Source organism: Kogia breviceps, chromosome 2, assembly GCF_026419965.1.
Source record: "Kogia breviceps isolate mKogBre1 chromosome 2, mKogBre1 haplotype 1, whole genome shotgun sequence".
NCBI lineage: Eukaryota > Metazoa > Chordata > Mammalia > Artiodactyla > Physeteridae > Kogia > Kogia breviceps.
Genome location: NC_081311.1, coordinates 83,144,139 through 83,268,625, shown reverse-complemented (window position 1 = coordinate 83,268,625; position 124,487 = coordinate 83,144,139). Strand labels below are relative to the sequence as shown.

General features: G+C 41.9%; 3 protein-coding genes and 2 long non-coding RNA genes across 22 annotated transcripts; 2 read left to right on the top strand and 3 right to left on the bottom strand.

Annotated features, from left to right (window-relative positions):
* Window positions 1-5,129: 5,129 nt before the first annotated feature.
* On the bottom strand, window positions 5,130-9,885 carry EXOC8 (exocyst complex component 8). Its single transcript, XM_059053319.2, has one exon. It carries the CDS (start codon window positions 9,726-9,728, stop codon window positions 7,551-7,553), a length of 2,178 nt encoding a protein of 725 aa, XP_058909302.1. The 5' UTR covers window positions 9,729-9,885; the 3' UTR covers window positions 5,130-7,550.
* Window positions 9,571-29,196, top strand: SPRTN (SprT-like N-terminal domain). Of its 11 annotated transcripts, XM_067025730.1 has the most exons (12): window positions 9,571-10,140; window positions 10,272-10,558; window positions 11,570-11,669; window positions 15,751-15,879; window positions 20,262-20,526; window positions 21,770-23,666; window positions 23,774-24,368; window positions 24,888-25,004; window positions 25,172-25,276; window positions 25,538-25,651; window positions 27,574-27,766; window positions 28,817-29,196. In XM_067025730.1, exons 2-6 carry the CDS (start codon window positions 10,338-10,340, stop codon window positions 22,513-22,515), a joined length of 1,461 nt encoding a protein of 486 aa, XP_066881831.1. In that variant the 5' UTR covers window positions 9,571-10,140; window positions 10,272-10,337; the 3' UTR covers window positions 22,516-23,666; window positions 23,774-24,368; window positions 24,888-25,004; window positions 25,172-25,276; window positions 25,538-25,651; window positions 27,574-27,766; window positions 28,817-29,196. The 11 variants fall into 11 exon arrangements, with proteins under 11 accessions (XP_066881831.1, XP_066881829.1, XP_066881827.1 ...); XM_067025728.1 differs by lacking the exon at window positions 27,574-27,766; XM_067025726.1 differs by having other exon boundaries at window positions 27,574-29,196.
* A 1,624-nt stretch (window positions 29,197-30,820) lies between these two features.
* LOC136793570 (uncharacterized) lies at window positions 30,821-34,027 on the bottom strand. Its single transcript, XR_010839024.1, has 2 exons — window positions 33,762-34,027; window positions 30,821-32,972 (listed from the first exon to the last, which is right to left on the bottom strand). It is a non-coding gene; the product is annotated as an uncharacterized lncRNA (long non-coding RNA).
* A 1,768-nt stretch (window positions 34,028-35,795) lies between these two features.
* Window positions 35,796-93,778, bottom strand: EGLN1 (egl-9 family hypoxia inducible factor 1). Of its 8 annotated transcripts, XR_010839020.1 has the most exons (7): window positions 92,632-93,774; window positions 47,424-47,543; window positions 42,338-42,474; window positions 40,400-40,490; window positions 39,394-39,461; window positions 38,009-38,338; window positions 35,796-37,412 (listed from the first exon to the last, which is right to left on the bottom strand). XR_010839020.1 is itself a non-coding variant. In XM_059053331.2 (6 exons), exons 1-5 carry the CDS (start codon window positions 93,547-93,549, stop codon window positions 39,435-39,437), a joined length of 1,293 nt encoding a protein of 430 aa, XP_058909314.1. In that variant the 5' UTR covers window positions 93,550-93,774; the 3' UTR covers window positions 35,796-38,338; window positions 39,394-39,434. The 8 variants fall into 8 exon arrangements, 4 of the variants coding, with proteins under 4 accessions (XP_058909314.1, XP_058909313.1, XP_058909315.1 ...); XR_010839021.1 differs by having other exon boundaries at window positions 35,796-38,338; window positions 40,400-40,552; window positions 92,632-93,772; XR_010839019.1 differs by lacking the exon at window positions 40,400-40,490 and having other exon boundaries at window positions 92,632-93,766.
* Window positions 93,779-94,321: 543 nt separating this feature from the next.
* LOC131750636 (uncharacterized) lies at window positions 94,322-122,585 on the top strand. The gene is made up of 3 exons (XR_010839023.1): window positions 94,322-94,644; window positions 122,288-122,381; window positions 122,527-122,585. It is a non-coding gene; the product is annotated as an uncharacterized lncRNA (long non-coding RNA).
* The last annotated feature ends 1,902 nt before the right edge of the window (window positions 122,586-124,487 follow it).

Below are 124,487 nucleotides of genomic sequence, written 5' to 3'. Positions count from 1 at the left end.
TGGTTCAGTGTTAGGAAATCTATCTTTAAAACTTGCCAAGTTAATCTGACAGAGGAGAAAAATAATGATTAGCTCAATATATGCTGAGATTCATTTGATAATTCAACATGCATTCCTGACCTAAAAAAATTAAAACCACAACTCTTAGTTAACTGGAAGAGATGATCACTTCCTTAACGTAATGATCAAAAGCCAACATAAGGCTTTGAGAGAAAAAATAACAGGAAAAACACTTCTAGTAGATACATATCTGGTATAATTTCTAATTCCTTGATATTAATATCAAGCAAAAACTACGATTTAACATAGTTTTGGATGTTCAACTTAATATAGAATATTAAGAGAACTCCATAAGATGTATAAAAATTTAAGAGGCAAAATTATCCTTATTTGGATGATGTGATTATATACTGGAAAACTCTTAAAGATTTCATTCACAAAAGCATTACAGATGAAGTACCAAGGAATAAACTCACCAAGAAACGTGAAAGATCTACCTGAAGAAAATTTGAAAATGCTGCTGAAATATTAAAGTACACTTGCATAAATAAATAAGAAGATTCAAAATTATAAAGATGTCAAATTTCCCCAAATTAATCTACATTCGATACGATTTCAATCAAAATGCCAACTCTTGGGCTTCCCTGGTGGCGCAGTGGTTGAGAATCCGCCTGCCGATGCAGGGGACGCGGGTTCGTGCCCCGGTCCGGGAGGATCCCACGTGCCGCGGAGCGGCTGGGCCCGTGAGCCATGGCTGCTGAGCCTGCGCGTCCGGAGCCTGTGCTCCGCAACGGGAGAAGCCACAGCAGTGAGGCCCGCGTACCGCAAAAAAAAAAAAAAAAAAAGCCAACTCTTTTGGAGGATGGTAAGGAATGTCATTAAATTATTCAAAATGCAATTTGAATAATAAACATGTAAGAATACTTAGGAAAAAACTGAAACAGCAGAAGAATGAGACCAGTGCTACCTGTTATTAAATTATAAATCTACAATTAAAACAGGTTGATAATGGCACAGAAATCAAAATATCAGTGAAACAGAATATAGAGCCAAAAATGTACCGAGATACACATCTAGTACAACTATAATAAATTATTAAAATGGCATTTCAAGTAAGGGGGGGAAAATGAAAGATGATTCAAAATTACTGCAGCAATTTGTTTGGGAAAATGGGATTCTTATATCATTCTTTAAAACAAATTACAGATGGAGCAAAATTTCAAACACTACAATATACTAAATTGCTAGAAGAAAAGCATGAATGATTTTGGAATCCGAAAGTGAGTAAGGCCTTTCAAAGTCTGACCGAAAACATAGGAATCACACAGAAAAAACTCAGATAAGTCTGGCTTCGTAACAGATTAACATATACTGTACTCCAAAAATAAATAAATAGATAAATGAATAAATGACAAACGAGGGGGAAAATATCTGTAACACTTAGTACACATGAAAATTAATTTCCTAAATATACTATAAACTACAAAATCATAAGACAAAGATCATCTAAGAGAAGAATGGCAAGGGACAGATGTAGGGAGCTTAATGAAAAAAGAAATTGGGCTTCCCTGGTGGCACAGTGGTTGAGAGTCTGCCTGCCAATGCAGGGGACACGGGTTCGAGCCCTGGTCTAGGAGGATCCCACATGTCGCGGAGCAACTGGGCCCGTGAGCCACAACTACTGAGCCTGCGCGTCTGGAGCCTGTGCTCCGCAACAAGAGGCCCCGATAGTGAGAGGCCCACGTACTGCGATGAAGAGTGGCCCCGGCTCTCCGCAACTAGAGAAAGCCCTCGCACAGAAACGAAGACCCAAAACAGCCAAAAATAAATAAATTAATTTAAAAAAAAAAAAAGAAATACAATGTTGCTGAATCTCACTCATAAAAATTACAAGCAAAACTTGGTAAGTTTTTTTCAAAGATGAGTAAAAATGAATAAATCTTATTACAATCAGAATACTCTGGAGGCCACAGTCCCGGTCCTGGGTCCTGGCTTCGGCCCCAGCCCCGCCGTGAGGACGCTCGCTGAACTGCTGGCGCTCCTGGCCGCCCTCCCGGCCACGGCCTCGAGCTACCTCACCAGCATCGACGGGCATGCCAAGGAGTGCTTCTTCCAGCGGGTCACCTCGGGCACCGAGATGGGCCTCGTCTTGGAGGTGGCCAAGGGCAGCTTCTTGGACATCGACGTGGAGATTACAGGGCCTGATGATGCGGGAATTTACAAAGGAGACCGGGAGTCCAGTGGGAAATACACATTTGCTGCTCACATGGACGGAACATAGTAAGTTTTGTTTTAGCAGTTTCTCCGTTTTTATTTTTTGAACTGTACATTCACAGCTTCTGTTTCTTTGTGATTAACAGATATTGGGGGAAAACACTTTTTTGGTAAAGTTATAGTGAATATTTGACATGTGATTAGCATGATTTCACATTTGAATTCTTCCTTCATTATATAGGTCCTTCCAGAACTCAAACACTGTGAGTGGAATATAGGTGTATGGTCCTTATTCTTTCCTTTTGTTTTCATCATAAAATGCAGTTTGTTCAGGATAGTACTTTACTGATAGCACTTTACTAAAAATGACTGCATTCGTGGGGTCCCTTATCTGCAGTTCAAGTCATTAAAGATTCATTTTGTTGAGTCCTTACCAGAAACAACAATCTGAATCTTGACATTTTCTATCCAGCTTAACCTATTTCCCCTTTAAAGTTTTACTTTGAACCTTATAACTCAATCACCTCCACTTAAAATTGTTGACACAAGCAGCTCCTAACCGTTTTTTGGTTCCTGCCTAACCTTGTAAGAAGTCTCTGTTAAAGCCAGTTCTCTGCGTGGTGCAGTGAACGGTAGTTCTTTTTCTCTCTATGCCAGCACATACACTTTCTCTATTCTCGGCACGTAGGAGGTATGCGTTCACATAATTGGAAGAATCTGGATTTCTGATGCCAAAGGGTTAAAAGCCTCTTGGATTTCTTTGCAGTGATATACGGCCACTATTTTATTTTTGGTCAGTGGCATTTTGGCCACTAATTAGTGTACTTAACATTACTGTCAGTACTAGGGTTTTTGTTTCTGGTTTTTTTTGGCTCTTTCTTTTTTGGCACATATGAATTTTGTTTTGTATAAAACGAAATGATGTTCTCTTGGTCTGTGATGATGGGTTTAAAATTAAAGGAGCATCTAGTTTTGGTGTGGGGATGCTCCAGGACCATGTTGTGACTGATGTATATTAGTTACTTGGACATGTGTTTTTTGGATGTTTGCAAGGGGAAAACTACAAGTAACGAGTTTTATATAATTAATTTAAATTTGTTACAGGTTTTCATGTTCAGGATAAACAATTTTTCAACCTTGGGTGAAAATACTTGCAACAGTTTTAAGGTGACTGTGTTTTACCTTAGGACAGCTGTTGCATGCCAACTTGTGTGCGTGTGTGTGTGAAAACTTCAAAATTGAGTTAAAAGATGTAAATTATTTGCTCCGAGGCATGTGGGATCTTCCTGGACCAGGGCTCTGACCCGTGTCCCCTGCATTGGCAGGCAGATTCTTAACCACTGCACCACCAGGGAAGTCCCATTTACCTAAATTTAAAATGTACGGTTTGGCTGAGCAATTTCTAGAAATGTGTCCTAAGACACAGTCACACATGTAAGCAAAGATACATGCACAGAGAGCTTTTTTCATGATTTTTGGCAATCCTGAAAAAAACCTGAAGACAGCAAAGTAATTGGAAAGTGCACGATACTGACAGATCCATTCATTGTGATTGAGTGCTGTTCAATCACAGAAAAATCCAGCCCAGTGAGGTACTGATGTGAGCAGTTCTGAGAAATATTGAACAGGTGGCACTCGAATAAGAGCAAGAGGCTCAACAGTAGGTGCCATACAGTCCAATTTCCAGGGAAAAGATGATGAGAAACTCTTACCAATGGCACCTATGCTGAGGGGGTCACCGGGGGCTCGGGCATGACGTGGACTTTTTACCTCCTACCCTCTGCATGATGGAAGCTTCCTTAGTAGGGATGAATTAGACACAGCGTTCCTCTCCTCAAATCTCCAGCACATCTGCAACGGCGCTGTGACAGTGACATTACTTCACAAGACTGTCCCAAGCACACACGCACTCCTGCTGCGTGTCTTTACTCACACTTGCACGCCCATCTTCCTTGCACACCTAAACCTTGTCCCCTCTTCCAGGACCTGCTCCAAGGCCAACAATTCCACGAGGCCTTTCCAAACTCCTCAGAATAACACTGCTCTCTTCCTTCTCAGCATTCCCATGACACTTAAACTGCGACATGCAGGTTTTTTGGTCTTGTTTTTTGTTTTTTTCCCAACACGGTTTGCAATTACTCAATTATTTATTGATAAACTAATTTTGCTGAATTTAATTTGCAACAGTTTTGCCTTTAATTTGCTAATTTATTTTTTCCAAGTTTTTATTCTCTATTTTCACCAATTTTTAAGCATATTAAGCGAAAGCATGCTTAACTTTATTTTGTCCTCCCCATCCGCATTTTAGTCAATGTGAGGCATAGCATTCGCTAAATACTGTTAAATCAATTATATGTGATAGTTCCCGCAATATCCACGTATTGTTTAAAAAAAAAAAGGAGATCCTTGTCATTTATGATCCTAGTTCCTAGGTCATATAGCCCACATTATATTTTCTTCACTTAAAGATGTGTAGATGGTATGAAACCCACTTTTTACATTTTTATTTTTACTTATTTATTTTTGTCTGCGCCCCATGGCATGCGGGATCTCAGTTGACCAGGGATCAAAACCACGCCCCCCGCATTGGAAGCGTAGAGTCTTAACCACTGGACTGCCAGGGAAGTCCCTAACACCCAGTTTTTAGAGTAAATTCACATTTTGTACATCTGAAATCTCCCGTTCAAGGGAATCCTAAAAAGTTGCCATCTGACTTAATTCACAATTCTGATAGTAGCAGAACTCTTACTTAAATAAGCTAACAGTTTTGTACCTATGACTCCTCATAGAGAAAAACAAAAACTAGAAAACCTAGGCTTTTAAAACATTTCAGTAACATGAACATAACGATGTTAAATCCTCATTATAGAAAAAAATAAATATAACATTGTAATATCAATCGATTTTATCCAGTGTAAGAAAAATTTTCAGCTTTATTTTGGTAAAACATTTCAGATTCCCTCAGATCACAGCATACCAATAAGCAAAATGTACACATACTGATTTTATACACGTCAAGTCCCGAATTCCCAATCCCAGGAAAGCAAGTTGCAAAGTACAAGTGCTGATGATGATAGGTAGTGTTTTAAACAAAAATAAGTGAGTTTTCAGCACTTAAGTGAAATGAGGCTTGAATCCAAAACAGAATTCTACAGGGCGTCTTTCTTCAATACTAATTAATTCAATCAAGTCTGATTTCAAGCTCAAGTGACAGTGTTATCTTCGAAGCAACTGAGACAAGGCAATCAACACTTAAGTGGTATAATACTGTATGTACTATATTTTTGGGCAATCCCTAACCGCATTCCATTTTCAGACCTTCTTTTGGTGTCTAACTGAACGAGAACTAGAGAGAAGAGCTCTGACCCCACTTGGAGGAAATGCAGCGGAATTGCTCTGTCCTGGCACAAAGGCACGTTGCAACATCGATGGTCTTTAATCAACTTCCCACACGAACTGATTCACCAACAGCCTAATTCCTCCAGCTACAACTTTGATTAAGGAACACACAACTTTTAACAGAAAAAAATTCTGTACTTCCAGTTTTAAAAAGCAGACAGTTCTGTGAAAAGGCTACCACTTAAGTAGCATCTGAGAGCATATGCAGAGGTTTTTAACACTTCATGCAGTAAGAGAAGTTTTGATTTCAGAAGTATCATTTCATGGACCCAGCAGCAAATATTGACACAATACATGTTTCATACAATATAATTTTGGAAACTATAAGTGGCACAAAATAATCATAAAATTTTTATCAAATGCAAGTTTCCAGTCGGTTATTATCTAGCAAATGCTAAAGTTACGTGGGAAAAATGTCAAAGAAAATCTTTAACTTTGATAATTTTCAACCTTTTAGATATGCATAGCTAAATATAAAATAAGAGGTTCGTCGTAATTAAGTCAAGGAGCTTTACAACCCTAACCTGCTATTAGAAGCTATTTTAGATTTTACATAATTCCCACAGTCTTAATACCACTATTTTCCTTCAGATAAAAGAAACGACTTTTGAAGTCATCGGCATCAGTAATGACACTTAGGGACAAGAATCACAACTAGAAGTTAGGGGAAAAATGGGTCTTAGCAGTTTCTCTCCAAGTATGAGGAAGGCCAGATAATATACAATGGATGCAAGTTTAGAAACCTCGGGAAGCTCAAATTGTTATTTTTGTTTACTAAACAATCTGAAGTAAGCATTATATTCAGTTTGAAAAACAAATAAAATTTAAAAACAAAACAAGAAAAATGCAGCCTGGAGCATTTTAGGAGTCACCAAAGGGTTTTCCCCTCCTTCCTTTGGGCACCCTGTCTCACTTTTCTGTGAGACGAAAAAACACCCTTAGCCTTGAAAAGCTATCCACATAGCCACGAAAAAACAACAACAAATCTCTGCACAAAGCACTCATACTTAAGAACACCGTGGGGTCTACATAGGATTTTCCCTCATTTCCCACCCACCCAGACCCTGAAATCTGAAAACTTTTCTCCCACTTGCATGAAGTCTGAGCCACTATGTGTAACCCACACCAAAAGCGCTGTCAGGTTCTTCAATGTGTTTTGTTTTTTATTTTTTTTAATATGATAAAAGGGAACTTCAGACAACTCAGAAATATGTAAAAAAAAATTTGATGATTGTTAAGATTTTAAGTAAATGCTCCCAAATCAAGTGTTATCAAGCTGTTAATTAGCAGCTAAAAATGATGAACCATTTAAATTACGTTGGAACTGTGCTTATGACAGCTTTTCCTCTTGTGCTCTGTAAGGACTGGAGTACTCAAGTCCACACACTAGCTACCTTCATGAAGGAATTCTTTTGACCAAAGTTTACCCTAAAACCCTAAAAAAATTTCCTCAACTCCTTTCTTTCCCCCAAATTGTTCAAACACATTTTAAGGTGTGGAAGGATAGGGCGCAGGGTGTTTTATATGGCACAGTACCCTTTAAGAAACCTAACATTTTTGTGAACGGGGAGACATTCACAACATACTTAAACTCTGTATTTACAGAAATTGTTTATCGGCGCTGCATAATCTGCACTGTGAGAAAGTGTGTCGTGAGTCAAAGGATAAGGTGAAATGCTATAGTGTGATGATATATGCATTAGAGAGCTACATAATTTAAAAGGAAAGCATATTATATATTTTAATAATTCCAATGTATTTGTCATATGGCCTTAATTTAACATTTTTTTCCTTCCTCCTTTTGATTTTGCACTTTTATCCGAGCGGGTATCTTTTATTTTTAAGACACGTTTGAGACTATAAAGAATATGCTACTGCAACTTAATATAAATAATCCATAAGCAATATACACGCATACACATAAACAGGTCCAGGCATCAGACCACTGACGTTGTACTTTCGGGATTCACACGGATCAGTCTCGATGCATTTCTGAGGTCCTGGAGTTGCTTGGCGGGTTTCCCCACACCCTCCTCAAACCTTTTCTCCACCACGGGGAGGACCGTTTCATACAGAAAGGATGCATTCTGTCTGATAAAAGCCTTCTTCTCTGGATCTTGCTCACACCGGAGACTGTAATCCACGTGCTGAACAGCAACCAAAATGATTTCCACCAGGCTCTCCAAAAGCACCATGTGCAGCTCCGGGAAATACAGCTTCAGTGCCTCTTCCAAGAAGCCCATGGTCTGTTTGGTGAAAGCAACCACCGTGTAACTCAGGTTCACCCAGCAGTCATCCCCCGTGTACTGCTCGAAGTTCCCCACTCCACAGCTCTTCATCTCCTCTTTGAGTTTCCCCAGGGCCTCTGGAGTCATCAAGTTCATCCTCCTCCACATCTCCTCGGAGTTGCGATGCTTAGTGGCTTCAATGATGATTTCTTTGTAACTGTGCAAGGCCACCTGGATGTCTTTCACCAGGAGGGCATGGATGATGAAGGTGAGGTCTAGTCCGATGTCACCCAGTTGCTGACAGTGCTCCTTTGCCACTTTTACACACTCAGCTGCTGTGGAAAGGCTCTCCTTACTATCAAACACCTGCTTGCTAAAAGCATCCACAAACATGCCCATGGCTGACCTCGCCCAGACCACAAAGGCAGAGTAGCAGCCGCTGTCGGTGCCCGCAAAGTCCGTCTCAAATTCCCTGGCGGTCTCCAGAAGGCTGGTAAAGAAGACGTGGCAGAGCTTATGAATGTAGAGTAAAGTGGCACCTTCAATGCGAAGCTGGCGTATTGCGGTATGCACAGCTGCTGCCCTGTTTCTCAAAAACAGCTCACAAGCCTTCGTGCACTGGCCAAGCCGGATTAGCTGAGAAACCGCCCGGCGGGTAGCCTTGGGACCACCTCTCAGGGACCGATCCGGGGAGAGTTCAAACACTAGCACCTCAGTGAGCTGGCGGACACGCTCATCCACTCTGGCCCTTAGTTCTTTTACAGGAGGTGGGCTGGGCTTATCTTCCAGGTAACGGTTCAATTTATCCAGCAGGTCGACGGCCCCTTCAAAGTCCCTCTGGGCAATACAGACATCCAGGTCTTCAGGCAATTCCTGGATCCATTCCACTGAGAGGTCCACCTTCTCTTCTTCTGCCTCGGGAACAGCTGGTTCGCCGTCGTCTTCGTCCTCAAAAGGGTTGCTAGCCTTGGAAGTCACCTGGGGTGGCCCTCGAGGGGCAGCTGCCTCCTCCTGCCCCCTGCGTCTTTTTTCACTGAGGGCCCTCTTGGTTTCCTCCAGCACTTCCAGCCACTCTCGTTTGATTTTTGCGTTTTCCGCTTGAAAAATACGGCTCTCGGGAAACATGAGCAGCTTGAACATGTCCTTCATGGGCGGGTTGTCCTTGACATTGACCACGGCCAAACCATCCAAGGGATAGAGGGCTTTGTAGCGATACATCCCCCGCCGCTGTGGCAGCCAGGTGGCCACCAGCAAACAGTCGTTCATGAGAAAGCCATGCACCCGCTGCAGCTGGGCCATGTGGTCCGCCTCGTATTCCACCAGGTCCCCGTTGTACACCAGGTACTGTCCCGGCGTCTCCAGCAGGTGCCTGCAGCCTTCCACCTTCTCAAGCAGGGTGGTGAGAGTGCGCTGCTTTCCTTCCTCGCCTGGCCCGGAACTGTCGCGGGAGGCGCCCCCGGGGCTGGGGAAAAAGCCACCCTGGCCCCGGAGGTGGTCGCGTCCCCCCGCGCCGCCTCCCCCCTCCTCCCCTCCGGAGGCGGCGGCGGCCCCCGCGGCGGCGGTAGCCGGCAGCAGGGTAAGCGGGATGCTCTCCAGGCTGCTCTTCTGCTCGGTCAGCAGGTGGCTGAGCTGATACATCTCGCTCTCCAAGTAGGAGATCTCGCGGGCCGTCTCTATGAACTGCCGGTAGTTCTGGTAGACGTTGCGCTTCAGGTTCTGCGCCGTCTCCTCCGCCAGCGCCTGGATGCGCTGCCGGTGCTCCTGCAGGTCTCGGTCTCCGTCCGACTGCTGCGAGAGCTGCTTCACGTACAGCCGCGCCTCGAAGCCGCCCGACTCCAGCTGCCGCCGCAGGCGGCTCGCCCCACTGTCTGACATCGCCATCGCCATTTCCGTCCGGGACTCACGCAGTCCCTGTCACTATCGCCGTCGCCGGTGCCGCCGCTGTCGTGGCCCACCCAAGCCGGGCCCAACTCCAGAGCTGCGGAAGCAGGCTGGAAGAGAGACGAGTACGCCTGCGCTCCGGTATGAACTTCAGGCACTGCGCCTGCGCAAGAGGCCGGGCGCAAGGGGTGCTCCTGCGCAGCAGCGCCAGCGGTCTAGGGCGCATGCGCCGGAGAAGCTATTGCGGAAGCGGGTGGAGGGTGCGGCAGAGAGACGTAGGTACTGCGTCAGGATCGAGCGTGACGTTGGTGTTTGATGTTACTCGGGAACCGTGAACGCGGTAACCAGTTTCTGAAACCTGCCTCCGGCTCAAGTCCTGGGAACCCAAGTTTTGAGCCCACTGGGAGCTGCTGTCACGGTGAGTTCTTTTTTTTTTGAGCCCCAGAAGCTTGACTTCGGCGTCTGGGACAAGTTCCGTTCTCGTTCTCGAGCTAGTTTGACTAAGTCTCGCGAGAGCGGCGGGCTGACCCGCGGGCTGGAATCTCCTAGGAGGAGCTCGACCCGGCCGTCCGAGGCTCCGGGACGTGGAGTCCCCCGGCCTGGACCCCGGCAGCCATGGATGAGGACCTGGTTTTGGCGCTGCGGCTTCAGGAGGAGTGGAACTTGCAGGTCTCGGAGAGCGCACCGGCCCAGGAGCCCCTGTCTCTGGTGGACGCGTCCTGGGAGCTGGTGGACCCCACCCCCGATTTGCAGGCCCTGTTTGTGCAGTTCAACGACCGTTTCTTCTGGGGCAGTCTGGAGGCGGTCGAGGTGAAGTGGAGCATGCGAATGACACTGTGAGTCCCGAGCCGCGCGGGGGGCGGGGGGCGCCGGCGGCCTCCGCTCGGGCTCTGGAGTTGGGGGCAGGCCCTGTGTCCTTTCCCTGCCTTTCTCTGTCCCTCCCAGACAGAGTCAAGGGAGCCCTGTGGCCCACCCCGCGGCGGTTTGGCTTGTAAGGGGACGTTCCTTGGCGTTAGCACGATGAGCTGACCTTTTTCTGATGGGGCTTACGGGAGCGCTTTAGGACCCAGGCGGGAGAAGCAGCCGGAACCTGCTCCTGAGAAAGGAGGCCGGGGCTGCGGCTTTCTTTCTTCCCCGGGACGCGTGCAGTCCCTGCCGGGCTCGGCTGGTACCGCCGCTGGGCCGCGCGCGAGCTCGCGAGTCAGGGTGGGGAAAGGGCTGGCGTTTCCCTACTTCTGGGTCCAGGGGATCATCTTTTTTTGGGGGGGAGCGGGGTGCGTCTCAGAGCAGGCCTTTCCGGCACTCCGAGTCTGGGAAATGCCGGCTCCAGGTAACCTGCTCCTGCATACGAACGGAGTTGAGAAGTTGACAGTGCGGTTCGAGGCCACCGCGCTTGCTCTTGGATGGAGGCGAAGCGCCCTGAAGTAAGAGATGAAGGTACGACACGAAGTGTGTTTCTAGTGCCATGCTGCTGCGTATGTGGGTTTCCTCGATACTTCTGGACACAGGCTGCTGGAGACCTGGCCGTCACCGCCACCGACGACTGACCGACGGTGGCGTGTAGGGAGGAGGCAGGGAGCGGCAAATGGGACGGCCTTCTTCGAGCTCTTACGGCCCGGCTGGGGTTCGGCGAGTCCCTGCTGCTCGCGTGCCTCCCGAACTGACGCGAAAGGCAGGGACCGTCCCGCCGGAGCGGCTGCGCATGCGCTGTCGAGAGAGGCCCCGCCCCCGCCCCAGAGCCCGCTCAGTCTGGACCGTGCGAGAAGGAGCCAGCGGTGGCCGTTTCCCGTCCGCTTCCCATTCGCGTATCTTTGCTAAGCGACAGTTTTGTGGTGGTTGTTTTCCAGGTGCGCTGGGATATGCAGCTACGAAGGCAGGGGAGGAATGTGTTCCATCCGCCTCAGTGAACCTCTCCTAAAGCTGAGACCAAGAAAGGATCTGGTGGAGGTATTCTTTGCGTGAACCTGATACTTAGCTTAGTAATTTAGAAACGCTTGTTACTGGTTTAGACTGCTGTAAATTAACTTGTGCACGTGAAGAAAACCCGTTTTCCCTCACTGCGAACTTTTATTGTGGGGAAAATAATAGTGATTACGTTGTATTCTTACCACGTTTCGAAGGTAGAGGCTTTCAGGTACGTCACCCAATTTGATCTTTACGGTAATCCTGTTTATGTTCAGGGTGTGTTGTTCTCATTTTTATAAATGAGATAATCAAGGTTCAGAGAGGCAAAGTGGTTGGTTTAGAAGCAGAGAAGAACTTAGGATCCAGATCTTTGTATTGAGACACACAAATTTTGATTCTCCTCTGTTCAGCCGCCATGGTGTCCTCCCACACGTGTAGCTGAGCTGGCAGAACAAAGCAGCATGAGGGCACACTGCGTATCTAGAGCTAGTGGTCACTCCTGCTAGCAAAACGGAGCTGTGGAAGCTGTCAGAGTATGTTTAGTTGAGTCGAATAGTTGCCTGAAGATCCCCAAGATAACAGCCAGTGTGAGTGGTCTTGCCCCAATTATATCACTTGCAACGTATGCACTAGGGGGCATAGGTGGTAGAGGTTGGATGGGAAATAAGTTAAAACATGCTTGGAAATATGTTTTTAAGGGTAATAAAAGGTAATGGGTTTCACAACAATGTGAATGTTCTTAGCACTACTGAACCATACACTTTAAATGGTTAAGGTGGTAAATTTTGTTACTTTTTTTTTTACCATAGTTTTAAAAAGGTAAATAGCCACTAAATGTAAAATGGTACAACAGAAATAACTCAACAAGAAAGAAAGGAATAAAGGAACAAAGCCCAGATCAAATAAAGAGAAAGGTGGACATAAAAACAGCAGTTATTATGTTAAATATACATGGACTAAACACTCCCATTGAAAACATGAAACTACATCCTAGATTAACAGAGACATCCTTAAAATAAAGACACACATGTAACATACAAAAGAATGAGAAAAAGCGTATCATCCAAATACTAGACAACAGAAAGCTGTTATGGCTTTATTAGTATTAGTTTAAAGATTTTAAGGGAGGGAGTTTTACGAGAAAAAAGGGAGACATTTTATAATGATAGAATAATCTATTAAGTAAAAACACATAATGACCCTAGAAATAATAACATAGCTTTATACGACGTGAAGCATCAATTAGCAGAAACAGAAAGATAAATAATCAATCCACAGTCATAGTTGCAGATGTTAACACAACTCCGTTGGTAATTCAATGAATAAGCAGAAAAAAAATAGTAAAAATTTTTAAAAAGTTGAACAATATGATTAACCATATCAACCTTACCAGGAGCCCTAATTGGAACAGCCCTAACTGAAAACTGCTTAATGAATATTTGTTGCATAAATGATTAAATTAACACGTGAACAGTTTTTTTTCTTTTTAAGGTAATGGGCAAGAAGAAAATGGGAAATAGGTGCTAATGGTTCAAGTGAGCATTTGCTGTTGGCAGAAAGTTCTAACATCAGATCAGGAAGGTGGACAGAGGAAGAATAGGGGAGTCCGGCCCATATTGAAAGTAGCTGCCTAAATTATAATCAGTAGGATTCAGAAAAGGAAAAGATTTAAACTGGTTGAGGAGGTCAAGAAAAGCTTCAGAGGTGTGGATTTTATTACTAGTAACATCACCACGCCTACTGTGTGCCAGACTAACCTAGTTATTCTAGTGTTTGCCTCTACCACAGCCCTGCAGGATTAGGATTATCTCCATTTTAAGGGTGAGGAGCAAGCTGTAACTTATCCAGGTCGCGTGGAGAATGAATACCAGATCCTTGGTTTAGGCTCTGGTTTCCCTGGCCCTAAAGCTCTTGTCCTGTCCCCTTAGAACTGTTACTACTGCAAACTAAAACATGGGGGGGAGCCTGACAGGACAGATTGGATTCTCACATGTACACATAAGGAGGCTGCCTTGGCAGAAGGAATGGGAGTGCTGTGAACAAAAGCGAGGCCACTAAACTTATGGCATGTTTAGGACCAGAAGTAGTTGGTTTTGGCCAGATACAGAACAGTGGTGGGAAATAGAGGTGTTTTGGGACCATGTTGTGTAGAGCCTAAATGTGGGAAATAGGAGACATATAAAAATAGAAGTGTTCAGTATAATGCCATGCCCCGTTTCCATGATGTGTTTAAATTGGCCCCCAAATCAGGAACCCAAGTAGTTTCTCCTTTCTGAGAATAGGTATCATTATTTTAGAACGTTGAGAGACGTCTGAAATGTAGAATGGTCTTTGTCTCTAAGGCTCAATGGAGTGACATTTTCTTGAAAAGATAGAATTGATCATTTTATTTGTTTTCTTTTTTTTTTTTTTCTTTTGTGGTACGCGGGCCTCTCACTGCTGTGGCCTCTCCCGTTGCCGAGCACAGGCTCCGGATGCGCAGGCTCAGCAGCCATGGCTCACGGGCCCAGCCTTTCCGCGGCACGTGGGATCTTCCTGGACCCGGGCACGAACCCGTGTCCCCTGCATCGGCAGGCAGACTCCCAACCACTGCGCCACCAGGGAAACCCAGAATTGTTCATTTTTAAAGGGATGGTTTCATAATGACCAAGTTAAAATGTTTTGATTCTCCCATTTTGCTGTTCAGCATAATTTTATAAGACTAAAATTCATTAATGCCAGTCTAGTTCTTCTGATGGAAGTTCTTTTTTTCACAAAACTATGGAGGATTATGAAAAAGGTATGCTTTTGAAGACCTTCATGATTTTCACTTTTTGTATTCGCATTTTTTTAGAATAAAGTATGAAATAGCAGCCTTAAGTGCTTTTGTTAACTTTGCACCTAAAGTACTACATCCTTGGTGTGGAATGAGCAGGTTTTACTGTTTGTTTTAAATTTTTACATGATTCAGAATCCCAAAACTATAGAAAGCTGTACACAAAGAAATCTTGATCTCCCCCATGCCTCTATTCTGAACTCTCTGCCTACTAAAGGATACTGTTATTAGTTTCTTTTTTCTATCGTTGTTCTGTTTTGCCAATATTTATATCCACTCTTATCCCATCCCCACCACATAGCATACTTCTTATACAAAATTCTGTGTATATGCTCTGTACTTTGCCTTTTTTCATTAAAATGATACAGTCTGTAGCCTCCTCCAAATCATTTCATAGAGAAATTTTTTTTCTTTTTTATGGCTGCTTGGAATTCCATTATGTGGCTCTTCTTTCAACAGGGCCCCAATTGCTAAACACTGTTCTTACTCTTGCTTTTGTAAGCAGTGCCACGGAGAAAATACGTCATATGCACGGCCTTTCATTTTAGTCTGGGTATTGCTGAGTTCAACGATAAATGGATTTGTAATTTTGTTAGATGTTATCGAATTCTCTTCCCCAGGGAAAGGAGAATTTTTGTACCATTTTGCACTCCTACCAGTGATACATGGGAGTGCTTATTTTCCCTTAGCTTTACTAATGGTGTCAAACTTAAGGAGTTTTACCAATCTTGATAAGAAGTGGTATACTAATGTATTAATTTGCATTTCTGTTTTTATAAATGACGTTGAACGTTTTTCATATGTTTATGGATCATTTATGTTTCCTTTTCTCTGACCTGTCCGTGACATTTGTCTGTTTTAAAATTGTATTGTTGGTCATTTCCCTGTGGACTTTTAGGAGTTCTGTATATTTTAGGAATTAATAGGCTGTGAGATGGTTGCACATATATTTTTCTGAGTTTCTTTTTTAGCTTTACTTAAAAAATTTTTTCCCCCATACAGAATTTTTAAATTTTCGTGTAGTTGAATTTGTCAGTCTTTTCTACTGGATTTTGATTAATAATTAAAAAGGCTTTCTTGGAACAGGGAGTTCTTAGCCTGGGACCTACAGAGCTTTGGATATTATAGAGGCAACGTTTTGTGAATGCATGCTTATGTAAGTTTTGTAGAAAGATCGTTCGTGACTTTGTTCAGTATCTGAATGGAGCCTGTGATCCAAAGAAGGTTAAGACCCCAGGTAGAGTAAGAAAATGCATTTTTATTTTCAAAAGCACCATAACAAATTAATTTGACTGTTTTCTGTTTCAGACCCTCTTGCATGAAATGATACATGCCTATTTATTTGTCACGAATAACGATAAAGATCGGGAAGGGCACGGTCCAGAGTTTTGTAAACATATGCGTCGCATCAATCGCCTGACGGGAGCCAATATAACGGTATGTAAAGCCACACACATTTATGATATTCAGTAATTTATTCAGTACTTGCTGAAAATAGAGAACTGGGTAGAAACGAATACTATGTTTGAGGATTTTCCACAGCAAGCAAGAGGTGCAGAGAAGCTGCCTGGCTTGTCGAGAACCACGTAGGCGAAGGGCAGCCACACCAGCGATACCCTGAAGCCTGCAGCCACAACTAGGGCAGCATGTCGCACAGGGCCACTGCAGGCCTGCGTACCTCTCTTCTGGACTACTACAGTTCGCTCCTAGTTTTGTTGCCTGGTTGTCGTCTCCTCCTCCAGTCTGTCCCATATTCTGCTACCATTTCATATGTCATTCCCTTCATCAGAAGTCTTTGATCCGTATTTCTGCATGATATTGTAGGAGGTGGCAGAGCCTGGGGTCAAAAAAGCAGGATGAGTCAGGTTGCTTGCGTCCAGACGGTGGTGCCACTGATTCACTGTGGGACCCACTGATATCTTCTGTGCTTCAGTTTACTCACGTGAAAGCGAGGGTAATGACAGCACCTACCTGTTGACTGCTGTGAGGCTTAGAGGAAGTACGTGCAAAACATTGTAGCGCAGTTTGAGCACTCATTAAATATTGGTGGTTTTTGTTATTACTGATTCATTTTTTCAGAGAATCTTGCTCTTTTTCTTACCTTCTGCATCCCCCCTGCTTATGTCTTAACGTTTCTAACTGGACTTTGCACCTCCGTGCCTGTCCTCATATACCCTCTTCCTAAAATATGCCACTTCTCCTATGTTCTGTCAAAATGATCTCCATATCTTTACAGTGAGATACAACTTCTCCCTCCTCGGAACCTCCTCAGCAGATATTTAACCTTTTACACTATTTTATTCTGCTTTCATACATCTTACGGGGTGGCTCTTGCCTATCTTTACATACCTCTGCATAAGATGTGTAATGTAGCGCCTCTACAGGCGCTTAGCAAATATTGAATTGAACGGACCCAAACAGAAATATTAATTCCTACAAAGATTAAATGCCTTGGTGTGTTTAGATATTTCCTTCCTTTAAAAGGCAGTAAAGGCCAGTGTGATGGAAAGCGAGAAGCACTCACCCTCCGTGTATTATTTTCTAGCCGTCAGTTTAATTTTCTAGAGAGCTCATTTAATTACCGGACAGAGTTCCTTCAACATCAGGGAAGTGGCTGCATTAACACAATCACATAAAATCCAGATTAGCAAAAGAATTACGGAGTTGCTAGTGTAAAAGACTTATAGTTTCTTCATTATAATTTACACTTTAAGCAAAATCCTAGTCTACTTCCTGTTGTTCAGTTGGAAGAGGATATGCCCTCTATCTTGGATGTCTGTGTGTTTTCATCTAGGAGTTGTTTTTGTTTTGTTTTGTTTTTTGTTTTTTTGCGGTACGCAGGCCTCTCACTGCTGTGGCCTCTCCCGTTGCGGAGCACAGGCTCCGGACACGCAGGCTCAGTGGCCATGGCTCACAGGCCCAGCCTCTCCGTGGCATGTGGGATCTTCCCGGACCAGGTCACGTCCCCTGCATTGTGTCCCCTGCATTGGCAGGTGGGCCCTCAACCAGTGCGCCACCAGGGAAGCCCCCATCTAGGAGTTTTTATCAGGTGGACACCCCTTGCTTTCGTGGGTTACATCATGTTATAGCAGACTCCACAGGGCATCCACATTGAAAACAATTTTATTTTAGTGACTACATTGTTAAAAAGTGACATCCCCAGGCTATAGGAATTAAGCCAAACAGATCCAGTTAATTCCCTGTCTTTGCCGCTGAATTGTTAGGTGGGGTGTTGTCAACATGAGAGAGCAGGCAGAGTCCTACAAACCTCATTGCTCCCAGACCCTGTGTCCTCCAGTCTCTTCTGCACCTACTGTAATTTGCGCTGTTTGCGTGCTTGCCAAATAATAGAGTTTGTTTCACTGAGGACAGAAGGAAAAGGCGCTCAGAGCCATTCGGGAGTATCAGTTTTAAAATGGTGCCCTGCCATCCTCAGTACTACAGGGTGGAAGGTTAACCGTCCTTTCTGTCTCCTGCTTAGATTCTAAGTAAGATTTCATCTAGAGGGTGAAACAAACAGTTCCTGTTTAAGGACTGAAAAGCACATTTACAGAGAATTTTATTTGACTCAATGAAGCTTTTCACTCAGCAAACACTGAGCACCTTCCCTGTGCCAGGCGGGTAATAGCCACTAGGGGTACAGGCTGAGAACATTCCAGTCCTGGAGAGCTTTTCACCTATAATCAGATAAAATGATAGCCCAAAGGCTTATGATGAAGAAATGGGTGGAGCTGGGCGGGTGCATGTGCGGGTGGGTTTGACAGACGCTGCAGGAGGCCTGGTGCTTGTGTTTGGGTCCAGCATTTACAGGAAACAGTCCTCAGGACCCTTTGGTTACTTAACAGGGGAAGATTTCAACTTGGCAGTGGGAACAATTCTTATTTATTACAGCGTTATATAAAATCTTGTCTTTATCCTAGTTTTTCATCGTTTAGAAATAGGGTTTCTAAAACTTCTGGCATTTATAGAAGCTTTTTTTTTTTTTTTGAGGTACGCGGGCCTCTCACTGTTGTGGCCTCTCCCGTTGCGGAGCACAGGCTCCGGACGCGCAGGCGCAGCGGCCGTGGCTCACGGGCCCAGCGGCTCCGCGGCACGTGGGATCTTCCCGGACAGGGGCGCGAACCCGCGTCCCCTGCATCGGCAGGCGGACTCTCAACCACTGCGCCACCAGGGAAGCCCAGAAGCTTTTTTATTTTTAATTTTTTTGCCTTCTCGTCTCACCTTTTTCTATCTTTACACAGTTTACGAAGCATTAAATTAAATGCTGCTGTTTCCCATTAAAATGAACTTTTGAAGAGAAGCTAAATATCGTTACTGTCTTTCCCAAAACACAACTTCAGAAAGCTCTGGGAAACTGGAAAGTTAAAAAGGGGGGCAGGGGGCTGCTTATATATTGCTTATATATTTTTTTTTTTTTTAGAATTTCACCTATTTTATTTTATTTTTTTTTAACATCTTTATTTGAGTATAACTGTTTTACAATAGTGTGTTAGTTTCTCCTTTACAACAAAGTGAATCAGTTATACATATGTTCCCATAACTCTTCCCTCTTTTGTCACCCTCCCTTCTACCCTCCCTATCCCACCCCTCTAGGTGGTCACAAAGCACAGAGGTGATCTCCCTGTGCTATGCTGCAGCTTCCCACTAGCTATCTAATTTACATTTGGTAGTGTGTATATGTCCCTGCCACTCTCTCACGTCGTCACAGCTTACGCTTCCCCCTCCCCATATCCTCAAGTCCATGCTCTAGTAGGTCTGTGTTTTATTCCTATCCTACCCCTAGGCTCTTCATGAAATTTTTTTTTTTTTTTTTTTAGATTCCATATATATGTGTTAGCATACGGTATTTGTTTTTATCCTTCTGACTTACTTCACTCTGTATGACAGATTCCAGGTTATCCACCTCATTACAAATAACTCAGTTTCATTTCTTTTTATGGCTGAGTAATATTCCATTGTATATATGTGCCACATCTTCTTTATCCATTCATCTGTTGATGGACACTTAGGTTGCTTCCATGTCCTGGCTATTGTAAATAGAGCTGCAATGAACATTTTGGTACATGAGTCTTTCTGAATTATGGTTTTCTCAGGGTATATGCCCAGTAGTGGGATTGCTGGGTCATATGGTAGTTCTATTTGTACTTTTTTAAGGAACCTCCATACTGTTCTCCATAGAGGCTGTATCAATTTACATTCCCACCAACAGTGCAAGAGTGTTCCCTTTTTTCCACACCCTCTCCAGCATTTATTGTTTCTAGCGTTTTTGATGATGGTCAGTCTGACCGGTGTGAGATGATATCTCATTGTAGTTTTGATTTGCATTTCTCTAATGATTAATGATGTTGAGCATTCTTTCATGTGTTTGTTGGCAATCTGTATATCTTCTTTGGAGAAATGTCTATTTAGTTCTTCTGCCCATCTTTGGATTGGGTTGTTTGTTTTTTTGTCATTGAGCTGCATGAGTTGCTTATAAATTTTGGATATTAATCCTTTGTCAGTTGCTTCATTTGCAAATATTTTCTCCCATTCTGAGGGTTGTCTTTTGGTCTTGTTTATGGTGTCCTTTGCTGTGCAAAAGCTTTTAAGTTTCATTAGATCCCATTTGTTTATTTTTGTTTTTATTTCCATTTCTCTAGGAGATGGGTCAAAAAGGACCTTGCTGTGATTGATGTCATAGAGTGTTCTGCCTATGTTTTCCTCTAAGAGTTTGATAGTGTCTGGCCTTACATTAAGGTCTTTAACCCATTTTGTGCTTATATATTTTCTTACACTTGTTAACCTGCCTACTTAATGCTGACAACTTGGTCTTGGCCCAGGTGTACCATACTTTCCACGACGAGGTGGATCAGTACCGGCGACACTGGTGGCGCTGCAACGGGCCGTGCCAGCACAAGAAGCCGTATTACGGCTACGTGAAACGCGCCACCAACAGGGCACCCTCTGCTCATGACTACTGGTGGGCTGAACACCAGAAAACCTGTGGAGGCACCTACATAAAAATCAAGGAACCAGAGAGCTACTCACAAAAAGGCAAAAGAAAGACAACACTAGGAGAGCAGCCAGTATCAGCACAGAATAAAGGTAACTCTGCTTACATTCTTCCAACTTTTCCACAGCCATGGCTATAACGCAAAGACAGTACTGTCCATGAGAGAACTGGCATTAGATAAGCTGAAGGATTGTTTCTAGTGTAGACGTTTTCAAGTGTGGACTGAAGGGAAAAAAAAAATCCCATTGTCCATGAAATGGTGGTAGAGAAATGTCCTCTGTTTTATATAGATGTGAGTAAAAGTAGAAGTAGTTTCCACTGCTAAAATTTGAGGGTAAAGTCCCTTTCTCTATCCTGACTCACTGGGTCATTAGGATAGAAACAGAAGGCAAAAGGATTGTCAAAATGAAAACAGTAATTCAAATAACAATGCCCGGAATGTAAGTCCTAGCTACACCCCTTCCTATCAGTTGGAGTCTATCAAAGTGACTTCTGTTGATGTATGTATTTTCATTGGGAGAATGGAAAAGGGTATGACATGTATTACGCTAGTACTTCATCTTCAAGATTTATCCCTTTCCTGTGCAGTTCAGAGTTACTGCCTTGTTTTTTTAAATTTTTTTTAGCTCTATAATCCCACCTTTTTTTTTAAAGTCTTTATTGACTTTGTTACAATATTGTTTCTGTTTTATGTTTTGGTTTTTTGGCCTGGAGGTATGTGAGATCTCAGCTCCCTGACCAGGGATCGAACCTGCACCCCTTGCATTGGAAGGGGAAGTCTTAACCACTGGACCACCAGGGAAGCCCCTAGAGTAACTGCCTTTTGAAGGGGTAACAAGGCTACTAAAGTTAATGCTTCTTCCCTTGGGAAGTTGTGGATTTGATGTGATAAGGACTCACAGACATACACTATATTTCTCAAACCTGAAGTGTTTATTAGTAAGTTGAGAAGCTATAGAAGAATTTATGTGGAGAGATTATGTCCTCAATTTTGTGAGTTGGGAAGATAATGTGGTAGCAGATTTTTCCTTTCTGGAATGACACTTAAGCGTACAAAAAGCAATTTTCAAGGTAAAAGTTACTTTGCTGTTGATGTTTGCATGGTAGAACTGCTTATCTAAATGTGAGAGGGTGTTTTTGTCCTTTATGTTTTCTCAGTACCACAGCTTTCTGACTGCTGAGGATTGCCCGTCTCCCATTAGTAGATAATTACAACATAGTTCTAATGCAGAACAGAAGTAGTATTTCTTCATTTGCAAAAGCTATCCATTAGCTTAATGTTTGTCATGGTATTGATTTTGAGCCAAGGAAGAATCGTATTTGCTTCTTTTGCAGGTAAACCAAACAGAGGGAAGACACAGTTGTTAATCCCTTTCAGTGGGAAAGGGTATGTTCTAGGGGAAACCAGCAATTCGCCTTCATCTGGGAAATGTATCACTTCACATGCTGTTAAAACCCAGGATCTTTTAAATCAGGACCATTCAGCAAATGCCTTAAGACCCAATTCGAAACCTGGGGTGACATTTGAACAGAATGGTTCAAGTGGAAAAACTTCCCTAGTCTCCGCTGCTCTCAGTTCCAGTCACCAGAGTGTTTTCAGCAGCTGCTTCTCGAGAGCATCGGGCTCCAAGCACGAGGCTTTCAGAAGTGTGAGTGGGTCTCCGATGAAGAGCCTCACGGTTGGTGACATCACTACAAACTCGGTCTCTTCTAATTCTCAAAGGAGCGTGACATCTTCTGAGATACCCCTAAGAAATCCTTTAGAAGCAGTGGGATCGACATCTGTGACTGCACCCCAGGATGCAGGTGGGCTTGAAGATAAACTCCCACGTAAACGACCCAGGCTCGAAGACAGGACTGTTTTCGACAACTTTTTTATCACGAAAAAGCAAAGACACAGCGGTGGTAACGATCCAAAGTGTGGCTCACGTCCTGCAGCTGCAACGCAGAATGCCACCAGTGCATCCAGTCAGAGCAAAGTGGTTCGCTGTCCTGTGTGTCAGAGTGAAGTTCTGTACTCTGAGGTTAACGAGCACTTGGACTGGTGCCTTGCAGGTGATAGCCTCCAAGTCAAAAGCTGAAAAAAATCTCTGGAAATGAATGGGTCTCACACGTCCACCCCTATTACCTACCTCATGGCACAGTGTCAGCCGCTCAGGAATTCCTGGTTAATGCTAAGATTTGCAGGTTATAACCTAGTTCACCCATATTTAAGTGTTCTATGATATATATACATATATGAGATTGTAGTTTAAAATGTTTTATGTCTAAAGGTGCTGTAATTCACTCATATGTATACTGTAGCCCAGAGTTTGTTCTGGATGCATACATGTATAATTTTTAGATACTTTTGTACTTTCTTTTAAAAGTATTTAAATCTGTTAATCTTTTCATTGGCATATTTTCCTTAAAATAGTCGATGAGGAATCCTGTCAGGTGTTTGGTTAAACTGAATATTCCTTTATTAATGTTAAACCTCATTCCCAGAACTGGTAATATTCACAGTATCGGACATATTGGCCAGAAACACAAGCTAGTTGTTTTCCGCTACTCAAGGTTTTTGGTTTTTCTTTTTTTCTTCAAAATTTTAACAGAAAATACATTTCCTATATTATAAATATTTTTATTTCTCTTTCACTAAAAGGTGGCAGCAGATTTTAGGTTAAAGTACATAAGCAGAGTAAAATAAATTTCTTTTTGAATATTGCTAGTAACAAATAGCCACTGTAATTCTGTAGGCCAGAGTTGAGCTGTTTTCTCAGAACTTTAGTAAAATGACTGGTTAAAACTCGGTACTAAGTAACTGGCATATATAACATAACCAAGTTGCCTGGAACATCCTCTGGAAACAGTATTAGGAACCTTAAGCCAAAGTTGAAACCATTTAGGAATACCATTTGTGTATGTAAAAAAGAATATTTCTTTTAAAAAACATTCTTTTCCACGTCCCAGCAAAGGGACAGAGAGAGTTTGATCAACTTACTTTGTGTCATGGCTCTACCGCCAGTGTGTTGGCATATTTTCAGGGCCTTAGTTCACAGGTTTTCTTTTTCTTAACTTCGTTGCAACATGACTTTACATACATAAGGTGCAGCTAGGTTCCCCGCCGAGTGACCACCACCCAGGTGCAGTTAGAGAACATTTCAGCTGCCATGAAGTGTCCTTCTGGGCTCCTCTTCCCAGTCGACACCCACCACCCCAGAGCAACCACTGTGTTCGTCGGTCACCACAGGTTAGTTTAGCTTGTTTTTAAACTTCATGAAGTAACTACCTTTGTTGCTATGGGTAGCAGAAGTTCAATCTTAGACTGGCACCTGTCTCTGCCACAACTGCTTCCAGAGAGATCCCCGGCTCCGCTGCTTCAGTGGGCGCCGTCAGGAAGCCCGGGACCACCTCGGTTCCCCTGGCCTCTCCAGGGGAGAGGCCTCTCCGGGCCGCCTGGGCCCCGCGAGCCCCGCCTCGTCACAGCCAGATTCTCAAATTCGGGAAAACATAAGACGCTCCTTGAAGGAGATCTTCTGGAAAAGGTGGGCTGTTCCACTTTGTGTCTTACCTGTTAAAGTAGAAAGTTGTCCACGTAAAGGGTGGTGGTTTCACAGTGGCCCCGCTGCTTAAGAAAAATGTCACATGTGGGACTTCCCTGGCGGCCCAGTGGTTAAGACTCCGCGCTTCCGCTGCAGGGGGCACCGGGGTTCCATCCCTGGTTGGGGAGCTGAGATCCCGCATGGCATGTCAGTGCAGCAGTTCCCGTGGGTCTTTTTTCATTCCATCTGGAGTCAAGGACAGCGATGACTTAATCATGACAGAAAATGAAGTCGGAACAATTGCACTGCACATCGAGGAGGAGATGTTTAACTTGTTCCGAGCCACAGACAGTCGGTACAGGAGCAAGTTCCGCAGCCTCGTGTTCAGCCTCAGGGACCGCAGGAAGCAGGTGCGTGTCCCACCGTCAGGAGTGGGGGCCGCCCAGGCCTGGGTTCGGGCACCGGGTCCCCCTGCGGCCGTGGGGGAGTGGCACGCTGTTCCCGTGCGGCCAGGTGCTCGCCTGCTGAGGTTCTTGCCTCCTGCGCGCCTGCGCGCCTGCCGGGGCCCACGCTGTCTGGATCGGCCTCTTGACCTCTTACCTGTGTTTAGAAGCAGGGCACGTACTCTGACTTTCCATTTCACCTTGTTAACCCCCTGGCAGAAGGGCTTTCTTCTACCTTTGTCCCTAACGCTGTACCTTCTTCGGTCGATTGTGTTTTCCGTGAGGTGGTCTTTGTAGCAGGGTCAGTGCGGTGGCATTCTCGAGATGAGCTGCCTGACCTCGGGGCCCTTGTTCTCTGAGCATCGATGGGACGCCCCGGGCCCTCGTCACACCGCGGGGCAGGGGCTTGCCTTGCTGCCCGTCTCCACATCCTCTCTCGTATCTTAGAGGGTTTTGAACGAGTGAACGAGAGATGTTTGTTTACAGGGGCTCTTCCGTCGTGTTGTGCGTAAAGAGATCTCTTTGGCAAAACTTGTGAGAATGAAGCCAGAAGAACTTGTCTCCGAAGAGCTTTCCATGTGGAAAGAGACATCGTCAAAGCCTGTGAGTGCCGACGGGAGAGGCGGCTGCGGGTGCCAGAAGCCTGACACCAGCGCCCCCCCCCCGCCCCGCCCCCGCCCCCGGAGTGAATTAATAGCCTGTTGGCATGAGAGAGTCCCCGTGGGAAAGAAGGGCTAAGGCTTCACGTGTGTCTGTCTTTTTCATCTCAGGTGATGGAGTCCAGAACTAAATTGCCTAATGAGACTGAGAAGCCTACCGTTAAACCGGAAAGTGATTCCGATATGGAAGTTTCTCCGCCAGTATCAGATTCTGATGTAAGCGTTTAGGATTTCCAGTGCTCCCGAGAATTGACTAAGATGATCCCATTCCAGACGTTGTTAGGTGCCTGAATTACTGGGCAAGACACTGAGCGGACACAAGTGTGTGTAGTTGTATTGCTTCTCAAGTACTTGTATTCAGTAGTCCTTTTTCTCTTTTTTCAGTGGTTCTCAGTCACGTGATGAGAGGTTTTTTCCATGGGTACTGCTGACCTGGAGAGGGGGTGGAAGAGAAATGACCTCCTTCTTGTGCTTTAGGATCAGCAAGAATCGGTGCGGGCGGCCCGGCCCCCGAGAGGAGTGCGGCACCCCTGCTTGACCCTGTCGGCAGCTTGCTGCACCTCTTTGACCTGAAGTGTAAGATCTGCACAGGTGAGCAGATCTGGGGGGAGACTGTGGAGACCCTTCTCAGGACAGCTGCATTCAAGCCAAGTTACACAGTGGAAAGGCTAGAATTGTTTCTTCAAGCTTAGGAAGTGAGCCCCTACCTTGATAGTGGTGTTGTTTAACAGCAGTGATCGTCCGTCCCCCCCGTGGGCAGGCTTTGCTCTTGCACGTGTGGGATTTCTCACGAAGGTCTTGCTTCTGTTCTCCAGGAGCCACTCTACCGTGTGGCTGTGCTGCTTTCCTGTTCTAGAAGTGGTGCTTCGTGGTTGGTTGGTTACGCCTTGCTCTTCTGTGAATGTATACGCAGGATAGAATTTAAAAGGGAATTTGAATTTGCAAATCTGATTTTAGCTCTACTCAGAAGTAATGCTTCTGTCACTGTCAGACACTTTAGCACTGCACGGTGTTACTGCCATTCCAGCAGCAGCTCACCCACATCCAGCTGGCGGTGGGACGAGACGCAACTGTTTTCTGTTTTGAACATTTTTCCTCAAAGAAGAAGAGGGATAGAGCTGACTTGCTGTTGAGGGCCACCAGTTTCCACATTTTACCAACTTTTTATTTACGTAATTATACTTACATACGCTCTGAGACGCAGGTGAGGGATAATGCAAGTTGACTTTGAAAAGCCAGAAGCAGCTAATTTTATAGAAGAGCAGCATAATGGTTAAGGAAAGCCATCCCCTGCTTTTTAAATAGATGACGTTCATTTACTGTTACCACTCTTGGATAGCAGGTCACCTTAATCACGTGTACTGTGAATGTCCTAAAAATAAGCTCCTGGCTTCTGGTTTCCCTGAATGGGAGAAAACACCGGTTAGACCTGTAGAAGCATTGATTTTAGCGTTGAATGTTTTTGAAGTCAAGAGGAATTGTCACTTGAAACAGTGTAAATGTCACATGATAAGATTTGATTGAGGCCCCATCATGGGCGCCGCCTCATTGAGAATTCTGGAAGCACCTTAGGCCAGCTTTTTAGAGTTGATTAAAAGTGTGCTACTAAAATAATCTCAGCAGAGTTTGTAAAAAGTCAGTGACTGAGCTGGTTTTAGGGCTCGATTTTAATCCTGACAGGTTTCTTCCTGCCCCACTCCGCTCTCGTACCTTCCCCCAAGAAGAGGGGCCTCTGTCCATTTCATTTAACCTAAGCTCTAGCAGTTCCCCCCCACCTCCATACACACAGATTAGGTGCTGTGGACCCTGTTAGCCAAGGCTGAGCTGGTAAAGATAAGTTTCCATGCACTGAGGTCTGGTAGCGCCTTAGGGATATGGATTTGAGCTGATGAAATAATATACGTAGAAGCGTAGTTCTTAGTTTTAGTTCCTATGATGTCCCCAGTTCCTACGTTGTTAGACAGTTAGCCGTGACTTGCTGACGGGACATGGGTGACAGCAGGGTGGATGTAGAGCACAAGCGGGCTGCCCAGCGGGGAGCGGGTGGTCTTGGGAAGGGCTGCACAGCATAGCCCGGGGGTGCCGGCACACATGGGGCCCGTGATTGGGACACCGTGGACAAGGGGACATGAGGTCGGGGGGGCTCTGTGAGGTGCAAATAGGAGATTTGCCGTCAGGGCTGTTGCTCGATGACAGTGAAGTACTTCTGACACGGTTCTGAGTTTTGGATGTGTGTAGCGCTGTGACAGACTTTGTTAACTTAAATAATTTCACCTGTACTATGAAATGGAAAAATCTTGCGGTCCCTGGGCTTTTCACACCTGTGGCTGGAGCGGCCTGACCAGTGCTGGAGGAAGGCAGCCCTGGGGGCAGCGCTCTGGCCCTTCGCCAGGATGGTCACGCAGGGTGTAGGCTGTGAACGCCTTGGGGGGCTTCCTGTGGGGTCAGGCCTTATTTGTAGACAGGGTCTCACCTCTCTCCCGGGACTTCACATTTTCTCCCTGCTTCACTAGGACAGTTGCAAGAAGCTCCGGCAGCTGACGGGAATTGGAGGGTCTTCAGCCCCGGCGTCAAATCGGAAGGCTGCTAGAGCATCTCCAAGTGTCCCGTTTAGAATCTGGGGGCTCACTGCGCTGTGGCTAGTTTGAGAAAAGCCTGCGCCCGGGGAGGTGGCTTCTCCGTCGGTCCTGTGTGTCGTGGCCCTAGGTGGTGTCCCTGTGCTCTCCTGGCTTGCTCCCTGCACCTGCCTGCCCCCCACCCCCCAACCCATTCTGCCCTGGGTCCCAGACGTTCTGGGCGGTGGGCCTGAGCAGGGCCATCTGGGAACACGCCCCTGCTCTCAGTCACGGCTGCCCGTGTACCTCTGCTGGGCCGCACGCCCCTAAGACCGAGGGACTGGCCTTAGGCTGAACCTGCTTGCTTGCCTCTGACTGTGATTCTGATGGTCTGATACAGGATGAAGTGTCATCAGTCCATGCGAAGTACTGGCATAGAGACTCTCATTTTAGCTTTTGGCTGTAATCCTTGTTTGGGTTAAAAGTGCTAACCTGCTGTCTTCCCCAATAGCGAGCTGCAGCTAGAGGGGCGCGAATGGGGACGTGAATGACAGCAAGTGGCGTTCCTGCCACCCGGCTCCTAGTGTGAAAATAACTGGTCTCCCCCCGGTTTGCAGTTTTCTGCCAACATTCTGTCTTTCATTAACGTCACCGTGTCCGGCTGACTTTTGTCCGAGAGGACGATGAGCGCCTGTGAGCCCCGCCCCAGGGTGGGCTCCTGCTGGCCTTTCAGAGCCCCAAGGGCCCCCGGCGTGGGGCTCGGGTGTGCCCTCGAAGAGAAGTGTCTGATCCACCCTGAAAGGATTTTCTCAGCTCCTGTTCACCAGAAACTGCCCTGGGCCTCTCCACGAGAGTGGTCTTTGACATCCGTACCTTCCTTGACAACAGCGAAATTTGCCCTTCGAGTTCCAAGCTAAGCTAACGGTTTAAATCAAGCCTTTGATAGCTTACTGGTTTATCGGTTGAAGTAAAAGTTTTCATAATGAAGCATTTCTTTCTGCAACAAAGTATATTCACTCTCATAAATGTTGCTGGTAGCCCTTTTTACACTCCTTTTCTGAATTTAACAGTTACTTTAAAAATGCTCTTTAAATCTGTCTCACAGCGATGCCTGGTTATGAGCTTTGCTGGTTACGGGTGCACATGCTGGGTGGGGTCCGCTGCACCCCCGCCTCACTAAGCGGGCCCCTCTCCTTCGCAGCCGTGAAGGAGGACGGACGCACAGAGGCCCAGGCGGCGGTGGCGGCGGTGGCGAAGAAGGTGGCTCCTCCAGCCTCTTCTGGGGGCGGCCAGCAGCCGTCGCCCAGAGACCTCCCAAAGAAGTCCCCTCCTCCCGCAAACACGGCGGCAGCCCAACCGGCCACCAGAAAGTTGCCACCAGCTTCGAAGCGCACAGTCCGCAAGAGGCCGTGGCTCTAGGCTGCCCCCTCCCCCCCCCCCGGGCGGCGCTCCCCCCGCCAAGCTGCTTCTCCAGCAGTCAGCCCTTTCCATTTTAGCCTGTCTGGTTGAGTGTTTATGAGTTTTGATAGTTCTTAAGCATGAAGTTAAACTAATAGTATTTAATAAATATTTATAGATAAATGACTTAAAATGTGTATTACGTTGAATATATACCGTTTCACTTTCATAGAGGATCATTTTCTCTACTTCATTTAACAAATTTTGTGCAGTTACACACTTTTGCGGGGCGGAGGGGTGCAAAACTGTACAAGGTTCTGGGGCTGTGAAGTAAGAGCCCATGTCCTCAAGGAGCCTTACAGCCTAGTTGGGGAGTGAGACAGAAGCAGAGTGGTTTCAGCATAGTAAGTGCTCTGATGGGCTTCTGCTAGGTGCTGTGGGAACTTAAAAGGACAATCAGCATGATGGCCCAGGGCTTCAGGGGATGGAGGAGACAAATTCTACATCCGGTTGGGTCCTCCAGGGCAAGTCAGGTCCGCCTGGGGGTGGGGGGAGGGTAGAAAGGGCCTTGCACAGGGAAGGAACGGAACACAAAGGCTTGGAAACAGACGGGCACATTCGACTGGGAAAACTAAGCTATTCCAAGTGGACAGAGTGTATAGAGGATGTGAGGGGTAAAATGGAGAAGGAGAAGGACTGTAGACAGGACAGATGTACGCAGAGCTTGAGGGCAAAAAGACCCATCTGTCACGTTCTCCGCTTTACATCGTTTGCATGGTCCCTGTTCATAACACATCTGATGATTCCGGTGGGGCTGGTGCAGTGAGGGTTGGGAAGGTTTGTGAGCCAGCCAGGAACATTCGAGAAGTGTTTTGACGGGTACAGGAAGAAGGGAAGGGGGGGCAGTGGCAGGGATGGAGAGAGGATGGGTTCGAGAAATAGGTCGTAAAATCAAGAGCTGGTCAGTTTTAAGGGATGATGGGAATATGTTAGTTGGCAAGAAAACAAGTTAATTTTAAATTTGGGATTAAATAAGCCTTCGCGTCAATCGCCCAGAATTCTGACACTCCCAAATCTGTCATTTATGTTAAAAGAAAAAGAAATAGTTTTCTGTTCTGTTGGTTTGTTTTTCCCTTTTAAAGCCAATTTCCTATCCTGATAACAGCTAGTAATTTGGGGTCCACCTTAAAATGTTGTTGCCCTTCATGTTGGAGAGATGGGGTGGGGAGAAGGGGGGCAGACTTGACTTCTATAAAAATTCGGTGTTTTTTAAAGTTCAAGATTATACAATATCTAGCAAAGCAACTTAAGTAGACTTTCATAGTAGACTATAAATGCGTATCCTAACAAAATTCTAAGGTGGGTGGGAAAATGGGACAAAAATCTCAAGAGTATCCCATTGTCCTAAAGCTCTGAGCTTGTGGGGTTTTTATTTTTTTTCCCCAAAGCTTAGAGGAGTTTTAAGTAAATTAGAATGTCACAGTGAAACAGGCGCTGTATCTTCCTGCAGATTTAGTACCCAGCTGGGATCCTGTGCCTGGGGCACACGCGCTATCTCCTCTCACTGGGCTGCTTGGTGAAAAAGCGGAGCTCTTTTTGCAGTTAGTCCTTATTGAGGGGCAATGGGTTCCTGTTGTTCTTTGTCTCAATTTTTTGTCCTTGAGGCTATTGGTGCCTTTTTAGGAATTTGTTGCGTTTGTTGTTGACTAAGTAGCATATCCACCAAATGACGTGAAACTCTATCGGACAATTATTATTACAGATTAAATTGCCTGGGGAGCTGAAATTAACAGAAAAGGATGCAATGTGGAGATCAGCTCTGGTTTTATTTTTCTAACATTCCACTAGAATGTGAGAAGTTATATGATTCCATACACATCATCACACACCTTTTGATATGAAAAGTGAAAGACCTGATCTTAAGTGACTCAGGAATCATCTCAATATTAAAATTGACACCGTTGTAGACGGTAATACAGAAACAAGCCGCTGTTTGCTTTCTTCGGTTCTGGTGCTAATAAACCTACCAAAAGATTTTCTCCTCTGGCTTAACTGAACACCAGGGGGCGCTCTCAGTAAATTAAATTTCCCTGAAAAACCGAAGGCAAAGCCAAGCCAAACGGATATAAGGGAGAAACTTCAACGGGAACAGTAATTGCTAATTTTGACTCATAAAGGGAAAAGATAGGTTAGGATCTCAAGTTCCGAGGAGGAGGGGACACAGCAGGGCCAAGAGCGTGTGCTTGTTCAAACAAACGAGGACTGACCTACAGGGCGCCTTAATCTCCCTAGACTTGTTTTCATTTCACCTTCCACTCTGAGCACTTAACATACGGCAAAACATGGTACTACTCCCCAACAGAATGGCCTCCAGACACGGTGGGACCTGTACTTTCTACTGCTTTCCAAGTCACAGTACTCTTCCTTTGAATGTCTGGCACTTCTTATTTTCTTCTGTATCATCTAGGTTAGTCTGAAATCTTCCTAGGACATAATGTCCTTTGCCCCTGGGTCTAGGAGAACGAAGACGAGCCTGTTGTTAAGTTCTTGGTGTTAAGTGAATGAAATAGCTAGGCATTTCTCAACTTCCCTTGTTACCTGCTTTTGCAAAAACATCTTAATATAGTACCACTGACTCTTCCCCATACTTCCCTGAAGAATCAAAGTTTGTATTTTCAAGATAAGACCCAAATCATTCCAGGTTCTAAGCATGCCTTGCAAACTAAATACATGAAAATCTGCATCTACATGAAAGGAAATGGATTTTTTTAACAAGATTCCTCACAGGATTCCTTTATGTATCTGTATACATTTAAAATAATTCCATAGGTAAGGTAAGATGCACCCAGACACCTGTTCAGTTGCATTCTTAACATGAGATACTCAAATAGCCACCTCCATAGGATCCCCGAGGGGAGGATGGAGTCTAGCTTCTCGGCATGTCTGTGAGAGCCACCGGTGTTGTTATTTGTAGACTATTCATTCTCATTGGTATAGCAGGCATGTATGTGTCCATTCCGCTTTCAAACTCTTCGTGCCTATTTTATTTTGTACTTGGGGTTGCTTTCCTACTTTTTTTTTTTAATGACCTTCATTATATATTCAGTTGAATCTATTCTTCCTGGGGTGCCTCACAATTTAATCTTTTTAATTTTGTCATTTACAATCTCTCTACTGAGTTACATCAGCTCGTTTCACAGCTTCCTGAGGAATCTTTTAGTCCACTTTTGCTCTGAGATTTTGAATTTCGAATTTCAGGTGTTAATTTTTATTCCTGCCAAGTCCTGAATACTGTTGCAGTTTTCTTCTGCCTTATGGTTGAGGGGAGAATTTTCAGCAGCTATACTTCTCGTTTTTCTTCTTCTTATAGATAGTAGTGTTTGTAGATATTTTCTTCCCTTTTTGGCTCATTTTGAAAGGTATTCTTTTCCTTGACTTGCAGGAACAGTTGGTTCGATGTAGGCAAGAATGAGGGGTTTCTGATTCAAGAGTGTTTTCTTCTGTTGGAACAGTGAAATACAGTATTTCTCAGAGACGACACTTTTCTTTGTGAGATGGTGGGGGCCTGGCCTCTCACCTGATTCTGTAATTTTACTTTTCTAAGACCCTTACTTCCTTCTTTCATTTTATCATCAAGCCTCCAGGAGACATCTCCCCCTGTCCCAGACACGGTACATTCCTCACACAGCCCCCTTCAATCTCATTCAGACTTCCCCTTGATGCTCCAGTGGGCAGCGCTGCGATGCACTGGTGTGAGGTGTCCGTATCCCCATCACCTGTGCTGGGGGCCGTTTTTGCCCTGTGTACTGCCACAGCTAGGCCCCCTGCCCTTGTCCCTTTACCGTAGAGTTTCCACCTGGCTCTGCCTTCATAGGAATTCTGATGCCGGCTCTAGTTTCCCATAAGCTGAACTTTTTTCTGTGTCTCAGAGTTATGCTGCAGGTACAGGTTATAGGTGACTGTTGGGAAGATAGTGAAAGAGACTCAGATTTAGGCAGCAACCACTATTCCTTGGAAAACCAGAAGCTCAAGTACTCCCCCCTTTTAAATATGAACACACAAGCAAGAACTGTCAGACCGGGGAGGAAAGCTTCTAACCTGACAGACAAAAATGAAAACAAGCAGAAAACAATGTTCAATACTGTGTCTAGTCAACAGAATAGGTTTTTCTGTATTTTAAAAATTTAGAGAACATAAAAGAGAGCTCTTGAAAATTAAAAACGTGAGAGCAGACATGAAACCCTTGCGGGCAGAACTGAAAAAGACATTTCTCCTTGGTAAAGGACAAAGACGCAGAGGAAGCAGACGACAGCAACTGGCTCAAACCTGAGGTGCGCTGTCTGAATGACAGGGGTTCAGAAAGAGCAGAGAGGATGGAGGGGAGAAACAATTTAAGAAAATGTCCCCAAATGCACGGCACGAATTTACAGTTCGCATACCTAGCATATTGGCGGAGAACGGGCACAAGGTAAAACGGTGGAGCCCTGGGGACAAAGAATTATTCCGTGAGCTTCCACAGGGGAAAAGCAGATGACATGTAAAGAATTAGAAATAGGAACGGCTTCAGATTTCTCAGCATCCACACTGCAACTTCGAACCTGGACAATGCCTTCAAAATTCTGAAGGATAATTACTTCCAAGCTAGATTTCTAAACTCAGGCCAAGTTACCAATTAAATGTGAGGGTCAAATAAAAAAAAAAAGACATTGGTCTCAGGAAATTGAGCTCTCACATATACATACACTTACACAGAACGCGCTGAAGGCCAGGCCCACCAGATTGAGGAAGTAAACCAAGACGGAGGAAGACGTGGGACCCAGGAAATGGGAGACCCAACGGAGAGTGGTGGTAGGATCTCCAGAACAATGTGGAAGGAGGTCTAGGGAAGGCAGCTGTGCGCCAGGCACAAAGGACAACCACTCCAGGTTCCTGCAGATTAGACACCACAGGGGAAAACAAAAGATCAAGCAAGACATTAAGGAAAAAGTAAACTGGGAAAGTCATCATGGTTTATTCTGTGTCTCACCTTTGAATTAGCACAAACAGCCTTTTTTTTTTTTTTTTTTTTTTTAAACTTTTTTTTTTTCCGGCTGCACCGCGCAGCATGCAAGATCCTAGTTCCCCAGCCAGGCACTGAACCCATGCCCCCCTGCAGTGAAAGCGCAGAGTCCTAACCACTGGACCACCAGGGAAGGACCGCCAGGGAAGTCCCAGATAGTCTAACATTAATGTGACCTAAGTTACAATGTAACTATGTAAGGAGATCGGGGAGGTGTGGCAGGGGCAGTGGAGAAGGGCTGGAGAGGCACCTGTATTCTTACCTCCCATGTGGGGAAGTTAGGAGGTAAATGTCAAACAATGAAGAATCAAGAATGTAGCGACGCAACTGTATTATTAAGAACCGGGCACATACCCAAAGAATCACTTAGAAGAGTTGAAATCTCTTCTCAGGAGAACACAAGGGGCTGTTTTCCTTAACAACCCTTACAGAACAAGTTAACTTAGCTACTTGTGCATTTATACCTTTGACTTAGAAAACTGTACAGGCATTTTATAGAAAAGCGTAGAAATGTAACAGTTTTGGCAGAAAAAGGCCTCATCTCAATGAAAGAGAGGTCTCATCCAGTAACTCCCTATCCAATAACCTCTACAACACCTGTTCAGAGTGCAGAAATTATCCATTCGATAAGAAGAGCTTTAGCTGCCTGCAGCTGGGTAGGCTCTCCCTGCCTTATGAACTGGTTTATATTTAAGTGTTTTCTACTTGTAAAACTCTTCCCTGCTCACGAGGCCACGCCCTTTATACATATCATTGGCCCAATGGTCCGTCCTTGAGCACTGCCATGTTTCAGGTGAAATTTACTTGCTGAGAAGACTCTGGCCTTAAAATCAACAGCAGAATCTGGGGAATGTATTCCTGGCATTAAGATGTCTAAAAACCTATTCTTGAAGTCCATGTACGATTATATTATTAAATATATGGTATAAATACTTATAATTGCCATCCACAACCGAGATACAGCTCTCATCCTTGAACCCTGTGTGTCTTGGGAATAATGTGTGTTTCATTTAGGTCGCACACAACTCTAAGATTGGAGCTACTGTGCTTGTTTTCAGATGAAAAGGGCTCCGAAGGTCACGCAGTTAAGTGGCTGAGCCAGAACTAAACAGATTTGTCAATCCTGTCTGTGCTCTTTTTACCACACTACCAAATTTAATTAAGTCTTCATCCCTAGCTCATCTGCCCTCTCCTTTAATCCACGCAGCTATATTTCAGCAGTTGTCCAAATGCCCCAGGATAGGCTGGGATATAACAAAACACCACACCAAAAAAATATTTTACATAAGAGATAAAGGAACATGTGTATTGACCTCATATTGTGAGAGCGCTTGAGTTTCTTGCATACACACATAGGACACCTGTGACATCAGTGATAAAACCTAGTGGCCCTTCCTTTTTGCAGCAGAGGGGCGACACAGATATGCTCGACAGCGTAAAAACCCTAGTAGAAGGGCAAGAATCCAAATGTTGAGAATCCAGACAGAGGTCACGGAGCCCGTGGACCCAGTCCACCTACTCCCAGGATGTTGCTGAAACTGTCGGACTCCCATGTTTACTGTTCTCTCTCTTCCCCCGTTATCATTTATAAAAAGCAATATCAAACGCTCTGGACTGAACCAAAGATGTGTGATAGAAAAGCACATTATCTGACGGAAGGGCCCGTTAAGAAAGTCAGTGTATGATAAAGGATTAAAAAAAACAAGACAGGCAGAAATAAGCATAATTTTTTCAAGAACATTTATACATCTTTTTAATTAGATTAGCTTTACAAGCATCTTGAGAGCTTTTTCATAATGAAACGCCGCTTTTCAAATCACATGACTTTATAGTCTATCTGTAAATGAATCCTCAAATTCTTTGCCTGCTGTTGATAAAGGTCTGTGTTTTACGGCTGGTTAATACGGTGAATAAAAACAGCATTAGAAGCTTTATCTTTAACCAGGATTAAACACATATAGGCCACAAAAAGTTTTAAATTTTGTTTTATATAGATTCCTGCTTGGTGACAAGTTAACGGTCCCACTAACATGAAATGAACAGATTTTAAATGGATATTAAAGGAATGGCTATCCCGATTTCTCGATCCTTTCACAACAATCTCCAAGAACTTATATAAACTTTTCCAAAAAAAAAAAAACCACAAAAAACCCAAAACTTAAAACCTGTCTGGTGAGCAAAACCCACAGGTAGCAGAATCTGACACTTTGCACAACTGCAGAGAAACACATCTGAATGACACAGGGGCTCCCAGATTAAAAGGCTGTTGCTGTACACCTTCACAGAAAGCCTCTCATCCACATCATACGATTTCTACTAGACCTAAAAATAACAGCGCTGTTGAGTTGTGGCCTCAGGCAGCGCACTGCACTGCAGGCCAGGTGGCAAAGACAACTTGAGCTCAGGGAGGGGTGGAGCGCAGGGGCAGAGGCACTTACTGTCGAGACGTTCCGCTGTATTACATGGAACTAGGAGAGGAAGTGGAACGAAACTGCACGCGGGCAAGGAAAAACAACAGTCAACTGTAATTGTCTCCTGCAAGTTCTCCGGAAGTGAGATCACAATACTGAACGTTTAATCCCACCCTAAGTCCACACTGTCAGTTCACTAAACAATTTTTTTTCATGTTTTACATGAACAATAGCAATCTTTTAATAAAAATTACTGAGCTTTCCATAGAAAAGGTCTAATTGAGTACAAACTATACAGATGCTAAAACTGTCAAAGGTTGAAATATACAGAAATATTTCTGTACACTCACATTATTTTGGCAAAGAAGATCAAGGATAGAGATAGAAAACTGAAGTGGGCAAGGTCTTACACCCATAATTCATGCAAAATACAGATACCACCCTTTGGGCTTTGCTGAAGAGCCTAGGAAACTGAAGTCTAGGACACCCATCCTAATTCAGGTGTTAAATAACAGAAGTCTGGGAGGCCTTGTGTGATTTTGTAGTATTCCCTCTTTTTTTCCTGAAAAGTAAAAAAGCAAACTCATAAAACATAAAAGTATCTGTTTTTCTGCTTTGTGTTTTGTGTTTTGAAGCTAAACATCCCTCTTTCGGTACTGACGAAGGGCGCTGTGTCCGGGGAGTGTGTCAGCAGTGGCCTGAGGCGCCACTTACGTTAAGTCTGTAACAACGCCGCTCAGTCTGGATGCGTACGGTCTCCCCTTGACGCTACCCAACAGGAACGAGGTTCTGATCTGCTGACCAGATGGGCACAGGAGCAGGAAGAAAACGTAACAGCAAAATGGAAAGTACAATCAACTTGATGGGAAGCAAAAGGAAAAGTCTTAGGAAAGGGGACAGTATCTTCTCCATCTATAGAATATATATACCTGAAAGCAAAAGAAAGCCCTTTATCTTGGGAACTTGATGCTGAGGATAACCTCAAGTTCATTTAGTGCCAGTCATTTTAGTTTTTTTTAAAATGTAACTTAAAAGATAAAACCTTTTGACTGTGTATTTTTTCTTATAAAACATGAACTAAAAGTTATTGGTAGTAAACGGTGATGGTTTTACTGTTATGTTTCACTATTAACAATGTCAGAAAAACAACAGCAGCAATTTTTAAGAGTTCAAATTAGTGTAAGACAGGACTACAAAACAATCTGATTTTTCAGTTGGTGATTAAAGTGCTCCTTTTCTTATTTTAAGTAAAAAGAAAATTAAAGTAATCATTAGTCACTGGCAACAATCATTATAAGAGGCCTTTTAGGGCAAAATTTAATAGTACGAAGAGGTTTACAAAAATAGATTGATGCTATTTTGGGGAATAATACTGTAATTTTTTTCTCAATTCAGTTTTGATAAATTGTACCTGATCATATAAAAATTACTTCAAATTCAAACTTGACTATATAAAAAAGGGAGAGATGAAATGAAGTCAGCTAGATGACAGATCTGGCAAAATATAAGAATGAAAAAATTCTACCTAGGGCACTTATTTCATGTCCAGATGTAAATACCACTTTCAGCTGATAAGTTATATTCCTCCCATCAGAGGTTTGGAGTCAATCATGCAGTACAAAGCCACACAGTCAAAATCTTCGTTTTGATGCAACACAAAAAAGTTGTTTGTTTCTTTAAATTGCCAACTGGTGGTCTATTTTCTTTGTCCCATTTATTCGTATTCACAAGTTAACAAATAGCGTCAATAATTACTGTAGATGAAGTGGGGTATTGCTGGATCAAAGGCTCTATAAGACGTCTTTACTGATTGAATCAGAAGGTTTATTGAGTTCAACCCTCACACCTTTTTCACCTGCAAGGTAAAAAAAAAAAAAAAAAAAAAAAAAAAAATTCATTCATTCAGTAAGCACCAGCCAGAGAGCTTCTATTACTGCTTCCCACTAAGTTCCTAACAGTATGCAGTGTTTGAACTTTGCAAACACACATCATCTGAAAATGATCACGCGTGCACTTCCAAAAGTTACCCTCAGGACTGTATTACGAGGCATGCACAGACGGTGAACTAGTAAACCCTCAAAGGGAAAAATCATTCTCTACACAGAGATGATGATTTTGGTCGCCTTTTATTTGAAAAGCAAGTCAAACTGCTATAAGAGCAGTGTGTTCAGCATCACTGAAAGCACACTACTAAGGCTTCTGTCACAAATAATGACTTTAAAAATACACAGAAAACGCGTGAACATTCAATTTTTATAGTTTTATAAAAGGCTGATGTGGGATTATCAACGGGCTCATGAAAATACAGCTAGTTAAATCAGTAATATGAACGAACTTGAGCAGGTTTGTGGAGATACAAGGTAGGGTTAAAGACAAGACAGGTCAGTGGTCCATCTGATGGAAACCTCAGACCCAACCGCTCCAGGAGATAATCCATAACTGGGGGTGACCTATGGATGCCACTGGCAGACATGGACTCCACATGCCTGTCTGCTTTACTGATTACAGCATGTCAATTCATCTCTGTTGTATTAATTTTCTTCATGTCCACATTTTACATGGAAGACCTGGAGTACTCTTCAGAGCATGTACATCTAAAAAGGAAAGGGTATTATTACCTTTCCTCTGCGGGGAGAATGGGAGGAAGCCAGCCTGTGACTGAAAAGGATTATCACAGAAAAACTCAACTTGCACTCAAATGATTTTCCCAGACTTCTTTGTCTCAAACTTTCCTCACTTTGGGCAATTTTGATGGTTCAAGATAACAATGCAGATGACTTAAGAGCAGTCCTCTTAAATAGGGGAATTAAGAATCTGACGGAAACACGGAGCAAGTCTTCTGGCTCATGGAAAGCACTGCCTGGCTGCGGGTCTCTTCCTTCCAGTTGTACCCTGGCCCCAAATGTTTACCTGTTAGATATTTTACTTTAGCTCGTGCTCTCTCATCTGCATCAAAATACCAAACAGTTATTGCGTACCTAAAAGAAAATTCAGAATAGGGTAAGAATGATCACACTGGGGAAAACAAAGGGTATTCTGTTGCAAAGGCCTAGTAAAACGTGTAATGCCAAACTAACGGCTGACTTGGGATGCCATCAGATGACAAGGGAGCACAGCAACAACCCGCGTACTTCATTGCTGGTCCCAGCGCTCAGGAGCACGGCAGAGAGCCAGGAGGAGCTAAAATTTATGTTGCAGAGTTGATGCGTTTTTAGGACTTTCTTTTTTTTTTTTTTTTTTTTTTTGCGGTATGCGGGCCTCTCACTGTTGTGGCCTCTCCCGTTGCGGAGCACAGGCTCCGGACGCACAGGCTCTGCGGCCATGGCTCACGGGCTTAGTTGCTCCGCGGCATGTGGGATCTTCCCGGACCAGGGCACAAACCCGTGTCTCCTGCATCGGCAGGCGGATTCTCAACCACTGCGCCACCAGGGAAGCCCAGGACTTTCTTAATACCTACTTGATTGTCTGTTTTGCAAGCCCACAGCAGATCAGAAACAGACAATAAGAAGGTAAGAGTGGCTGTTACAGAAAAAGCACACTATCATCGATAGCACACGTTCGAAAGGAAAAGCAGAGAAACAGAGGAGGACTCCAGGCCAGGGGCCCTGTACAGCGAGGGAGGGCTAACAGTCTCCACCACTTCTGAAGACATCACCACACACATACCGGCAAAGAATCGTGACAGGGGTTTACAATTTTACAACCTGGAGTCATCAAGAAAGTTAAATTATGCTAAGAATTTTTTAGGATTTTTATTAAAGCAATTATACTATGTTTTGTTTCATTTTTCTGAAAATTTCATCACTCACTTAGAATATCTCATTTCACAAATAATGAAGAATCTCTGGTTTATTAAATACCACAAGGCACTTAGTTACAGCTTTTGGTACCAATAACGTGGAAAATATGCACACACCACAGGAAGTGAAAGCACGCTACAAATGATCAGCTCCTGAGTAGAACGTAGCAATCGGTCAGAGTGTCCTGCGGCTTCTGGCCAGTGTTCGCTGGGGGAAAAGCAACACTGACTGATCAAATGAAGAGCCAGCAAACGTGACAGAACTAAATCCTGTAACACATCGGAAGCAACGAGTCAAAGGCAGAGTCGAGTCGGAGTCTGGGAGTCTGGGCAGCGGGGGAGGCCGAAGCCCCAGGCCACTCAGCTGGAAAGGGACAGAGCTGAGCTCAAGGTCTGGCCTCCCGGCTTCCAGAGCTCCAGCTCCTCTCCTACCACGCAGCCTCTTCTATCCTGTCAGGAGGCCGCAGCAATAGGGAAGGTGCACAGACAAATGCTTTCCTATGTCTTTTGCACCTGCCCTAAACTTTTAGTTACTCAGTCATCAGAGTTCTAAGACCTGTCCCATGGCCTTCCCAGAGACAGCTGTAAAGTAGCAGGCATGGCTCTGCTTCTCCTGTGCTATCCCCCCACCCATCTGTTTTGAGGCTCCTCCCGGCCACGTCCACCTCTGCTGGGCTGCCACAGCCTCGCCCTCCCCTCACGGCCTTTGCTGGCGCTGCCCCACTCCTCCCCGCTCCTCCTCACTCCAGGCCCAGTGGCGACACTGGACCCATCGATTCCAATTCAACAGCCCTGTCTCCCTCCTCCAAAGCCCTGGAGCACTCCATAATCGTCTGGCATCTATTTACCACCTAAAATGTTGGTTCTATCTTCATGTAGAAAGGCTACAACCACACCGTATCCGAGATTCCATTAAAAGGAAGGTGGTGGAGCGGTCTCTAGGGCAGAGACGGGCACTGGGGGATGCGAGGCGAGACGGGGATTCAGGACGGTGCGCTGTGTGATGGGACCGGACCCCCGGCCTCCACCCAGGGATTCTTTTGGCCACTAGCCACACTGCTCAGCCAGCACTCGCTATGATGAATTAGGGCTGAGGCAACACGGCTCCGAGAGGGGCCAGAAGGAGGGACAGGTGACAAAGTCTTCAGAGTTTGAACCTCATCAAATGCTGGCCCGTCTCTATCATCATTATCAAGAGGCAGCTCTTCTCCCTGTGTATCTAAGGGATCTAGGCAACTGCATGCCAGTGATTCACTACTGTAATGTTCAAAGTCCCTTCTATAATGAAAAATAGGTATTTAAAAAGTAGCACTTTTTTCCCCCAAATATTCATTTTGATAACAATGTCTGTAACATCTTCCATTTTAATAGTCTAAACATTTTAATTGGGTCATGGTAAATGGTAAAATAAATGTTTTTAAGAATACATTAAAAATAGGTTTAGAAAACTAAACTTTGTAGGAAGAGAGTGTAACGTAGAAAATAATGCAGAGGAGCGTGTGACAAGCCTAACAGATACTCCTGTTAAAGCTGAGGGGTGATTTTTCTAACATTAACTCCCATTACCTCTTCTCTACCTGTCTTTCTGCTCTCTTCCTCTGCATCTCTACCCTCTGGTCACGTGTTTTCCCTTCTGCATCACTTCTCTACATCACCCCTCTGCCCCCAGCCCTGCCGGACCACCTAACAAAGCTGCCCTCTCCCTTCTCTAGCTAATCTTTATTCCCCAAGTGAACACTCTCACCAGATCTGAGAACAGATAGTAGTTAAGAGATGCACAAAACAAGGAAACAGGGCTGGGAAGACGGGAGCCCCGTGCTTCCCTGTCTGACCCCAGACAAGGGGTGGCTGTGCAAAGAGACTCACAGCATTTGGTACCAACTGTGAATCAATCTTATAGAATTACTCAAATTACACAGTTACAACCGAGGCCCTACGATAAAGGCAAGTGAAGGACAGGAAAATACGCATTAGAAAACGTTCACGTTTACCCTAGCTACGCCCTCCTACCCGCTGCGCTCTTTGCCAGCCCCTTCTTAAAGGGAGGACCACTACCTTGTAGCGTATGCCGGTTGTACTTCGTGAGGGTTGCGGCGGTCGGACCAGAAAAACAGCAGTCTATCAAACCTGGGCTCAATGTCAGCAAACTGGGCCTTGCCCTCCGGGAAAATTCGAAGTATGCCTCCACTTACCTAGGAAAAGGGCCAAATATGTAAGCATGAGTGAACAAGGATGCTACAAAATTAAACTTAGTGGGGAAAAAGACCAATTCAGGATATCAGAAGTCTTAAATCGATTATTCGCAAATATATCTCTGTTAACGAGGTTGGAAAGTGAGCTGAGATTTCAAGTACATGCACCAATAAAAGGAAACATTCGTTCCTTCTCTTAGAGAATATTGTAAATACTTGATGAGACATGTATATGATCTGAACTCAAAAGTCTTAAAATGACACTTGAACGCCTGAAAAAGTAGTAAGCGCACTTCTTATGTACGCACGGTGATGGTGTGCTTAACCTACTCTTACAAATGTATCCACGTCTAGTCATCTTGACTAAATTACTACAAATGGTTTAAGTCTGTCAAGGAGCTAGTTCTCTGCCCTCACTTGGGCAGTCACAAATCTAATGCCTTTTAAGGAATTCACTAAATCAGTAGAAAGTGTCATTTATCATCAGCGCTGCAGTCATTATTAGAAACTGTAGCTCTCCCTCCCCAGACTGGGCCTAACACATCGATGACTCCCTGCCTATACGACTGGACTCCCTTCACAAAGGATCATTACCATTTACCCCAGCAAATATCCTTCTCTGTTTGGGACCAGATGGACTCACCTATTCATTCCGATACTGACTGGGTATCTGCTGTTCTGGGACCTGTCCTGGGCCCTGGGTGCAGAGTAGGAAATAATTCAGACAGATGTTGTCCTTGTGGTAATTATAATCCGGGGGAAAGCCAGGTAAATCCCACCCAAGTGAGTAGCTCTTCACCCTTGGAAAACTGAACTCGTAACAGGTAGACTCTTAAATTGAAAGGCACATTGATACTTGATCAAGACACCACGGAGGCTGAGCCTATTCCTCGGTTCCACTACAGCCCGAGAAGCTGTTTACAGGCTCACTGTCAAGTAAGGTAGATTCAAGCTACCCGGTTCCCTTGCCTTCCTTCCTCAGGTCCCAGCGTTGTTCGGAGCGACTCCCAAAGCACTCATGCAGACATCTTTTAAAGGAGCTCTAGACTGTGACCGAGAACACGCCTCTTTTCTCTCCCCTGCCCTCCGCCCTTTCACTGGAGTCACTGGGAACAGCACAGGCCATCTGCTGAAAATGTTCAGAAACGCGTAGTTGAAGCTTCCAGTCTTCCTCTGGGACACGTTCCCTGACTCCTGAATTAGGCTCCCACGCGTCCCCACAGCAATCTGTCCTGCACTCGGCACAGCCGACTGTAACCGTCCGTCTACTGACCTGTACCCTACACTCCAGCCCAAGCTCTAGGAGGGGTAGTTCTATTTCTGCTGTTTCCAGCACCCAGAACAACTTGTGCCCCAGTGTACGTACATTCAGTGCAATCTTGCAGTCAAAGTTTTCAGTTTTACATATAAAAATACTGAAGACATTTTTTCTGCTTATACGCTAATTTAAAAACAATGTATTAATGACCTTGGACAGGTCATATAAAAATTAAAAGGTCAGCCTAGAAAAAACCTAGGCTCTAACAAAATGTAGAATTTAAGAGTTGATCAAACATATTCCTAGTTTTCTAGATATTCACAAAGTTGGAAAAAAATTTAAATTCTAACCAAATTTATAGCAATTTGTTTTGTGCGTTGGGCTCAGGGTGAATTACCAAATTTATGTCTCCATTTCAAACTTTAAAAGCTATAACAAAAGACCATGTTTGTTGACATAATGCCTCAAAATATACTTAGCAGTAGAACTTACCTCTACTTTGGACTTGGAGTAGGACAGAGGAAATTCTTTTATTTTTCCCAGAAAAGTAACATTTTTTACTTTTAACTACTTGTCACACTTCTATAATACTATTCTTGCATTTGTTTTGTTACTTGCTCCTTTTTTTAAATTCTAAACTTTATTCATTTTATTGAGGTACAGTTGATTTACAGTATTGTGTTAGTTTTAGATGTACAGCAGAGTGATTCGGTTATACATATATGTGTGCATATCTATCTATATTCTTTTTAAAAAATTTTTGTCGATTATAGTTTATTACAAGATACTGGATACGGCTCCCTCTGCTATATAGTAAATCCTTGTTTATCTAATTTATATATAGTAGTGTGCATCTGTTAATCCCATACTCCCAATTTATCCCTCCCCCCTTTCCCCTTTGGTAACTGTAAGTTTGTTTTCTATGTCTTTGAGTCTGTTTCTAGTTTGTAAATATGTTCATTTGTAATATTTTTTAGATTCTACATATAAGTGATATCACTTATTTTTGTCTTAGACTAGTATTTGTCTTTCTCTGACTTACTTCACTTAGCATGATAATCTCTAAGTTCATCCATGTTGCTGCAAATGGCATTATTTTGTTCTTTTTTGTATCTGAGTAGTATTCCATTGTATATATGTACTGTATCTTCTTTATCCATTCCTCTGTTTATAGACCCTTAGGTTGCTTCCATGTCTTGGCTATTGTAAGTAGTGCCGCTATGAACACTGGGGTGCATGTATCTTTTTGAATTAAAGCTTTCATCTTTTCCAGATATATGCCCGGGAATGGGATTGCTGGATCATATGGTAACTCTTTTTAGTTTTTTAAGGAACCTCCATGCTGTTCTCCACAGTGGCTGCACCAATTTACATTACCACCAACAGTGCAAGAGGGTTCCCTTTTCTCCACACCCTCTCCAGCATTTATTATTTGTAGACTTTTTGATGATGGCCATTCTGACCATGCTGTGAGGTGTTACCTTCTTGTACTTTTGATTTTATTTCTCTGATAATTAGTAATGTTGAACATCTTTTCATGTGTCTGTTGGCCATTTGCATGTCTTCTTTGGAGAAATGTCTACTTAGGTCTTCTGCCATTTTCTGATTGGGTTGTTTGTTTGTTTCGTTATTTAATTGTATGAGCTGTTTGTATATTCTGGAAATTAAGCCTTTGTCGGTCGCACTGTTTGCAAATATTTTCTCCCAGTGCATAGGCTGTCTTTTCTTTTTGTTTATGGTTTCCCTTGCTGTGCAAAAGCTTATAAGTTTGATTAGGTCCCATTTGGTTATTTTGCTTTTGTTTCTATTGCCTTGGGAGACTGACCTAAGAAAAACATTGGAAACACTGGTACGATTTATGTTGGAGGATGTTTTGCCTGTGTTCTCTTCCAGGAATTTTATGCTGTCATGTCTTATATTTAAGTCTTTCAGCCATTTTGTGTCTATTTTTGTGCATGGTGTGAAGGTGTGTTCTAACTTCACTGATTTACATGCGGCTGTCCAACTTTCCCAGCACCATGTGCTGAAGAGGCTGTCTTTTCTCCACTGTATATTCTTGCCTGCTCTGTCAAAGATTAATTGACCGTAGGTGTGTGGGTTTGTTTCTGGGGTCTCTACTCTGTCTCACCAATCCATATGTCTGTTTCTGTGCCAACATCACGCTGTTTTGATTACTGTAGCTTTGGAGTATAGTCTGAAGTCTGGGAGGGCTGTGCCTCCAGCTTTGTTCTTTTTCCTCAGGATCACTTTGGCAATTCTGGTTTTTTTGTGATTCTATATGAATTTTAGGATGATCTGTTCTAGTTATGTGAAAAATGTCATGGCTAATCTGATGGGGATTTCATTAAATCTGTAGACTGCTTTGGGTTATATGGCCATATTTTAACTATATTAATTCTTCCAATCCAAAAGCATGGAATATCTTCCCTTTTCCTTGCATCACCTTTGATTTCCTTTATCAGTGTCTTACAGTTCTCAGCATATAAGTCCTTCACCTCCTTGGTTAGATTTATTCCTAGATATATTCTTTTTATGTGATTTTAAACAGAATTTTTTTTACTTTCTCTTTCTGATATTTCATTGTTAGTGTAAAGAAATGCAACAGATTTCTGTATATTAATCTTGTATCCTGCTACCTTGCTGAATTCGTTTATCAGTTCTAACAGTTTCTGTGTGGAATCTTTAGGGTTTTCTACATAGAGTAGCAAGGACAGAGGAAATTCTTTAAATCAGTGTGATATAGAAAGATTACTGGATCACTGTGAACATACTCTAAGTTTCAGGATTTGCTTTTAGAACAGGACTAAGTTTTTGCACATTTAAGACCTGGTGATTTCCATTTATGTGTGTATGCATGTGGTGGAAGAAGGTGTTTTAAAGGTTATTTGATTTTTTAAAAATTACCTTGGCTACACAAGTGTGTTCACTCTCTGAAAATCCACTGGGCTATACATTATGTTCACTTTTCTACTTAAACATTTTGCTTCAGTACATGTAAATAAAAAGAGATTTTTTTTAAAATCAACCAAAAATTAGTTTATACAACCTCCAATGCAATAATACATGACACACTTCTAAAGTTTAAATCATTTAAACTTAAGTGAAACTCAGGCTGATGTTAAGGGAATAAATATTTGCAACACGAGAAACTGGATGCGCTGTACATTCTAACTGGTTTTACAGGATTTTTCAGTACCGATAAACTTCTAGTTTTTCATAATCCGGGGACAAAGAAATCCTGCTGCCAATATTCCATAGCCCAGCACCAGACAACACCTCTGCAACAATGCAAAGCACGAAATGCAGGCGCTAAAGAGCAAATAACTCTTCATAATCATAATACATAATCTCCCGCAAAAGTCATGATAAAACAAACACTCTCAGAAGTGTTTTTATAAAAACTATGAGAAGGGATATTATTTTAATAAAAGGTACTTTGGGAAAAGTTAAATTTTGGATATGAATGTTTCAACATCCGAAATAAGGGAATCTACTTTTTGAGCTCTATTAGGATCTGTTTCATGTTAACAAAGATCCACTCCTAATACCTGAGTGAAACATATCTAAGGAGAAATGTTTAATTGTTCCACGTTTTAAAGACAGTCTCACCTATGAGGAGTATGAATCTTAACACTACTTGTGAGGAAAAAATACCTGTAAGAAAAAAAAAATGCTCAATGAGGTGGCATACCTTGGCATCCCAGTCTTTATTAAGATAATATATACATGTCACACATCTTCCATCTCCATTTGGATTATCGACATGACGTACATAACCCGTTCCGTTGCCTGGATAACAAGCAACCATGGCCTGTAATAATAATAATAATAATAATAATAATAATAATAATAATAATAAATTTAAAAGTCCACGTATGAATAAAAAGGGAAAACAGCTTACAGCAAAGATCTCTGGTTTTTGGCTACTCTGACTTACGCTTAAATTCTTTCTCTAATAAAAGTCATGTTTGTAGATAGAAGAGGTAAAAATCTTCTATGTTGACATTAATAAAAAACACAGGGTAGGCTGGTGAACAATGCAAAGTGTGGTGAATTCTGCCTCAGAAAGATCGGAAAAGCTGGCGTGGAAGGATCGGAAAGCCTGCAGGACCCTCTTTCATGATCGTTACTTACTCATGCCGATAATCAACATCAGGTGGGCTTTGTCCTGCTCCATGGGAGATGGCCACCCTCCCTGAGCTCGCCACAGAACACCTGCGTTACCATCCGACAGCCAAACACATCCTCTAATACCATCTCTGAGTGGTACCAATTTGGATAGGCACAATTTAGAAGATCAACTCCAAACACTAACTCATTTAATGTCACTGATTTTTTTAAAAAGGCTAAATGACAAATTAGCATGTGATGAACCCCTCTTCAAATCAGAAAGTCATTTTTTCACTCAGATTATAATAAGATGTAGTTCAGAAGAGTGTTGGGTTTAAGTATGAAGGTGTAAGAGAGGCCCAAAATAAAAAGCACCAAATAACTTGCATGTCCTAGAAATGTAGTACATTATAATGAAGTGAAATTAGTAAGGGTAATTTTTTTTTAATCTCAGGAATTACGATGAAAACAAAAACAAAGATGCTCAAGATTACCAGTTATTCTTGAAATTCTTTATTTCTCTAATTTCTCCACGTGTTAAAGTTAATGGATCAGTATTAATGCCAATGAATTAGTATAAAGTCATCAAACAGTAATTAAATTACATCATTATTTAAGATAAATGGCAAATGCTAATTTTTAAAATTCCTAAGTGAACAAATAACTGTTCCATCTCTGGGGGACTAGAAAGCATTTTAAACCTGAATGCTTAAAAAAAAAAAAATCACATTTTCATAGACACCTGGACCTACTTCTGCTCTTTATCAGAAGAAGAATTTTTAGTGAAGATTACTTATGTCTCTATTTTTCGTAATTCTAGACAGACTTTAAATCCCTCTTCCTGTGACCTGAGGTTGTAATAAGAGGGAAAATGACATGTTTCTTGCATTTAATAATGCTCAATAAAAGATAAACCCAATTTCCTTGTCATTAGCTGCAAAGGAAAGGCATATGTAGCAGACCTTGAACAGTAAATATAAAAAGGTACTAATAATGCAATTAATCCATATATGATTGAGACAATTATGGTAAATTATGTGATACATTCTTAGCAACAAAACAGAAGGAAAAAAAAAAGAAAAATAAACCTGAACTCTTCCCTAAGTAGTTTTCATCTACAGAAAGTTTACTCAGGCCTCCCTCCAACTCTCTGGTTTGTAACCTCAGCATTTCTCATTTAAGAACAAATGGGAAAATCTTTCTTCGATCATCCACCCCATCCCACCCCATCCCATCCCTCCATTTAACAAACACCTCTTGAGCACCTACTATGTACATGAAAGGCCCTGGGGCTAAAATGATGAACAAGGTCTCTTGTTTTCATTTATTATGGAACTCAGCATAGTGGGGGTAAATAATCAACAAACAAATAGATATATAACGTGATGTTAGGTAGCGATGATTTTCTTCACATCTTATGAGAAGATAACACATTATTGACTGGGGGATTTTTGCAGAAACTAACGTCTGTGTGTGGCGTTAGTACATCTCCGGTCAATAATGTGTTAAGTTGAAGGATGCAGAAAACGAGAGCACGACACCCTGGAACCCTGGCCTGGGAGGACCGCTCTGAGGAACTGGCACTGAGCAGAGATGAAAGGAAGGGAGCGGCGAGTCATGTGCCCATGTGCGGGGTGAGCACATCCAGCAAAGGGACCACGAGTGCAGAGGCAGAAGTGGCGAGGCAGGCGGAGAACGGTAGCAGGACGGCTGCAGGAAAAGGAGCGAGGGCAAGGCATGGTCAGAGGGGGTCCAGCAGGCCACAGTGAGGACTCTGGGTGCTGCTCTAAAAGTGACAGGAGGCCGACGGAGGAGACATCTGATTAATGTCTGAAGAAGGTCAGATTAGATTCTGTATGAATAAAAAATAACAATTGCAGTGACCTCAATATCACTCACTACCTAACATTCACTGGACGTTTACTAGTTGCCAAGCACTACTCTAAGTAATTTGTGTATAATAACTTATCTGACACAACTGTATGAGGTAACTAGTACCATCCTCCTCCTCTTCATTTAACTGTTAAGGAAACCGAGGCTCAGGAAGGTTAACTAATGTTCTTAATGACATGACAGTTGACCCAAGTATGAATGCAGGCAGTCTGGTTTAAGAACTCGTGTAAGTGACCACTGTACTAGACTGTGGTGTATGTGTTGGGGGACAGGGGGTAGAGAGTGAAAAAAGAAGACTGCTAATTGGCTGTTGCCGTTTGTTTCTAGGAGAAAAACAAAAAGGAGGCTGACCAGGGTGACAAGGTGGGATGTATTCTGAAGGTAGAAAAGCAACCTGATGTGCTCAGGGACTGGAAGCGGAGAGTAGGAAAGAGTCAAGGATGACTGCAGGTTTCAGCCTGTGTAACTGAATGGATGGAGCTAACTATTTACCAAGATGGAAACACTAGGTGAAAGAGTGGTTTTAGTAACATGCACAGGGTAGGAAAGGAGTTTCTCAGCAACAGTCACAATGAGCCAGACATCCCAGAGTAGAACAGAATTGAAGACACCAGGATTATGCCTCAAGATGGGATCTGTTTGTGTCAGTCACTTCTACTCCGCTTTCCTTAGGGTTACTGGAGGTACCTGGGGGTGGCCACTGGTGGCAGGGGGTCCAGTGAAATGAGAAGAGACCAAACATTTGTTTGGTCTTGCCCCAGTCTTCAACTAGGGGCAGCATGTATCTGTGTCCTTTGAATTCCAAGTGAGACTTTTGGAAAAAATAAAAGATGCAATAAAAGCTTTAAACAATTGTATTAATTTAATTTTGTAATCCCTGATATAGCTCACTCACGCCCACCTAAATGTATTATCTGAGGTGCCATTACCACTTTAGCCTGGTCTGCTGTTCCCTAGATCCCTTTAGCTCTGCTCTGGTGGCAGGGACACCACTAAATGTAGAGAAAGGAAGGAAGAAGAAGGGGATCAGTGATACACAGGGCCTCCTGCATTTTATCTGCCAGCTTGACCTGTTAATACCAGCCGCAGGAAAGGCAGCAGTACATTAGTACAACTGTAAAAGGATAAAATGCAAAACACCAGCATAACCCAGCGAACTAGACGACGGCCTATCAATAATTACAGCTAACTGCGGGTGGCTATAAAATAAGATGATGCATAAATGAGAAGGAAGCAAGGCGATCCCGATCCCAGAACACAGACAAGCCCTTCCGTGCCTATATCTAGAGACTCTAAGAGGAAAAGGGAGAGCCAAGCATACCCAGAAAAAGCAGATCGTCATGGAAAACCTGAGACCCGAAAGAGCCAAACTCCTAGAGGTTCTGGGGGAAGATAAATTTTGTAGGAAACATGCAAAGATTTGGAAGGGTCATAAATTCATTCAAGTATCTCTGTGGCCTAAAAATGACACAGTGAAACTGCACTTAGCAATTCATGTGTGTCCTGAGACTCCTCCCTATTTGGATTCTAGAAAACATAAAAAGGTATTTCTATAATGTCTCATGAAATCTGGAAGCTGTTATATTTAAAATAAGTATTCATATTTAAATAAAGTTACCCTTATCTATGGTTTGGATTATCAAAATTTTAAGTTCCTTAAATGTAACATAGTGCTTCCAGGTTTGAAATAATATTTATGCTTTATGTCTTAACTGGTAATTTTGTTTTCCTGGTATACACATATATTTTAATTTTTTTTAAAATTTATTTATTCATTTGTGCCTGTGTTGGGTCTTCGCTGTGGTGCGCGGGCTTCTCACTGCGGTGGCTTCTCTTGTTGCGGAGCACGGGCTCTAGGCACACGGGCTTCAGTAGTTGTGGCTTGTGGGCTCTAGAGCGCAGGCTCGGTAGTTGTGGTGCACGGGGTTAGGTGCTCCACAGCATGTGGGATCTTCCCGGACCAGGGATCGAACCCGTGTCCCCTGCACTGGCAGGCAGATTCTTAACCACTGCGCCACCAGGGAAGCCCCTTCCTGGTATATTTTACATATATTTGTGTAAAAAAGACTCTTGATATTGCTGTTCTTGTTTTGTTTGTTTTTAATATGCAGATTCTTATTCACAATACTTTTAATATATTCAATTTATTTTCTCTTAATCTTTTGATAAAGCAACTAATAACAACTCATTCTACACCTGATTTTACCTGCTTGAGCATATTTTTAGTCTAGAAGTCATTAGCAGTATTAAAAAATATTTATGGAATACCTACCATATCACACTACAAAAAGGGTCAGTGTGATTGATATCTGTCTGAAAGGACTTAACTGGAAAGAAAGAAAACACCAGGCACTTACAAATCGACTGATAAAACTGAGTAGTGCAAATAATAAACAGGAAAAGAATTCTGAAAAAAAGGAATTATAAAGGGACAAGGCTCTGAGCTACACATGACCCCAGCTTATCTTTAAAGGACAGATGTGATTTGGAAAGGTGAAGGGATAAAAAGCAAACAGTATAAGCATGACAAATATAGGAAACAGCTGAGGGGACAGTGGGGTATTTTTATAACTGTCTGCTCTGTCACCTAATTACTTAAGTAGTAAAGTTAATTTGGTAAAAATAGGATGAAATCTTGAAAATTCAGCAGAGGAAGAAGGACAGGAAAGGTAAGCAGTGATGAGCCACTGCGGTCCTTGGGTGGCAATGGCCACAACACAAGCTTTTAAGAAGGCAGCTTCCCTCTTCTGGGATTTATATGAAAGATTATTGTAAGATAATGCACACTGCTATGGTCTGAATGTTTGTGTCCCTTCCTAAATTCACATGTTGAAATTCTAACCCTCAAAGACTTAGGAGGTGGGACCTTTGGGAGGTTCTGAGGTCACAAAGGGGAAGCCCTCATGAATGGATTGGTGCTCTTATAAAGGGGCTCTGGAGGTAAACCTGCCCCTTCCACCGTGTGAGGACACAACCAGAAGTCGCTGGCTACGAACCAGAGTGACCAGCATGGTCGCCCTGATTTCGGACTTTCCAGCCCCTAGGGCTGTGAGCAATACGTTTCTGTGTTAACATGCTACCCAGTCTGTGGTATTTTGTTATAGCAGCCCACATGGACTGAGACACACCTATAAAGGATAAAGTTGTTCCAAGAGATTTACACTGTATGTACTGGTCCTAAGGATAAGGAAAGGCATTAAAGTCTACGAAGAAAAGCTGAAATATCCCCATCCCTAGAGCAGTCTGCTGGGGATAGGAGCGGAACCCCGGTTACCCTTCTGTCCCGAGGAGCGGCGGGCGTGACCTCGCCCCCCTCTAAGGGCTGGGCTGGGCTGGGGACAGTGGAGGAGTCTAGACATCAGCCTGGAAAGAAACAATGCAGCTGCCCACTCTATCACTCTGAGGTACACTCCTAATCTGACATCTCTTTGAGACACCAAGTTTAAATATTTCAGTTTCCCATTAGGAAAAGTCTATTTAAACATAAGCAAAACAATTAAATACTATTTTTTCCTTTTTGATATGAAAATATACATGATTGAGGACGTTCTTAAGATAAGAAACACCATAAATTTGTTTTTTACTCTAAGAATAAAAGGAAGGAAGAGGTTTGCGATACCTCTTTGGAATCTGAAGACATTTATTTCTGGCATTTGGAAGGCTTGTATTCAATATGAAGTTGAACCAGGAAACTTTTTTCCTTTCTCCTTTTTGAACTGAATTATTTTAAAACATTGATTCAAAGCTAAGAAAAGTAACATTTTACAGGCTATCAAAGTACTATATTTACTATCTGAAAATGTATTCTATTAAACTATATTGCCCCAGGGTCGCCAGCCCCCTGCCCTTTGTAGATGCTGAGTTAACATTCAGTAAGCACTTCCCTTGAGCCAGGCAAGGATTACCGTCTCATCTCCGTCTTCACAACAAGTTTAAAGGTTAGGTACAATTAACATCTCCATTTTGGAGATCAGAAAACTGAACTATAAGGAGAACAGAAAGCCTGCCAAAGGCCCCAGAGACCCTGAGGCGCCCAGAGGGAAAATCGGCAGCTCTGCAGCCGCTCCAGTGGGGCCCTGTTCGGCCTGGCCGCCCACCTGCCACAGCGATACGCACGTGCGTAAGGCTCAGTCCTCCCATGTCCAGATGTGCCGCAGAAGGTTTCCCCCAGCCCTGTAGTTAGAGCTTTTAAGTCTCTTCCTCCTTCATTCCCAAAGCACACCCACCCACCACTACCACTACCTCTGGGGTCCACAAAGTCTAGCTCAAATACGGGGAAAACAGGTCATCAAGAGAACTAGACTAACAGCAAGTTGGTATTTACTATAAGAGTAATCTAGTTTTTAAAACTTCAGATTTCAATTACACCTGCTTAGTTAATCTCGTTTCCTAAAAGAGACAATTAAAAACTTCATAAAATTATGAATTTTGTTCACTGCATTAATTAGCATGTTAAATAGGGGTAATGAGGAAGGGCAATCCACAGGCATTTAAAATTTTAAGTCCCTTGACTTATTTGCTAAACTTTAATGTTATAAATAACATATCTCATCATAAATAAACTTGGACTTTGTGTTTGGGGAGGTAAATTTTTCAAATCTATATCATGGAAAAAATAAAACTAGCACAGAGCAAAAGGATAATAGCAATACGAACAAGGGCAGTTTCTCTTGGTACAAGCCTCTAGTCCACACAGGGCAATAAAGACCATTCAGAAGATCAGTACTGGATAAAACTTACTGAACTAATTCCAGGTAGAAAGAGAAGAATGTAAAAGGAGGTACCGAGACAGTATTATGATAGATCATGACACACTTTATGGAAGAAGAGGGCACTTCAATTCACAGAGTGAATTAATAACTAAGGGAAGTTTTAAACGAGAAAATAAAGAACATTACTCAGATTTGCTAAAGCCCAGGGTTCATGAGAAGGGGGAAGAAAACGGAAAAGGTAAGATGGGCCAGACTTAGGAATAAGGAACCTTTATACTACAGGTAGAGGGAAGCCATCAGTTTGGGGCAAGGGAGCAACAGGATCAGAGAACTGTGCTTCAGAAACATGACAAGTAGAATACAGGATGGACCTGGGAAAGGGGGCAGGAAGAAAAATGACACTGAGGGGACCAGTCAGGTCACAGCTGCAACAGACAGAGAAAAGAAGCGATAGGCTGATAGAGGGGAGGGGCTTGGTGAAGGGTGGGGAAAGAGAGAGCAGGACCAAGGGTCAACAGACTGGGGAGGGGTAAAGACTGAGAAGAGTGCGAGGACTCAGTGTGTGCTTTCACAGACAGAGCAAGGGACAGGCTGGAATCAAAGAGGGTTCAAGGGGGTTTGTGTCTAGTTGAGATGAACAGACCATTAATGGAAGTAGGGAATATGGGTTTGGGAAAGATGAGTTCCTTTTTGTGGACATACTGAGTTTGCCATGCCGCTAGGCCATCTGGGTGGAGATGTTCCAAAGGCAGTGGGGAATGCGAGTCTGGAACTCCAAAAGGAGGTCATGGCTGGAGATGTGGGTTAGGTGCCGCCATTTTCACAGGGGATAGGTGAAGCGATGCGGCTGCCAGAGAGTGCCACAGAAGCAAGAGCGCGTAGGGAGAAGAGAAGGGACAGAGGACACGTTCTTATGGAATAAAATCACTTAGAGTAAGAACTCATTAAGCTTTGTTGCTGTCCTCATCACAGGAAAATGGTTAAATAACTAGCCAAAGGCTGACCAACTGTAAATGAATGTTGACTAATTTTTTTACTAATTCTTTTTTGACTAATTGTAAATGATTAAAGACATATTATAAAACAGGACATATAAGGGCATTTACGTTGTTTCCTTAAAATGTTTTTAAAAACTTTTTGTTATTATAAACAATACTGTGATTGAGAACAGTTTTGGAGCTCTAATCACTGTAAACATCCTCAATAACTCCCTAAAATCAAATTCCTGGAAGTGAAAATATAAATCGTTAAAAATTTTTATTGCCAAAATGTCCTTCGGAATCCTGTATTTTGTATGAGTACATATGTATTCCCACCCATTTGCCAACCCCGGCTGTTAAGTTTCATTCTTTTAAAATAGGTAAAAACTTATATTATTAACGTTTTAATCACATCTCAATTTATGAGTAAATATTTTTCATATTTTTACTTGCTATTTAATTCTTTTGTTGACTGCTTACTCACATCCTTTATTCACTTTCCTATTGGGTTATTCATCATTTCTCTACTGATTTTTGATAGCTCTTTATTAATCTTCTACCATATAATACAAGAACAATTTCAACATTTTTACTATGTTCCCTATAGAATATTTTAATACAAGCTAGTTATAATTTGTGTAGTAAGGCAGAGTATAACCATAATAATTACAAATATAAATTAAAGTTTAAAAAAGTCCAAGAGACTCTTCTCTCCATACTCACGGGAATGAAAAATGCAGGAAAAAAAGGAAACATAATAAATAGCATTGCTCCAAATTACTCCTCAAATGGCCCAACAATGACAGACTGTTTAATCCAACACCAGACACACTACTTTCCTTATTGGGCCCTAATTCTAGCCCCAAAGGAAAAAAACTTCAATATACATTTAAAACTCAACCTGCTTAAGAGCAATGTCCCAACAGGCAGTGTAATCTAGAGATACATATAATGATGCCTTACTGCACTCCTTTTCCCTTTTAGCAAGGAATTGATGAAGTTCTAGTTTACAAATCAGGAATCGGTCTGGGGGAGCAGTTTATATTTGAGCTGCCTGGCTCTGCTGTCAGAGGAGACCTATAATTTGTTAGCCTCGGCTGCAATCTCACCAGCTCTGCACAGCTCTTCCTCAGGTTCCTAAGCCGGGCTCTGTGTTTATGGCAGTCACCTGCAGCACCCCAAGCCGAAACCTGAGGAGGAGGACAGAGCAACCTCTCTGCACAAGAAGGTGGGGATCCCGGGCAGGCCTCAGCTGGATCTCCAGGAGCGACATGACTGCATTCCAGCCCATGCAAGGAGGTGCACAGGTAAGACACAGTCTCTGACAGCTATGGCAAACTTGTTTTACTATTGATATAACTCTCTGGCACAGTTTGCAATTTAGCATTCAAACAAACAAAACCCCCAGCTGCTTAACATTACAAACATTCACTTCAGCACCTTGTTCGGCCTGGGGATACAGAGATGAAAGTTCAACACCTGCTTCCTGAAATTCCAGAGTCTGGAAGAGAGGTGCGACTTAAACTATTTAAATTATTTCAGCATAGAGAGTGCTTATTTGTTTTAACGGACTGGAGGGCTTGGATTAGAGGGTCCTGATATTCATCCTGGATTGACAGTTAACATTTGCAAAACCACTCCTGGATATAGACAGTCATCGGTTAATGCTGAAAGCTTCTAATAAGAAACCTCAGGTAAGCCCAGGATCCTTATCTCTCTTCAAATCCAGAGAGTTTGGTGGTTAGCATAAGAGATATTAGAAATGACTACAGTATTAGCAAAGAGTGGAGAGTAAGCTATGTGGTTTGGCTGGCCATCAAACCGGGAGCGCCGCTCTTCCACGAGCACACACACAGAAGCCCAGTGAACCCAGTGGCCTACGCTCTTCGGGGTGGTACCCTAGGCCTTAAGGTTTCTGCTGGTTCTGCCGTTACTCCCCTCTAAGGGAGTTCTGTCGTCTGACCTCATCTAGGTTAAAACGAATACTAAAACCATATTAGTACTTCTGCCTGGAATAAACCTTTCATAAAAGGTGCTTGTCAGAGTTTCTAAATGAATGGAGAGTAGAGATTCCTTCCAGTTTAGAAAACAGTCACTAAGGCTATTTTTGCGTGTGTGGCAGAGCTCAGTCTGAGTTTTGTTTTCATAGTAACATGCCATCTGGAAGCTGTTTTGGGGGAGTAGATCAACAGTACTTACTTATCTGTAGCTGCAAACGTGATCAGTATCTCTCAAAAAGAGCCTAATACCTAAACAACTGAATTGGCTCAGGTGGGTCATAACGGGAGACAGTCACACAAAGGCATCCGGGACAGTGTAATAAACAAAACAGAGTCTTACACAAGGTATCCAGACAGCAAAGATGATGAACATACTCATGGGAATGGGGCGGAAGAAAATATTTTATGGAGAAAGTGACAAATGAGCAGAATTTTGCAGGATAAAAACAGAACTTTTCCAGAATAGGGGGAGATTCTGAGTAGAGGAAACAATATTTGGAAAAAACAGCAACAAATACGGCACCCTGAGAGGACCACAAACAGGTGAGCACCGCTGGAACACGAAGTGGTGGGGCGGGACGGGGGGAGGTGAGGTCGGATAGACGGGCAGGGGCCGGCAGAAGGCTCTCAACGACTTGCTCGGGAGTTTGTTTTACGAGCCAGTGAAGCCAAATGTGTTCAGTAAGAATCATTTGGTCTACTTCCTAAAATACGGTTCCAAACCCCATACTTGAAATCTTGATTTAGTAAGTATGAGATGAGGCCTACGATCCCAGAATTTTAAACAAGCACTCCATAGGATTCTGATCCTCAAAGGGCCAAATTTCAAATATAATAGTAGCAAAATAATCATGTTTCAACTTTCCAAACACCACTCAGGCTACTCTTAGGGGATAGAGTGGAGGGCCTGGGATTAGAGGTTACTGACATGCGCGTGAGAGGTGAGAGCCTGGATGAAGGGGCACGGGAACAGAGAGGACACAGGAAAAAACTAAAGCAAAGTTAAGACTGTGAGACGGACGGGGTCTGGTGCAGTGACAGAGAAGGAAGAACGCATTAAAAAACGACAACAGCCTTAAAAATATCCACTATTGGTTCGTTCGTTCAACAGCTACTTTCTGAGCGTTTACTGCATGTCGGACACTGTTCTAGACCTTGGGGTACAATAATGAACAGACAGATTAAAAAAGCGACGGCCTTCAGAACACATTCTGTCAGGAGGAGAAGGGACAAACAAAATAATTAAGTCAACACAGAGCACGGTGAAGAACAGTGCGTGAGAAGATGAGCACTGTGTGGGAAGGCCAGGAACGGGGGCTACAACGCCGGGGTTACAGCCATCAATGGGGCGCCAGGTAGGCCTCTCTGAGCAAATCTGAAAGAGACGAGGGGCTGAGTGTCCCAGGCACAGTGTGCCTGGCCTGTCGCAGGGAAAGGAGCGGCAGGGCGCCGGGAAAGGAGAGCGCAGAGCAGGGGACAGTGGGAGATGAGGCCGGAGGCGAAGAGCTGGGGGCTGCAGACACCACCGAGAGGACTAAGAGAGAGAGAGGCCGCTGGAGGCCATGAGCAATTCAGCTGCCATGCGGAGCAATGGCTGGAAAACCACCGCCCGCTGCCCGTTTCTGTTAGTCAAGCTTTATTGGAGCACTCATTTGCTTACGTATTATCATCTATGCCTGTTTTCATGCCACGGTGGGAGCGAGCAGCTGTGATAAAGACTGTTTGGTCCACAAAGCCTAAAATGTTTACCATCTGGCCCTTTGCAGAAAGTCTGCAACCCCTGATGTGGAAAACAGACTGAAGGCTGGCCAGAGTGGGAGGCAGGAGGTGCGTCAGAAGGCTACTGCAGTAACTCAGGTGAAGGACGCTGACGGCTCGGACCAGTGGTAAGAAGTGGCTGGACTCTCATCCTGTTTTGAAGGCGGCACAGGCAGGATTCCCAGAGGGACTGGTACGGGGTAAGAGAGAGGGTATGCCTCTAAGGGCCTGGCTTGAGAAGCTGGAAAACTGTAACTACCCCAAACGAACGAAGACAACAGGTGGCACAGGCTTAGGGCAGGGGCTGCGGGAGACGAGGAGTCCAGTTTTGAACGCACTGAGACTTAGGGTTCACGAGCACACTGGTAGGAAGACAGTCCCTGCTCCTGAAGAACTTACAGTCCAGAGGAATGGAAAGGAAAACTAATCATTTCAACACAACCAACAATTAAAATGACCAGACTAGGCACTGAGCATTATTCCACTGGGGGGGGAGTTGGGATCAGGGAAAGCTTCTTGATAAATGGGTCTTGAAAGAAGAATACAAATTAGCTAGGCAAAGCGGAGAGGGAGCACATTCCAGGAAAAGAAAAAGTCACAAATGAAGGCAAGGAATAGCACGGTGTTACGTGCTCAGGCGTGTGCTGTGTGTAAACTGCAAGCAGGGGGAGCCCAAAGTGTGAGCACGAGGCTGGACACATGCAAAGCCCCTTCCTGGAAGGTGAGTGCTCTTTGATAATTAACTTGATTTTATCTGGTGGGTAATAGGCAGCCACCGAAGAGTTCTGAGCTAGGAAGTGATACAATCAGCTCTGAGTTTTCATTCACCTGAGTAGGTGATAGAGTAGCACCAAAGTATAGCTGCAAAGTAATGAGTCTGCTTTTCTTACTGGAGCTGGCAAACAGCTAGCTGTTTCCTCTTTTGGGTCACTCTATAGAGGAAAAAATGTTCGTTTTTGGTTTTTTTTTTTTCCTTTGGCTGCGCTGGGTCTTCGTTGCTGCGCACGGCCTTTCTCTAGTTGCGGCGAGAGGGGGCTACTCTTCGTTGCGGTGCGCGGGCTTCTCGTTGCGGTGGCTTCTCTTGCTGTGGAGCACAGGCTCTAGGCGCGCGGGCTTCAGTAGTTGTGGCGCAGCAGGCTCAGTAGTTGTGACTCACGGGCTCTAGAGCGCAGGCTCAGTAGTTGTGGTGCGTGGGCTTAGTTGCTCCACGGCATGTGGGATCTTCCTGGACCAGGGCTCGAACCCGTGTCCCCTGCATTGGCAGGCGGATTCTTAACCCCTGCGCCACCAGGGGAGTCCCTGGGTTGTTTTTTGTTTTATTTTGTTTTGCGATTCCAAATCCTGTGTTGTTGTTGTTTTTAATTGTAGTTGATTTACAGTGTTGTGCCACTCTCTGCTGTACTGCAAAGTGACTCAGTTATACATGTATAGACATTCTTTTCTTAATATTCTTTTCCATAATGGTTTATCAAAATGCTTGTTTTTTATTTTTAATTTTCTTGATGTAGAATCAATGCAACAGTAACAACAAAAGTCAGATTTTAAAAAATATTCCCAAAATGAATGGGCTCAAATTCAGTACTTAGAAGTTTAAACTCAGCCCTAGCCTCAATGCTTGGAGAGAGATTCAGTAGTCACTAAAATGCTTTTTTCATTTTAAGATTTAACAGACAAAGTCAGCACTCTTTCTGAGTTCATAAGAACATATAACTCATGGTCATAAAAACATATAACTCAAGACTCTTAAGAAATCAATAATTCCAATAACGAGCTGATTCTCTTTTTTCCCAATAATAATAGCACAACTCTCTTTGTAGGCAGAGAACCAAGCACTTCTGAAAAGCTTTTGTGGCGTGACTGACAGAGATTCAAGTTGCAGCATTTGTGAGAGGACAAGTTTACTGGGAGAGAACTCCAGTTTACAGGACTTGCATACAGTGCATCTCATTTCAGTCCTGCAACGGCTCCATGAGTCATGCAGGAAAGCGACTATCTACATTTTACAAATAAACCAATCTGGGCCTTGTTTTAAGTGCTGAAGGGTTTAATATGCCTCTCCATACCACTGCATGGGAATGTAATCAATGTAAGAGCCAGATCTGGTCTTAGTACATAATTATGGCCCGGTTCAAATAAAGTTAACCTCTATTCTACTTTCATCACTTTGAGTGAGTTTAATGCTCTTTTAACGTTCTTTGCTTTTCATATCATCCTTAAGATACCTGCTTAACTATTTATAAATTGCCATATCTAGACACCTTTATAATACTTATTTTATGGGTTTTCTGATCAGATTTTGGACTCCTACAGGGCATGAACCAGGCTTTACTAATCTGTGCCAAACACAAGTGCTCAACTATGTGCTGAGTAAATCAATTAATGACTAAGGGGGGAGGTTGGGAATAATGTAAACAACTTTAATACATTTAAAATAGAAGTTGAGTTTTACCATCTATGCTAAAGGTTGACAGAGTATTATTAGGTCATAAGAAATTAATTTGAAGTTCAACAGCTTTCTACTTGCAAGGGATGACAAAAATAACATACACCACAAACACACAAACACACACACACACACACACACACACACACACACACACAGAGGCAGGGTTACTAAATTAAGCCTACAGACTGGTTTTCATTCAGTACCATGTGACTTTATTTTGGCCCTAGGCGTCACTTATTTTTAAGAATGTTCAAGTGTACCTAGTGAGTGTTTTAGAAAAACAGTCTAAAAGAAATACAAGATTTCCATAACAACTATTAAGAACTCAAGTTCTCTAAACCCTTACGCCTAGTGCTTCCAGGCATATTGCCAGTAACCAAGTACTGACATCCAGGGTTTCCAACCCTTGTTCCCACTGGCCTCCAGAACAGGCATCTGTGCCACTCTTGCTTCTCCCCTATTCTTCAGAGCCAGCTCCAGTTTTCTGCTGGCCCAGGTTAATCTTTATGTCACAATGTTGATTGAATCCTGTTAATAACAGATCTATCCAGTTCATCTGATCAACATCATTATGTGTAAATCTACTGTAGGCAGAATTTTACCAACTATTATTCAATATTATCTCTACATACGCTGCTGACGAAAGAGGAAGTTTTGGTTTGGTTCTGGAGGGTGATGGGGCCCAGTGACTCCAACCAAAGTAAATGATGGGCTATGAGATGGGCCACTGCTATAAGGATGTGATTAATTTGCAGAGAATGTTGAAAGAAGTCTTAAGGTGAGGCTCCACTTTTGTATACAATTTGAGAGATTTTTAAGTAAATTATGAAGAACCAACCAGATACACCTTGCAAAAATTCTCATATTTTTGATTGATAAGATGGTGAAACATGAGCTGGACAAACAGGCTGCTTCTCTATAAGTCCCACATCTGGCCCCTGTCTGCCTGGAGATTCTATTCTGTGTTTAGCCTCTACCTAATCTACCCTTTCATCAATTTTTTTTTTTTTTTTTTTGGTGTAAACATCTCATATCTTAAAAGGCTTTGCAGAGGACAGTACTGCAACAATACAAAATTTTCTTCTCCCAAACACTTAACATGCAAACCAAACCACAATGGTTTAAATTAACTAACAGAATTTAAAACAAACAGCAGAAGCGTGAGAAAAGTTTATATGATTCTCAAATGTTACTTCCCATTTCTCTACAACCCTTCCCTAAACTTAACTTCAATTACATTTATTTCTACCCAAATGTAGCCACTCAGCAACCTGACCACAAATTTTGATCATTATCAATGATTTTGAATCACAAAAACAGAAGAATCTATCAGTGTAACTTTTCTGAAGGGGAAGAGTTTAGATAAATTTATATAACAGGAAAACAACCACCATTTATTGAGGTATTACTACGTGCCAGTCACTGTGCCAAGAAATTTATACTCATTCTTTCATTTAATTCTCACAACTCCTGGGGTGGGGGCAGAGTAAACTATAAAATGGGGGTAAGACAGTTTAGAGAACAGATATCTTAAAAAACAAAAAACTCCCCAAATCTAGGACTTAGGGTTGACCATAAACTTAAACCAGCCACTGTATTACTAAAAAGCTACTGTGACCTTAAGCAAACATTAAACAGTTCCTAGATTCTGTACTACTCAGGCCATATCTGAAGCCTGTATCCATTTCTGGGGACACATTAGAGGAAGAATACTGATAAGCTGGAGTATTATTAAGGAAAAAAAAATGGCCAAACAATGTCCAGTAAGTAACAGCGGTAGAAGTGAGTAGGTTTAGCATGGAGAAGACACATCCCCAGTGGACTGTCATCTCCAGAGTGCAGGGACCAAGTCAGATAAAACAGCACCCCATCTTACGTAGTGCTTTCCAGTTTGCAGCACGGCTTCTCCATCCCCAAAAGGCCACATGAAGTAAAGGAAGGACACAGGGACTGCCCGCATTGTATGTGCTGGGTCACTGGGGAGGTTATTTACTTTTGCTGTGCCTGATTTCTCTTGTCTATCAAGTGAAAATAACAACGGTATACCTGACCTGCATGGCAAATAAGCTAGGACATAAAAGGTGCTTAAAACACAGCCTGGGAAACAGAGTGTTAGCCATGTTAGCTACACCGACAGCTATGGGGTGTGGGAGAAGTCCCAAACCTTCAGAGCTGTCTCCTCATTTGAGAAATTAGAATTAGCACTATCTCACACGAGGATGTGAGCTAAACAAGACAACAAAGGAAAGAGTTCTGTACATCTTAATTCCTTTCTTCCTTCATGAACACCTTCATTATAATCTCTACAAGAGCCTACTATGCACCAGGCACCTTGCGAAGTATTGATATAATCTTTATTATCTCATTTAATCCTTACAACAGTTGTACAGAATGCTAATGTCCTCATTTTATGGACAAGGCCACTGAGATCTGGTAACTTACCTGAGGCCGCAGAGCTAAGCTGCCAGCTAGACTGTGAACCCAGGTTTGCTGGACTCCACAGCCCAGTTTTGAGGCTCCACACTATGTGGCTTTTCATACACATTCCCTCGTTTATGCATCCTGGAAGCTAGCAACATGCCTAATGAAATGTTTCTTTAATCAAATAAATGCATGCTAGCTGTGCTCACCTTGGCACAATTGTTCTGAGGAAAGAGGAGTGCAGAGCAGCAGAGGCAGGAACCCCCATCCCTGCTGCATCTGCCGCTGAGTGGCGGAGCTCGTGGACCACATTGTCTAGCCAGCTTTCTCTGGCTCTGAAACAAGGAACCTGGACTACATAACCTTCCAATCTAGCTCCAAGACTATACTTTCCATCTGGCAGTACTTCTGATATAGCAGAAATTGAAAATAGAAACTCTAGAATTTTAAAACTGGAAGAGACTATAAAGGTCTGGCCCAAACTCTTCAGTTAAGAGATCCCTCTAACTAGAGAACCAAAGGACAAAAATCTGGGTCTCCCAATTTCCAATCCTACACTGCTTCCTTTATAATGACATAGAGCAGACATTTCAAACTGACAGCATTAGAAGAAATATAACTGGCATCACAACGCATGTAATAACAGACGCCAGAATTAAACAGCACTTGGTAACTTTTATTGGTCTAAAAACTCAAACTTTATTAGTCGGCACAGAAAACTCACTGCTTAAAATAAACATCTCAAATGAGGACACATTAGGATATCGGCTCAGTTTTGTGAATATCCAATTCTAATAAATAAACAGGGTGCCCTCAATAAATTACTCTGATGACAAAAGCCTTGCAGAAGCACTATTAGCTTTATTTTGTTTTGTTGTTTTTGAAAAAAAAAACATTTACAGAAATACTGGGTAAGATTCTGAAACTACTGTTATAAAGGCTCAACCAAGATTAACAAAACAAATTTTCATAATCTCTAGAGACACACTAAAATGCAACAATTCAACTAGAATTTTACATATTCAAGGATGGTATAAAAAGTCTTAGAAAAAAAGAAAGTGTTCTGTGGCTAAATATATAAAAACCTACTTGTGATATTAAAATATAAAGCACAGGGAATTCCCTGGCAGTCCAGTGGTTAGGACTCCGTGCTTTCACTGCCAAGGGCCTGGGTTCAATCCCTGGTTGGGGAACTAAGATTCTACAAGCCGCGCGGCACAGCCCAAATAAATAAATAAATAAATGGCACAAAACATTTTAAAAGGGGAAAAATCAGAATTTAATTTTTAAAATAACAAGGAATTTCCACTGTAACATTTAAGGTAAATGTTATTTAAGTCACATTAACAACTGTTTATTAAAAGCATATTATATAGAACAAATGGTAACCTACGTCTGATTCACTATGCTCTAAACCGCTGTAACTCCCCAGCTATAATAGACAAACTGTGAAAAATACAATGAAAAAAACACAAATAAAATGTTATGGCGGGTACTTCCCTGCTGGTGCAGTGGTTAAGAATCCGCCTGCCAGGCTTCCCTGGTGGCGCAGTGGTTGAGAGTGCACCTGCCAATGCAGGGGACGCGGGTTCGTGCCCCGGTCCAGGAAGATCCCACATGCCGCCGAGCAGCTGGGCCCATGAGCCATGGTCGCTGAGCCTGTGCATCTGGAGCACAGGATCCGCAACGGGAGAGGCCACAACAGTGGCCGCACTGCAAAAAAAAAAAAAAAGCAGAGCAGCTGGGCCCGTGCACCACAGCTGCTGAGCCTGCGCTCTGGAACCTGCAAGCCACAACTGCTGATGAGCCCGCGTGCCTGGAGCCCATGCTCTGCAATGGGAGAGGCTGCCGCAATGAGAAGCCCATGCACCACAGCAAAGAGTAGCCCCTGCTTGCCACAACTAGAGAAAGCCTGTGCACAGCAACAAAGACCCAAAGCAGACAAAAATAAAATAAATAAAATAAAAATAAATAAATAAAAGGCCCTTAAAAAAAAGTTATGGTGGTATAGAAATGTTACGGTGGTATAGAGGAGATAAAGCAACTTATAGTATAATGGTTAAGTAAGTATATACTAAGATTTGCAGCTGGCCAGCCTGGATTACAATTTCAGCTCTGCTACTTACTAGCTACATGTGGGGATACCAACAGTACAGCTGTCCCTCAGTATCCATGGGGATTTGTTCCTTGGATACCAAAATCCATGGATGCTCAAGTTCCTTATATAAAATAGCACAGTATTTGCAAATAACCTACACACATTCTCCATATATTTAAAATCGTCTCTAGATTACTTATAATACCTAATACAATGTAAATGCTATGTGAATATAGCTGACCCTTGAACAGGGGTTAGGCATACTGAGCTGCCACGCAGCCAAACACCTGAGTATAACTTACAGTTGGCCCTCTGTATCTGAGGTTCCTTTGGATCTGTAGTTCCGCATCCACAGATTCAACCAACTGCCGATAGTATAGTATTGCAGTATTTGCTAATGAAAAAAATGTGCATATAAATGGACCTGTGTTGTTCAACTTGTGTTGTTTGAGGGTCAACTGTAGTTGCCAGCATTGCAGCAAATTCAAGTTTTGCTTTTTGGAAATTTCTGAGTATTTTTTTCCAATATTTCTGATCCACAGTTGGTTGAATCCATGCATGTGGAATCCACGGATAAGGAGGGTGGACTGTATGTATCTCAAAGGGCTACTGTGAGGATTAAAAAGAGAAGCATATAAAGGGCTAGCATTGCACGTGGTACCCAGTAAGCATCCAATTAATGTTGGCTATTATCATCATTCTCGGTACACTCCTCACACAGTCGCGGGGGCACTTCATCACCGCCCGCGTGTGGACACCTGCTTTGGTTTGCGCAGCATCCGTTCCCCCTATTCTCATTCCAGCAGCCTCATTTCCGAGGGCAGTGCTGATCTGTGATCCTCAGTGCCTATGTCTGGGTAAGGCTCACTCTTTACCCTCCAGGTTCAGCACATGGTTCAAGCCTGGCAAGAGACTGGTTCACAAATAAGCACACAGCCCAAGCCAATCAGAGCCAACGGAACTCGACTCAAGGATTTTTGTCAGAGCCCCTGGTAAACAGAAGCTCTCTTTCTATGTACAGCTGACCATTGAACAATGCCGGCGTTACGGAGAACAACCCTCCGAGCAATCAAAAATCCAAGTATAAATTATAGTCTGTCCTTTGTATACACAGTTCCTTCATATCTGTGGTTCAGCATCTGGGGATTCCACCAACAGCAGATCATGCTGTATTTACTTTGAAAAAAATCCTATAAGCGGACCCCCTGCAGTTCAAACCCCTGCAGTTCAAGGGTCAACTGTGTATCTCCAGGATGTAAGGCTGAAACCACTGGCGAGAGAAGAGGATGAAGAAAGCTTACAAGAGAATAACTAATATAGAAAACACGGGCTGAGAGATCAAGTTTTGATGATACTGCTTGAGCCCTTGCTTCCAACTATGTGCCAGGAGGTCAATTACTAGACCCTACAGTTATGGGAAGCAATTAATTTCTTTTTTTGGCTTGCTTAAGCCCATTTGAGGAAATTTTCATTTTCTTTTGTCATTTACACCTGAGAAGATCTAACACACCTGGTATCAATCACCTCCCAGAATGCAGTAGAAGGGCGTGGATTTGGTTCTACCACTTACTAGCTGTGTGACCATGGACAATTTGTGTAAGCCTACTTGATGAGCCGGTAAATGTGATAATGCATGTAAACTGCTCAGTCTTCTGCCTAACAGTGAGTAAACACTCAATTGGTAGAAGCTATTATTATACCATTGGCTCCCAAATTGATCTTCACACTTGATCTCTCTTGAGTAGCATGTCTATATGACCAGTGGACTAGCCATCTCCACCTAGATAGTCCCCTGTCCAGCCTCAAATTTGCCATTTCCAAATCTGATCTTACCCTGCCTCCACACTTCCCATCTTCTAAGACAAAACAAAACCCTCGCTGGAGACCCAGCCCTCACTGACTAATATTTATGTGCTCTAAGCAGCGCCTCTAAAACCGGAATATTCCAGGCGTCATTCTACAAGGAGCCTTCTTCCCCGTTAGCCAGTCGGTCGCGAAGTCCTGATAAATCTCTACAGCCTGACAAAAACGAATTTTCCTCTTCCTGGTAGATAAGAACAAGGGCAGAACTCCTCCAAATCCAGGATGTGGACCTCACAGGCTTTCGAGAAGGCCTCCAAGCCTTCTACCCCTCCTTCTCATATTTCTCCTTGTGGCTTCATTTCTTTCTTTATCCAGGATAGAGTTTTTGTTAGCCCTTCTATTTTCTCCTTAATCTCACCCTGCAAACTAACCAATTTACACCCACGCTACTCAGCACTGCTGGAAAAAGTTATTACCATGCAGACTAACACCTAAACAACTGAAAGTGGTCTCTGACCTCAGCCGGACATTCAGAATTGCTTGGCAATTTCATCCTAGTCAATTTATCTGTACTCCTCAAAATGATTATTTCAAACCTCCATCACTCACCTCTTCCAGCCATTATTTCAGCTCCAACTCTTTAATTCAATAGATGGAGATGTTTCCTACTTCTCTGAGGTAATTAAGGCAATCAGGTAGAAACTTCTTCAACTTCTTACTCTCCGAATTCTTAATGTATCTAACCTATAGGCCTCATCACCTCACTTCCCTCAATCAGAACGGCTGGCCTGTACAAGATTATACAACACAGTGATGGAATAAACAAAAGGGGCATTCTTTCTCCTATGGAGGGATAATCCTACCTATACAGTGCTTCTGAAATGTTAACACACATTTAATCACCTGGGAGTCTTACTGAAAATCCATATTCTGATTCAGGAGGTCTGCAGTGGGACGTGAGATTCTGCGCTTCTTCCAGCAAACCAATGCTGCGGGTTTGCAGCAAGGTTTGGAAAAGCAGGGTCTAGATTCCATCCTGTCTCATCTCCTCAAAGACCTTTCACTCTAAGTCAACACCTTTATCTGCCATATCTTCACATCTGTTTCTCTCTCAGCTGTTCCCTCCCCCAACATGTAACATATCTGTCTTTTCTACTTTAAAATAAGCTTTTTCTCAGCTACCATCCAATCTTCTCGGCCGCTTTGCTCCACAGGTAAGTTTCTATGAAGAACAGTTAGGCCAACGGTCCCCAGACTTTCTTGGTTCACAGAGTAATTAGTGTCAGTAATTTTTTCATGGCACTCCTAGGCTAAATGAAATATCTGATTGTTCACTTCATTAAGTCGTATGGGCCAAACCGCTTAGCAAGTATTTAAATCCTAATAATTTAGCGTCTGTTGGGCACTGCATAACTTTTCAAACCTTGGAATCAGCCTCATTTCCTGTTTCACACTGATTTTTAGGCAGTACTTACTTTTTTAGAAAAAATCAGAGTAAGCACTGAAAACCCAGCTTCACAAAGGTATGACATCACCAGAAGGAATACAGTGACCTAATGGTGTGGTGTCCAAGAGATGTTGCAGTATTTCCCTTGAAATTTGAAAATATTCATGGCACCCCTGTGAGTTTGCAACAGTGCCCTGGGCTGCCTTAATGCACAATTTGATAACTGTGGGTGGTCTACATAGTTCGCAGAATAGCAGCATTCACACTGCTCGGAAGGTTGTTGGAAATGCAGAATCTTGGAATTCACCCCAGGCTTACTGATTCAGAATCTCTACTTTAACAAGATCTTCAAATGTCTCCTAGATACCATTAAAGTTTGGGCAAAGTCCCAAACTATGCCCGCCCCACCTTTTTAATAAAAGCAGTATATGTCTCAAGTTCTAACCCTAATTAACCCTCTCTGCTGTGTTTGATACTATTGATCTTCTTGCACCTCTATTCTTCCTTGGTTAAAACACCACTGTCTTTTGGTTTCCTTCTTTTTCTTTCAATATGCTTTCCTCCCATGCCCTTTCTCCACCAATGAAGAGTTTTCCTTTCCACAAGGCTTCTGTAAGCACTACTGTTGCTATGCAAAATTCTTTCTCCAAGGGACGGCACTCAATCCTGTTGCTTCAGCTATGACCTATATGCTGACAACCATAGTCCAGATGGCTCTCTGCAGCCTTAGACCTATAAAACCAATTTCTACTTGTACATACACAGGCATATTAAACTCAACAATTCCAAAACAACTTATTTGCCTGTCATCCCTGGTCTTCAAGTTGCTGTTCTTCATATATTCTTTCCTTTACCAAGTGGCAACCTTGGTCAATTTCCCTAGAGAAGCTTAGAAATCATCCTTGACTTACCCTTCTCCACTTCCCTTGCCCTATACAATCAATCAGATCAAATATCCCTTGCTATGTATGCTTGGATCTCTACACCGTTAGTACTTCATTCTTAAAAGAGGTCCTTATCTTTTCCTTGGATTCCTAGTAACAGCCTCCTGACCCCTCTCCCTACCTCCAGGACTGCCATGCCCTGCTCTAAACCATTCTCTGTACTCCATCCAAGTTAACTTTCTAAAATCAAAATCTGATGTCCCTGCCTTCCTCTAATCCTTCAATGGCTCCAAACGCCTAGCAGTGCTTTTCAAAGTTTTCCAGTAAATAGCAGAAGGGTCTGCAGATACAGATCTAAGAACCTCACTATAAACAAGACATTTCTTGCAAGACTCAGTTTTATCTTAGTCATTTCAATTTTACATTCTATTCCATGGTTAGCCACTTATGTTATGGCAGATTCGAGTAGTTGTAACAGAGACCATGTAGCCCACAAAGCCTAAAACAACTACTATCTGGCCCTTTGGGAAAAAGTCTGCTGACCCCTGCATTACACCATGAGTACTGTTAAGGCTAGGATTGTGTTTTACTACTTGTCTTTACGTCCCCAGCACACGCCTAGAGAAAGTACTAAAAGATATTAACTTAAGGAATTAGAATGCTGCTAGGAAGAGGAGCTCCAAGGGCTCATAAGGGAGCTCCAAGGGGCTCACGTGTCCACCAGGTTGATACAGAATGCCCCCAAGCCCTAAGGAAGATATACAGCATCCAACAGAGATTTTCTTCAGTAAAGGGACAAATCAACATCATTTGCTTCCTGGTAAGAGGCACTGAGAAGAACACAGCAACACTTGAGCGATATTACTGACAAAGTCAAATAACCCTCATCTAATGGTTAAACAATGTCAGACAAACCCAAACTGAAGAACATTCTACAAAATAACTGGCCTGTACACTTCAAAAATGTACGTGTCATGAAACACAGGAGATCTGAGGAACTGGTTCAGATTAATGGAAACTTAAAAGACATGATAACTGAATGCAATGTATGATCCAAGATTTTCATTTGTTATAAAAGACATTATTGGAATAACCTGCCATATCAGGATAAGATCTATATACTAGATAACAGAATTATCAGTGTTAATTTTCTGATTTTGATTATTGTTATGTGATTATATAAAACAATGTACTAAGTGGTAACGGGTGTCAGGCTTGTAATTTATTTTCAAATATTTCAGAATACATATTGAGAGGCAGGAAAAAAATGAAGCAAATGCACTAAAATGTTAACATTTGGGAAATCTGGATGCAGAGCATTCAAGAATTCTTTGTAATAATATTGCAACTTCTCTGGAAGTTGTAAGTTTAAAAAAACGTTTTTAAGAAAAAAATAAAATAGAGATGTTCCTTCATCACTCAGTGAGATCAGAAAGGCTGAGATGAGATGGGAGAAATAGAATACTACTATACAGAGGTCAAAACAGGTTCTGAAGAAACTGCCACTAAGCCCATCAGACCTAAAGCTATTTTCCCAAAGAACTTCCATGTACCACTGCAACACTCACACATGCATCTAGAATGGCTAAGAAAGTGTTAGGAACTACCATTCAGAGCAACTGGTATGAGAATTAATATTTCTGGAACCTTGTAATTGCATCATATTTTTTCTTCTCCAAATGGTGAGAAGAAAACCAAATACTTAAAACCAAAATACTTTAGATAAGAAGAGGAAAGCGGGGTGCTAGGAAAACTGTTCCACCTAGCAGTCAGTATTTTAAAAAGGGAATTATTTCAAGAAATACTATGCGAAGCGGTAATTTAGAAGGAAGAAAGGGAGGGAGGAAAATTAAAAACAATACCCAAAGTGCTTACTCTAAAACCTTATCCAACAAAAGAACCATGAGATGCCCTAATAAAGCATGGCATGTCCTAAGAACAGGAGGTAGTTTCATTTGCTAGAATAAACAACGTATGATAAGGGAAATAAAGCTAACTCGAGGCAGATCTCAAATACTATGCTAAGGAATTCAGACTCATTTTTCAAACTACAGAATGCCTGAAATCATATAAGCAAGCATTGACAATAATCTGAGCTGCCATTTAGGACAGCAGTCAGCAAACCCTGACCTGTGGGCCAAAGCTAGCTCACCTCCTGTTTTTGTAAATAAAGTTTTATTGGAACACAGCCATGCTCATTCATGTACACATTGCTATGGCTGCTTTCCCATTACAACAGCAGAGTTCAGTAACGACAACAAAGAATGTTGGACCTCCAAAGCCTAAAACATTTAGCCCTTTGGGAAAAATCTACTAACCACCCCCCCTCACTTTAGGAAGATGAATATAAAGTTGAATGTAAAGGATAGACTAGGGAGAACAAGCATACTAGAAGCAGGGAGATGACACTCATGGCTTAAGGAAAAAACACACAAAAAAAGACAGTGGGAACTGAAAGCCAAAGATGGGTCTTTGAGCCTCACTGTTGGTGAGAATGGAACCCATGCTGAGAGAGGAAGCAGAGATGGACTGGACTGAAAGACAGCATGAATCAACCCAATGCTAAGGTACCATGGCTGGGAGGATGTCAATAACAAGGATTAAAAAATGGAACACACAATAAAGAGCAAGTTTCAGAGGGAAGATGATAGAGGATTAATTTGATGTCAGATATGAAAACTCTAAAATACCAGTAAGAAATAGAGAAAGTGCACCTTAACAGGGAGAGAAGAAAATGCAACTTGGGAAACAACTAAGAATCAACAGTTAGGGACTTCCCCAGTGGCCCAGTGGATAAGAAGCCACCTGCCAATGCAGAGGACACGGGTTCAATCCCTGGTCCGGGAAGATCCCACATGCCGCAGAGCAACTAAGCCCATGTGCCACAACTACTGAGCCTGCGCGTTAGAGCCCGCGAGCCACAACTACTGAGCCCGCGTGCCACAATTACTGAAGCCCGCGTGCCTAGAGCCCGTGCTCCGCAACAAGAGAAGCCACCGCAATGAGAAGCCCACGCACCGCAATGAAGAGCGGCCCCCGCTCACCGCAACTAGAGAAAGCCCGCGCAGCAACAAACCCAATGCAGCCTAAAATAAATACATGAATAAAATACACAACATTAAAAAAAAAATGTTCAGTGATGGTATCTGAAGACACAGCACTGGGTGAGATCCAGTTCACTCCTCGACTAGCGACTAGGGTGCCAGACCCTATACAGGGCGTTCTGTTATCTCTAATCCTCCCAGGAATCCGGAAAAAGGAACTGCCTCTATTTTACAGATCAGAAACCTAAGCTTGGAAAGGATTCAGCTTAAAATCTGAGGTCATTCAGCTAAAATGCAGCAGGGCTAGAACTGAAACCAGGTCTGCTTGATCTCAAAGCCAGTGGCTGATCTCCGTAGTATGGGTAAAGAGAAGAATGCTGATGCCAAAGGGAGGGAAATACCTACACTTAGAAGAAAGGAAGCCAACAGAGAAGGAATGGTTTGAGATTTTACAGAAAGCCAGGGCAGTATCACGTTCGCTGAGGAAGGAGAAAGGAAAAGGGAGGGGTGAATAACAAGTGGGAATTCTGCTAGCTTACTACATGCCAGCTACAATGCTTGTCATACATTAGCTAATTTAGTCCTCTCCACAATCATGACATAAGTACTCTTTTTATCCTGTGAAACAAATGTGAACACAAGGCAGGTAACTTGCTAGAATCACACAACTAGCCAATGGCAGAGCTAGGCTTCGGATCCAGGCATTCTGACTCTGAATCCTACACTCTTCACCAATACAACACACTACCTCCAATCAAGTGCTACAGAGTAACAGGAGAAAAAAGGCAGCAGAAAGAAAAGGACAGGTCCTCTTATAACAGGGGAATAATACCTTTCAAAAGATTAGTTTCAAAACAGCACTTGAGGCACATGTCATGTTACAAGTAGGTTACGGAATAAATAAGTGATGACCAAGTGAAGGCAGATGGTATCGCCTACTTGTATAGAAGCCTTGGGGAAGAAAGATGAGAGAGCATTAATTTATGGGATTAATATAATCAAGAAGATGTAACCAGCTGTTTTCATTAATAAAAGATTTCTTCTTTGCCAACTTATTGGTTGTTAGGAGGTATTTAGAATAGTTAATAAATGTCCTTTGGGTATTTGAGATATCAGATGTCACATTTTTTATATCCCTATCGATTAAGAATACACCTTATACCAGTTTTCTCAGACCCAAATATGAACTAGGATCTCTATTAAGTTTTAAGAAGTTGTCTGGCCTTCTCCTGGTATTCAAAATCTGATTCAGAAGATCTACAGTGGGCCCCTGACATTAACATGATTCTAATGCAAAGCTTACACACTTAAAGGAACTACAACACCCTCTGCATATACAGCCTATTTGAAAATCGTTACAGGTTAATATGAACTTTACTACTTGACCAATACCTTTTATGATCTATGTGAAAAAACTAACCTGTTCAAAGAATTGTACACTATATTTGTATACTATCAAAAGACTGTTCCTTTAAGTGAACAGTTTGTATTTTTCTTGAATATGACTTTGTCTATGTTGAAATTAAACAACATTCCAATAGTGTGCATTTCTGAAATTATTTCAGTAAGGAAAGAGAAAGACTTGCTTGATAAATATTTGGCTTATCCCCAATGTTTTAAAATTAAGAAATTTCTATAATGCATTGAGCAAGATCAAGTAGGAAACATAAAAGTAAATACAATTCCCCTAAAACATGCATAAATAGAAACATACTTCACATGTCTTACCTAGGAGGTCAAGCTCTGGAGTCAGACTATGCTGGTTTGTGCCCTGGCTCCGTAAGTCCCTAGTCGTGTGATTTGGAACAAGATTTTAAAAAAAAATCTCTGTGCCTCAGTTTCCTCAACTGTAAAATGAGGAAGATAATAGTATCTATACCTCATATAGTTGTTGTGAGAATTAAACAAGATAATCTGGGTAGAAGGAGTACTTATAATAGTGGTTGGTGCATAATAAGCATTGAGTAAATGTTAGCAATATAAGTATATAAAATTCTTCAACCCAGCAATTCTACTTCAAGAAATTTTTCTTATAAAAACCTTACTAAAATGCACAAGATTCACCTTCAAGAATATCTGATGCAGAATTATTTGTCAGAGCAAAAAATTAGAAGTAACCCAAACTTCCAACACAAGGAGCTGAACAATTTAAGGTACACTTTTTCACTGAACACAATGCTTCTGAGATTCACTCACATTGTTGAATAAAAGAGTAGTTCATTTTATTGCCGAAGAGTATCCCACTGTATGATGTACCATATTTTATTTATCCAGTCACCAGATGATGGACATTTGGGTTGTTTCCTATTCTAAGGATAATGAGTAATACTCAAGTCTTTATCTGGACATGTTTTTATTTCTCTTAGTAGATACTTAGGAGTAGAATACTTAGTTACTTAGGGTCATATGATGAGTCTATATGTATTTAACTTTGGGGGCAGTGGCTGACCTGTTTCCCAAAGTAACCGTACCACTCTGCATCCCCACAAGTGATGAAGGAATGTATCAGTCTGTAAGGATTCCAGTTGTTCCACATCCTTGCCAAAAGGTTAAATTTTAGCCATTTTAGTATATATACCGTGGTTTTTCATTGTGCTTTTAATTTTCATTTCCCTAATAACCAATGATGTTGAGAATCTTTTCACATACATGGTCATTCACATATCTTCTTTTGTGAAATATCTGTTCAAATATTTTGCCCTTTCTTCTGTTGGGTTGTTTCCCTTCTTATTATTGAGTTATAAGAAAGCTTTCTTTATTCCAGATAAAAGTCTTTTGTCAGATATGTTTTGTAAATATTTTCTCCTAAAAGGGTCTTTTTTTAAAATGGTGGGGTTTTTTGTTTGTTTGTTTTTTTTTGGTATGCGGGCCTCTCACTGTTGTGGCCTCTCCCATTGCGGAGCACAGGCTCCACGGCCATGGCTCACGGGCCCAGCTGCTCTGCGGCATGTGGGATCTTCCCGGACCGGGGCACGAACCCGTGTCCCCTGCATCGGCAGGCAGACTCTCAACCACTGCACCACCAGGGAAGCCCTAAAATGGTGTTTTTCAGTAAGCAAAATGCTTTAATGTTTAAAGTCCAATTTGTCAATTTCTTTTTTCCTTCATCGTTCACCCTTTTTTTTGGTCCTAAGAAGTCTTTGCCTATCTTAAGATCATAAAAATTTTCTCTTATTTTTTCTTTTAAAAATGTTTATGGTGGGCTTCCCTGGTGGTGCAGTGGTTGAGAGTCCGCCTGCCGATGCAGGGGACACGGGTTCGTGCCCCAGTCCGGGAATATCCCACATGCTGCGGAGCGGTTGGACCCATGAGCCATGGCCACTGAGCCTGTGCATCCGGAGCACAGGCTCTGCAACGGGAGAGGCCACAACAGTGAGACTCCCACGTACCACAAAAAAAAAATAAATAAAGTTATGGTTTTAGGTCTTAAATTTAGGTCAGTGATCCACTATGAATTAATTTCTTCTGTTTGAAGTGAGGTAAGGGTCATGTTTACTTTTTCCATATAGATATCCACCTATTCCAAAACCATTTATTTAAAAATAAAAAACTATCCTGCATTGAATTAGCTTAGTGTCTTTGTAAACAAACAAACAAAAAAAAAATCAATCCATGTTTTGAACGTGGGTCTATTTCTGAATTCTTATTCCTGCCCATTAACCTCTATGTCTATATCTATTACTTCTTTGACATTATTTAGGAATGTGTTTTTCAATTTCTGTGTATATGGGATTTGCAAGATTTCTTCCTATTATTTACTTCTAATTTAATTCCACTGTGGTCTGAGAACGGCCTCTAAATGATTTCAGTCCTTTCAAGTCCATTGAAACCTGTTTTATGGCTCAGCATAGGGTCTATTCCCCATGTGTGCTTGCAAAAAGTGTATTTTATTCTGTTATTTCGAGGAGTGTTCAACAGATGTCAATTAGGTCAAGTTGGTTGACAGTGTTCAAATCTTTCATACACCCTTGTTGATTTTCTGCCTGCTTGGTTCTAACAATTACTGGAACGAAGTACTGAAATCTCTACCTGTAATTTTTAATTTGTCTATTGCCCCTTTCTATTCTGTCAGTTTTGGCTTCATGGATTTTGAAGCATTGGATTATTTTTATTATCAGAAAACATATAAAGTCACAAACAAAGGAGCAATCTCTCTTCCCATATGTAAGATCTTTACAGTTAACATATACATGCAATTCCCAAGCTTAAAAGAGAGCAAGCACGAAAATTACCACGTATATAATCTATATTAAAAGTATTGTATAATTCAAAGAAATTACTCTTCCATATCTCGATAGCATATATTTCTATAAGAAAAATACAGATATGGATACATGTAGTTTAACTTTGCTTTCCTCTCAATTCTTTATTTTCAAATAAGCTTTATTTTCTTTGTAAAGAACTAAAATAATTTTGTCCAGTGTCAACATAAAAAAGCTACTTCCTATAATATGTAAGTAGACTAGTTCACATCTTACTGGTTTCAATTGTTAAAAATGACCAATTTTAGGAAAAATGTGGAAGCTACAAGCAATTTCTTATATCAAGGACAATGTGAGCTTCTTAAAATGCATTTTTCACTAGAATCACAATTATTATTATTATGAATTGAATTCAACAGTGCAGACATCAAAGTAATGCTATGAAATGGTAGTAGCCACAAGATGATACTACTAAGAGTAAAAAAAGACATAAAGCATGACTGAAAAATAGTTAACCCCAAACACCCACCCCCATTATTTTAGGGAAGGAAGAATTAACTTCTCAGATTTTGTTTTAAAAGCCTATTAACTTATAGCCTATATGGCAAATAGGTAAATACTAATATCAACAAATCACCAAACAATCTAATCTATGTTTATACCAATGAAAACTATAAAATAAGTATAAATTCTTTTGTGTGAGATTTGATCTATCATTTTATAGGTACTAGCTCATCTGTATACACAACTAGCTCTTAAAAGTAATTAACGTCCAAAGGTTTCAATTTTTTAAATGCACCTTAAATAATTCAATTCATGATTATAAATAAAATATTTATTGCCATTTGACTTCATTCTGCTAAAGGGGACAACATGGAGATAGAAAGAGCCTTTGATCAAGGTGTCCCTCGGACTGAGTTATTTCACTACCCACGATGTAACACAACTTCTGAAATTCAGTTCAAGGTGCCCTTATCAACTGACCAGTTTCTTTTTTCACAGTGCCAAGGCTATGTACCAACTGCCTAAGCAAAACCAGATTCCTCTTAATTAAAAATAAGGTTCTGGTATTCCGTTAAAAGCAAGTTAAGAATTCTTCATCTAAAACTGACCTTTACTGTGTAATGCTAAGGTTAAGCAACACAACAAACGGGGGCAGAGGTGGAGAGTTAAGGACTGCCAAGGCCAAGGCCTAGTGATTTGAAAAGGCATTGGTGAGAGCCAGCATCACCTTTTTAAAAAGCTTCTTACAATCATCAATTATTCAACATATCTTCTGTTAATCAGGCAGACGTTTATTCCCGTTTCAGAGACGAGGAGACTGGAGGAGTGCTGAGTGTCTTGCTCAGAGCTAAGAGAGCCCGACGGCAAGCATCCAAAGTGCTGCTAGCAGGTCCTATTCCCACTCCTGGCTTCTGTCAACAATCACCCCTGACTCTAGACACTTCTGAGATAAAGAAACACCTGCAAGAATCTTTACATCAAAGAAAAACCTTACAGTTATTAAGCAACACCAAAGCACAGATCCTGAGATAAGCAAGATAGACAAATTATTCTTAAACGTATTAAAAATATTTTCTACCCAAACTATCAAGAGATCCTTCATATCTAACAGTTATAGCAATTATTTTTAATAGAAACAAAACCAACCAATATGAGTTCTAGTCTCATTTTTGTTTTAAGGGCTCTCCTCCCCTGCTCCCCACGCCCCCAGCCCTGATGCTCTATTATTACCAAGGTTTTTATTTTTTAAAAAATTCAGATTAATCTTATTGAAATGTCAGTTACAAGTTAAAAACAAAAAAAAAAGCAAAATACACATGCACACATGAACATGTGCAATGGGAGCAGGAAACAAGACAGTGTAAAGGGAAAGAGGGAGAAGAGAGAGAATCACAATCCAGTGTTATTTATTAGTGATAAAGGATCTCAGCCTTTTATGGCAAAACTGCACATCTAGAACTCTAAAGCAAGGATAACCTAGCAGACGTACTTGCAGAGGTGTGCCCTCTGGGAAGGCACTCTCCCTAAGGTCATGGTTTCCATCCTGGTACACAACAGTTAACTTTCTTTTGTTATATGGCCAGCTTGTACAAGGCAAACATCTTTCAGAAGTCTGTACATCTATAACACTAGATTTAAGTTATAATATATATCCTTTATCCGGGTCTCCATAACTTAAATTGACTACTATCATGGAGGGAAAAAATTCAAAGCAGAGTTCTGTGGACATGGGGCAAGAACAGCAACTGAATAAATACAGAAACCTCACTCAACCATAACCAGACACGAAAAGGAAAGGGGGAGACACGAAAAGCTTAAAATGTTTTTTGTTCTGTTCTGTTCTTTAGAACTCTTCTTATAACAGGGGTTCTTACTGTACGGTCTATGGATGGGCTTTAGTAGAAGCAAAACACGCATGTATGTTCATTTTTAGGGTGAGAAGGTGCATGGCTACAATTAGATTCCTAAAGGGGTCCAGATGCAAAACAAAGTTATGAACCACAAGCGTATATAATTACCTTGAAACAAAAAGTGTAAGCTATTGGAGAAGGGTGCTATTTTATTATCATATGTGATTTTTAGCCAAAATTTTCTTCATTGAAGAAATTTGATTCCAAATACTCTGGACTGTAACCACCCAAAACTATGCCCATTCTTTGCACATAAATTATCTGTGGTAAATATTAAATCTCAAGCTACTTTCCTCCAACTAAAAACTGTTCTCAGAGAATGAAAACACATTTTAAATACCAAAATCAAGCAAAGTGGGAAAGTGAAATTCTTTTTAAGCATAAAAATGTAAATGTAAATACAACTCCTTTAATGTGATTTAAAATTTTGAATAAATGACCAAATACTAAAACCAAATCAAAACTAGGATAATTTTGCTCTTGAAAAATTTTAACTTTGCACATCAATCCCATGGTATAGAAAACGCTGAGCTTTGTGTCAGCTTGCCAGGAACAAGCTTCTCTCCTAGGTCACAGAGAAGAGTATGTAAGAGGTCACTTTCAACATCGTGTCTCTTATGCAGCTTTGTTTTGAAGTGACACATGTTCCCTGGGAATTCTCACTGGTGGGGATGAGGGAGGGAAGACATACATGCACTCTGCCCTCGAGATTCACAGATGTGCAGGCTTCTACCACAATGTGTAACCTACCAACTGACCGTGGACCAAGGCAATGGCTAAAACTTCATTTCACTTTCAGACCTTTCTCCCAGTTCTTGGAGTTAAAAATAGTTTAGGCCATGTTGGCCTGGGTTATTTTTATCTGGAAAACAGGGACTGGAAATAGCATAGTCAGCATAGAAAGGACAGTTGACCACAATAGGATGAAAATGCTCACAGACTTTCAAATAATCTTACTGTAGTTTTAGAAAATGGATAGAAAGAGGGGAAGCAGAGGTGAGGTAGCGGCAGGTTGGTTGAAGGCAATTCACTAAGTGTTAACATATGAATAATAAATAACCAGAACAACAAAAGGTGCTTTGTGTAAGACCAAAGAGTATATAATACAGCTCCCCTGCTCTTATAACTTTCTGGAGAAAATACTTCAGGAATAAAAGATATACAAAATTTTTGAGAAAAGAGAGATCGATGGAGGCTCAGAGTTGAGGGAGATACGGGGGAAGGGACTTAAGCTAGATGCTAAGGGACGCATAAGGGACGCATAAGGGACGCATAACATCTGAATCCTGGGAGCATAAACCAGTCAAAGAACTCACAGACGTGTTGGGAGGAGTGAGAAGTGAAGCAAAAAGGCAGAAAATAGTCTGGCTGAAATAGTGGCTGTATTTCAAAGAGGGGTAGCAAATAAGGGTGGATAGGTGGGGTGGGCCTAAGTAGCTGGGGAGCATTAAGTGCCTAGGAATCAAATTGTATCCTTTAAATAAACCTCAGAAGACTTCTGAGTAAGATTTTTATAAGTGTTAGCAAATTTATATTAGATAGATGTAGGTGGTACATGGAGAAGAATGAATTAAATAATAATATTGTATAACAGTCCAGGTATAAAGCGATTAAAAATCTCAATTAGGGTGGTACAGTGAAAATCCAAATACAATACTGAGTGCCCGATGCAAAAAGCTGAGTATATCAACATGAGTAAGACGGGGTCTTATCCTAATGTGGCTCACAATTAGTGGAGGAAACAAACCCACCACTGTTGAAAGTGTTCCATCAGTGATAAGAAGTGCCACAGCAACAGACAGGACAGAGGTGTCTTCTGCTTAGAAGAACTGGGGCAAGAAGTTGGCTGGGGAAACCTCCCTACTACCTTTCCACAGAGAAATGCAGAGGTAGAAATGCAGAGAGAGAGAAGATTGAATGCAGTTCAAGGAACCTGCAAGTAGGCTCCAGTGGCTGCAGCAGAAAGTACACGATGGGAAATGAAACATACCTTAAAAAAATATCTGTATGGCATACCAAGACTTGAAGGGGAAACATATTTTTCAAGCAGCAGAATGATAGGATCTGTGTTTTAGAAAGATAACACGAGAGGCAATGGATAGACTGGACTGGAAAGGAAAGATACAAAAAGAAAAAAAGTAGGCTTTTCTAATGATCTAGGACAGAGACAAAGATGAGTTTCTTAGGAAAGTGTAACTGGGAATGAGGAACAAGACACAGGAAATAATTTTTAAGTGAGTAAAATTTACATGCTGATAAAGGAAAGAATGTTCCTCTAAAACATCATGCTTTTTCACACTTGAAGACTTTCACTGGACTTATTCCACTGAAATGAACTCACCCATCAGAAGTCTGTCTAAATAACTGCTTCTTCAAGGACACCTTTCCTGGCTTGCAGACCAACCTAGGTCTCCTCTAACATGCTCCCATGGGCTCCAGTACATCTCATAAACATCCATCACACATGGAACTGCAGGTTCAGTGTTATCTTCCCTCAGACAATAAAACTTGGGAAGGGCAGAGAGAATTACCTTGACCTGGGCATCGTGGTACTCTCAGTGCCTAGCACTGATCCAGGCATATATTAGACACCGTAAACAGTTGCTGAAAAAATAAATGGGTATTGCAAACAGGTTCAGTTTTAAACCTGTTCTCCCATCAGAGAGCCCCACCAACCCTGATACCCTCCAAGACGAAACTTCAGTCTTAACCATGCTGGGTATGCAGTACTTGTAGAACATTCAAGTGGAGACGTCCATTAGTCCTTTACAGATGCCAGGCTAAGAGATGGATCAAGGAGTCTTGAACAAATCCTAATAGCTGAAGCCATGGTTGCTTTCCTCCTCATCATCCTTCTGTTATTATAGTTACAGCTAATATTAAATGAACACTGATAATCTGCTGAGCATTTCTCATGTATTTCACCCATCTCTAAACAAACCTTATTGAATTAGGTACCATTACTAACTCCTAACACACTGATGAGAAAGTGATACTTTAATTGTTAGAAAATTTGCCTAAAATCAGAGAGCAATTAAGTAGCAAAACAAGAGCTTGAACACCGGCAAACTAGCTTAAGAACTTGTGCTTCCTCCAGCACATAAGATCACCCAGGAAGAAAAAGATATAGACCAGAGCAAAAGGAGAAGACAAACCACAGACCATTAAAACTATCACTTCAGGGCTTCCCTAGTGGCACAGTGGTTGAGAATCCACCTGCCAATGCAGGGGACACGGGTTCGAGCCCTGGTCCAGGAAGATTCCCACATGCCACGGAGCAACTAAGCCTGTGAGCCATAACTACTGAGCCTGCGCTCTAGAGCCTGCGAGACACAACTACTGAAGCCCGCGAGCCACAATTACTGAAGCCCACGTGCCACAACTCCTGAAGCCCGTGCGCCTAGAGCCCGTGCTCCGCAACAAGAGAAGCCGCTGCAGTGAGAAGCCAGCGGACCGCAACCAAGAGCAGCCCCTGCTTGCCTCAACTAGAGAAAGCCCGAGCGCAGCGACGAAGACCCAACTCAGCCAAAAATAAATAAATTTTTAAAAAACCAGTATCACTTCAGGGGCAAACACTATAAAGTAAGAAGCAATTTAAGAAATGGTATTCACACTCTTGTGTAATTACTTCCCGTTGAGTGTGAAATGAACCAAGTGACTTTATCTAACCAAAAAAATACAGCACAGGTGATGGGATGTCACATCTCTGGTTAAGTTACAAAAGTCTGGGACTTCAGTCTTGATAGAGGATTCTTTACTGCCTTTTTGATTTGCATACTTTGATGAAGCAAGCTGCTGTGTTGGAGAGGCCCACATGGCAAGGAACTGAGGTCCTCAGTCCAACAACCCACAAGAAACTAAATGCTGCTGATAGCCACTGAGTTAGCCTGGAAGCAGATCTTTCCCCATTTGAGCCTCTGGAGGAGACCACCGACCCTGGCTGACGCCTTGATTGCAGCCTCGTGCGAGGCAGCGGAGCAGTTGATGCCATTAGGCTATGCCCAGGTTCCTGATCTACAGAAACTGAAATAATAAATGTGTGTTATTTTAAGTCACTACGTTTTGGTGCAACTTGTTACATTGTTACATAGCAACAGATAACTAATATAAGCTGAGAAGAAAAGTCTAGAAATATAGATGCTTCAAGTTCCCCCTTCATGTGTCTTCTCACAGTGCTGAGCAAAAAGCTAAGAACTGAGCTTCAAGAAAAAACTACAGTTAGAAGCTGAGAAAATAAGGAAAATTCTGAAAAATATACTGAGAAAACAACACTTGAAAGGCTCAGATCCAGGCTAGTAAACGAGTTATCAAAGATTTTAGAGGTGGGGTGGTCAATAGTGCTACTGAAGCAGCACGAAGACCTGGCCTATGGGGGGAAATCACACAATTTTCTAACTAAAAAGTAACTTTCAAGGCTGTATTTCAGAGAAGTAATGCTAACAGAAGTCAGTGGAAGACATAATAAAAGGTAAAAAATGCCTAGAGATAGAATAGAGGATAAGTACTGACAAAACTATGGACTCAGAACCTCTAGTACCATCTACGGATGACAGTTGAGTACCAATATTAATGAGAAAAAATTCAGATGCGGTCAATCTTTTAATACCCCAAACTCCTGATTAGACTCTTTCAATTAACTGGCCAGATCTGACATTTCCCATGTATACAAAAATCAGGCTGAAACTGAAGTTGTTTGAATTAAGTTGAGATCATAAGGTTCCTTGATTCTATAGCTCAAGTTTGACCTTTCAGGTTTTATTTTTTTTTAATCATTTCATATAGAGTACTTTAATGTTTACCCATACTTTTGTGACCCTCCCTTACCCTAAAGTCAAAAGCAAGGTTTCCTATGCTTAAAAAGCCTGGACACTATATTATCATTTTAACCCTATCACTTCCCATCTGATAGGTGGTACTTTTATTTCTAATTCCAGGGTCAGGCTCCTCATCAAGGGGATGAGAGCTGTATTTCTCTGCTATCTTTTCAGATCCCTAAAGTATCATAAACTTCCCCCTTCTTTTCCTACTAAGCTATCACAGAATTGTTTACATCTAGATGTCAGGAATTATTTTTGATATTTTATGGTCATTCTACCTCTTCTCAATTTTCTACAATAGCTTTAACTTCCAACAGCATGTTTAAACAAAGATGTTCCCTGGCGGCGCAGTGGTTAAGAATCCGCCTGCCGATGCAGGGGACACAGGTTCGTGCCCCGGTCCGGGAAGATCCCACATGCTGCGGAGCGGCTGGGCCCGTGAGCCACGGCTGCTGAGCCTGCGCATCCGGAGCTTGTGCTCCGCAACGGGAGAGGCCACAACAGTTGAGAGGCCCGCGTAACGCAAAAAAACCCAGAACAAAACAAAAAACAAAGATGTTCTATTTCTAATTGTATTTTGAAATTTATTCTAAATCTATGCTTGTCTCTCATATTGAACCATTCGATTTTCTCCAATGTTTCCCTAAATTTCAGAATCTGTGTAATTCTTTTTACATGGATTTGTATCTACAAGCCATCTTAAGTGAGCAGTTCATGTAAGAGAGCACAGACCTACTTGTTGACAGCGCCAGAAGCTCAGCAAGATGTCCTGCAGTAATTCCCGCAGGCAGCCCCAGGGGCAGAGCTGATGAGAGCATACTGTGCAAAGAAGCCATAAAGCCTCTGGAGAAGAAAGGATGGCGCTGCGAGGCCAACAGCAGCTGCAGCAAGCACAGCCAATTTGAAGGAATGCGGACAGGCAGAGCGCGGAGCTTTTCTCTCTGGACTGAGCTGCGAAATAAGTGTCAACAGTCTGCTATAAATGGAAACTGGAAGAGCAGGGCAAGAGGAGAAAAGCAGGAGACTTGGAGCAAGATGAAATAATAATGATCTCCTTCCAGTTGCTGAAGCCAAAAACCTGGAGACACTCTCAACTCCTTCCTTTCTCGCATTCTTCCGACTAATCCATCAGCAAATCTCACTGACTCTACTTTCAAAATATATCCAGAATCCAACTAATTCCCCAGAGGTCTGCAGCTACTGCTCTAAAGTGAGCCACCACCTCCTAGGCCGAGGCTGCTGGAAGAATTTCCTACCTGGTGCCCCTGCTTCCACTCTTGCTCCCTCCCACCTGCTCCCACACAGCAGCCACAGAGATCTCCTAGAACAAGCTCTCCAGGGGCCTCCCATGTCACCTAGGATACAACCCAGAGTTCCTGCCACAGCTCACAGACAAAATCCTACATGAACTGACCTTACTTCCCAACCCCGGCTTTACTGACCCCATCGCCTACCATGCTCTCGCTCGTTCCCTCCCCTCTGCTCCGCTGAGACGCAGTGACCTCCTCCTTGCTGTGTTCCAAACACGCCAAGCACATCCCACGTCAGGGCTGCTGTATGTGCTATTTAATACCTCTACTTGGAATGTTCTTCTCCCACGTACCCCTATAGCCCAGGCCCTCACTTCATTCAAGCCTCTGTGTAAATATCCTATTACTTTATCAATCCTATGTAAAAGAAAACCCCCTGGTCACTCTGCCCTTACCTTGTTTATTTTTTTGTCTTAATATTTACCACCTAACGTGCCATGCACTTACTCATACATCTCTTTATTAACTGTCTCTCCCCGCCCCTCACCTGCCTCAAGTGGAATTTAAGCTCCATGAGAATGGGGGCATTTTTGTTCTCGTTGTTCAGGTATTCCTAGCTCCTAGGACAGTATCTGTACATGCAAAGTACTCACTTCATGTCATTTGTTGAATCAACGAACGAATGAAAAGACTATCAAAACAAGACTCAGAGAACACAGTCAGGAGAAGCCAAGAGTACATGCATTTTGCTTTGGTGAAGAAATGGGGTTTGTGGCACTGAATAAAGAAAACGAGAAATCCAAACCCAAGAAAACTTGCCGGTGATTTCAGTGAGCAGACATACAGAGGGTACAGATACTATCCAAGCTCTTCAGAAATAAAACTGTGACTTGGTTCTGGAAAAATGTGATAATGAAACACAAAACATTCCAGTAAAGATGGCAGAACAATTCAGAGTCTGGGCTAAGAAATACAGGTGTGAAATAAACCATTTTAAGGGAAGACTTTGGTTAATCATCTGTCAGTTTTTTTTCTTGTTTCTTTATTTTGTTTTTTAGAATAGAAAGTTTTTAGCTGGAACAGAAAGAGTCAAAGACAAGCCATGAATATGGTTCAAATAATCAGCTGAATGCCATCCTGTGGTCACAATGTTTCAGGTGCAGAAGCAAGGGCATAGTGGAAAAGGAGGTAGAATGAAAATGCAGCACTAAAATGCATCTATGAAACACTGATCAAGAATGTGTGCAAATGAAAGGGAGACTGAAACATTTGGTGTTGCTTTAAAAGCCGAAAGAGAAAAATTAAATAAAAACAACTAAGCTGATAACATCAATCCAAAGGCATACTGGGAAGGCACAGGCTTCAGAGAACATGCTAGAAGATGAACAAAGACAGACTTCATGCCTGATAGGGGAAAAGGGGGGAAAGGAAAACAGAATAAACATTTAAAGCAGAAACACAGAGCAAAAAGACAGTTCCAACTAAGGAAATAAGAGAGAGTGGGCCTGCTTCAGGGAAAATGGCTTCAACAACAGAGGAAAAAAGGAGGTAAATAAGGAACACCTAAGGAAATTAGGTAGGAATTATCGAAAGGAGGAAAATTTAAACTAGAATGTCAGGTAAGCCAAACTGTAGAGTGACAGGAGTAAAAGGGAGAAGAAAAGGAAATCATAAATGTTCAAGCGTAGCCTCAAAAATGGCATAAAAGACACCAAAATTAGTTAAGTGGGAACACATGATTTTTACATGAGATGCAGCATTAAGGTGCATATATAAGAATGAAGTAAATCACTAACCAGCTCTCTGACCTTGAACAAGGCACTTAACCTCTCTGGGACTTATTTCCTCTGTTTAAAAAAAGTGTGTGTGTGTGTGTAAAAAAAGTGTGTGTGTGTGTAGGGGAAGTCAAAAATGGGTGATCATTCTAAACTCTTTTTTCCTCTAGCTTATTAAAGAAAAAAAGACAGGAAAAGCACAGAACTCTTTTAAAGAAAGAAATCAGAAAAGTAGAAAATTTTCTAAATGAGAAGAGTAAGTTAAGGACACTTTTGCATAGTGCTTTACGATTTAAAAAGTGCCTTTACATGCAAGATTATATACATTCCTCAGAGCAAGCCTCTGAGACAGAAAAGGCACGAATCATTTAACACCATTTTCCAAATGGAATAACTGAGGCTCAGAAAGCTTAAGCAACTGGCTCAAGGACACAGAAACAGTGGCAGATCCAGAATCCAAGCCAGGTTTCACAGCAGCACAAAGTCCACTATCCTTCTACGTTCAGATGCTCTCCTCCTGTGTGACTAAGGTTTTGTAGGAAATTTTTGAGGCTTATTAGGCAGTAGATAAGGGAAGAGCTATAAACATTTTTGAAAAACCAACAACCTGTTAATTTAAACTAAAATTCCTTTAGAATTAAAGAAGTTACCATATATGTAAACTACATGTACACTAATTCTCAGTACAAAATGTTTTCCTACAAAGTTGAACTTGGTTGTCACAACCTATTAAGACTATTCTTTCAGTCCACTTGCTTCTCTTTTAAAACAGTAAAGCACTATGCAAAACTGCTATTATGGAACTTGTAATATTTTCAGCCTTTCTGAATACAGAATAATTGACTTTGAACTCTGACGTAGCTATTAAAACATTAAACAAGCTGTTTCAATTAGTACATCCTGGGAGCCAAGAGTATAGAGAAAGTGGCAGAAGTAGATTGAGAAGGCACTTTTATTTGGTTTTGTGTGTAACATCTAAGAGGACTGACACCACATCTCTATGGTAGTGATAATAAAGGATCAGGTCTTTCCTTATCCTATCCTTTGCTCTCAAAGCCATAATCAGCTAGAGCTGCCCAATTAACTGCGGGACTGGTGAAAAATCTCAGGAATAGAATCTGCTGCTTACTGGTCTTATTTTATCACTCCTTCTCTTTACGTACATTTAACTGAACAGAGTAAGTTTTAGACAAAATTCCAAAAACATGTATATGATTCTAGTAGTTTTATTGTAACAGGCAAACGTTTTCCTTCAGAGTGGTTAAGAAACTCCAACTGAGGGCTTCCCTGGTGGCGCGGTGGTTAAGAACCCGCCTGCCAATGCAGGGGACACAGGTTTGAGCCCTGGTCCAGGAAGATTCTACATGCCGCAGAGCGACTAAGCCTGTGCGCCACAACTACTGAGCCTGCGCTCTAGAGCCCGCGAGCCACAACTACCGAAGCCTGTACGCCTAGAGCCTGTGCTCTGCAACAAGAGAAGCCACCACAGTGAGAAGCCCACGCACCGCAACGAAGAGTAGCCCCCACTCGCCCATGCGCAGCAACGAAGACACAACGCAGCCAAAAATAAATAAATAAAACAAATAAATTTAAAATAAAAAAAGAAAGAAAGAAACTCCAACTGAATAGTTGCACATTTTCCCAGGATCTGCACTCCTCTGCATTCATCTTCCTCTACCCCCAAGTAAAGGCACCTATGATTTCTTATAGCCCACACAAAGCTACTCTTCACAAATCAGCAGTCCGTGACTCCTTCCTCTTGGACATCACTGCAAGTCTTCTTGATGGAAGAAAGGGTGTGAGAAAGGATAAAGGATCAAAGGGCAGTTTAAGGGCAAAAAGGGGGACAATCCCAAAAAAGGACCAGAGAAAGTGGAAACTGGAGCTCAGTGGCCACGATCATGTTTTTTCTGTTTTTTTCTGGTTTTTTCCTGTATTTCTTCATCTTTCCCTTGTAGTTCCTCTTTTAAAGTAGCTGGACAAACAGTGGCCAGATAAGCGTGCTGGAAGCAGAAACTTGGGAGAAATCCAAGAATATACTGAATGAGCCACAGCCAATTATAAATTATACATCATCTGATTATCAGGCCCTGACATGCACAAAGACCATACAGAATAGACAGTGTAAATGAAGAACATCAAATCTCAGTCAGAAAACCTGAATTTAAGTCCTGGTATGCTGCAGGATTTCCAACAAGTGACCTTTCCTGAGGCTCATTTTCCTCATCTGTAAACAGGGATAATACACCAACAACCTAAATATTTTACAGAGTTGCTGTGAAAATCTATGTGAGAAAAATACCACATATTTGAGGCAAATACCTTTTAAAATCACTATAATATTGTAAAGGATAATAAAACCCTTAACTGAAGACCCTCTCTGCAGTCACATGTAGTACCCATATTCTGCCTCTCTTAGGAGTACAAGCATGATCCAGACAGATACATTTAACTGGCTTTTCAGTCACTATCCGAAACAAACATCATAACAAAAGAAGTTTCTACAGTCCAAAGATAAACTACAATTATTCACATACAAGGCTAATGCTCTCACTGTCAACAATATATCAAATTTTAGTTCCAATAGTGTGCTAAGTAATCTACATCTTCTCATTTAATATCCTACCCATATCCAGTGTAGTAGGAAAAGCACAGGGCTTGAGGTCTGAATGACCCTAAGTTTGAATCCCAGCTAGGTTATATAAGTGGTAGGCCTTAGCCAAGTCGGAGCTAAAATATCCTCAAATGTACAGTAAGAATAATGCTACCGATTTCATAGGATTAAAATTACTGTGACCATGTCTGTATTGAGCCTAACCTGGTGCCTAGCACACTGAGGTTGCTCAATATATGGTGGCTGGTAATCTGATTGCCTTTCCATTCCCCCAAAGCAAGCATCTTTAGTTTCTTCTAGGAATGCTTAAACTACACAATCAAACAAGATTACCAAAACCTCTCTCAACCAAGAAGTACAATGAAAGGGATTCCCTAACACCATTCACGGATCCTGAAACTGTGTCCCTAAAATTAATGTAACCATAAGATCAAAATCTAAAGAGTTTAAAATCCATCCTTCCTTCACATGATCTGTGTAGTCAGGTGATCTAAAACCTCAAGGGCCCTTCAACCACTGGCACTCCTGAGGAAAGAGGTGGCTATTCTCTAACAGCCTCCCCATTAGGAGGCCCTTTTGTAAGAGCTAGGCTGACTGCTGTCCCTTCCCTGAGAAGGGCAGTTAAAAACAGGAAGATAGGAGAGAAGAGGATTTAGCTTAACTTGGAAAGCTAAATTAACTAAGGAAAGCAGAGCAAGGAAGATTCAGGACATTATCTTCTTCCTGACTTCACCTGAAGCTTGTGTCCCAACTATATACATACTTCGGTCAGTTTTGTACAGTTACATTAATATGCCTTCAAGCTTTTTCAAGCTTTCCTTCCTCTAGGGTTTATGACTATATTCAGATTTGATCTATAACAAATTAAAAAATATACACGTATATAAATGAGAATTGCATTAAAGACCGAAGCTGGCGTTTAATCAGGCTCTTTTTTCCTTCCAGCTTAGTGTTAAGCAAGTGTTCACCTTTTTTTTTTTTTTTTTTTGGCGACCTTATGATATTAAGACACCTGCCTTCATCCAGCAACGAAGCAGCAATGCGTAAATTAGACTTTACATTGTCTTTTCCCACCAAATTTTCCCGTTTAGAACTTTCCTCGTTGCCTATGCCTAGCCTTTTGGGCAGTCTGAGAGTCACACATAATGACTGGCAAAACAGACGGTCTGACACACACAAAAGAACCACTGGGAAGAGTCAGTGTCCGTGTACAAACACCCACGTGTGATGATCTCCTGGACAATCTCCCCAAACTCACAAAATCAGAGAGATTGATGGTGGTGGAGGGTGGAGTAGGGTGGTCTGGAGTGGAGCTGGATACAAAGAAAAGATTAAGATCTGGGAAGTAAAATGGAAAAGCACCACAAGAGAATATAGAGAAGGAGAGTCTATCATTTACCACACTGAGGAGGGAAGAGCGATCAGACTAGGTAGGAACGGAAGAATCTACTGGGGGGAAAACTACACTAGTCAAGAGAAAGAGATTTCACCAAATCGAGACTTAAGAGGGAGCCCTCCCTCCTGCTCCAATTCCATGGGGGTTTTTTTGTTTGTTTTTTTTCCAGGAAGCTACAAAACAGCTCTTTTTCAACAGCGGGATTATACTAACAAAAGCAAATAAAGGAAACCTATGCTAAAAATGTAACCTACCTACACTGAGCGGTCTGAAAACGGAAATACTTCTTCCCCCGTTTAGCAGTGGGTTTCAAAACAGCAGGGACAGGGAGATGGATGAGAGCTGTAAGAGGGGGAGGGGAACGTTCAGGAAGGCTCCTTCCTGAACGTAAGGAGCCTTCGGCCTAAATGCTTATTTTAAAAGTACCTTTCTGCGGTCAGCTAGCAGGTTCCTCACTGAACACCACATTCGACTGTGGAAGTCGGAAGCTGATGAGTGGTTCAAAGCCCACGGGGAATTTAAGAGCCGCTGCAAACACAAGGCTGATGCAGAACCAGCCCTTGCTTCGGGTAGCACTCTAATAATCCCCGTCGGACGCCTAGAGCTCCGGCGAGGTTTGACCCGACTCACTGTGCAAGGGAAAAGAGAAAACTGCAAAGTTCAAGGAAGAGCCTAAGTTTAGCCAGAAGACGTGCAATCAGACGCAGAAGTGTGTGGGCCGGCAGGAGGTGGATGCTATCCGTTTGCTCCACCTGGTGCTGCACAAGAAGGAAATTCCTTTTACACACAGACACCGCGTTCCCTCGCCCCGCGCCCACTCCCGGCACACACTTACTTTCGTCCGGCCATTGATCTTGTAGTTGCCCAGTTTCCCGTTACAGTGGCGGATCAGGTCGTCCATGCTGCTCATGAGCAGCCCGATGGTTTCGCAGCCGGGCTCCTTGCCCTCGATCCAGGTGATCTTATCGCCTCGGATGTCCTTGGACGAGTCGCTCTTCTGGCTGACCAGCTGCCCGTCTGTGAACTTGCCGGTGTCGTGCAGGGCGCGCACCTCGTCGCCGATCTGCTGCCCAGTCTCCTTGCCCAGGAAGTCGTCCACCACGCAGATGCCGTGCTTGTTCATGCAGGGCACGATGTACTCCAGCGCCAGCTTCAGCGCCGGCAGCGGCTTCGTCTGCCCGTTGGGCCGCAGGCCGCCGCCGTGGCTCAGCGCCTCGCCCGGCGCGCTGCTCGGCGGGTACAGGTTCGCCTTCTCCTGGTACAGCGACGAGCGGGCCAACGGCTCCTCCTTCGCGGGTTCTGCCTCGGCGGCGGCCGCCACCGCCGCCGGGCCCTGGCCGCCGGGCGCCGCGCGAGGCGGGGACGCGGCCACCACGGGGTCGGCCGCCGGCTTGGCCTTCGCCTTCGCCGCCTCTCCGGCGGCCCGCGAGCCCGCGGCCTCGGCGGCGGCGGCGGCTGCTCTGTCCCGGCGCGGCGCCGCCTTCCTGGCCTCCCTGGCCCCGGCGGCCTTGGGAGGCGGCACGGGGCCGGGATGCTGGGGCTGGCCCGCTCCGGCGGCGACGGCGCCCTCGCCGCCCTGGCACACGAGCTTGTGCTTCTTCCAGTCCTGGCGCTGATGCTCCTTGCTGCAGTAGAAGGAGCTGCGGCAGCGGCTGCAGCGCAGCAGGTTCTCCATCTTCCCGCACAGCTCGCAGTACTGCCGGTCTCGCTCGCTCGGGCTCGGCCCGCCGGGCCCGCCGCTGTCATTGGCCATGGCGGCGGCGGCGGCGGCGGCGGTGGAGGCGGCGGCCGAGCAGGAGGGGCGGCGGCCGGACGGTCTCGCCTGGGGCCGGGGAGCGGGCGGAGCGGCAAGGGCCGTCACTGCGCCATGCACCCGCCGCCCCTCGCCTCGGGAGGCCGGCGTCCCACGCCCTCGGCCGGGCCGCTTCCTCGTCCTCCGGTCCCGCCGCGCGGCGCCGGCCGCCGCCTCAGCGCCTCATCGCCGCCGCGGGCTGAGGGAGCGCGGCCTGCGCGGCGGACGGCGACCTCCGCTCGGGCACGCGGGCCCGTGGCGCGAGACCCGCCGCCTCGGCCGCCGCCGCCTCAGCGTCCCAGGCGGCCCGTCTCGGCCCGCGGAGCAGCGCAGGGCGTGCGGGCGCCACTCGCTCTGCGCGCTCTGCACGTACACCACGGCCCCGCGGCGACCCGGGCGGGCGGCGCGCGAGGGCGGGGGGCGGGGCAGGGGGAGGGGTGGGCCGAGGGGGCGGCGGCCGCGCGCTCGCGCTCGGGCTCGGGAGGCGCCCTGGCCGTCTCCGGTCTCCCGCACTCGGCCGGCTGGGCCTCGGAGCCCGGTCTGGCGCCCTCGGCGCACTCGCCAACTGCGTCCGGGGCGGGTCCGGGCCGCTGCTGCGGCCCGCCCAGGGACGCCGAGAGGCAGGCCCGAGAGCGGCGGAAGGGAGGGTGCCGCGCCGCCGCCGCCGGGCCCGCGCCCCGGGCGGTACCGACACCTGCTGGGCAGAGCGCGGCCGCGAGGTCGCTGCGGAGCTGGGCGGCCTTAATATGGCTGCTGTTTGTGTGCGGCCGACTGGGTGTGTTCCAGGCGCGCTCCACACTACGTTGCAAGGTGGCTGCTGCCATGGTCGTGTTGCATCGGAGGAAACGGAAATTCAGAGAAGTAAAGTAACTTGCCCAAGGTCACGCAGAACTGGGACGGAACCCAGAAACCAGACTCTAGGATTCCAAGGCTCCTTTTTCCATTACGCCAATACAGCCTGTATTTCAGGAAGGCCCTAAATTGTTAAAAAACAAAACTAAGTATTGCTGCGGTGTCATTCCAAGCCCTTGTTCCCCGTTTGAGCCAAATTTAAAGGTACGGAAATTCGATGCATTTTTTTTTTTTTTACCATTTTTAAATCCTGTGAAATCTTGCGGAGTTTAAACCCTCGTGAAAAAATGTTTGGCTGCCTAGTCGACTAAGGTAATCAAGGCTCATTTCAGGGTCCACATTCAGGCACTTAAGCTCAAACTGCTGGAACTGCTCCTGCGAAGTGTATCTGGCCGGGGCGCGGGGCGGAGGGAGGGCAAATGGGCATTACTGCATTAATGACTTTTAAGTTTAAACAGAAGTATCTCTTATTATTAGAATTTGTTCTATGCTGATGAGTACAATTCTTTCTTTTATAGTACATAAAAACCTTACCAGAAATAAACCAAGGTTGTTTCTTTCCGCCCTGCCATTTATTTTTGGAATAAAAAGGGCTGTGATTGCGATGTTCACCATCTTTATTGAGCACCTGCTAATGTGGGAAGTGCTGTGCTGGGCTTGTGTACCATCTGAATAGACTGCAGGTAACTTCAGCAGTCCTTGAGATGTTAGCCTTCCAGATTAACAGCACAAGAGCTGAAATGTGTAAGGTTAAAAGCAGAATAATATAGGGACTTATAAACCACTTTGTAGAATATTTTTTTTAAAACCAGCCTGAATCCAAAAACTCTTCATCAACTACACAGAACTTAAAACTGTCATTAAATTCTGCCATATAAATAAACAGTACCCTGGGGATCCAATCTGGTGAAAGGACCGTAATTCCAATTAGCTTGGCCTTTGGAAGACAGATAAGTTCCGTGCAGGGGGCGGACGTGTAAACAAATAATGACAACCTAGAGCTCAGAGTAAATGCCCGAAGAGAGGGTGGATAGGATGGGATGGGAACAAAGAAAAAGGAATTGCTAGCCCTGCCCATTGCACTAATCAAGATTTCAAATCGATTAATTTAGAAAATCTTTAAAATGGCTTTAAAAGTTAGCTTTTAAAACGTTTTGACATGCGTAAATTATAAAAGTAAAATATAATTTCAATACAAGTGAAATCTGACTTCCTTGGCCTCCTCTTGCTGTAGGAATGATAACTGATTCTTAAGTATTCTCAAGTTTGCTAGGGAACACTCATTCTACAAACACTTGATTCTTCTAAATTTAGTTATTTGTAGATATTAAAAGTAGTCCAGCAGTATCTTTAAAAATTACTATTTAGGGGGCTTCCCTGGTGGCACAGTGGTTGAGAGTCCGCCTGCCGATGCTGGGGACACGGGTTCGTGCCCCGGTCCGGGCCGCAGAGCGGCTGGGCCCGTGAGCCACGGCCGCCGAGCCTGCGCGTCTGGAGCCTGTGCTCCGCAGCGGGAGAGGCCACAACAGTGAGAGGCCCTCGTACCGGAAAAAAAAAAAAAAAGTTACTATTTAGGTCCGCGGCATGCAAAGAAGTGTATTGACATCTCTCTATGCTTTTTCATGTATTTTCATTGATATCTACCTGAAAGATTAGATGTCCGTATCAAAACCTTTATTACCTTTCATTTTGTTCCAATTAAGTATACAAAATCACAAACTTAACATGTGTATCTTGAAAATAATTAGTCAAGTGTGACACTTTCAAATTTTTCATGAATAGAACAAATAAAAATGTTGTTTCAAATACTTCCAAAGACGATGATTTCAGAATTTTCACTTATTCAGGTTTAATAACCTGTGAATTCATTCCAAATTAGTGAGGTTTCACCAAACCATCTGCTGACCATGCAATAGCCAGTGAATGACAAGTTCACCAAGGAGATTCTAGAACTCCACCCGCCTGTAGCTGTTGTCATTTATTCAAATGGTATAGAGAAGATCCACACTATCATGCAGGAATTTATCTTACAAACACTTACAGGGTACTTACTATTATGTGCCAATCTCTGTTCTAAGCATTTTACAATATTATCTCATTTAATCTTTACAATCACCATGAGCTGGGTACCATTATTATGTCCATTTATAGAAAATGAAACAAGAGTAAGGCAATGAGATGAGTAGCACCAGGAGTGTTCCCTAATACTTTGGGGAGGACAAAGGCTTGTGTCTCCCAAAGCCAGTAATTAGTACAACTTTTTCCCTGCCCTGAACCTAATGAAGATCAACTGTTCTAAAACCTGAAGGGTGAATTCAAGGAAACGTGCTGTCATCTCCATATCACACCAACTTGGATGAAAGCTAATTGACCACCCCTTTCACTTTCCTTTGTTCTTCTGGCAAGTTTACTTAAACTATAAAGCAGTAACCACTATGAACTGATGAGAGACTTACAAAAAAATAGAGGCAAAAACTGAGATTAAATGCAAAGGACAGAATTAAATGAGGAAATGAATTTAGAAATGACTGTGTCGAGTCTTAAGGAAAGCCCAGTGAACAGGCTTTGCCTTCAAGGGACTAGCCCTATTTCTCCTTTAAAAATGTTTAAAATGCACAAGAGAGCGTCTTTTCTGCTCAGGAAATCACACACTGATTGTTAACTAATGACCTCTTGTTTCCCCATCTGTGACAATCTTGTTTTAATACATTACAGAGAACAGAAAAATCACAAGTACAACATAGGCATCCCACCAAGATAAACAGGAAGACGATCTTCAAGTTCTGGGAACAGCAACTAAAAATTTGAGGCATTTTCTAACTATAGTATCGGGACACACACAAGTAGGTGTCATGGAAAACAGCACCTGCTCTCTTCTGTACTGGGTGTTCTGCCAGATGCACACATGCGCTGTGCTTCCCCACGTACGTCGAACCAGGTTTACTGTCTACCAAGGTGGTTCCCTTATGAAAATAAAATATTTAAATAGACTTTGTATATATTCAGGAAAATTTATCTATCACCCACTTCATCAGCTTATGATTTAAAACTTACCCACTAATCCAGTTAAAAATTGGTCATCTCAAGAAATATAACATGAAACTTTAGAATCATTCCTCATTATAATGATTTATTTACATAATGTATATAAATATAATGGGTTAATATAATTACACTACGAGTTGTTTTTTGTTGTCATTGTTGTTGTTAACAAACATTACCTTAATGTTGAACCCACTTTTAATATAGTCCCAATCAGTAACTTATACCAACCCGGGTTAAAGACAGCTCGATTTTTTCTGTAACTCTTTTTTGTGGGAAAAGGTAAACATACACAAAGATAGAGATAGTAGTATAATCAACCTCAGCCCTGATTAGGTCAATAATTATCAACTTCAACAATTATCAACATTTTTATATTCTTGTGCCCCCCATTTTGCCTTTTCTTTTTCTTTTTTTTTGGCTGCAGGATCTTGGTTTCCCAACCAGGGGATTGAACCCGGGCCCACGGCAGTCAAAGTGCGGAGTCCTAACCACTGGACCGCCAGGGAATTCCCTCCATTTTGCCTTTTTGTAAATTTATTTTTTATTGAGTTATAATTGACATATAACATTGTATTTATTTTAGGTGTACAACATAATGATTTGATATATGTATATTTTATGAAACAATTACCATAGGAAGTTTAGTTAACATTCATCACCTCACACAGCTACAGTCTTTTTTCCTTGTGATGAGAACTTTTAAGATCTTCTCTCTTAGCAACTTTTTTTTACATTTATTTATTTATTTTTGGCTGCACTGGGTCTTCGTTGCTGCGCGTGGGCTTTCTCTAGTTGTGGCAAGTGGGGGCTGCTCTTCGTTGCGGCAGGCAGGCTTTTCTTTTTTGCGGTACGCAGGCCTCTCATTGTTGTGGCCTCTCCCGTTGCGGAGCACAGGCTCCAGACCTGCAGGCTCAGCGGCCATGGCTCACGGGCCCAGCCGCTCCTTGGCATGTGGGATCCTCCCAGACCGGGGCACGAACCCGTGTCCCCTGAATCGGCAGGCGGACTCTCAACCACTGCGCCACCAGGGAAGCCCAAGGCAGGCTTTTCATTGCGGTGGCTCCTCTTGTTGCGGAGCACGGGCTCTAGGCATGCAGGCTTCAGTAGTTGTGGCACGTGCGCTCAGTAGCTGTGGCTCGTGGGCTCTAGAGCACAGGTTCAGTAGTTGTGGCGCATGTGCTTAGTTGCTCCACGGCATATGGGATCTTCCCGGACCAGGGATTGAACCCACGTCCCCTGCATTGGCTGGCGGATTCTTAACCACTGCTCCACCAGGGAAGCCATTCTCTTAGCAAGTTTTAAACCTGCAATACAGTATTGTTAACCATAGTCACTATTCTGTACATTAGATCTCCCAGACTTACGTGTAACTGAAAGTTCGCACCTTTGGACCATTTCACCCCCACCTCTACCCACTGCCTCTGGCAACCACTAATCTATTCTTGGTATCTATTAGTCAGTTTTTTTATTTTCGTTCTTTAGAAACTACATGTAGGTAGGATCATACAGAATTTGTCTTTCTCTGTCTGACTTATTTCACTCAGCATAATGCCCTTGAGGTTCATACATGTTGTCACAAAAGGCAAGATGTACTTCATTTTTATGGATGAATAATATTCACATGTACATATATATGTATATACCACGTTTTCTTTATCCATTTATCTATCAATGGTCATTTAGGCTGCTTCCATAACTTGGTAATTTTAAGTAATGTTGCAATGAACATTCCACTTAGTGTCTTCATTTTCTTCAGGTAAATACACAGGAGTGGAATTGCTAGATCATATGGTAGCTTATTTTTAATTTTTTGAGGAACCTCCATACTGTTTTTCACAGTGGCTGCACCAATTTATACTCCCATCAACATTGCACAGAGGCCTCTCTTTTGACTATATCCTCACTAACACTTATTTCTTGTCTTTTTGATAATAGCCATTCTAACAGGTGTGAGGTGATATGGTGGTTTTGATTTACATTTCCCTGATGGTTAGTTGATGGTGAGCACCTTTTCATGTACCTGTTGACCATCTGTATGTCTTCTTTGGGAAAATGTCTATTCAGATCCTCTGCCCACATTTTCATTGAATTGCTTGTTCTTTCTCTGTAATACATATAGTATACCAGATATATGATTTGCAAATATTTTCTCCCATTCTGTGAAAAAATGCCATTGGAATTTTGATAGACATTGCATTGAATCTGTAGATTGTTTGGGTTGTATGAGCATTTTGACAATATTAATTCTTCCAATCCATGAGTACAGAATATCTTTCTATTTATTTGTTTCTTCTTCGATCTCTTTCATCAGTGTCTTATAGTTTTCAGTGTATAAGTCTTTCACCTCCTTGGTTAAATTTATACCTAGGTATTTTATTCTTTTTAATGCAGTTTTAAATGGGATTGTTTTCTTAATTTCTCTTTCTGATAGTTTGTTGTTGGTATATAGAAACAAACAAACTGGTATGTATATTGATTTTATATCCTGCAACTTTAGTGAATTCATTTCTTAGTTCTAATAGTTATTTGGTGGAGTCTCAGGGTTTTCTATATACATAATATCATGTCATCTGCAAATAGAGAACTCTTCCTTTGTGATTTAGTTTCCTTTTATTTCTTTTTCTTGCCTAATTGCTATTGCTAGGACTTCCAATGCTCTGCTGAAGGAAAGTGATGAGAGTGGGTATTCTTGTCTTGTTACTGATCTTAGAAGAAAAGCTTTCAGCTTTTTACCATTGAATATGATGTTAACTGTGGGCTTATCATATAAGCCTTTATTATACTGAGGTATGTTTCCCTCTCTACCCACTTTGTTGAGAGCTTTTATCATGAATTGATGTTGAATTTTGTCAAAAGCTTTTTCTGCATCTACTAATAAGATTATATGATTTTTATCCTTCATTTTGTTAATATAGTGTATCACATTGATTGATTTGTGGATAATGAACCATCTTTGTTAATATAGTGTATCACATTGATTGATTTGTGGATAATGAACCATCTTTGCATCCCTGGAATAAATCCCACTTGATCATCATGTATGATCCTTTTAATGTATTGTTGAATTTGGTTTGCTGATATTTTGTTGAGGATTTTGCATCTATGTTGATCAGGGATATTGGCCTGTAATTTTCTTTTTCATGAGGTATCCTTGTCTGGTTTTGGTTTGGCCTCATAAGATGAGTTTGGAAGTGTTCCTTCCTCTTGAATTTTTTGAAGAGTTTGAGAAGGATAGGTAATAAATCTTATTTAAATGTTTGGTGGAATTCTTCAGGGAAGCTGTCTGGTCCTGGACTTTTGTTTGTTGGGAGGTTTTTGGTTACTGATTCAATCTCCTTACAAGTAATCAGTCTGTTCAGATTTTCTATTTCTTCATGATTCAGTCATGGTAGGTTGTCTGTTTCTAGGAATTTGTCCATTTCTTCTAGTTGTCCAATTTGTTGGCATTTACTCATTAGTAGTTTCCAATTTTATCCTCTTTGTTTTGGCTTAAGTATTATTATAAATCATACCTCAACTTCAATATGCATGTCCAATAAGGACTTTAAATAAAATCATATCCACCACACCATTATCACACTCACCAAAATTAAGAAAATCTCCTCATACTACCCATCATCCAGCAAATATTAAAATTTGTCTGGGGACTTCCCCGGTGGCGCAGTGGCTACGAATCTGCCTGCCAATGCAGGGGACACAGGTTCATACTCTGGTCTGGGAAGATCCCACATGCCTCAGAACAACTAAGCCCATGCACCACAACTACTGAGCCTACACTCTAGAGCCCGCGAGCCACAACTACTGAGCCCATGTGCCACAACTACTGAAGCCCACATGCCTAGAGCCCCTGCTCTGCAACAAGAGAAGCCACCGCAATGAAAAGCCTGCCTGCCGCAACGAAGAGTAGCCCCTGCTCACTGCAACTAGAGAAAGCCCGCACGCAGTGATGAAGACCCAACGCAGCCAAACATAAATAAATAAAATAAATTAATTTTTTAAAATTTGTCTGATTGTCTCACAGATCTTCTGTACAGTTGCTTTGGTTTTTTTTAAGATCTAAACAAAGTTCATACATTGCACTTGACTGTCATGTTTCTTAAGTCCCTTTTACTCAGTTTTGCTAGTACCCTGCCATTTTTTTATACCATTAATTTACTGGAGAAATTAATGTCACTTGTATTGTAGAATATTTCCTGGATTTAGCTGATTGCTTCCACATGATATTCCTCTTATTTTTGTAGATAGATAGTTAGATCTAGAATTTTTATTAGATTCAGGATCTATATTTTAGGTAAGAATACTTCATAGTGCTTGTTGTATGCTTCCTATTCCATCACATTTTGAGAAACATAATGTCTCATAGTTTCATTTTTCATGATGAAATATAGCTCATGGGTTTAAATGATGTCAGCTTGATTCCAACATTAGAAGGTTTTTCATCAACTTTTCACCTGATTGTTTTAGCAATTGATGATTGTGACTAGATCCAACATTTCATTAGATGTTGAAAAAAAAGAATTTCTAATTCTGTCATTCCTTCTGAATTTACTAACTGAAATTCTACCATAGAGAACTTTTTTCATCAACTTTTTTGTTACCCTGACATACAATTTGTAGATGAAATAGGTTTTATTTATCAATTTTAAGAATATTGAGCTAGTGTCCTAGTACCTTCCAATTGTGACAGATGAGGACTTTTTAAATATTGTGAATGCACTGATTTTCATATATTTGAATTTTAATTATTATTTTTTGATGATTAAATTGTCCCACTTTTGGCCAATGAGAAATTATTCAAGTTGTTTCATATGTATTTTAGATTTGTTCACATTAATCTTTGATATTTTTCTTGCTTTCTGGCACACGATGGCCCAGGCTCATATTGTACATTTCCTGTCCCTGACCTGGAATCAGTAATTTTTTCCAAAGAATTCTGGTTCCTTTTAGTAGGAAATGGTGGCACGAGTGGGCATCTTTGTCTCGCTCCTGATTTTAGAGGAAAAGCTTTCAGTTTTCTACCATTTAGTATGATGTTAGCTGTGGGTTTGTCATAAATGGCCTTTATTATGTTGAGATATGTTCCCTCTATACCAAATTTGCTGAGAGCTTTTAATCATGAGTGAGTATTGATTTTTTTCAAATGCTTTTTCTGTGTCTGTTGAGAAAATTGTGATTTTTTTTTTGTTCTTCATTTTGTTAATGTGGTGTATCACATTGATTGATTTGCAGATATTGAACCATCCATGCATCCCTAGAATAAATTCCAGTTGATCATGGTGTATGATACTTTATATATACTGTGAATTCTACTTGCTAATATTTTCTTTTTTTTTTTTTTTTTTTGTGGTACGCGGGCCTCTCACTGTTGTGGCCTCTCCCATTGCGGAGCGCAGGCTCTGGACGCGCAGGCTCAGCGGCCATGGCTCACGGGCCCAGCCGCTCTGCAGCATGTGGGATCTTCCCGGACCGGGGCACGAACCCGTGTCCCCTGCATCGGCAGGCGGATTCTCAACCACTGCGCCACCAGGGAAGCCCTACTTGCTAATATTTTGTTAAGAATTTTTGCATCTATATTCATCAGAGATATTGGCCTGTAATTTTTTTTTTTTGGTAAAGTCTTTGGTTTGGGTATCAGAGTAATGGTGACCCTGTAGAATGAATTTGGGAGTATTCCCTCCTCTTCATTTTTTGGAGTAGTTTGAGAAGGATAGGTTTTAGCCCTTCTTCATATGTTTGGTAGAATTCCCCTGTGAATCTGTCTGGTCCTGGACTTTTGCTTTTTGGGAGTATTTTGATTACTGATTCAATTTCAATACTAGTAATTTGTCTGTTCAGATTATCTGTTTTTTCCTCATTCAGTCTTGGAAGATTTATTTTCTTGGGAATTTATCCATTTCTTCTAGGTTGTCCAGTTTGTTGGCATATAACCATTCATAGAGTATTCTCTTATGATTGTATTTCTGTGATATTGCTTGTAATTTCTCCACTTTCATTTCTTATTTTGTTCACTTAGATCCTCTTTTTCTTAATGAAGCTGACTAAATCAATTTTGTTCATCTTTTCTGAAAAGAAGTCTTGATTTCATTGATCTTTTCTATTGTTTTTTGGTCTCGATTTTATTCCTCTCTGATCTTTATTATTTCTTTCCTTCTACTGACTTTGAGCTTTGTTTGTTCTTCTTTCTCTAATTCCTTTAAATGGTAGGTTAGGTTGCTTATTTGAGATTTTTCTTTATTCTTTTTTTGTGTGTGTGTGGTACACGGGCCTCTCACTGTTGTGGCCTCTCCCTTTGCGGAGCACAGGCTCCGGACGCGCAGGTTCAGTGGTCATGGCTCACGGGCCCAGCCACTCCGTGGCATGTGGGATCTTCCCGGACCAGGGCACGAACCCATGTCCCCTGCATCGGCAGGCAGATTCTCAACCACTGCGCCACCAGGGAAGCCCTCTCTATTCTTGAAGAATGCCTCTGTTGCTGTAAACTTCCCTCTTAGAACTGCTTTTGCTGCATTCCATAGATTTTGTAAAGTTGTGCTTTTATTTTCAGTGGTCTTAAGGTTGTTTTCTGATTTCCTCGATATCTTCATTGACCCATTGGTTTTTTTAGTAGCATGTGGTTTAGTCTCCACATGTCTGTGTTTTCCCATTTTTCTTACTGTAATTGATTTCTACCTTCAAACCATTGTGAAAGGAAAAGATTCTTGATGTAACTTCTATCCTCTTAAATTTTTGAGCCTTGTTTTGTGGCCTAGCTTGTGATCTATCCTAGAGGGCATTACATGTGTATGCACTTGACAACAAAGTGTATTCTGCTGTTTTTGGATGGAATGTCTTGTAGATATCTATTAAGTCCAACTGGTCTAATGTGTCATTTAAGACCACGGTTTCCTTTTTGATTTTCTCTCTGGATGATCTGTCAATTAATGAAATGAGCTGTTAAAGTCCTCTACTATTATTGTATTATTGTTAATTTCTCCCTTTATGTCTGTTACTATTTGCTTTATATATTTAGGTGCTCCTATATTAGGTTTCTATATGTTTATGAATGTTATTCCCTCTTCTTGTATTGATCTCTTTATCTTTATATAATGTCTTTCTTTGTCCTTTATTGTAGACTTGTTTTAAAGTCCACTTTGTCTGATATGAGTATTGCAACCCAAAATTTCATTTCCATTTGCATGGAACATCTTTTTCTATCTTCTCAGTTTCAGTCTGGGTGTCTTTAGCTCTGAAGTGAGTCTCTTGTAGGTAACATATAAATGAGTCTTATTTTTTTTATCCAATCAACCACCCTATGTCTTTTGATTGGAGCATTTAGTCCATTGACATTTAAAATGATGATTGATAGGTATGTACCTACTGACATTTTGTTACTTGTTTTCTGGTTGTTTTTGTAGTTCTTCTCTTCTTCTTGTTTTAGTCTCTTCCCTTGTGGTTTGATAATTTTCTTTTGTGTTATGTTTGTGCTCCTTTCTCTCCAGTTTTTATATATCCATTGTAGGTTTTTGATTTGTGCTTACCATGTAGTTCATATAAGTTGACCTATATCTACTTATTTTAAACTGATTTTAAGTTCAACAGATTCTAAAAGCTCTACATTTTTTACTCCTCTCCCCTATGTTTTGAGTTTTTGATGTTGTATTTTACATCTTCATGTCTATCCCTTAACTATTTATTGTAGTTATAGTTGGTTTTATAATTTTTGTCTTTCAACTTTTGTACTAGCCATTTAAGTGTTTGAGCCATAACCTTTCTATATATTTGTTTTTACCAGTGGGATTTTTATCTTTCCATAATTTCTTGTTTCTTATAGTAGTCTTTTCTTTTTCACTTAAACATGACCCTTTAATGCTTCTTGTAAGGTTGGTTTAGTATTGATGAACTCCTTTAGTTTTTGCTTGTCTGAGAAGTTATTTATCTCTCCTTCAATTCTGAATGACAGTGTTAGGTTGAATATCCCAGGTTGCAGATTTTTCCCTTTCAGTACTTTAAATGTATCATGCCACTCCCTTCTGGCCTGCTAAGTTTCTGCTGAAAAATCAGCTGATAGATTTATGGGGATTCCCTTGTGGATAACTCTGTTTTTCTCTTCTTGCCTTTAGAATTCTCTCTTTATCTTTAACTTTGCCATTTTAATTATGATATGTGTTGGTGTGGGTCTCTTTGAGTTCATCTTATTTGGGATTCTCTGTGCTTCCTGTGCCTGGATATCAGTTTTCTTTTTCAGGTTTGGGAATTTTTCAGTCATCATTTCATTTTCTACCCCCTTTTCTATCCCTTCTCCTTCTAGGACTCCTATAGTGCAAATGTTAGTACACTTGATGTTATTTCAGATGTCCCTTAAACTATTCTTATTTTTTTTAATTTATTTTTCTTTTTGCTATTCTGATTGGATGATTTCCATTATTCTATCTTTCAGATCGCTTATGAGTTCTTCTGTATCTCCTAACCTTTTGTTAATTTCCTCTATTGTATTTTTTCATTTCAGTTATTGTATTCTTCAGCTCTGACTGGTTCTTTTTTATATTTTCTAGTTCTTTGTTAAAATTCTCACTGTGGGGGGCTTCCCTGGTGGCGCAGTGGTTGAGAATCCGCCTGCCGATGCAGGAGACACGGGTTCGTGCCCTGGTCCGGGAGGGTCCCACATGCCGCGGCGCAACTGAGCCCGTGAGCCATGGCCGCTGGGCCTGTGCGTCCGGAGCCTGTGCTCCGCAACGGGAGAGGCCACAACAGTGAGAGGCCCGCATACCGCAAAAAAAAAAAAAAAAAAAAAAAAAAAAAAAAAAAAAATTCTCACTGTGTTCATCTATTCTTTTCCCCAGTTCAATACCATTCTTATTACTTTTGCTTTGAACTCTTTATCAGATAAATTATTTATCTCTGCTTCATTAAGGTTTTTTCAGGTTTTTTTAATTTCTTGTTCTTTTCTTTGAAACATATTTCTCTGTCTTCTCATTCTGTTTAACTTTCTCTCTCTGTATGAAATTAGGTGAAACAGTTACCTCTCTGGTCTTGAAGGTGTGTCCTTGTGTGTGAGTGTCGCTGTGCAGTTTGCACATGTCCAGTGGCTTTGGTGGAAGAGCTGGATTTGAAGTGAGCAGGGCTGCATATTTCCCAGTGGTGTGCTGGCAGTGTTTGCCACGTAGGAGGTAAGGCTATGGTTGGAGAGGCTAAAGCCAGAACTACGTGCAAGCCAGGGCTTCTGCTGTGCTCAGTGGTCATCACAGCCCTCTCAGATGTGAGGTCAGGAGCAGGTGCCCTGAGGGAGTTAGGTTTTTCCTGGGTGTGATGGTAGTCTCCACCTTGATTTGGGATGAGGCTGAGGCCTGAGGGCTTAGGGCTGCACTTCTGTGCTGGTTTCACTTTTTCTCTAGTGTGCAAGCCTTGGTTAGAGGCTGGGTTGGGGCCTGAGGAGTTACTGCCTCACCACTGAGCTGGCCCCATCCTCTCCCAAGTGTGCACAGGGAAGGGAGCTTTGGAGAAAGTGGTCTCTGCCTGGGAGCTAGTTTCACTCCCTCCCAAGTGTGTGCACCAAAGCGCATGCTGGTAATGGCTGCCTCAGCCCTGGCCAGAGGCATGGGCGGGGTCTGAGTTGGCTCTGCTCCCTCCAAGAATACACATTCTCGTTGGAAACAGCAACCTCCGCCTTCATGGGGAACAATGCCAGAGCAAGAGGGGCTGGATCAGGAGCCTGGTGTGAGCTGTGGGGTGTGCACTGGGGGGGTCCTGGAAGGCAGGCCAGAGCCCCAGGCAGTTTCCAATCTGCTGCCTCTGTGCTGTGCATGTGTTCAGGAGGCTTGGTTTCTTACAGCACTCCGGTAAGCCCCACTGTCTTCCACTTAGGGGGCTTGTCTTCCTGGTGTCAGACCTCAGGGCTGGGCTGTGGCGCAAACCCCTTGCTCTCCAGGCCAGGGATCCCTGAGCCTGTGATATCCTCCTCCTCTTCTAGGTGTGGGTTCCAACCAGATCACTTCTTCTCCATTCCTACCACACTCCGTGTGGCTCTTTCTTTACAGCATTGGTTGTAGAAGAGCTGTTCTGGTAGGCCCCAGGTCAATTTCAGTGAGAGTCAGTCTATATGTAATTGTAGTTTTGATGTTTTCATGAGGGGAGGGGAGCCCAGCATCCTACTCTGCCATCTTGATCTCTGCATCTCACTCTTTCTTTTTTTTTTCAACATGTTCAAACATTTTGTTTCAAACTTCCTTTTTTTATTTCAAAAGTAACATAGATGTTTATTCTATAATTTATTTTTTAAGAAGCCATTTTATTGACTATTATTAATTTATAAAAAGCTGTATGTGTTTAATGTTTACAAAAGATATCTTTGAATATAAGTATACAGCCATGAATACATCATCACAGTCTATGCCATAAAAAATCCATCTCCAGAAGTTTCCTCCTGCCCTAATTATTTATTACTGTTATATTTTGTGATAAGAACACCTAAGATCCACCCTCGTAGCAAATTTTTAATTATACAATACAGTATTGTTAACTACAGTTACTATGCTATACAGTAGATCTCTAGGTCTTATTCTTTATTTTATTTTATTTTATTTTTGTCGTACGCGGGCCTCTTACTGCTGTGGCCTCTCCTGTTGCAGAACGCAGGCTCCAGACACGCAGGCTCAGCGGCCATGGCTCACGGGCCCAGCCACTCCACGGCATGTGGGATCCTCCTGGACCGGGGCACGAACCCATGTCCCCTGCATCGGCAGGCGGACTCTCAACCAGTGCACCAACAGGGAAGCCCGTCTTATTCATTTTGTATATCTGAAACTTTGTACCCTTTGACTAATACCTTCCTGTTTCCCCCTCCCCGTAACCCCTGGCAACCACCATTCTACTCTCTGCTTCTATGAGTTTAACTATTTTAGATACTTCATATAAGGGATATCATGTAGTATTTGTCCTTCTGTGTCTGGCTTATTTCAGCTGGCATAGTGTCACCCAGGTTCATCCATGTTGTTGCAAAAGGCAGGATTTCCTTCTTTCCTTAAGGCTGAATAATATTCATCGTATGCTTATATCACATTTTCTTCATCCATTCATCCATCCGTGCATATTTATTTTCATATCTCAGCTATCGTGACTAAAGCTGCAATGGACATGGGAGTCCCGATATCTCTTCAAGATTCTGATTTCAATTCTTTTGGATATATACCCAGAAGTGGGATTGCTGGATCTATTTTAATTTTTTTGAGGAACCTCCATAATGTTTTCCATAGTGGTAGCACCATTTTTCATTCCCACCAACACTGTACAATGGTTATAATTTCTTCACATCCTTGACAACACTTGTTATTTTTTGGTTTTGCTTTGTTTTTTTTTTATAATATCCATCCTAACAGGTTTGAGTTGATATCTCATTGTGGTTTTGATTTGCATATCCCTGATGATTAGTGATGCTGAACACTTTTTCATGTACCTTTTGGTCATTTGTGTGTCTTCATTGGAGAAATGTCCTTTCAAGTCCTTTGTCTATTTGGGGGGTTATTTCTTTATTTTGCTATTGAATCGTAGTTGCAGTAGGTCCTTTATGTAAGGATATCAGCACCTTAGATGTATATAGTTTGCAAATATTTTCTTCCATTCCATAGGCTGCCTTTTCACTGTTTATGTTTCCTTTGCTGTGCAGAAGCTTTTTAGTGAGATGTAGTGCCACCTGTCTGTTTTTGCTTTTGATGCTTATCCTTTATGTGTCATATCCAAGAAATCATTGCCTGAACTAATATTATGACTTTCCCACTATGTTTCCCTCTAGGAGCTTTACAGTTTCAGGTCTTAGGTTTAAATTTTTAATACATTTTGAGTTGAGTTTTGTGGATGGCATAGATAAGGGTCCATCCCATTTCATCCTTTTGAATGTAAATATACAGTTTTTCTAACACCATTTGCCCCATAAAGATAGCATATTCGTGTCGCTCAGCCTATTATGTCCCCCACAAAAGTGTACTATTAACCATTTATGAATTGGTGTACCTTGTTCGCCCTGTCTCCTTTCCTCACAGGAGTTACCTGGATGCTGTGTTTTTCGTTCCCATTCACTCTTGGAGCCCACTGGGCTCTGATTTCTATCTCTATCACTACCAAATTGGCAATGATGTTCTAGTTGTTAAATTTAAAAGGCATTTTTATTTAATTCTCAACATTTTTTTTCTTTTATGACATTGACATTTTTGAAGAATATATGTCATTTGTTTTACAGAATGTTCTTCAGTTTGGATTTGTCTTCCTCGTGATTAGAGCTAGATTCAGATTATACACTCTCTGGCTGAAATACTAAGGAAGTAATGTCATGTCCTTTTCTGGGTTTCACATTTGGGGTACATGGTGTCCATCTGTCCTTAACTGGTTATATTAATTTTGATCATCTGGTCAAGGTATTGTCTTATCTATTGTCTCCGCTGTATAGTTACTGTTTTTCTCTGTGGAATTAATAAGTAATATGTGGGGAGACACTTTTTAAGTCCTCATCAAACTAGATATAATATTCCTTAGCAATTCTTGCCTGAACCAAAATAGTGTTTATCCAACCCCACTACTCCCTTCACACTAACTAGTGAGCATTTTACTGTAAAGAAGAGCCTTCCTTTCTTTATTTAATCATCAATATAGACTCATGGATCCTATTTAATTCAGTGGATTTTAATCCATTGCATCTTTATTTATTTTTGTGCTCAAAGTGTCCCAGACATGGATAGTAGGAGTTCCTTCAAGACTTCTGTGTCTTTTTTCCATGCTACGTATATTTTGTTTGTTTGTTTGAGCACTTCTGGTTCAACAAGATGTTCCAGGCTCAAATTAGGCCTTCCCTGCCTCAACCCTGGGATCAGTCATTTATTCAGTGACCCCTGCATCCTTTTAGTGAGTAATGGTATCTGGAAACCAAGATCTAGATTATAAGTGTGCTTATTGCAACTAGGATATCATTGCTTCTAGACCCTTTCAGCCTACAGAGCTAAGTAATCATGAGTTCATACTGATACCTCCAATTCCAATCCAATACCACAAGGTTCTTCCTTGCCTTCCCCTGTTCTTTATTTGTATCTCCCTTCCTCTGTAGTGTGAACTATGGGTACAGACATTAACACAATTTGCTACAAGTAAAACAGTTTCATAATTACCACACACATACTACTACAAAACAAAAACAAATATTGATTTCAAGATTGGTCTGAGTTCTTTTTTTCTCCTAGATTGAGAATATATAGTCAAAGAACTATGTTCAAAAGTAATTGATTTAGTTTTCATTTTTATTCCCTTCAGTGTTATGAATTTGCATCCAGCTAGGGTTGTTTAGTTGTGTTTGCATTCAGTGTTAGGGCATTCACCCTTCCTTATTGATTTAATTTTTTAGATATGTAAAACATTAACATGATTTCAAAGGGAAACTATTAAAGAAGTTACATTCAGAGAAGTATCTATCCCTATTCCTTCCATCCATCCACTTCACCTCCTTGCCTCTGTGAGTAACCAGTCTTATTATTTTCTGGTTTATCCATCCTGTATTTTTCTTTATTGAAATATAATTGACATATAACATCATGTAAGGCATGCAGTGTGTTAATTTGATACATTTATATATTGCAATATGATTAGTGTTCCTGATACCTTTATCATGTCACAGAACTTTCTTTTTTATGTTGAGGACAACTAAGATGCAGTCTTAACTTTGAAGTTTATAATACAGTATTGTTAACTGTAATCAATCTGTTGTGCATTAGAGCTACAGAACTTATTTATTTGCTAGTTGAAAGTTTGTACCCGTAAACATTTCTCCATTGTCCCCATCCCCAGCCCTTAAGGTCCATCCATGTTGTTGCAAATGATAGGATTTTTTTCCTTTCTCATGTCTGAATTATATATATATATATATATATATATATATATATAAAACCCACAACTTCTTTATCTATTCATCAGTTGACAAACAGGTTGTTCCCATATCTTGGCTGCTGGGAGTAATGCTGCAATGAACATGGGTATGCAGATATCTTTGAGATACTGATTTCAGTTCCTTCACATATATACTCAGAAGTGGGATTGCTGGATCCTATGGTAGTTCAATTTAAATTTTTTGAGGAACTGCCATACTGTTTTCCATAATGGCTGTGTACCAACTTCCATTTCCACCAATAGTGTATAAGGGTTCCCTCTTCTGCACATCCTTGCCAACATTTGTTATCTCATGTCTTTTTGATAAAAGCCATCCTAACAGGTGTGAGGTAATACCTCACTGTGGTTTTGATTTTCATTTCCCTCATGATTAATGATATTGAGCAACTTTTCATATACCTATTGGCCATTTGTATGTCTACTTTGTAGAACCCATTCAGGTCCTTTGCTCAATATATAATTGGATTGTTCACTTTTTTTGCTATTGAGTTGTGTGAGTTCTTTACATATTTTGGTTATTAGTTTTGGATCATGTATGTGGTTTTTGAATATTTTCTCCCATTCGGTAGATTGCCTTTTCAATTTACTGACTGTTTGCTGTGCAGAAGCTCTTTAGTTTAGTGTAGCCCCACTTGTTTACTTTAGTTTGTGTTGCTTGTGCTTTTGGTGACTTATCCAAGAAATCATTGCCTAGACTAGACCCATGTCAAGGATCTTCTCCCCTATGTTTTCTTCTAAAAGTTTTACGGTTTCAGGGCTTACATTTGATTCCAGGTTAATTGTTGTGAGTGGTGAAATATAGGTGTCCAGTTTCCTTCTTCAGCATGACAATATCCAGTTTTCCCAATATCATTTATTAAAGAGACTGCCCTTGTCCCATTGTGTGCTCTTGACACCCTTTTCAAAAATTAGTTGACCATATATTTACAGGTTTATTTCTAAACTATATTCTGTTCCACTGTTCTGTGTGTCTGTTTTTATGCCAAGACCATATGGTTTTGATTACTTTAGCTTTGTAATATAGCTTGAAATCAGGTATTGTGATGGCTCCAGTGTTGTTAGTCTTTCTCTAGATTGCTTCAGCTATTCAGAGTCTTTTGTGGTTCCATGCAAATATTAGAATTGTTTTTTTCTATCTTTGTGAAAATATTCCATTGGAGTTTTGATTGGCATTACACTGAATCTGTGGGTCATTTTTGGTAGTATGAACATTTTCACCACATTAATTCTTCCAAGAACATGGAATATCTTTCTATTTATTTGTATCTCCTTCAACCTCTTTCTTCAATGTCTTATAGTTTTCAGTGTAAAGGTCTTACACCTCCTTGGTTAAATTTATTCCTAAGTATTTTATTGTTTTCAATGCTATTGTAAATGGGATTGCTTTCCTAACTTCTCTTTCAGATAGTCTGTTGTTAGTGTATAGAAATGCAACTGATTTATGTGTGTTGATTTTGCATCCTGCAACTTTACTGAATTCATTTATTAGTTCTAACTATTTTTTGTTGGATCTTTAGGATTTTCTATGTATTAGATCATGTCATCTGTGAACACAGATACTTTAATTTTTCCTTTCTGCTATGGATGCCCTTTATTGTTTTTTTTTCCTTGCCTAATTGCTCTGGGTAGGACTTCCAGTACTATGTCAAATAGAAATTGTGAGAGCGGGCATTCCTGTCTTGTTCCTGACCTTAGAAGAAAGAATTTAAAATTCTCACCATTGAGTATGATGTTAGCTGTGGTCTTGCCATATTGGCCTTTATTATGCTGAATGTTTTTATTATGAAAGGATGTTGTATTTTGTCAAATGCTTTCTCATCTATTGGGATGATTATATGATTTTAATATTTCATTTCATTCATACTATTAATGTGGTGTATCACATTTATTGGTTTTCATATGTTGAACCATCCTTGCATCTCAGGGATAAATCCCACTTGCTCATGGTGAATGATCCTTTTAATGTGCTATTAAATTTGATATGCTAATATTTTGTTGGGCATTTTTACATCTATCTTCATCAGGGATATAGGTTTGTAATTTTCTTTTCTTGTAGTGTTTTGTCTGGCTTTGGTGTCAGGGTATTGCTGGCCACGTAAAATAAATTTGGAAGTGTTCCCTCTTCAATTTTTTGGAAGAGTTTGAGAAAGACTGGTGTTAATCCTTCTTTAAATATTTGGTGGAATTCACCTGTGAAGCCATCTGGCCCTGAGCTTTTCTTTCTTGGGAGGTTTTTGATTATTGATTCAATCTCCATGTCCCTTAGTTGTATGTTCAGGTTTTCTATTTCTTTATGATTTGGTCTTGGTTTTCTGTTTCTAGAAATTCATCCATTTCTTCTAGGTTATTGAGTTTGTTGGCATATGTTTATTCATAGTAGTCTCTCAGAATTATTTGCATTTCTGTAGTATCAGTTGTAATGTCTCCTATATTTCTTTTTATAAGCAGATTTGTGTATGTTTTCTTATTTCCTCTTCTCTTATACGCAAGAGAGCATATTGCATGTACTGTTCTGCATTTTACTTATTTTACTTAATATATCTTGGAAACCACCACATATCTTGTCCTAGAGTTCTTCCTCATTTTTATTACAACTTCATGGGTCTCCATCATGTGACTATATCATAGTTTATTTAACCAGACTCCTATGTTTGAACATTTAGCTAATTTCCTAATATTGATCATTTGTATTTTCTCTCTTTTCCCCCTCTAATCCATCTAGCTAAAACTTTGTCAGTTTTGTGGGGGGTTTTTTTGAGGTATAATTGATATACAATAGTATATAAGTTTCAGGACTTGTCAGTTTTGTTTCTCTTAGAAAACAATTTTGTTTTCATTGATTTTCTTTGTTGTTGCCTGTTCTATTGATTTTGGCTATTATGTGAATAATTTCCTTTTTCAATTCACTCTGGATTTAATTTGCTGTCTTTTTCTGTTTGTTAAGGTAGAAACTTGAGTCAATGATTTTAGACGTTTCTTCTTTTCTAAGCACTTTGGACATCTGACTTTTGAAAAACAGGAACAGGATTTACAAATTATTCAAAATGAGCTGCATATGTAATACTGACATGGAGTTATTGAGAAAATACTGGTTTTAGTTGTTTCCAGGTAAAGCAGTCTCTAGTAACATGTCAACCAAGAAAATATATGCAAATTGCTAGCTAGCCTTAGATATGCTATACTTTATACACTTAAAGTTATAAATTCCTCTCTAAACATTACATTAGCTGCAATCCATATGTTAATATGTTATGTTTTTATTTTCATTCAGTAAAATATGTTTTGCACTAATATCTCTTGTGATTTCTTCTTTGACCTATGGCTTATTTAGAAATGTGTTATTTAATTTTCAAATATTTGGAATTTCCAGATGTCTTTCTTCTATTGAACTCTAATTTAGTCCATTTTGATCAGAGAACATATTCTCTATGATTTCAATCCTCTGTCAATTTTGGAGGCTTATTTTATGACCCAGCCTATGGTTTATTCTGGTAAATGGTCTTTTTTTTTTAAAGTAAATTTATTTATTTATTTTTGGCTGAGTTAGGTCTTTGTTGCTGTGCGCGGGCTTTCTCTAGTTGCAGCGAGTTGGGTCTTCTCATTGCAGATAATGGGCTCTAGGTGCATGGGCTTCAGCAGTTGTGGCACGCGAGCTCTAGAGTGTAGGCTCAGTAGTTGTGGCACAGGGGCTTAGTTGCTCCGCAGCATGTGGGATCTTCCTGGACCAGGGCTTGAACCCATGTCCCCTATATTGGCAGGCAGATTCTTAACCACTGCACCACCAGGGAATTCCCCTGGTGAATGGTCTTTGTATGCTTAAAAAGAATGTATTTTCTGCTGTTGCTGAGTCAAGTGTTCTACAGATGTCAGTTAGGTCAAGTTGGTTGATATGTTCAAATCTTCTGTATTCTTACTTATTTTCTGTGTACTATTAGTTGTTGAGAAAGGATGTTGAAATCTGCTATAGTTATGGGTTTTTCTTGTACTCTCTGTTCTGTGAGGTTTTGCTGTTTTATATTTTAATGCTCTGTTAAATACTCAATTGAAATTGTATGCCTTCTTACTGAATTGATCTTTTTTTTTTGGCCGTACGCGGGCCTCTCACTGTTGTGGCCTCTCTCGTTGCGGAGCACAGGCTCCGGACGCGCAGGCTCAGTGGCCATGGCTCACGGGCCCAGCCGCTCCGTGGCATGTGGGATCTTCCTGGACCAGGGCACGAACCCACGTCCCCTGCATTGGCAGGCGGACTACCAACCACTGCGCCACCAGGGAAGCCCATGTCTCTATGTTTTAAGCACATTTCTTGGAGATAGTATATAGTTGGATCTTGCAAATATCCAATCTGATAGTCTCTACCATTTAACTGAAATATATAGACTACGGGTCAGCAAACATTTTCCGTAAACAACCAGGTAGTAAACTGGTCTCTGTCACAGCTACTCAAATCTGCTATTGTAATGTGAAAGCAGGTATAGAAAATACATAAACATATGCACATGACCCTCTTATTTACAGGGGGCTTCTGCTTCTGCTTGTTCTGTTTCTCTTCTTGATTTCCTGCTCTTGCTTCTGCTTCCCCTCCTCCTCCACCTTCTTTCTCCTTCTCTTCCTTACCCTCTTCTGCCCCTTCACTTTCTCTCTCCTGTTCTTCTTTGGTAGAGTGGTGTTTTTCTGCCATAATTTTCCTTAAGCACAATGAACTTCCATATACTTCTTTAGTACAAGTCTGGCTGGCCAAAAAAATAATAATTCTCCCACCATTTGTTTGCCTGAAAACTCTTTATTTTGAGAAATATTTTTGGACTTTCCTGGTGGTCCAGTGGTTAAGACTCCATGCTCCCAATGCAGGGGGCCCAGGTTCGATCCCTGGTCAGGGAACTAGATCTACATACCGCAACTAAGACCTGGTGCAGACAAATAAAACAATAAATATTTTTTTAAAAATATGTTTGCTGGATGTAGAACTCTAAGTTGAGGGCTTTTCTTCTAGCCAAACATAGTGGTCCTTCCATTTTGTTCTGGCTCTATTGTTTCTGAAAATTGTCTTTGGTGTTTATTACCTTTGGTCCACTGCTAATGTGTTTTATTTTCTGAATGCTTTTAAACGTTTCTCTTTTTCACTAGTTTTCAGTGATTTGACAATAACATGACTTGGTGTTGTCTTCTTTGTTTTAATTCTGATTAACTTCTTTGAGCTTCCTGGATATGTATGTTTATAGTTTTCAAGTCAGAAAACATTCTAGCTATTTTTTCTTCAAATAGTTTTCTTCTCCCACTTTCCTGAGATTCAAATAATACATATATTAGACAACTTAATATTGTCCCATAGATCACTGAAGTGAAGTTCTTTTGTTTTTTCCCCTCAGTCTTTTTGTCCCCTCTGTGCTTTCATTTGAAAGCATTTCTTTTGCTGTATCTTCAGGCACATGAACTTTTTTTTTTTTTCAGTGTCTAGTCTTCTGATAATCCCATCCAGTGATTTTTTTCATTTTGGTTACATCATCTTTTTCAGGTCTGGAATTTCCATTTGGCCTTTTCTTTCTATATCTTCTATTTCTCCCCTCAGTACGTCTGTATTTTTCTTTACATCCTTGAGTGTTTTCATGAAAGGTATTTTAAAGGATTTGTCTGCTCATAGAAAACCAACTTATGGTTACCAAAGGGGAAAGGGGAGGGGAGATAAATAAGGAGTTTGGGATTACATATACACACTACTATATATAAAATAGATAACCAACAAGGACCTACTGTATAAATAAATATTGACCCACTCAATATTTTGTAATAACCTATAAGGGAAGACTCTGAAAAAGAATATATGTATTCTGCTGTACATCTGGAACTAACACAACATTGTAAATCAACTATACTTCAATAAAATAAAAAATAAATAAAGGATTTCTCTGCTAATTCCACACCGTTTCTGGGTCTGTTGCAATTGGATTAATTTTTCTTTGTTTATGGATTACATTTCTCTGCTTCTTTGCAGGTTTAGTAATTTAAAAAAATTTTTTATTGAAGTATAGTTTGTTTACAGTGTTGTGTTAGTTTCTAGCATACAGTAACTTTTAATTGCATTTTCAACATTGGGAATATTTCATCGTTGATTTTTCTAAGTTATACCTCAGAGTTCATCATCACAGGTCATTTTTCCCATGTATGTGGTGAGCCCTTTCAATATTTATATTAACATTTTCTCACTTTGGGAAAGTTATATATTTTTTTAAACACTAGTTTTATTCCCTTGTTTCATTTGTTTTCTTCAGAGATTCCAGTTATGTGTATGTTGATTTTGTGTGTGTCTGTTTTCCATTCCCATCATATTCTCTCTAATCCCTTTTAAAATATCTTTATCTCAGTTTCATCCCCTTGTTGTTTTACTCACTTTCTTCATTGTTTATTATTAGGTCTTTATTTGAATTCCTTCTTCCTTGGGCACTTTGTAGTCCTTCATTTTTTAGAACTTATGCTTTTTTATTCAATTACTTGGCTGAGTTTGATCAATTCTTGTTGCATTTCTTACTGTTTTTTGTTTTGTTTTATTTGTTTTTTTGTGGTGGGAGGTCCACATTTCTTCTTAGTGTTTGAATTTATGATTCTAAGTGGTGTTTTACAAAATTATCTTTACATGCTTATTTGAGACTATATAATTCATAGAATTTTGTGTCACAGTATACTACTTGGTGGCTGGTTTGGGGGAGAGAGTTTTCATTAACTACAAGTATGATTCTTGGTTTGTTTGTTTTATTTTTGTGTTCTTATAGTTCCTTTTTATGGAGTTGGTTTAATTTTTTGCTATTGCTGGGCACTTAACCCATAATATGAATGCCCAATTCAACCAGGATATGGACATACAGTTTCTTTTAAATAAATGAGTTTATGGTAGTGTTGGAGAGTGACAGTGTTGGTGTGTCCTATTGTTTAGGATCCTTGATTTAACTTTCTCTTTTCCCCTTGCTGTGGTGTCTCCAGGGTGCCCCACCCCCGCTCTGTTGACTGACACCCACAGGACAAGTCCTGACTGGAGGCAGCTGCTTCCAGCCCCATCACCTTCAAGCATCTTCCATGTATCCAGGACTATGAATGATCCCCTCCCAGACCTGAGTGCTTACACTCAATGTGGAATGTTTTCTTCCTGGGGTGATTTTGATCAATGCTTTAAGTCCCTTGCTCCCCTCTTTTCTTTTAAATGGAATTGTATAAGCCACTGTCCCCCTACTCTTAGCCTCCATAGGCTTGTAGGAGCAGGAGTTCTATTAGAATTTGGTATTTATTTCTCTTCTTACAGGTAATTTGATGTTTGAGTTTTCCCTGTCTCCTACTAATGCTGCAGGCTGGGTAATATATGTTTTTATTTGCATTTTGTTGATTTTATGGATTTGGGGGAGGCTGTGTAGACAGATTCTGATTCGGGCATCTGACATTATGTTCTAGACCTGGATGCTCTATTGGGAATTGCATCTCTAGTACCAAAATATGGTGATTTGTGAGCATATGGGCCAGAGAAGCTTTGAGCAGGAATCAACATTGTAGTAAATATCAGGGGTCAGCAAACCTTTTCTGTAAAGGCCCACATATTAAATATTTTAGGCTTTGGGGGGCCATACTCTTTCTGTGGGCCACCAGCTCTGCTGTTGTAGCACAAAACAGCAAAAGACAAGTAACTAAATGAATGTGGTTGTGTTCCTATAAACTGTATCACAGGATTCCCTGGTGGCTCAGTGGTTAAGAATCTGCCTGCCAATGCAGGAGACATGGGTTCGAGCCCTGGTCTGGGAAGATCCCATATGCCGCGGAGCATTTAAGCCCATGCGCCACAATTACTGAGCTTGCGCTCTAGAGCCCACGAGCCACAACTACTGAGCCTGCGTGCCGCAACTACTGAAGCCCACGTGCCTAGATCCCGGGCTCCGCAACAAGAGAAGCCACGGCAATGAGAAGCCCGTGCACCACAATGAAGGGTAGCCCCTGCTTGCCACAACTAGAGAAAGCCTGAACTCAGCAACGAAGACCCAATGCAGCCATAAATAAATAAATAATTTTTAAAAAACCAAAAAGCTGTATCACAAAAACCAACAGTGGGTCAGATTTGACCCTCAGGCCATAATTTGCCAACCTCCAGCATATAGCAACCCAAACGAAATGGCTTCAAAGCAGGTAAAACGGGCTTCCCTGGTGGCACAGTGGTTAGCAGTCCGCCTGCCGATGCAGGGGACGCGGGTTCGTGCTCGGGTCTGGGAGGATCCCACATGCCGCAGAGCGGCTGGGCCCGTGAGCCGTGGCCGCTGGGCCTGCGCATCCGGAGCCTGTGCTCCACAACGAGAGAGGCCATAACAGTGAGAGGCCCGCATTGCGCAAAAAAAAAAAAAAAGCAGATAAAACAAATTACAAATGTTATGACACTTGGTTCTGTAGAAAACTTAGAGATTCTATTACTAAAATCATAATTTAATTTCTCTGGAGTTTCTCATTAAATACAAAAATATTAGCTTGTACCCTCCATTAAATAAGCAAAAGGATAGAGATCGATCTTAAAATTTTACAGTGCAAGAAGTGTGACCATGGAAGATATTTAATGATGGGAAAATGTTTACAACACATTGTTATATAATAACACATTTCAACATTCAATTAATACTTGTTGAATGAGTAAATTTTTTTTTAAACATATTTATTTGAGTATAACTGTTTTACAATAGTGTGTTAGTTTCTCCTTTACAACAAAGTGAATCAGTTATACATATACATATGTTCCCATAACTCTTCCCTCTTTTGTCACCCTCCCTCCCACCCTCCCTATCCCACCCCTCTAGGTGGTCACAAAGCACAGAGGTGAACTCCCAGTGCTATGCTAAAAATTTATTTATTTTTGGCTTCATTGGGTTTGGTTGCTGCGTGTGGGCTTTCTCTAGTTGCAGCGAGCAGGGACTACTCTTCGTTGCAGCGCGCGGACTTCTCATTGCAGTGGCTTCTCTTGTTGCGGAGCACAAGCTCTAGGCGCGCGGGCTTCAGTAGTTGTGGCTCACAGGCTCTAGAGTGCAATCTCAGTAGTTGTGGCGCGTGGGCTCAGTAGTTGTGGCTCGCAGGCTCTAGAGTGCAGGCTCAGTAGTTGTGGCACACAGGCTTAGTTGCTCTGTGGCATGTGGTATCTTCCCAGACGAGGGCTCAAACCCGTGTCCCCTGCATTGGCAGGCGACTCTTAACCACTGTGCCACCAGGGAAGTCCTGAATGAGTAATTTTTTTTTTAATTTATTTATTTATTTTGCCTGCGTTGGGTCTTCGTTGCTGCACTCAGGCTTACTCTAGTTGCGGCGAGTGGGAGTTACTCTTCCTTGCAGTGAGCGGGCTTCTCATTGTGGTGGCTTCTCTTGCTGCGGAGCATGGGCTCTAGGCGCATGGGCTTCAGTAGTTGTAGCACGTGGGCTCAGTAGTTGTGGCTTGCGGGCTCTAGAGCACAGACTCAGTAATTTGGCATACGGGCTTAGTTACTCCATGGCATGTGGGATCTTCCCGGACCAAGGCTCGAACCCATGTCCCCTGCATTGGCAAGCGGATGCTTAACCACTGCACCACCAGGGAAGTCCTCCGAATGAGTAATTCGTAAAAGCTGACTATAAAACAGTACTGCAGTGGGATGTTTACCAAAATGTTAACAGTGACTACCTTTAAATGTTATGACACGTAGAGTTTTTTCCCTTCTTTAATCTTTTCTTATTCTGCAGTGATTCTACATTAACTGTGTAAAACATTTGTTTTGATCTAAAAGAACCAATCAATAATATAATCATTTGTTTGTAATAGAATAAGAGTGTTCAAATAATAAAAGGATTAAAGGACTTAAAAACAAACGATGTTAGTAGGTGGTCACAGTAGAAAATTGACGAAGTTACTGGAAGCAATCTGGTGCACTGGCAAAAGGATGGATTTTGGAGAAAGAACCTAATTCAAATTCAAACTCCCTTAATATGTACGTGAGATTTGAAGGTGAGACAGCTTCCTGAGTCTCAGTTTGCCCATCTGTAAAGAGCAAATAATACTACCTGCCTGAATCTTGTTGTAAAAGTTAAAAGAGGCAATTTACACAGCTAATTCAAAGAGCTCTGTAGAGCACGTTTACACTCCACTACCTTTCCAAACTAATTCCTTAGAGCCACCTTCAAAAATTTGTTTTGAGTTGAGTTTTTGACCCATTTTGTCTTTTCTTCTATAATCATGTGAAGTCTTTCTCTACATCGTTTTATTCCATGAGTAATTATATATAATCTCAGGGCCATACATTAAAAGGATACCAAGTTAAATCCAGCACCCTTCTGGAAACTGCTACCCACATACTTTCTACAATCACCATTCTGTGTATGTAATAGAATGGTATAGTTTTGTGTATTGGAATTTTTTTCACAGAAATGATATTATACTCTTACGTATTCATCTGCAAATTGCTTTTTTTTTTTTGCAAATTGCTTTTTCACTAGACCCTTTCTTTTCTTTTGCTGTCAGAACCATTGGGACCTTGCAGAATGTCCATCACAATTTCTTTTCTGTTGATCAAATTTTGCTTATGCATGGCAATTCCAAAAAATGCAAGAAGGCATCTTTTGCAAACAATGGCCTCTAAAAATATGTCTCAGCACTTGACTCCTGATTGAGTCAATGTTACTATGTAAAGGAAGCTTTAATTATAGTAATGCCTATGTCAGAGGAAATATTAGAATTGTATCCTAGGAATCAGGGATGTGGAAAGGATTGAGAAAATGATTAATAACTTTGGTTGCTTTCTTACTCAGGTTTCCAACAAAAACTTCCTTTGTAGTAGCTGGTGCTCTGGAACATTCCTTTGATATTTTTTTCAAATGTACATAGTCTGAAAAGGCCTCAATGAAAATTAAATTATTTTCTGTGCAGAAGGAATTCCAATCAGACTTCAAAGTGAAGATGCAAAAAGAAGGAAGAGACAAATTAATACCAATCACCTGAGTATAATAAACAAGTGAAGATGGTGAGAAATTCATTGCTGCAGAGAAGACTTACTTCTTGAACAAAGTGTTTAAAATGAAATTTCTAAAGAATTTCCTTTGCTACTTATATTGCATACATTTTAGAAAATCACTTCTTTATTAATTGGATTTTAAATTTATTTTCAGAATGATCAAAATACTTCAGAACTCTTCAGGAATGTTTATGCCATCAAGATCTGTATGACATCTCCCATGCTCTCTGATGAGTTAAGTTTTATGAACACTTTAACTATTTCAGAGGCAAGCAGAAATAATAGACTTCCTCAAGTGGATCTTAACTAATCCATGAGTAACACTGTAACAATGAAATGACTGTATTTTAGAAATATTTTGTAAAGGTAATCCATATAAAATCTAAATGATCTATAAAGATAATGTCATTTTATATTAAGTGAATCTAATACTAAAAGACAAAGACCAGCTTCATCAAACAAAATTTCTTTCTGGCCCACTAAGCATTCTAATTATGTTTAACTTACATGAAGAAGCAAATTAAACATCATTTTATAGTTTAGGAGATAATATTAACATCCTAATGCTATAATTTTGAGAAATTTCTAAGTAGGACATAAAGCAATTAATTATTCCAGTGTAATTAGATCTGGAATCAGTAGAGTGGATAGTCATTTTGATAAACATATTTACAAATATAATACCTTTTTATAATTCCACTCATATAGGCCTACTTGCTAATGGATATAAGGTTTGAATATACGTGAAATGTTTTTTAAAAAGTTTTTTTAAATGTTTTTTCAAAAGTTATTTACTTTTTCTTTCATTTACTCAACAGGTATTTTTGTGTGTGCCTAGCATATGTGAGATGCTGTTCTAGTCACTAGGGGTACAATAGTGAATAAAACAGAAAAATAATCCTCACTTGTATGTAGCACACAGTGAGAAAGAATGAAAAGGTAAATATAATTATGGCACGTTAGAACCTGATAATGCTAAGCAAGGAAACCAAGAGATACCAGGAAAAGTTGGAGTATAAGTCAAGGGTTGAAGTGCTGGAAAGACCATAGCAGAAAAACAGTGTGCAGCGCACTCTTTTTTAAGTATTTTTGACAGGAAGCTTCTGGCTAGGCTTTTACCTACTGTCTGACATGACCTGTGGGCATTTGGCTGCAGGTGAAGAATTCCAAATGGAGAAGACACTATCAGTGCTTGCAGCTGTCTGCCAGAGAGAGCTACCTTCATGTCCTGCCGGCACTTCGAACTCCAAAAGTTTAAAATAGCTTTCACCCCAGCCTACTCTTTCATTTCAAGTCTTTGCTAATCATGCAGTTGTCTGAGATGGACACATCAGAGTCGCCACTGGCTTCTTTTTCTTATTGTTTAACTCTCCACATCTGTGTAGTTGTCGAGTAAGCCCTACCAGTCATGAATAGCCGTGAAAGGGTCCTCACGTCAGCCTCCTGAGTGTCGCCATCGCCATTCATACTGGGTGTGGTGTCGGGACTGCACAGGCAGAAACTGGGAAGGCATTCATAGTCAGCTCCAGTTAATCCACGAGGGGAACATGAATGTCATACTGATTTAAGAAACAGTGCGGGGTAGCCACGAAATCAGAGTGCACTCCGGCTCGGGCAGGAAGGCCAGAAAGATCAAAGCCAGTCAGGATCATGTCTTGAAGAACTAGTCAGGTGCTAGTCGGGCTACCAAGAGTTCCATCCACATCCAGTTCTTTCCCATGCCAGCCTTCCTCCCCCCTGGCATGCCAGGTCGGGTCACTCCTGTGGATCACTCGAGCTTTCCCTTCAGTGTTTCAAGGATGCCGTGAGCTGAGACACAACTCGCCCTCCCCAGCTCTCCCTAGATTATTGTAGCCATCTCCTGACTGGTCTTCCTGCTGCCAATACCTACCCCGACTATCAATCCACCTTCCAAAACCACGAGTTCAGAGTTATCTTTCTCAACATGGAAACCACGTACTGCTCCTGTGGGGGGTTTTGTTTATTTGTTTGTTTGTTTTAAGACTGATTGATCTTATTTATTTTTGGCTGCATCGGGTCTTAGTTGCAGCATGCAGGATCTTCGTTTCGATGCGGTACCTGGGATCTTCGTTGTGGTGCACAGGCTTCTCTCTA

What these genes read in the sequence shown, in the direction of transcription:
- SPRTN (XM_067025728.1), top strand. Translation starts at nt 10,338, where the DNA reads ATGGATGAGGACCTGGTTTTGGCGCTGCGGCTTCAGGAGGAGTGGAAC. An exon ending in CAAGAAAGGATCTGGTGGAG is followed by an intron (nt 11,670 to 15,750) that starts GTATTCTTTGCG and finishes TTTCTGTTTCAG; the next exon opens with ACCCTCTTGCATGAAATGAT. An exon ending in TGACGGGAGCCAATATAACG is followed by an intron (nt 15,880 to 20,261) that starts GTATGTAAAGCC and finishes GTCTTGGCCCAG; the next exon opens with GTGTACCATACTTTCCACGA.
- EXOC8 (XM_059053319.2), bottom strand. Translation starts at nt 9,728, where the DNA reads ATGGCGATGGCGATGTCAGACAGTGGGGCGAGCCGCCTGCGGCGGCAG.
- EGLN1 (XM_059053330.2), bottom strand. Translation starts at nt 93,549, where the DNA reads ATGGCCAATGACAGCGGCGGGCCCGGCGGGCCGAGCCCGAGCGAGCGA. An exon ending in AGATCAATGGCCGGACGAAA is followed by an intron (nt 47,544 to 92,631) that starts GTAAGTGTGTGC and finishes TTATTATTACAG; the next exon opens with GCCATGGTTGCTTGTTATCC. An exon ending in TAAAGTAAAATATCTAACAG is followed by an intron (nt 38,339 to 39,393) that starts GTAAACATTTGG and finishes TTTACCTTGCAG; the next exon opens with GTGAAAAAGGTGTGAGGGTT.